Genomic DNA, 121,896 nt, shown 5'->3' on the forward strand with positions numbered 1-121,896 from the left:
GAAACTTTATTGCAGGTTTGTTGATTTGGAGAATCCCTACGATGCAGTGAATAGGCTTGAATTATGGTTATGTTTTACATAAATATGGCAATGGACCAGTGGTGTGTTTCAATTTTTTTACTACCGGTTCTGTGGGTGTGGCTTGGTGGGCGTGGCTTGGTCGGCATGGCAGAAGAATACTGTAAAATCTCCATTCCCACCCCACACTCCAAGGGAAGGATACTGTAAAATCTCCATTCCCTCCCCAATCCAGGGGAAGGTTACTGCAAAGTCCCCATTTCCTCCCGATCAGCTGGGACTTGGGACGCAGAGAATAGATGGGGGCGGGGCCAGTCAGAATTTTTACTACCGGTTCTCCAAACTACTCAAAATTTCCACTACCGGTTCTCCAGAACTGGTCAGATTTGGTCTCTGACCGCAATAAAAAGCTTACTTACAGAACCTGTTGAAACCCACCTCTGCAGTGGACATCGATTGCCGAATTCAGTAAGAAAGCTGCATTGGGGAAGGAAAGAAGGCTCGAGAATGGGTCGACACTGAGCTAGGAGTAAGACAGGAACAATGTCCTCGGGTGGTTGAAGAATGATTTTGAGGACATTAGAGGTGTGCCAGTTGGGATCTTGGATATATATGTGTTTTGTATGCAGATTATGCTGTGTTCTTGTCTAAGAACCCAAATTATTTGCAGGCCATTAGTTTCAGTGCTACCAGGTTCACCAGACTTTTATTGTAACAACTACAGAAACAGAAGCACTTGCGAGACTGAAAGTGCTTGGGAAGAATGGTGAAGTTTAAAGTTCAAAGTTTTATGGATATGATGGAAGCGAATATAGCAATAGCAATAGCACTTAAGATTTATATACCTCTTCATAGTGCTTTACAACCCTTTTTAAGAGGTTTACAGAATCGGCATATTGCCCCCAACAATCTGGGTCCTCATATGGTTATCACACACACACACACACACACACACACACACACACACAGGTGAAACTCGAAAAATTAGAATATTGTGCAAAAGTTCATTTATTTCAGTAATGCAACTTAAAAGGTGAAACTAATATATGAGATAGACTCATTACATGGAAAGCGAGATAATTCAAGCCTTGATTTGTCATACTTTTGATGATTATGGCTTACAGCTCATGAAAACCCCAAATTCACAATCTCAGAAAATTAGAATATTGTGAAAAGGTTCAATATTCTAGGCTCAAAGTGTCCCACTCTAATCAGCTAATTAAGCCATAACACCTGCAAAGGGTTCCTGAGCCTTTAAATGGTCTCTCAGTCTGGTTCAGTAGGAATCACAATGATGGGAAAGACTGCTGAACTGACAGTTGTGCAGAAAACCATCATTGACACCCTCCATAAGGAGGGAAAGCCTCAAAAGGTAATTGCAAAAGAAGTTGGATGTTCCCAAAGTGCTGTATCAAAGCACATTAATAGAAAGTTATGTGGAAGGGAAAAGTGTGGAAGAAAAAGGTGCACAAGCAGCAGGGATGACCGCAGCCTGGAGAGGATTGTCAGGAAAAAGCCATTCAAAAGTGTTGGGGACTTTCACAAGGAGTGGACAGAGGCTGGATTCAGTGCATCAAGAGCCACCACACACAGACGGATCCTGGACATGGGCTTCAAATGTTGTATTCTTCGTCAAGCCACTCCTGAACAACAAACAATGTCAGAAGCGTCTTACCTGGGCTAAAGAAAAAAAGTACTGGTCTGTTGCTCAATGATCCAAAGTCCTCTTTTCTGATGAGAGCAACTTTTGCATCTCATTTGGAAACCATGGACCCAGAGTCTGGAGGAAGAATGGAGAGGCACACACTGCAAGATGCTTGAAGTCCAGCGTGAAGTTTCCACAGTCTGTGTTGATTTGGGGAGCCATGTCATCTGCTGGTGTTGGTCCACTGTGCTTCATTAAGTCCAGGGTCAACACAACCGTCTACCAGGAGATTTTGGAGCACTTCATGCTTCCTTCCGCAGATGAGCTTTATGGGGATGCTGACTTCATTTTCCAGCAGGACTTGGCACCTGCCCACATTGCCAAAAGTACCAAAACCTGGTTCAATGACCATGGGATTACTGTGCTTGATTGGCCAGTAAACTCGCCTGACCTGAACCCTATAGAGAATCTATGGGGCATTGTCAAGAGAAAGATGAGAGACATGAGACCAAACAATGCAGAAGAGCTGAAGGCTGCTATTGAAGCATCCTGGTCTTCCATAACACCTCAGCAGTGCCACAGGCTGATAGCATCCATGCCACGCCGTATTGAGGCAGTAATTGATGCAAAAGGGGCCCAAACCAAGTACTGAGTACATATGCATGCTTATACTTTTCAAAGGTCTGATATTGTTCTATGTACAATCCTTGTTTTATTGATTTCATGTAATATTCTAATTTTCTGAGATTGTAAATTTGGGGTTTTCATGAGCTGTAAGCCATAAACATCAAAATTATGACAAATCAAGGCTTGAACTATCTCGCTTTGCATGTAATGAGTCTATCTCATATATTCGTTTCGCCTTTTAAATTGCGTTACTGAAATAAATTAACTTTTGCACGATATTCTAATTTTTCGAGTTTCACCTGTATATACACAGAGAGAGAGAGATAGTCCTTGACTTACAACCCCAATTAAGCCCAAAATTTATGTTGTTAAGTGAGAATTTGTTGAGTTTTGCCCCATTTTACGACATTTCTTGCCACAGTTGTTAAGTGAATCATTGCAATTGATAAATTAGTAATCTGGTTGTTAAATGAATCTGACTTCCCCGTTGACTTTGTTTGTCAGAAGGTTGCAAAAAATGATTACATGACCCCGGGACGCTGCAATGGTCATAAGTATGAACCAGTTGCCAAGCATCTGAATTTCGATCACGTGACCATGGGGATGCTGCAAAGGTTGTAACTGTGAAAAAAGGGTCATAAGTCATTTTTTTCCAGTGCCGTTGTAACTTTGAACTGTCACTAAATGAACTGTTGTAAATCGAGGACTACCTGTACTGGTAGGCCACTGAAAAAATACATTTCTGTATGGCCTAAATGTAATAATATGTAAAATAATTGAGATAGTTCTATAATACTGTGACCTAGATCCCTTAAATATCTTTATTTTTAGTTCATTATAGTCATATCATGTGTATTTGTTATCATGTTTTCATTGTATTATTGTTTGTATTATATTTTGGTTTTTATATTTTCCCAGCTTAAAAAAAAAAAAGATTTTAAAGAGAAAACAGTGAAAAATGCTTCTTTTTAAAAACATTAACCCTTTTGGGATATTTTTTTTTCTTTTTGTATGGGATCTGTGTGCTTTCCGATTCAGTAAAGTGACTTAATTTTATCTCTCTGTTCACAACAACAGTGCTATTGGGAGACAAAGTACTGATTGGCTACAGAAAAATATCTCTTGAAAAATAATTAGATTTCAAAGTAATTCTGCTATCACTGCTTTTTTTCAATCACCGGGTTGAATGGATCATATGAATCACTCAGCAACATTCAGAAGGATTATAAACCGTTTCATCTCCCCTTGATTGTATAGTATCTATATCACCTTGATAGTAATGGTATCACCTTTTGGGGATATTGAGAAGTCACAAGTTCAGGATTCATAACATTCATGTTTCTGGATGGCTTTATAAATCCATCCTCTGAGATAAAAAGAAACAGAACATAGCTTCACAATGGACTCAATTACATATTTGTTTAAGCATGATGCAATTATAAATATGTTAAAAATCAAGTACTATTTTAAATCAGAGAAGCCATGTCTTGGAGTAAAGGCGCACAGTTTTGCAGAATAAAAACTGAGGATAACACGAGGGAAGGTAATCCAGAGATAAAAGAAGATAAAGTCACAGAGACCAAAAAAAAAGCTCTTTTATGAACTGTTTGCAGTCCTAACCATGTCAATCTAATCAAGATCTTTGCCAGAGATTGTAGATTTCTAAAAGTATTAAATTATCCATGTGCTGCAAGAGATCTCTGAAACAATGGCTTCACTGCCCCTTTAGATTTTCCTCCCCCCTCCCCTTTCTGGCTTTGTTTTTATAGGATGCTTTTGATGTTCTTGGTGCCAAACATGCCACCCCCTATTTTGTATCTCCACTTGAGCACTCTGAAGGAAAGGGTGGGATAGAAAAATAACAAAGACAACTTGTTCTTCTGTTAAACTTCTGTCCCACTAGAATAATATGGCACTTCCTTCTCTTCAGTAGACACCATAATGATTTTTTTGTGGTCGCTAAAATGTCTAACTCTTTCAAATAAGAGGAAGTAACCGAAAAGCTGCATTTGCTCCTCTGAGGTCAAGGCCCCGATTCACTCAGCTTTCTTGAGAAGAGAACTGCAGCCTGTCCCTTCCATCCAGCTTGCTCCAAACCTAACTCACGGAGGTGGGTTAGAAACAGTTACTCGTGGAGTTGCATGCACGTCAACCACAGTCCTAATGAATGTTCACTTGGGGACAAGTGAGAAAGAAAAGCAGTCCTAAGTGGGGCTGGCAAATTGACAGAAAACACTGGAGACAATAAAGGACAGAACAGATAAGCTGGGTGAGGCAGAGCTATAAAGGAAGGTGAAGGTTTGATAATAAATCATTCAGTGTCTTTTTCTTCAGCTACTTGGCCAAAGAAAATGCTATGCTGACTGCAATGAATGTGCAATACAAGTTTTTTCTGTTCCTGAAATACAAACTTAACCATTGTTCTCACTAGGCGGAAGAGTCTTTGGTCCTATAGATACAAATCTATAGTGCTTAATATCATTTACTAAAAATGAATTGTGTACTGTGTTCCATATGTAGTCTCACTTATCCTCCAGGTTTCCAGGTCCTCCTCTAAGAAGTCTTGAACCTGGCAGAAGCTTCTCTTAATAGCAATAGCACTTAGACTTATATACCGCTTCACAGTGCTTTTACAGCCCTCTCTAAGCAGTTTACCAGGAGATTCTGCCTCCCAGACCCAGATTGTTGCCTCCAACAATCTGGGTCTTCATATTACCGACCTCGGAAGGATGGAAGGCTGAGTCAACCTTGAGCCTGGTGACATTTGAACTGCCAAATTGCAGGCAAATTATTGCAGACGTAGCCTGCAGTACTGCACTCTAACCACTGCGCCACTGTGGTTCAATAATATTAGGTTTAAGACAAAAACTAGATTGAGCTCCAAAAAGTCCTTTTTTTTTTTCTATTAGTAACATATTATGTTTGGCTAGATTATCTAATGATGCACTCAAATGTTTGCTTTTATAGGAGATCTACTGGCTTATTTCCAAGATTAAACCACAGTGAATGAGAAGTGTAGCAGTATCATAGATCCATACCATTAGTAGGGACCCCACAGTTCGTCTCCAACTTCATCGTCCAGAGTCACTGGTTTGAGATAAACAGCTATACAAAATAAACAACAGAAGGAGATCCAATAATAGAGTATCATCTACAGTGCAATTAATAGGAAAGATATATAGGGCATAATATGGATAGTCCTTGACTGTAGTAAACGAGGCTGGAATTACAGACTTAAGTCACTGCGACTGTAGCTCGAGGCATCATGTGAATGGATCTAATTTATTTTTTTTTTACATTTTTGCCATGATTGTTAAGCAAACACCACTTCTGGCTAATGAATGTTGCAGTTGTTATACAAGTTCATTTTTTCCCAGTCAACATTTGGGGGAGGAGGAGGGGGGCAGAAACTGCAAGTAAACCCCAGAAACCAGCAAAAAAAGTTGCACGATTGCAGGACATTGCAAATGGCCATAAAGATGAGCTGATTGCCAAGTGCCCAAAATCCCCACGGGGGTTTGCTGCCATCATAACTTCAAAAATGAGTCAGACGTAGCTCTGGGGAGGTCCATCCAGTGGTGGATTGCTACCGGTTCCCCCTGGAAATTTTGAGTAGTTCGGAGAACCGGTAAATACCACCTCTGCCTGGTCCTGCCCCCAATCTATTCGCTGCATCCCGAGTCCCAGCTGATCGGCTAGAAGGAAAAAATCAGGGCTCGCTTGACAAAGAAGAGAGAGAGAAAAAAACAAGACACCTTAGCTTTAAATTGAGAAGCCAAGAAGCCTCCCAACTGATCGGCTAGAACCGATCCGCTCCTTGTAAACCGCTCAGTGGTGGTAGATTGGCAATTGAGGCCAAGCTGCCTGAAAGTGGTTTCCAATGCTCTTGGTGGTGGCAGAGCGACAAAAAATTGTTTAAACTCTTGCTGCGGTGCTTCAAAGGCCACCCTACAGCTGATCAGCAGTAAAAGGCAGTGTGGTGGTAGACCAGTGCACTCCAAAAACAAATGGGTAGACCAGTACGGCTCTGCAAGCAGTTAAAAGCTTGGTAGACCAATACCTCTGCTAAATCCTAAAGTATTGCTTGTCACATGACCATGAAACCATGCCCACAAAATAAGCCACACCCACAGAACCGGTAGTAAAAAAAATTAGAAGCCACCCCTGGGTCCATCATAACCTTGTTGCTATGGGCACATATTTGTGAGAATGGAAGAATAGCCTAGAATGGAAATACACTCAAAATGGTACAAAGGCAAAGCAATATAAGAAATTCTGATCCAACAACAGGTAGTCCTCAATAAATAACTGGTTACTTAGTGACCGTTCAAAGTTGCAACAGATCCTCCCCCCACAAAAAAATACTTATGACCTGGATTCAAAGTTCTGACAACAATCCCTCTCCCACGTTACATGATTGCATTCTGGATGCCCAACAACTGGCCTGCATAAAAAATAAATCCATTGCAGACAACAGATTCATTTAATGATCATGTTATTTGCTTTACGACTTCCATGTTCACTTTATGACCATCACAAAAAATGGAAAGTTGGGTGGGTCCCAGGGGTGCCTTGGCTTACAACCTTCATGACATATGATGGAAATGCCAGGCACCATTACAGTCATAAATTGAGGACTACCTGTAATTAATCCCTGAACATGAATGAGTTCTCTGCCTTCTTCCCCAACTAAGGAGACAATCAACCTCAACTGATTTTCAGAAGAAGCAGGTTAATGAAGCAGACATTTTCTCCTCCAGCTGAAGTGATTTGGATGGATGGATGGATGGATGGATGGATGGATGGATGGATGGATGGGTGGGTGCGTGGATGGGTGGATGGTGGGTAGATGGATGGGTGGATGGATGGGTGGGTGGATGGGTGGACGGATGGATGCATACTTCAGTGTAAATAGCAGAGGGAATGGCCTTGAAGAACAGGAGGAAGGGTTGCTACCTGACCCGAAATCAAGAAAGCAGTAAACATCTCAGACAAGTGCCTCCCTAGTTCACATGAAGATAAAACGACGGAGGAGGGGAAAGTATTAATACATTGCAAAATGTATTAATATAGCTTTACAATAATGTCACAACTTTCCTAATCTAGTATACCTTGAAGGGTGGACAATCAGGAGGAGTTCTGTACTTGCCTCTCAGGTCTACCCTATTTCTAATTCAAGTTCTTTGAATACAGACATCTATTTCCAAAGGAAATGTGTTTATTTACTTAATTATTATCTAGAGAGGAAATTCTGGGGATAGAACAGGGACTTGAAATTCTCTTGAAAATCAAACTGGTGATCTGCCTTTGGCAACCCACGGTGACAGCTGATGAACAAATTGTTCTATGTCGTTTAAAAAGGTTCACGTTAACGTTAGAATTCTCTTGAGTAACTGCAGTCTCAAGGAGCTGCAGCACAACAACACTTCTTGTTTCCAACACACTTCTGCACCCCTTGGGCAAACCTGTTTCCTTGTGAATGAAACACAACACATGCACCATGCAGGATCAGATTTGCTGAACTGTAAGTCTCTTTTCAAATGGTAGTTTAAACAACAATTTTTTTTTAAAAGGATGTATTAAAAAATTAAAGAGTTTATCAAATTGCCACTACCAGCTAATACTTTCCTTTTCTAGAGTTAAATAACTTACCCGTAAGAATCCAGATGCCCAGGTAGAACTGTGATTTTAGAAATATATTGATATTAGATATCCTTAATCTTATTTTAGGGATGCGGTGGCTCAGTGGCTAAGTCGCTGAGCTTGTCGATCAAAAGGTTGGCAGTTCAGCAATTCGAATCCCTAGTCCGTGTAATGGGGTGAGCTCCCGTTATTCGTCCCAGCTTCTGCCAACCTAGCAGTTCGAAAGCACGTAAAAGATGCAAGTAGAAAAATAGGGACCACCTTCGGTGGGAAGGTAACAGCGTTCTGTGCGCATTTGGCGTTTAATCATGCTGGCCACATGACCACGGAGACGTCTTCGAACATCACTGGCTTTTTGGCTTTGAAACGGAGATGAGCACCGCCCCCTAGAGTCAGGAACAACTAGCACATATGTGTGAGGGGAACCTTTACTTTTACCTAATCTTACTTTGGATAACCAGGAAGTTTTTTTACATTTGAGAACATTTGAGTTTTCATTTTAAAAGGAAGGTGTTAGTGAATAATAAAAAGAGAAAGGAGATTTGTTATCTTCTTCTGTAAATATTTTATTTGTTCCATTTATATTCCACTTTTCCTCCAGAAGTTCAAGAAAGCATCATAGCAATTCTGTCATCACAATAACACAACCACAAGGTAAGTTAATTTAAGAGACAGTGAATGGACCAAAGTGAGCCCATGGAGCTTCAGGGCTGGGTAGAGATTCAAACTATGAGAGCACTTGGTCTTCTTTGTGCTTATAAAACAGGAATAGTCCTGGTTACTACTTGGTTGGTTCACCCCACAGAATACCAAATTAATCATTTCCATACTGGTAGGGAAAAAAACCCACAGGTAGTCCTTGATTTACAACAGTTCATTTAGTGACCATTTAAAGCAAGGGTCCCCAAACTTGGCAGCTTTAAGACTTGTGGACTTCAACTCCCAGAATTCTGTGAGTTGAAGTCCACAAGTCTTAAAGCTGCCAAGTTTGAAGACCTCTGATTTAAAGTTACAACGGGAATGAAAAAAGTGACTTATAACCGTTTTTCACCATTCACGTGATTTACATTCAGATAATTGACAATCGATTCACATTTCTGGTTGCAGTGTTCCAAGGCCTTGTGATCATCTGTTGCAACCTTCTGACAAACAAAGCCAATGGGGAAACCAGATTCACTTAACAACCAGGTTACTAACTTATCAACTGTGGTGATTCACTTAGCAACTGTGGCAAGAAAGATCATAAAATGGGGCAAAACTCACTTAGCAACATAAATGTTGGGCTCAATTGTGGTCATAAGTTGAGGACTACCTAACTGTCCATGAAGTCACCAGAATTAGTGCTGAGTTTCAACTTTTCTTATCTCCTGGGTCCTCCTTTGACACTTTAACAAGTCCTCTCAATCCCTTGATTCAAAACAAAACAGTGCAGCACCTCAATTGGCTCAGGTCTATCACTAGCAAGTTCTCAATGAAAGCAAGTTCAGGAGCAATACAGAGTGTACCCCAAGTCAGATCTTATAACCCAATCACAATAAGTTTCATAAATTTTATTAATCGGTATTATTTTTCTCAGAGAAAAGGTTACGGAACTTATGAATGTTCAAAAGTCATGTGTCCAGCAAGTAAGGAAGCACTTAGAAAAAAATGGCCACCAAATTGAACATATAATTTATACAATAAATTGTCGGGGGTGGGGCTGAGTTTTGGTAAACCCTGTGTACATAGAATTACTCTAAAAATATTTCTTTTTCCTTTATTTTTTTGGGTTTTTAAAAAATGGATATTTTATTTTAAATTAGGAGGAGATTTAGATTTGAGGAAGAGTCCGGAGTTGAAACTAGGTTGAGAAGCTGGGGAGGGACTCTCTATAATCTGTATCAGAGGTGGTATTCAGCAGGTTCTGACCAGTTCTGGAGAACCGGAAGTGGAAATTTTGAGTAGTTCGGAGAACTGGTAAATACCACCTCTAACTGGCTCTGCCCCCATCTATTCTCTGCCTCCCGAGTCCCAGCTGATTGTGAGGAAATGGGGATTTTGCAGTAACCTTCGCTTGGAGTGGGGAGGGAATGGAGATTTTACAGTATCTTTCCCCTGCCACCAAGCCACGCCCACCAAGCCATGCAATGCCCACCAAGCCACGCCCACAGAACCGGTAGTAAACAGTTTTGAATCCCACCACTGATCTGTATGGCAGATATCTTTGGTTCTTCCATTGCAATTTTTTCCCTGTGGAATCCCTATAAAAAACTAAGGTTTCCTTCAGAAACTCAGAATTGGGAGAAAATGTCCAGGAGAGCCACTTAGCAATCTGAACATGAAGATCCCCCACATAAATACAATCCTGTTACATATTCTGAAAAAAAAAAAGCTAAGTGTATTATTTCAAGATGAAAGGGGCATTAGACCCCCTTCTCTAACACTATGGACTCCTGACTCCAAAACTGCTGAATTGCACTCTTGATGGCAAGGACAGAATGGGTTTGTAGCTCCAATTTGTATCCATAGGACTTGAGAGCAGAAAGATTTTCTAGACCTTTGTGTCTTTAAAATGCTTACAGGAAACAGGGGAGCAAGGCTGGGGCAGGAATTGTTACTGAAGAATAGGTTTCCTATATTATCTCAAGGAAAGCATATTTCAAATAAAGACTACGGAAGCGGGGGAACAATTATGGAGCGGAAAGGTCCCACACCATGAAGGCATCTGCTCCTTCCATACTGCCTCCCCCACTGCTCATCAATCATCCAGGCTCATTCTTTGATTAAAGCCAAGGCAAAATATCTCCAGGGAAATCTTGAAATGAAAAACACCTTTCTTTCTTTCTGTCTTTTGTGTGGTTCACTGAAAAAAATTTTCCTCTCATTTATTACAGCAGCACTTAACTTTCAGAACTTTAAAATGTGTGGACTTCAACTCCCAGAATTCCCCAGGCAGCATGCCGACCGGGGAATTCTGGGAGTTGAAGTCCACCAGGGATGGGTTCTACTTACCTTCACTACTGCAACAGAGCCGCGTGAATGCGCAGAAGCATTTTGATGATGTCAGGGTCAGTGGGCGGAGCCTCCCACCGGTTTTACTATTGGTTCTATAGAACCGGTGCAAACTGGGGGCAACCCACCACTGAAGTCCACCCATCTGAAAGTTGCCAAGATTGAGAAGCCCTGCATTATAGCAGTTGTTCTCCTCCTTTTGTAAGTCAGCAGGATTTTCTTTCAGCTACAATCTAGAAAAAGAAGTCCACTGGGTAGTCTCATTTTTATGTGACAATCAACTACCTGTCATGGATGGAGGGCAGATCTCCTGTTCATTTGAGCTGCTTAAATGAAAGAGACTCTTTGTCGCTGCCACTCCTGAGTAACCAGATGCAAATTCCTTTCATGGTTATTTTGATGCCAACTCCAATTGACTCTGGGTGGTTTGCCAAATAAAGAACATAAAAAACAGGAATGAATAACAATATAATAAAGATTATCCAAAAAAAGCATTAATTGCAAAATAATTACAGGACAGCAATCAGACTCAATCTCAAATATCATGGATGTAGATATGAGAGCATCCACAACTTTATAAAAATCTGTCATGTGTCATGGTGGGGTGGGAGATCTTCTGTTTTAGTCCAATGAAGTCCTCTGTATTATTTATTATAGGCACATGAGTGATACAATGAGAAAATTGCCTTTACAATGTAAGGTCTCCTTCTTGGGAATTATGTTTAAAAGATTAACAAATCATCAACCTGCTCCCCCAATGTATATCAAATCAAAGTATATCAAATCAAAGTACCATCTTGACAATCATCCCAAAAGTACTTTTTCAAGAGGCAACTTGGACTTTCTGGTTTTTCTTTGAAGACGTTTTGCTTCTCATCCAACAAGCTTCTTCAGCTCTTCTTCTCATCCAAGGAGCTGAAGAAGCTTGTTGGATGAGAAGCAAAACGTCTTCAAAGAAAAAACAGAAAGTCCAGTTGCCTCTTGAAAAAGCAATATTGGGACAACCATGACCTGGGTGACTGAGAATCTCCATAGACATCTTGGCAATCAATTTCCCATTAGCAAACACAGTCGGTGTATGCAGTTTCCAATATTGCCCTAAAAGCCATAGTTTGTTTTAGTCATGATTTACCAAGATGATGACCTCACTCATCCTGTGACATGAAAGTCTGAATGTGTAAACCTGGTTTGCTAAAGCTGGAGAAACTCTCCTAAACTTATTTCACGGTAAGATTAAAAGTTATTCATCCAGTCATGACTGGGAGTTATCCTATATAATTACTGTAAGTCTCCAAGAAGTGCAAAAGGTTCCTAGTATTTATTCCTTTGGCAATCATCATTTCAAACTTGGGCAGAAGCTCAGCAGAACCTTCCAAGAAGGAGACGTTTCTGCAGGTTCTAACCGTGTTGTGAGTAAAATTGCAAATAATAAAGGCATCAGTCATGTCTTGTAATATGAGATAATAAAATAATAGAATAAGATAGGGAGATGATTCTGTTTATGCTTATGCTTACTTGGGAGCAGTCTACTTAGGTCTCAGAAATTAATTTTTAAAAAAATATTTATTTAAATTAAATTTAAATTCAGGAGAATTTTAATAAATGTGTGACGTTATAAGAAAGTGAAAGTTCTGTTTGTGTTAAGGCATTTGTCCATATTAATTTTTGTTCCTTATTTTTACATTATAAATAGCTTGTCGGGTAATCTGTCCACGTTGCATACATAGATTGTGATCTGGTTCAGTGAACACACAGCTACATCTATAATGTGATTTTCTTGGGTTTTGGAAAGAATGTTTTATGAATCTAGCCAACTGCCAGTTATGTTATAGCATGTTGAGTGAGCCCAGTCAATCATGGTTTATTCAGTAAATTAATGTTAATTATTTAGCTTGTTGCATGAATGTTATTAGATAGTGGTGACATTGTATGGATAGAATTCAGCTGAAGATAAACACTTTGTATGTCTACCGTGCATCTTAGAACAATTTACTCAAAACCGAGATCCACTAAATTTAAATTGTGGGAGATTGCTCCAGGAAGCTGAACAGGTTTGACACTTTATGCTGACTCGATGCTTAAAACTAGTGAGTCATATAGCCAGCCTTGAAACAGCCTTGTGAGAAATAGCAAGGATAATAATCAGAATTACCTTGATCTCTTCTCTCATCATTCTCTTTTAAAAGCGATGTAAGAAAATTTGCATTTGTGTTATCTTTTGAAGTACAAAGGATCTCTGCTGAAATTCTCATGGATGGAGCATGATGCTCTTGCTTTTCTCCAAGGGGGAGGGATAAGAAATATGACACTCCTAATTTATTATCCTCCTGCTGTCTTTATGGAACTTCTTCAGCCATCAGCTTAACTTCCAATGCTATCATTAGATCTCAAAGAAGACATCATGTGGGCCTTTTTCAGATTGGGAAGTATGAATAGCCAGGGAGACATCAGAAGAGAGATACCACAGAAAGGTCCATGAAAAAGTTGATGTTCAGGAAAGTACAACCAAAGCTCTCTCTCTCTTTTTTTTACATGTGCCCATAGGTGACACACATCTCAAAAAGTCAAGTTCATTGTAGCCCCCACCTCCCTGCCATCTTGATTCCCTCTCCCTGAAGAAGTAGCAGAACCCTTGATAAAATGACACTTGGAATATTGCATCCAGTTTTGGTCACCACGATATAAAAAAGATATTGAGACTTTAGAAAGAGTACAGAGAAGAGCAACAAAGATGATTAGGGCTAAAATACAGAAAGAACAGTTGCTGGAATTGGGTATGTCTAATGAAAAGAAGGAGTAGGAGTGACACGATAGCACTGTTCTAATATCTAAGGGGCTACCAGAAAGAAGAGCTTGCCTTCGGAAGTTGTGGAGCTTCATCACTTGAGACTTTCAAGAAGAGATTGGATTGCCATTTGTCAAAAATGGTGTAGGGTCTCCTGCTTGGGCGGTGGTGGTGGGGCCTTCGACTAGATGACCTACAAGGTCCCTTCCAACTCTGTTAAGATATAAAGAGGGGGTCAACCTATTCTCCAAAGCGCCTGAAGGCAAGACAAGAAACGATGGATGGAAACTCATGAAGGAGAGAACCAACCTAGAACTAAGAAATTTCCTGACAGCGAGAACAATTAATCAGTGGAACCACTTGCCTCCAGAAGTTGTAGATGTTCCAACACTGGAAGTTTTTAAGAAGACATTTGTCAGAAATGGTATATAGGATTTCCTGCCTGAGCTGAGCAAGGGGGCTGGACTAGAAGACCTCCAAGGTCCCTTCCAACTCTTGTTATTCTGTAACATCCCCTCCCCCCAAACTCTACAAGGTACCCAAATCCAAATTCTCAAGCGCCCCTCCCCCTTAGGCGAGGAGACAAGAGAGAGAGAGAAAGATAGATAGATAGATAGATAGAGAGAGAGAGAGAGAGAGAGAGAGAGAGAGAGCCTCTCTTTTGGAGGTTGAAAAAGCTTTGGGGAATCTCCGCAGGGCCAACTGGATGTTGGAGAGAGGTGGAGCTTCCCCACTTGAGAGAGCTTTGACAGGTCCCCTTGCCCGCTGCGCTTTCAGCCTCATCCAAGACCAGGGATCAGCCAGAGGAGGAGGAGGAGGTTCGGGAGCGATGCCCGGACGGGGGACGAAGCCGTCTCGGGAAGCCACTTCGGAGCAGGTGAGGTACTTTTCCTGCGGGGTAAAATCTGCGGGGTAGCCCGAGTTGGAATCCAAAGGGCCAGGCGGGCTTTTTCTCCCGACGCCTTTTTTTCCACCGAGCAGCTTCTGTTGCCTGTCGGCTCGCGGCTCCTCCTCCCCGGGGCCGTAGTCAGGAGTCAATCCCTTTCCATAGGCTGCCGCCGCCGCTCTCCTTGACTGCGCCTTTGCTCGCCCAGCTGCCAGGCCTCTTCGCGGAGCTTCTCCACAGCAGCCGGGAGGGGGGGGCGGCGGACGGCGGTGGACAATTTCTCCGAGCCCGTCCGCGGCCACGGGGGAGTCCCACAGGCTCTAGCTGGCTTTGAGGAACAGGATTCCCGATCCCTTGCAAGGCTCCCACCCCCTCTTCCCTCCCTCCCTCTAACCCCCCCTTCTTCCCAGGCTTCCTGTTGGGGCTACGTAATCCCGCCACCCGCAGCAAAGCCGAGGCCCGGCCCGCCTGGCATTGCTTTGCGTTATGGACAAGCACGGCGGGAGGAGAAAGGAGAAGCGGCGTTATAAGGTGAGGGCTGGGGGGGGGGGATGAGGACGGGAGGGGGCTTTAAGGGTTTAAAGAAGGGTGAAGAGGGGCCAGGAGGGGTTTAAAGGGGGACGGAGATTTGGGGTGGGAAAAGCCTGGGGATCGCCTGTTTTGGTTGGTTTGTTGGTTGGTTGGCGCGTGGGGCAGCCCACTCCCCGTGCGATAGATTCCACCGGTTCGTCTCCGGGAGTGAAAACCGGAGTAAAATTAGCCTTGGAGCTGATTTTGGAGGAAGCGCTTCGCTCCCCAATCGACCCCGTTGGAAAGCATTCCTGCGATCCGGGCACCGCTTCCCAAAGGGGGGGGGGATTCCACGGATTGGGAATCGGATCCCATTCCCTGGGAAAGTTTTGGAAGGAAGGGGGCAATCTAGATGTCCTCCCCCCCCTCCCCTCCCCTCCCGGCTTCCTTCGTTGACGCGTCGGGATCCTCGGAGGTCAAAACTTTTTCTCCGGTTCCCAAGGAGATTTCTGTCGCCGACCCTTCCTAGCGCTCTCCTCCTCCTCCTCCCCCATCTGCGCCTCTTTTCTTAGAAGAGAAAAGGAACTCCCACGCCATCCCAAATATTGTCCCTCGCTGTCCCGGCCAGCTCAGGCGCGATTCCCTGATATTTTTTTTTTCCCCCTTAAATGTCACGCCGTCTGGGACATCTCTAAGGCTCGGGAAGGGCTTAAGGTTAGCGCAGATTTCCTTTATTAGTATTGTTAAATAAGCGTTTCCGCTGATTTCTGTGAATGTGGTGGATTCCGTAAACGCGCTCGGTCCCCCTGGGAATTGAGATCCGAGCGGAAAAGTGAAGAGTTTGGGGAAGAAGGGAGAGCGGGGGTGGGGGGGTGTTTGCGAATGAAATCGGCTGGTTTCGAAGCGGATTTTGCTTGCTTTCGAGGTAACCGCGGCGATGAATGCGGAGAGGGATTGTTTCTTTCTAGGCTGCGTTGTTCATGTAGGTTGAAGGATCTATCTATCTATCTATCTATCTATCTATCTATCTATCTATCTATCTATCTATCTATCTATCTATCTATCTATCTATCTATCTGTCTGTCTATCTATCTGTCTATTTATCTGTCTATCTATCATCTCTCTCTCCTTATATATATATATTTATATATATGTGTGTGTGTGTGTGTGTGTGTGTGTATTGGATTGTGATTTCACTGAACCAGGGCTGCATAGAAATCTTGGTTTACGTAGGAAGAACCTGGCTAAAGAGAAATACATACATACATACATACATACATACATACATACATACATATATACATACATACATACATACATACATATATAGTATTTATATATATGTATTTCTCTTTAGCCAGGTTCTTCCTAGGTAAACCAAGATTTTTATGCAGCCCTAGTTCAGTAAAATCACAATCCACTAGTTTCTAGGCTTTTTTCAGGCAGCCAGCAAGCACCCTGCTGCCCATTGGGAGACCAAGGAGACTAAGCAGCAGGGTGCTTGCTGGCTGCCTGAAAAAAGCCTAGAAACTAGTGGATTGTGATTTTACTGAACTAGGGCTGCATAAAAATCTTGGTTTACCTAGGAAGAAATTGGCTAAAGAGAAATACACATAAAGGCCTACCAAAAGAAAAGGAAAAAACCACACACACACACACACACACACACACATGTCTATATATCTTTATCTATAGCTATATCATCTCCCTCTCTCATCTCTCTCTATATCTCTATCTCTATCTATATATCATCTTTTTGGGGGTCATGGGGTGAGCGTGGGACTGCGTGACACTACAGAAAGTGGGAGGAAGGGAAGAGTGACTCAGATGATTTGTCCTTTCACTTGGGCTCTCCCCTCCCCCCCCATTTTGAGGACTGACGTGATATTGGCAGGACTTGTAGTGAAAGTTATTTGTCTGTGTTCACTGACTGTAGCAAAAGCTGGGGCACTGGATTCCCACATAGTTTTAAAGTCAGTCTCCCTCTCTCCCTCTTCCTCTCCCTCAGAAACATATATTTAGTTATTTTTAAAAGGGATGGTGAAAATTCTGGCAGATCTCAGCATCAAAACAAATCCTTACTTTGCACGTACCTTGCTTTATAAATAAAGATTTATAGGACAAGGCTGTAACAATCAGAATGACTAGAGTCGTGCTTTGAGCTAAGCCTTTCCCCATGATTTATTGAATAAATTGCAACTAGCTAAATTCATGCATTTGGGATTGTAAACTGTGGTTTACAGAAAAAAAACCCGCTAGGTTCATATAAGAGGCTAAGCCCCAGGCACAATAGGCTACCATTATTATTACATAGTAGAGGGCAGAATTTAAATGGATTGCACTCACAGTACACTCCTTGTTTCTGCATTTTTTTTTTAAAAAAATCCAGGCTTAATGAAAATAGCCACTGTTTGAAATTGGCTTCAAGATAAACTAATGGTTAACTTTTAGATTGGCCCTCTGATCAATAATTCATTAAGCTGCAATAAGTGTAGAAGGTTCTCTTTGACATACATAATAAACTACCCTGGGTGTCTTCTCATTTTCTTGATTTGCAGCCTAATTTTGGATTATAAAATATATAACCAGAGCTGCAAAGGAACTCCATCTTGGCCTTGGACAATCAACAAATTTAAGTAGCCCAACAGCAACTCTAATTAGAATGATAATGTGAAACAGCTGGCAGTAATTTTTAAAGGCTTGCACTGAAGTTACACCATTCAGCCTCCTCTTGGAAGCAGGTGAAGGGGGGGGGGAAAGGAGCTGGTTACAACTGCCCAGAGAAGGAAGCTGTTTCAAAGTCTTCCTTGTTCCTAAAAGAACAGAAGACCCCTCAGAGCCTGAATTGAAAGAGGAACTTGAAAAGATGAACCATATTTGCAGGAACATTTAAATTGAAAAGGTAATTCCCACAAAACTTTGATTTCAGACCTGGTAAAACCGGAGCAGTCAATCCTCTGTCCTGTAACACATATGGATACCTTCCTTGGTATTTGTTACTTGTAGGTTGTTTGCTCCACTTGATTCTTAGAGTGCTTTAATTTTTTTGTTTTTAATTAAAAATGAAAATCTGGGTAATTCAAACACTGATTCTAATTTCTAGCAATGCCCCCGGGCCCGGTTGGGATGCTTAGAAAATAGATTTGGTGGGGGCGAAACATACTAAAATAAGAACCAGTAGCATTTATTGGAAGCTTCTTAAAGTAGCTGCAGCTTTTTTGAGGGTGTGTATGTGTCATGTGTGGCTTTGTGGCACAATCCTGGGAAAACCTGGATTAAGGGAAAGGCATTCCTGACAACATAAATGCCTATACGCATTGTAAAATATTTTTTATTATTATTTTGAATCTATCTTTTTACTTGATCCTAATTGAGCTTTGCAACTTGGGGCATTAAGGAACATCCTAAAAGGCTTAAGACTGAATATTTTGTGGCTGGCCAGGTTTAGCCAACCATTTTGTGAGAATGCCTGCAACATTTGGAAATTTATTGTGGATTGAACATTTGGTTTTGCGTTAGGAAAATGTGGATTGGCACTGTGAACTTTTAAATCATACTGTATGCTGCATGAAATCTTGAATATATTTTTTCTAAATTTTCAATGAAAAACATTTCCTAATTTTTTAAAAAAGCAAACTTTGTTCTCAGAAAATAAACAGTTGCCTAGAATTGATTGATTGATACTGTATTCTACTCTCCCAAATTAATGTTTGAAATTAAATGCATCATAGCCACGCTATAGAGGTGGAAAGGATTTAAGTAGTCCTTCTATAATCATCTGAAGACATTTTAATTAAAATGTTGACGATTTTATTTGACTTTCTTGTTTGCTTGCCAGAGAGATTCGGGCTTCTGATTCTTTAAGGAGCTGTTTAAGTCAGATTTCCATATGCAGAGCAGTGGATTATGTCAGATAAGATTATTGGTAAATCTTATCTGAATCCTATTCAATATGATTCTTTTCAATATTTTGGAATATATTAAGATAATAGTTACATTTTTTTCTTTTTCTTGTCTTTTAATTAAAAACCAAAAGCTGGGTAATTCAAGCACTGACTCTAATTTCTATCAATGCTCCTGGGCCCTGTTGGGATGCTTAGAAAATAGATTTGATAGGGGGGGAAAACATACTAAAATAAGAACCAGTAGCATTTATTGGAAGCTCCTTAAAGTAGCTGCAGCTTTTGGGGGGAGGACATGTGTGGCAAACTAAAAATATGCCACCCTGAGAAGATTTTCTTTTCCAAAACACTATTGATTTCCCTCCTTTTTTTCTTGAGAATGATGCTTTCTATAACTTCAGCTGCATTGATATACTTTTAGTTGTCTATCTTCTCACTTCTGTCTCCGAATACAAGGTTGAAAATATCAACACCATTGTAATTTTCAGTGAAGACTAATGCAGTAGAGATGTTAATAGAATTTGTTGGAATGATCTTAAATGTAAGTTGTCTCAATGTTAAACTTGACTCTTAATATAATTTCTCCTTAGTATATGGAAATGATTAACACTTTCCTTTTTAAAGCACATTTGTACCAATCTTCTAACAATTGTAAAATATAGCAGAAAAGTGGAATGGATTCAGATCTAAAAGATTATGAGGCACTGGTGAGGGATGGACAAAGCAGAAAATTAAAGGGCATCTAGAAATGAAAAAGCTGGGAAAAAATCTATTCTGCATGCTGCATCCTTTTCTTTTAATTGTGTCTGGTGTCCTCATTACCCTAAAGTTCCAGTAATATTGGCTGATGTTCCTTATTGATTTTTCAAGAGAAAAATATCTGTTTGGACCCTTTGTTTAAACATTCTGGGACTTTTAAACAAACATTTCCTCAGCTTTGTTTTGATTTTTAATTGTACAGGAAATTATGTATTCTCTTGTACGTTTAATGGCTGCTTGCAGATTTGCTAAGATATCCATATGTCCCTTAGTAGTTCTGCCATACGTAGCAAACTATTTTGGGCCAAGCCAATCATCTATTTAGTTCAGTATTTTTCACATTAACTGGTAGAGTCTTAAGCAGATGATTAAACCTGAGAGCTTTTGCAAAGCATGTGCCACTGCTTAGTCATCGTCTAGGTATAAATCTTAAGAACACTTATTTGGTGAATTACACAGCATCGATCATATAACACTATTTTTATATGTCTGATAATTTATAAAAGCATACAGTGTAAACCAAAACGCCAATTGTTTTAAAGAATAGCTCTTGTTTTTGTTTTTAAATCATTTTCCCATTTAGGCTATTGATTTCTATAAGGTATATCACGCTGGCATTTTTAATATTCTCTTGCGCTCTGTAGAATTGGAATGTACTGGATAGATTGACATTGAAAATTAAACAGAGGATGCAGAATATTATCAAACATGGAATTTATTTTACCAATGGTTGGAAAAAAAGGGGTGGAGATTTAAGAATGTAATTTGTATCGTTAAGCAAATTAAATACCCAGACAGCACTATGTTTATTAAGCACTAAGAAATGTATTTAATAGAAAATCAATATAAAAAAAAAAGAATTGGAAGGTTAATAAGTCCGGCAGCTTCATTCCTTCTCATGGCCTCTATTGTTAGGCTGCTGCTAACCATTATTTTTGTAGAAAACTACTTTGTGTCCTTTTTGCAGAGAAATACACAACAAAATATTTTTTTTTTATGAATTCCACGTTCTCTTTCCTTCCAGCGACCTTTCCGTGAACCTTTTAACTCTCTTACTAATTTGTACAGTGCAAATCATACTTTTAGTGCTAAGGAGATAAAGTGGATTGAACTAACAACTTGTACTGGCTGCAGAATGGCCTGGTGGTTTTTCTTTTCTTTTCTTTTCTTTTTTTTTTGAGGGGGGGTATCATTTGTTTTTCCCTCTCATAAGGCCTAACCTTAGTGATTTGCTCCAACTGGATTTTAAATTGCAGGTTTCCTGTTGCATCTATCCTGGTGTTCTTTGGAATGTGTTGGATTTCATCTGGGAATAAAATGGCCAGCACATCTGGAGCGTGGTAGCGTTGTTTGGGAAATGCTGAATTTGGTTCTCTGCCCAATGAAACTTAATCCACGGTAAAACGGGCAGCCTTGACAACTCTGTGATTCAGACACCCTTTTCAGTTAATATTAACATTTGTTCTTTCCAGTGAAGACAAAACGATCTAATTTAAACAGAAATTGTAACAATGACTTGGTCAAAGGATTCAATTCAGCGATGGGCAACCACGGCATATGCTACCTTGGCGCTAATAATATGGGAACCCTTTTCAAAGAGTGTCAGAAGTTCTGTGAGAGTTGGGAGGAGGGAAAGAAGGGGTTCAAATGCGAAAAGGGAGATAAACGTTACACACAATTCCAACTGGACATAGTCTTTTCTTCCTTCCGTCCTGCCTATCATCCTGTGATGGTATGTGGGGGAATGACCTTAGGAGACAGGAAGGAGAGCCACCGACTGGACAATCAGCATGTAAAAATATCCTACTCCACAGAAGCAGAAGGGCAGCACATGGGAAGCGTTTAAGAAAAGGGCCTCCCCAGTTTCTGGAGAATAAAAGAAGAGGGGAGAAATAAATACAGGTAGTCCTCAGCTTACAACAGTTCATTTAGTGACCGTTCAAAGTTACAACGGCACTGAAAAAAGTGCGTTATGACCGCATTTCACACTTACAAACATTGCAGCATCCCCAAAGTCAGTGATCAAAATTCAGACCCTTGGCAACTGACTCCTATTTATGATTGTCGCAGTCATGTGACAATCACCCGGGTCATGTGATCACCTTTTGCAACCTTCTCATGAGCAAAGTCAATGGGGAAGCCCGATTCACTTAACAGCCGGGCAGTATTTCACTTAACAACAAAGGCAAGAAAGGTTGTAAAATGGGGGGAAATGCACTGAACAAATGTCTCGCTTAGCAACAGAAATGTTGGGCTCAGTTGTGGTCGTAAGTTGAGGACTCCCTGCACTTTGTCTTGCAAGATTCTGTTAATGTAATCTTATAACAGTCAGGATCTTGGAGATCTTCTGCAGGGCACCCTGTGCCATTGCTTTACTTCTATGTTATGTATCACAACTTGTTTCCAAGGTTCTTACTATTCCAGTGTGACTATGCAGCTTCACAAAGCACTGTTGTATAAAAGTTCTCTTTACAGGCTACCATCTGTTCCCACCCCCCTCCACCATATAAATATGGTTAGAGCTTCTTGTTTGAACTCTGCTGAAGGGCTAACACATCCCATGAAAAAATGGTCATCCATAAAAGTCACAAAATAATTGCCCATTTGCATTTTATATGGAATCCAAACATTGCAAAAAAAAGGAAGAAGAAGCTATAAATATATTTTTACAGAGAAACTTTTTACAGAGGTATTATTAAACCCTGCAGTTTCCTTGCCAAGATTTCAGAAGAGGTTTGCCACTGCATCCTTCCTAAAATTGAAAGGAAAAAAAAAGGGATTGGCCTAAGGTTTCTTTGCCAAGGTAGGATTAGAACTCATGGTCTTGCATTTAATAGCCTGGTTCCTTAACCACTGTACACCACAGTAACTCTCAAAGGTGAAATACCTGTCTTAAAAAAGTCTTCACTGTGTACCTAAACTACCAGAGCACTTGATTTTTGTAGTGGCTTAATGTGATTACTCTTACTCTAATGTGTTTGCATTACTCTAATGTGTTTCCCTCTTTATTTATTTTTTTTATACACACACAAACACATACCATAAATTAAACATGAGTTTAAGTTGCACAAGGAGCCAGAATAAGTATAAACGGCTAAGGTTTTGCTTCAGACTATTCTGTGAACCCACCCAGTGAGACCAAATTTTGAGTTGATAGATTTGGGGAATGACTTCAGGATCAAAGTCTTTAGAAGCATCGTTGATTTTGCTTGGAATTGTGGGACAGAATTTATCGTTTCAAGACAGAAGAATTGAAAAACAGACCATGTTGAGAATAAGCATGGACACATATGCTTAAGTTATGTTTAGAAACTGGTAGAGTAGAATTCCATACTGTAGCTCTTGGTAATAGCCAGTGGTGAATTTCCTGCTGGAGGTAGTGAACAAGACCAATATACTGGATTGAAAATGAATCTGGTTTAAATAACATGCTAATCCATCATTTTCTTAATCCGTCATTTGCAAATAAACTGCAAGGGATTGGGCTAAACTAGGCCAAACCAGCCATATATTAGTGCTCATGGGAACCAAACTGCTGGCGTTAGAAAACCATGATTTTGAACAAACAACCACAAAACAGTTGTTTGCTCTATCTTTCTCTCGGCTACTGTTTAGTGGTTTTCTGTATTTGTTTTTCAGACCAGATCTGGTAGCCTTACTTTTAGTGCAATCACATCCTACAAACTGGAGTGTAAAGCAACGTTTCTAAATCTTAGCTTTAAGATGTGGCTGCATGTTAGCTGGAGAATTTTGGGAATTGAAGTCTACCCTTCTTACAGCCGCTAAGGCAGGGGTGAAATCCAGCAGGTTCTGACAGGTTCTGGAGAACCGGTAGCGGAAATTTTGAGCAGTTCGGAGAACGGGGAGCAAATGCCACCTCTGGCTGGCTCCAGAATGGGGTGGGAATGGGGATTTTGCAATATCCTTCCCCTAGGAGTGGGGAGGGAATGGGGATTTTGCAGTATCCTTCCCCTGGAGTGGGGTGGGAATGGAGATTTTGCAGTATCCGTCCCCTGCCATGTTCACCAAGCCATGCCCACCAAGCAACACCATGCCCACCAAGCCACGTCCACAGAACCGGTAGTATCTGTAAAATTGGATTTCACCACTGCACTAAGGATGAGAAAATCTGGTGTAAAGTACATTCAGGAGAAATGTTTTCCAAAGTAAATGATATTAGAATTGCAGCCTGTTCAAAAGAAGTCACCTATCTAATTCTCTACTTTCTCAAAGTTCTTTAATTCTCAATGTTTGCCTCTTATTGGGGTTATTATTACCGGAAAGTGCAATCTATTTTACTAGAATCACTCTGCTAATTCTCTTTTTCATGGAGCTACAGCTCCATTGTATAACATATTTTTTTTTCCCTAGCAGACAGAAAGTTGGCTGCTGTTGATAGTTGGATTATAAATAACTTAGGGGAGGTGGGAGAGGAGAAAACACTGATATCCAAATTAAGATATAGTCGTGTGTTTTAAGAAAAAGAGAGCATTGACAACTATGGAACAAGCATGCATATGTTTTCTAACCACACGTGATTTATTTTAAACATTTTACCACAAAAGCCACTTATACTCTATCTTGCCTATTTTTTTGTTTATGTGAACAACCGTAGTGAAGGACAATTTTGCCAATCTCTGAGGATTGTGGGTAAAACTGTAGTTGTAGGATAGGGGGAACATGATAATGAGTACTTTTGTTTTGAGGAGCCTGGGAATTTTTCCTTTCAAAGCCAGTGCTGTGGTATTTTGGGAGTATTTTGTAGAGGAGTGGCATAATAATCCAGTGGTGTGAATACTGAATGCAGTGCTTTCCCCTGGAGGGGTGCTTTATCTTCCTCGGTTGCCAAGTTTGCAATAATGACAAAATCAGTGGGAAGCAGCACGTAGGTGATTATTCATCTCATTTAAAAATAGCTCAACTTATTAACAGAGGCCTCCATTTTAATAGAAGTAGCACTTCAGTATTAATAAATTCCTCCTATCACTTCCTTGTTAAACACCGAATAATAGATTTGCAATAAGGTAGGCATATAATTGTCTATTAATGTACTGAATGTATACAAAATGAAGATGACTACCTATAGATGGATCCAGATTTGGAGTCCTTTCATGTGCTTATTTGATAGCAAATTATTCTGAGCTGAATGGCACTTACAAGTAGGTAAGGATGGGGCACGTCTAAATTCCAAAATCTAATGTAGCATCTGCAGCCATAGATTTTAGCAGGATGGAAGTAGAGCTGTCTTGGCCCCAAGGCAAACATTCAGAAGAGGTCACCCAGTCCAACATTAGTCATCATTTAAAGAGCTAAGTGTGAGAGAGGAAGCCTGTTCTAATGTCTGGAGCTTGGACACCTGTGTTACTCTGAGGGATGAGTGGCACCTGCAGGGGGACTCAGGGTTGTTGAGTTTTTTTGGTGGTAGGGAGCAGTGTTGGCAGGTTGCTACCGGATCTTGGCTGCAGGGATCTGAACCACCATTAGATGTAGCAGAGTTAGAATTTTCTGCACGTCTTTGTTGGCATCAGAATGCACTGCTGATTAGAAAGGGTAGACTCTGGAAAGAAGGAAAGGAAATTTTGTTGTAATTTTAGAGAGGGTAAGATATCAATTGTAACTGCTGTTAAGATCAGAAACTGCTGTTTTATAACCCCTCTTTATCTGTCCCATCCTTCTGTATTTCTTTCTTTGCATTTTTCCTGCTCCTATTATTTTTCTTTACTTTGCTTTTGATTTTAAAATGTGAAGTGTTTTATTTTCCAAAAGTTTCCTTTAATAAATTTTTTAGGCAAAAATGCACTTCTGCTTATATGCTCATTCACAGCCCAGTTCTACTAGCTGCCTAGGCGAAGATTTAGATTCCTCTCCGAGTGCACACTGGCCGATTAACCAAGTTTGTTTTAATGACTGAAGGCCCAGCTGGGCCTCTCTTTGCCTGAAAACCCCAGGGTAGCCACCACTCCTTGGTTACATTTCTGACACTGGATTTGGAATGTATACATGCACCAGGGGTGGGTTCTAATTTTTTTTTACTACCGGTTCTGTGGGCGTGGCTTATTTTGTGGGTGTGGCTTGGAGGTCATGTGACTAGGTGGGCGTGGCTAGCTGGTTAGAGTCATTTCTGGAAGGTCCTCTCACTTACGACCAGTCCTCGCACTTACGACCCGACTCATTTGTTTGCTTTTAACACTGATCAGCTGTAGGACAGCCCTTTGAAGCCCCGCGGCAAGAGTTTAAACAGTTTTTTTCCCTCTAGTCATCAGCTGGGACTCAGGAGGCAGCAATAGATTGGGGGTGGGACCAAATAAAAGGTAAGAATAACATGGTTGGGGGGGTGGGAGGGCGGGGGGGGGGAGAACCGGTTCGGTGATGTCATATCGTCACCGTTACCGGCTCGGCCGAACCAGACCGAACCGGGAGGAACCCACCACTGACATGCACACATCCAAGACACACATACTTGCATTTTATTTTGTGTTTTTTATATTCATTGGTTGATTTTATGTTATGATTCTTTGGCTATCCTTTTCAATAAGACTAAATCTTAGATATTTTGAAGTTTGTTTCTCACTCCCTAAAATAAGAGACTATGTTTTCTAAAAGTTTAGATTAGACAATTGAATTTTGAAAAGTTTGTTCACTTACACCATCACAAGTAGCAATTTACACTTTTTATAGGGCTTACCTGCTTTTTTGGTCAGCTTTTGAAATAACACTAAACCTGGATATATGTGGAAGATTTGCCTGTGAACAACTCTACCTTACAAAAGATACACAGGAGAACTGTAGAGGAATGCAGAATAAAGGAAATAATCCTAAATAATTATTATTTTGCATTTTCAGTGCTACTTAACTTTCTGCCTTTCTGCTATTGTAAGAGTTAGTTAAATCCGTTTAAAAACAGTGTGATGAAATGGTTACAACACCTCTTCTCAAAAATGTTAGCCTAGTTAAAGAATAGCAAAATACAGTATAAGAACAGGAAGGAATCTATAGCAATTATGTATATCATCAAACAATGATGTGTGGATATAGCTGTTAAGTCACCTTAAGAGGAGGCAAGGTTGGAACTAGACCAACAATGGAGAAAAATTGTTCTCTTTAAAGAGCAATTCATTTGGCTATAGCAATTAATTTAGCTGTAGCAGAATGAGTCATATCTTATTGCTTCCACAGTTATGACTTGTGGATCTGCTGGGTACACAATGCCGGTCCTGAAAGTTAGCAGTTTGGAACATCCGTTTGGACATATTCGCACATTTGAGCATAGGATAACTCAAAGAAGTTGAGTGTGTGGAGAAACCTGGCCCATAGAATCGCCAAGAGTCAGATGTGACTGAATGGATAATAGCAATAACAATAGCATTTAGACTTATATACCGCTTTACAATGCTTTACAGGCCTCTCTAAGCAGTTTACAGAATCAACATATTGCCCCCAACAATCTGGCTCCTCATTTTGCTGACCTCAGAAGGATGGAAGCAGGGGTGGGTTCTATTTACCTTTACTACCAGCTCGCAACCGGACCGCTTTTGCGCATGCCCAGATCACCGATGATGACATCTGGGGTGGTGGGGGGTGCCTCCCACCAGTTTTACTACCGGTTCTTGCGAACCGGTCTGAACCAGGAGCAACCCACCACTGGATGGAAGGCTGAGTCAACCTTGAGCATGGTGAGATTCGATCTGCCAAATTGCAGGCAGCCGGCAGTCATCAGAAGTACCCTGCAGTACTGCATTCTAACCACTGCACTACCTTGGCTCTGATGATGATATGATGATAACATCATTATCATTATCATTTGTAAGTACAGTCATCCTGATGTGGCATGTTCCAAATGCTTGGCTGCATCTTCTATTATTTCTAATCAATACTCAGGAATTCACACTGGTGGCTGTTGTCCAGCACATCCAAAACAGGATGGAAGAGAATACCTGCACCTCAGGCTTTTACTATGATGTCCTTGGTGCTCCCTGAGCTTAGTTATTTGCTTGTGGATATTTCAATACCCAGCTAGGTAATATCAGTGCTAGAGAGTGGGGGGTTTGCTGGGTTTTTCTTTTTCCTGCCATAGCTTGCCCTAACAATGTTGATGGGGATGTGGTTTTCTTCATAGTAGTTTCTTGATTAGAGTATTGTTTTCTGTTTGATTTGTTTGTCTGGTGTTAATCCCTGCTTATTAGGTTGTTGGGTATTGGAAAAGATGTGTTCTGTTCTGTATGTTTCTTAGCTTTTTTATTGTCTCATTTCAATGGTGTGTACATGTATTTATTTCTATATGTCTGTTGATGGTTGATTTGTCTGAGTTTCAACCTTCCAGGAATTTCCTAGCGGATACACACAGAGACAAGCACACACACCCCCAGCTGAAGATCAAGGAGCACTCCCACGCTGTGAACCTGCTCTTTCAGAGCAATGCGGTGCTATTGTTCAAACAAACTACATTTACAGTCAAGACAGACAAAGCATTCCAAAATGTTGTACAGTATCTGAATAAAAACAGAAATTCCTGTTGCAGATCCTGTTGGATTAATTTGAAAATGCCCTTGATAGATTTGTTAGAGTAGAACACTATCTTTTACATAAATGGAAGCTGGAGAAAAACAACTAAGAACAATGATATCAGGCTTGTACTCTTGAAAGAAACTCTTCTGAATGGATTGATAAATTGTTTGAGAATAAGGTGAAGGTTGACTATGAAGTGTTAGTGATATGAAGAGTATGTACAGAACTTACCGTACCTCTTCTTTCAAGAAAATAAATCATTTATCCAGCTGAAATATCAGTAGTGAGGAAGGCCATTGCCTCACTGATTGATTTATTAAATTACAGATAGACATCTGGGATAACTTCTCTTTGTCCTCTCTTATCAGCACACCCCAGGCAAAGTTCTCTAAATTTTTATTGACTTTTTTTTTTTGCTAAAATAGTGTTCCTCATCCTTATGTCTTCTCCATTTGTTGATTGTCCCATGTTGGCTGAAGATAATGGAAAGTTTAGTTAAATAACTAACTTTTGGGGGGAGAATTCTAGGTCACCCAATTGAGAGGTATGTTTGAAAATATTTTTTTACTTGATGTTTCTGATTAAAGCAAAGGGGAGAAAAGGTACTTGTTTGTAATTGCTAGTATAGCTGTGAGCTTTTTCTTAAGTACGTTTCTGATTTTTTTTTTTTTTTTAGAAAGCGTGTATGCATTATGCAGCTGGACCGTAGAAAGAAACAAATATCTGAACTGATCAGAAATTTGGCAGTCTTCCTCCAGTTTCTCTCAAACTGGAATTCTTTGCATAGTTCACATGCTGAATAAAATTATACACAATCAGAGTCCCAAAACAAATTCCATAGCTCCTTTAAGCATTTTATTCAACAATTTATTTGAGTCATAATTATCGTTGACCTGTTGTTAACATATATACTTTTCAGCATCTCTACAGAAAATCTGGCTTTTTAGGTGTACATGTGATTATACCAAGGTGATACGGATAACAAAATCCTTAAAAACAACATTGAATTTCTGACTCTTAGAAGATTAGCACACTAAGGGGAAGCTGATGACAGCAGGTTTGAAATGTCTGTCTGCTCTTTGCAGGTGTTCCTGATAGGTGAGCTTCAAGCAAACATTTGTTGACTTGAGCCTGCATTCATAAGTAAACAATAAGTTTGATGTTCTATAAAGCATGTGGTTTGGCCTTTAAAACTATTCTCTTGGGGGTAAGATAAACATGTTTTTTTCCCCTAGCAATATTGAAATACATCCTTTGACCTCAGGGACAAATATATTTTTCCCAAATTGCTGATTATTGTCAAAAACATTGGAATAGGATCCCACTATTATCAAACAATGAGCATGAGAATTATAATGTAAGTCCTAAAATAAGACTAGCATTGTGCCATGGTCCTAGTGAAGTATGGATGAACTTTCATCTTTCCGCAAATACCACTTTTGTGGATTACTGATTTACAACAAAGAATAATAGTTGACTTCTGTGTTAAGCTGGCAAGCCAGTTCATTCACCCTATTATCTCAGTAGATGTTTCATTTATTTCTACTCTGCTTTTGTAGGTGTGCCATATCCACTCAGACAAACTCTTACTTTATGCTGCCCTTTAGTGTTCATTTGAATTTTTGTGACCCAGGTGTAGCAGCCGCCATTGAAAAGAAAGATCCTATATTGTACTAAGTTGTGATTTGTTTTAATTATAGTTTGAAGTACAGTATAGTCCTTTATTCTTGTAGAGTTAGATGACCTCTACATTGTTAATTCAGTTAAATTAAACCCGAGAAGCTTGATGTTCACAATAAAGTAAAAACAAATCTACAAATCTTGCATTGCAGGTTAAGATAAAATGTAAATGAATATAGTCCCTTTCTCACTTCTCCAGATTGTTTACTTTGTTCTGTCAGAAGTAACATAACTCTATATTATCTAGGATCAGTCACTAAATTATAGAGATAACATCTTTAGTGGTAATATGTGCAAATGGAGCATTTAACAAGAATAAAACAGTGTAGAATATTAGATCCATGGCTTAAATTGTCTCTTACTCTGGCGGTGAATCAGAATACTATTGATATTCCAGATTTTTAAAGACTTGCTTTTTTAAATAGACAGAACATACATACAATAATGTCTTGTGGATAGGAGATTGTGGTCATGAAACACCCAGTTAACTGAAAGCAGCTTTAAAGTTGAAACCATGAGAATCATTTACGGGAACTAAATTGATTTCCTAGTTTTTTTACAGATTCCTGAAAGCAAAAATCTATACATTCCCTTTAAATTATGCTTAAAATCAGTAACATCTCCTAAACTTTGACACTGATGTTTACTGACTCTCGTCTTGAAGGTCTGGATCAATTGCCCTAACAATAATTTCCATGTAACTTTATTGAATATGTCAGTAATGCAGTGATTTCAAAGTATAGGTAATGTGTTGCCCTTCCCAGGAATTGGAATGAATTTACAGAACAGGAGGGGAAGAAGAAATAAAGTTCCAGGAAGTGAGAGCTTCTTTTGTCTCAACCGGGAAATGATATAGCATTAACTTAATTGCTTGGCTGTCCATTGGCCTGTACAAAGGCAGAGAATGTTCTCGGACTTCTGACCACAGTATCCTTTTCTTCACCTGCCTCCTTTTATTTACTTTACCTTTGATCTTTGGCTCATGTTCCTTCCCTCTTTTGCCCTGTCACTTCTCTGTGCATCAACTTTGCACAGGCTAAAACACGATCAAGTTTGTTGCGATTTGCTTTAGCGTGTTGTGATTATTATACATGTATTGATTTAGAGAACACACATAAGCCTCCATCGATTAACATGTCTGAAGTAAAAACGACAGAGCTAATTATAGGTGGGAGGCGGGTGGATGGGCCTATCATGCGCGCAGTGGCCAAATTGATCAATGATGCATAAAGGCGAATATCTCTTCAATGGTAGTTTTTACACTCTGATGATGTTAGCAGAGGCTAACGAAAGCTAAGTGGATAATATATTTTAAGTTCCGGAGATTGTGATGTCTGTCTCTTCTTTTATAGCTACAACTATCTTTAGGATAGTTCGATATACTGTATATATATGTGTGTGTGTATGTGTGTGTAATTGACTTTCAGTTGATTGATTTCCAGTTGTATGTTAACGCTTAAGGATATATTTAATATAGGAATAGGACACACTGCCTGGGTTCAATGTAGGCTGTTCAGGATTGTAGATCAGTGGTGAAATCCCAATTTTTTTATTCCTTGTTCTGTGGGCATGGCTTGGTGGGCGTGGCTTGGTAGGTGTGGCAGGGGAAGGATACTGCAAAATCTCCATTCCCACCCCACTCCTGGGGGAAGGATATTGCAAAACCTACTACCTTCATAGGTATGGTTTTCCTGTACTTAGGTGCAGCAACAAATGAAAGCTATTCAGAAATTCCTACTAAATTCAGACTTATTCCAAGGAAACATAGTAGAACTGCATGCCATAGTTCTAAAACAAAGTTTCAAAAGATTCACTATTTCAAAAAGAGATTCACAGTTGGCATCTAAGTCAAGCCGTCCAGATTTTGATTAAAATGGCAAAAGAAAACAATATTGTGTTCTTAATGGCTAATGTGATTCTTAGGGCATGTTTTCTGTTGTGAATATTGTCCTGAGCAGCACTTAACAGTCAACACATTTTTTTTCTGCCCTGATTCCTGAATAATAAATGCATCTGTTATAATGACATGGCGTAGAAAAATAAATGCTAATATAGCTCAGAGACCAAAACGGAGCCACACTTCCGAAATGCATTTACCACCAGAAAAAAATATCAGATTGAAGTACCATTTGCAAGCAGTTTATGAGGAGTGCATTGAATACTCTGGCAAACTACCCATTTGCCAAGTGTGTTACTGAGAGTGCAATTGTGCCCATGCACTTGCTAAAAGTGAATCTCCTTGAATTCTATGAACATTGATTAAAATACGAGTATAAGAATCCAAAAGCCACTTCCACTGTAATTCATCTACAACAGGCATGAAATCCAGCAGGTTCTGGAGAACTGGTAGTGGAAATTTTGAGCAGTTCGGAGAACCGGCAAATACTGCCTCTGGTTGGTCCCAGAGTGGTGTGGGAATGGAGATTTACTAGTATAACTATTCTGAACTAACTATAAGCTTTCTTGTTTGGGCAAAATTTCATTCTTTTTGCTGATATCTTTTTGTCCCTGCATCTTAATTCTGGGTTTTTTTTAAAAAGGATTTTATTTTCTTTTGACCCATTAGTTACATTGCCTGCATATGAAGGATGGACAATGGACTAGAAATATGTCCATAAAAAAACAACTAGGAGCCCACCTCTTCATAATTCAGGATGGGGGGAACAGGCAAAAACAGATGAAAATTGTTAGAAACCTAACTTTCATGTATTCTGCAACATGCTCTTGAAAAGTCTTTTCCTCTTAGTTAGTGGTGTTTGGAATTGTAATCTAGCACACATCTGAAGAGAGTAATTTATTTTTATTTATTTGTCAAACACGTATAAGATAACAGATATAAGTATAAACATGATTATGAATATAGGATAAGGATACGAATAAATGGGGGTAGTAGGACAGGGATGGTAGGCACGTTGGTGCGCTTATGCACGCCCCTTACAGACTTCTTAGGAATGGGGTAAGGTCAACAGTAGACAATCCAAGGTTAAAGTTTTTGGGGTTTGGGGAAGAAACCACAGAGTCAGGTAGACCATTCCAGGCATTGACCACTGTTGCTGAAGTCGTATTTTCTGCAATTGAGTTTGGAGCGGTTTACCTTAAGTTTGTATCTATTATGTGCTCGTGTATTATTGCAGTTGAAGCTGAAGTAGTCATTGACAGGTAGGATGTTATAGCAGATGATTTTGTGTACTAAGCTTAAGTCAGACCGAAGGCGGCATAGTTATGTCAGGGAAGGTTAAATTTGAAATGATTCTGGTTGGGTTCATAGCTGCCATTTAATATGGTGATAGGAAAGAACCATTTCACTGTTTGCCAAGTGTAGTCTATAAAACTGAGATTTGCACTGATTTCTTTGAACTAATCTGTGTTAACTGTGGTATAGAATAACATAACATGAACCAAGCCATCATAACAATGTTATCAGATTAAATTTGAATTTCTTCTAAATTCCTGTAGCAAGATCGGCAAGTTTTATAAAAAGAAATGCAGAAATCTGTTCAGGTTTTAAATTTTCATTGGCATTTTTCATTTTCATTTCATTTCATTTTTTATTTGATTTGATTTATATACCGCCCTACTCCCGAAGGACTCAGGGCAGTGAACAGGCACAAGATATAACACATAGAATACAAAAATTTAAGAGCAGAAGTAAAATCGAAGTAAATCAATTTAGCCCAAGACAAATTTATTTTTCATGACGAAGGGGCCAGATTAGTTAGAGATGAAATGTTGGAAGGATAAGCGGTATTGATATGGTATCTTTCCTCTTTTGCATTTCTGAGAGGCTTTTGTGGGATTTTTAAAACTGGGCTATCCTGTTTTAGGATCTCCGCTACGTATTTTAAGTCTTTATTTTAAAATAACAGGAAACCACATTTCAACAGAGTGGTTCTGAAACTTGTAACAGCCCTAGCCTAGAACTTAAGACAAAGTGCAAACTCTGCCAGTTTGTGGGTTTATTCCAGAAGCCATAATTGGGCTTTATATATGATGCTTTTCAAAGGGATGAATAACAGATCAGTTACCCTAATCCTTTAAAATAGCCAGAGAGATATTTTTATTGCAATATTAACAAACCCACAACTGTCTCAAGTCTTCTCGGTTGTGAGATTTCCTTTTCTTGCTGTAAAATTTCACAAAAGAAATATTTGTTTAGCCAAATTTTAGTTTTCCTTTACTTAGAAATGACTAGTTTTCTGTGAGTGGGTATGCCCAGTGGTGGGATTCAGCTAGTCTGCACCACTTTGGGAGAACCGGTTGCTAACTTTCTGAGCAGTTTGGTGAACTGGTTGTTGGAAGAAATCATTAGGGCAGAGAACCGGTTGTTAAATTACTTGAATCCCACCACTGGGTACACCTATGCATATCTGGATGTTTAAAAATGAATTTAAATATTCTTAGATCCTTGTTTGATGTGACTGAGATTGCCCAAGAGGCTGAATCTAACAAACCATAACTTATCCTGAGATATGAACCTTGTCACATGTTTGTGACATGTTTATAAGTAATTGCCTCCTTATCTCAAGCTTTTTTTCTTGATGGAAAATACCACATGTTTCTTTTCCCCAGAAATAACAATGCAAGGACACATTCTAGTGAGAGTTTTGGACTAGGATTGTGAAAATTCAAGTTTGTATCTACTCAGAATATTCTTGACCAGAGTTCGTCTTTCTCAGTTCAAGAAGAATAAATTCTAAGGAAGGCTTCTTCAGCTCATGGAAGATAGTGGGATATAAATCTAATAAATAAATATAGCAATTTTTTTTCTAAAGTCTCTCTTCAAATAACTTAAAGTTTCCTTACATATCTTATCCAGACTTAACTCTTATACCTTCGCTAAATTTGTATCAGATTTTTTTCTTATGGAACAAAAAAAAACTGGCCTACATTGTGATCTCATTACCACCGCCATTTTGTCCTTCACATGAGTCTGTGAAATGGTCAAAACTAAGAATGCTAATTCTACTTCCATTGTACTCTTTTTTTTTTTTAAAAAAAAGCCCTCACTGCAGGAGACAAGCCATGGGATCTCAGAGTGGTTTGCAATATTGGAAATATATTGTTTGGGAAGGAAATCATTTTTTTGGCGGGGAAGGAAAATGCTAATGTAAATTGGACAGTGTCATCTTGGACATAAATTCTAATGGGATTGTCACTCTATGCGCCTGCAACTGATGGAACCTAAGGATTTTTGCTGCCTTTATCTGTACAGCATTTTGGCAATAAATCTTCCAATGTCCAGTAGTTTTGCATTTTTAGTGCATAAAATGTTCATACTCATGCCTCCCTGTTATTCATTATCCTCTGGGCTGCTTTCCAGCCATTGGCAATGTTCTAAAAACACAGACAAGTTTAAAAATCCTTATTACAAATCAGTAATGTAATACTGTATATTCTGATGACTTACAGGCTAAGTTTTATCTCAAGCTCATCAAGAATGTAAATTTTGGATTTTCCAAAAATTGTTATTCCATAAAAAAAAAAAAAGTAAAAAAAAAGTAAAACATATTTTATATAAACTGTAGAATAGTCTGCATATCTTATGTGCAGTTAAACTGTATTGGGATTCCATCTCCCAGACAATGTCATCTGGGAGTGTTAAGAAAAGAGGAGTAAATTAATTATAATTGTATTCCATCCCTTGAGGGTTTGCCTTCAGTAATATCTAAGGTTGTTACAGTATGAATAAATATAGCACAAATTACAATTTAGAGGGTAAATTTGAGCCGTGGTTTTGTGCGTCTTATTCTTCAAAGTGGGCCACCATTCTAATTTTTATTTTTAATATCTTACTTTCACTGCTGTTTTGCTTAATATCTGAACGTTTATTCTAAAGAAAATTAACTTTCACTCTTACTAATTACTTAGCTGTGCTGAAATTAAAAATTCTTCCTGGCAGTAGAAACTGCAAGCACTGGAAGTGTCCAGTCTTGCAAAATTTATAGAGTGGCTTTTCAAAATTAATTTCTTTGAAATATTTCTGTCTCATTCATCAGATTGTTAGGAATTTTTTTAGTCCTTCCTTAGAATTATTACAGTCTCCAGATACGATAGTTTAATTGGGGTACAGTGAAAAGACATGCTTAATTCTCTGAGTAATAAGTTGGATATGGCATTAATTATAATTCTGGTTTGTTGCTATTTCTAAAGGAAAGCATTTGTGACAAAAATTTATGTGCATATGAGTCAGTATTGACTCTTGATGATTGCCTGGACAAATCCTGCACTTTTCTTGGCAACGTTTTGGAAGTGGTTGCCATTGCTTCTCTCCTATGGCCCAGAGAGAATGAGTGGTCCAAAATCGCTCGGTTGGTTTTATGCCCAAGGCAGAACTAGAATTTACCATCTCCCATTTTTTGATTGGTACCTTAACCACTACATCAAACTGACTCTCTCAGAAAGTGATTACTAAAGCTAGTACTTCAACCAGTTACTGGAACATATCAGAACCTTTCAAAAGCAGGATTAAATCAGCTCCGAAAGAACTAGGGGACAGGAATGTGGTAGCTTTGAAAAAGGCAATGCCTGAATCAAGGATCTTGGAATTCATCTTGAAACTCATCTAATGTGCCCAGAAGGTTAAGAAAGTTTGGAAGAAGAAATAGCCCTCTAAAGAAACTCTGCATTTATATGCAGGAATTTAGTACAGTCTTACCCTTGATTCTTCTGCCCACCAAGTGTGTTTGGACCAGAAGTCATCAAGTATCTGTCAACTGAGATCTAATGCATCTGGAAGTTATGAGATAAGGGAAAGTTCACATACTCCTTTCTGGAATATATAACTTTCCTTGTACAGTACAGCAGCTAAAAAACACCAGACTGGGGAAGGTGAAGACATTCAATTGCTGAACCAAAATATTTTATTATTAATAATTGTAAAGTTAATTAAGTATCAGCTTGTTCAGAAAGGCTCACTAATATTTCCGAGCAGGCCATAGATTTTTTTTCTCCAGAATTCTTTCTTTTCTGGGCAGTCATTTAGTAAGTGTTTTGTTGACCCCAAGTTTTGGTTCAAGAAAAGATCTTCAGGGTGTTAGGAGTTGTGATGGGAATACAGTATAGGGTGACAGACATGTCTTAAACTATTGACAAAGTTATTCTTTGTCCTATTGCCAAATCCCTCAGTTTGTTTCATCTTTCTGACCCACTTGGATTATCAGATAGGAAAAAAAAGAGTTTAGAATTGCCCCACAATTATGAATGTGTTACTGAAATAAGTCAGGCACAAGGACTGTGGACAATCTGCTATCTCCTTTCTGTCTCTTCCCCAATCTTAGTAGCTGTTGTTTGCATATCCGTCCCTCTGCCCCAGGGATCGTAGATTGATTTCCTATCATTGCTATGATGAGTTCTTATCAATTCTTTATCGGATACAAATCCTATGATGCGGATTAGTTATCTCAGTACACAGGAAGCCAGATGGAAGATAAAGAAGATATTGGTCAAACAAGAAATTGCTGAGTAACTTGTTAAATCTGGGTTAGCTTTAAAATTAAAAGGTAAAATTACTACTATTATATTTTGTTTTCTTTGGAGGCAAATTTTGTTTGTTCAACATCTAGGGAACCCATTTATCTAAGTTTATTTCTTAAAGCTTTTCATTTATCAACAGGGTGAATTCTCTTTGATTTTAAAAAAAATAGAATCACAGAATGTGGTCAAACAAGAAATTGCTGAGTAAAATGTTAAATCTAGATTAGCTTTAAAATTAAGAGGTAAAATTAAAAGGTTATTATTTTGTTTCCTTTGGGAGCAAATTTTGTTTGTTCAACATCTAGGGAACCAGTTTAGCTAAGTATATTTCTTAAAGCTTTACATTTATCAACAGGGTGAATTCTCTTTGATTTAAAAAAAACAGAATCACAGAATGCATGTCTGAAAGAGTCTGTAGTTTCTCTAATCCAGAGGTGGGCCTGGCTCAGCAATTCTGGGAGTTGAAGTCCACAAGTCATAAAAGGACCATCCTAGCCCACCCCTGCCAGTCCACACCCCTTGTTCACTGCAGGCATCCATTAAACATTCTCAAATGACGGGTATCCTGCCCATTAAAAAAAAAAACCAAAGAGAGGAAAATGATTCCTTAATGTCTCATATTGTGGCAAATTTTTGCGTTGGCAGAGCAGTATGGTAAGTGTCAGCTTTTATATTTGACTTGCAAAATGGCAACTATGAAGTCAGCATTCCTCAACAGCTTTTTTGCATTAAAACAACTGTGATAGGGTTTGTCTGGGTTGCTTTAACACAATGTAGAAAGCAAGCCAGTTTGGTTTGTAAGTTGTGATTTATACGCTGGTATCAACGTGTGAAACCACACATTTATTTTTAGTGATTCTAACTTAAGAATGTTTAAGAGTGATTAACAGAAACGTTTTAGTGCGGGATTGCTTTTAGCATTTGATTTTGGTTTTTGTCTAGTTGACAACCGCTTAAATATGAGCCAGCAGCATGCTGCAGCTGCCAAAAAAGCCAATGCAGTCCAAGGCTGCATCAACAAAGGGATACCCAAAGGGATACCTCAATTGTCTCTTTAAAAAAAAGCACCTTTGGGACAAACATGACCTGGATGACTGACATAAACGTTCAACAAAGGGATAGTGTCAAGATCAGGGGTCTATAGTGCTCTCTGAGTTTGATTGTTTTCTTGCAGACGTTCATTACCCAAACGTGGTAACATCATCAGTGCTAAGTATCAAGATCACACGAAGTGTTAGTACTGCTTTTATAATGCTTTGGTAAGACCACATTTGAAATACTGTGTCCAGTTTTGTCACCACAATACAAAAAAAATATTGAGACTCTAGAAAAAGTACAGAGAAAAGTGCAACAGACATAATTAGGGACTGGAGGCTAAAATACCAAGAGCCTTGGTAGTACAGTGGTCTAAGGCATCCTGTTATTAAGCTGGTTATTAAGACCAGCTGCCTGCAATTACTGCAGGTTCGAATCTCGCCAAGGCTCAAGGTTGACTCAGCCTTCCATCCTTTCTAAGGTAGGTAAATTGAGGACCCAGTTGTGGGGGCAATAAGCTGACTTTGTATAAATATACAAAAGGATGAAGGCTATTGCTGAGCAATTGTAAGCCGCCCTGAGTCTCCGGAGAAGGGCGGCATATAAATCAAATTTAAAAAAAAAACATATGAAGAACAGTTGCTGGAATTGGGTATGTCTACGGTAGTCTAACAATAGAAGAAATAGGGGTGACATGCTAGCAGTGTTCCAATATTTGAGGGGCTGTCACAGAGAAGAGAGGGGGTCATTCTCCAAAGCACCTGAAGGCAGGACAAGAAGCACTGTATGGAAACTAATCAAGGAATGAACCAACCTAGAACTAAGGAGAAATTTTGTGACAGTGATACCAATTATTTTCCGGAATGGCTTGCTTTCAGTAGTTGTGGGTGCTCCCAAACTGGCCTAAAGTAAATTCCATTTGAATTCATTTCTCACAATTTTAAGACGTTGCAATGCAGTTTTAACTTTTTCTCCTTGCATTCCCCCCCCCTCAAAATGTAAGCTTAAATTGGTCAAACAAATAAAGGGGCAATTTTAGAATACAGTATACATTAAGTTTCTTGTAATAAAGAGTGAAAGCTGAAGGCTGTAAACACAGGGTTGGTAGGGTTTGCACATAAGAAAACAAGTCCATTTTCTATTTATGTATCTTTAACGTTACTGTCAGCCAAATTGGCAATTTGCTTTGCTTTCCCAGAAATATGTAGTACTTCTGGCGTGGACTTGTAATTAAGGGGAAAATTTGGAAGCTTTTTATGTTGGCAATAGCAACAGGATGTGTAATATGAGACAGGCATCTCTTGAGCACTGCTTTCCTTTTGCTTCTGAAAGAGAGTACCGTTTATGTATATAATTTACACTATAAGGATGATTAATGTTCCAAGGAATCATTCAAGAGATTGTTTAGCTAGCACCAACGTTCTTAATGTATATATGAAGCACTAAATTTCTCTTTCCTTAATAGGACTTCAGAGCCGATCCTAACATTGCTGTGAAAAATGATGATGTTTATTAACTTCAGGATCAGATCTTTTGTTTTTAATTCCAACATAAAATAAATTTGGTTTACTGAGTTTCTCATTTTGTTGAGATTTAATTGTGAAAAACTTTTTTTTTAAAAAAAGGTCACCTAATGCTTTCTTTTTTCTTTTTTAAATAATTTTTATTAAACAGTTTGTATTTAAAAACAACACAAAAAATCACACATATATAAAAACAAAACATGTCAAGACATAACGTATTGAACATTACATAACATTATTGGTAATTTTACAGCATTTCGTATCGACTTACGTATTTTGCTTTTGTAGTACTCTATTCTATCATTTCTATTTACTACTCAATAGTAGAATAATTGCATTATTCCAACATATATATAATATTCATTGTTATCTACACATTTATATTCGTTTATATTTACATCTCTTTATTTAATATTCAGTTACTTTAAGTTTCATCAATATTAAGTTAAACATTTCTTGTTCTGATTTATATTTTCGAGCCAATTGTACATTTTATTCCATATTTCATAATATTCCGAATCCTCACTCTCTTTCAATTCCATAGTCATTTTATCCATTTCTACGCATTCTAGAATTTTCCTAATTACTGTTTCGTCTGAGGGTACATTTTTTTGTTTCCAATTTTTTGCGAATGTGATTCTTGCTGCGGTAAGTATGTTTAATATAATGTATTGCACCTAATGCTTTCTAATAAGGTAGAAAAGGTATAATCTAATGGACCAGTTTTAGTTGTACCCATGCAGCATTCACTGTAACAAGAAGGACAATAGCAGCCATTTTAAGCACATTTTGGCCATGCCAGGAGATCATCCAAAATCCTGTCTGTCCTATGCAAGCTGGGATCTGTTCTGTGGGTGCTAGGGATCGGTTCTATGGAGGCACCAGGGGAGGTGTGATTCTGTGCACTGCCTGGGTCCTGCATGTCTGCGGATGGGGCTTTGCTTGCTTGTGCAATCCAGTTTCTGGCTGGCCATGAATTGCGACTGGTCTGCAGATCAGACTGGTCGCAATTGACCGGTCAATTGACCCTGATCTAGAGACTGCCTTGCAAACCGGCACAAATCTTGCATCTTAATACCTAAAACTTACACAATATTTACATGTACTTAGGAGGCAGTAAGTTTGTTTTAATGAAGAATAAAAGGCACTGTAGGACGAAGCAGCATACGGTATGTGGGTAGTAGTAGTGAAAATTGTTAGAAAGGTTAGAAAGATTTGGAGAGCTTTTTGGATGAAATTATCCACTGGATGCATTCTCATGAAGACCGATCCCTCTAATTCATAAATTTCTTTTATGTACACCGAGAACATATGCACCAAGACAAATTCCTTGTGTGTCCAAACACACTTGGCCAATTAAGAATAAAGAATTCTAATTCTGTTCAGGGATTGGCAATTAATTTTACTGGGGGGGGGCGTCACATGAGAAATTGGGACTGTTGTGGAGGGCCGAACCAATAATGCTGGGAAGGCCTGGGTCAGTGCTGGGAAGAGCCAGCACTGACCCAGTTAATTCATGGCCCTACTCACATGGGGGGAAACACGCTGGACCTGGTTTTTGTCTCTGGCCAGTGGTTGAGTGATCTTGAGATAGGGAATATAGCGATTGAGCCCTGGTCATGGTCAGATCACTCCCTCCTTCGCTTAGACCTTTGAACTGCCACACCCCGCTGCAGGGAGGCAGAACCAATGAGGTGGTTCCGCCCCAGGCACCTGATGGATCCAGATAGGTTCCAGATGGAGCTTGGGCCACTTCCTGAGGCTCTGGCACACGGCTCGGCTGAAGACCTAGTGGCCGCCTGGGATAGGGCGGCTGCTGGAGCTTTGGACCGGGTCATGCCTTTGCGGCCTCTGACCTGGCGCCGGTCTCACCTGGCTCCTTGGTTCACCGAGGAGCTGAGGGAGATGAAGCGCCGGAAAAGACTCCTAGAGAGCAGTTGGAATCCGACCAAACACTGGTAAAGTCTTATATTAAGACCTACCTGGTGGCGATAAAAGCGGAGAAGAATAATTATTTTTCCGCTCTTATTGTGTCATCAGATAATCGCCTAGCCGCCTTGTTTAGGGTGACCTGCTCCACCAGGGGGTGCGGGAGGACCCCTTGGAGGGTAGGGCTGAGGACTTTGTACAATATCTGTATGACAAAATCGCTCAGATTCAGGAACACCTAGACTCTGACTGGGTAGATCCAGGAGGGATGACGGAGGCAGGTCTTGGGAATATTATTTGGGAAGAGTTTGATCCTGTGACTCCCGAAGGTGTGGACAGGATACTGGGCAGACTGAGTGCGGCCACATGTTTATTGGACCCGTGTCCCTCCTGGTTGGAGGTTACACGAAGCTGGCTCCAGGGGATTATAAATGCTTCTTTGAATGAGGGTGTTTTCCCCACCACCTTGAAAGAGGCGGTGGTGAGGCCTCTCCTCAAGAAGCCTTCCCTGGACCCGGCAGTGTTGGCTAATTATCGTCCAGTCTCCAACCTTTGCTTTGTTGCGAAGGTTGTTGAGAGTGTGGTCGCGCGACAGCTGCCTCAGTACCTGGATGAATCAGCTTATCTAGATCCATTCCAGTTGGGCTTCAGGCCTGGGTACAGCACGGAAACGGCATTGGTCGCATTGGTTGATGATCTCTGGAGGGCTCAGGACAGGGGTTGCTCCTCTGTCCTGGTCCTGTTAGACCTCTCAGCGGCTTTTGATACCATCGACCATGGTATCATGCTGCACCAGTTAGAAGGGTTGGGGGTGGGAGGCACCGTGTTCTGGTGGTTCTCCTCCTTTCTCTCCGACCGGTCGCAGTCTGTGTTGACGGGGGCAGAGGTCGACCCCAAGGCCCCTTATATGTGGGGTGCCACAAGGATCGGTCCTCTCACCCCTTCTGTTCAACATTTATGTGAAGCCGCTGGGCAAGATCATCCGTAGTTTCAGGGTGAAGTATCACCAGTACGCTGATGACACTCAGCTGTACATCTCCACCCCAATGATCACCCCAATGATGCCCTTGAAGTGATGTCCCGTGAAGTGGAGGCCATGCGGATCTGGATGGGGAGAAACAGACTCAGACTCAACCCATCCAAGACCGAGTGGCTGTGGTCTCTGACGTCCCGATATAATCAGTTGGTGCCATCACTGACTATTGGGGGCGAGTTGTTGGCCCCCACGGATAGGGCTTGCAACTTGGGTGTCCTCCTGGACTCACGGCTGTCTTTAGAAGAGCATTTGACAGCTGTGGCCAGGAGGACTTTTTATCAGGTCCGCCTGATTCGCCAGTTGCATCCCTTTCTGGATCGGGACTCGTTACGTACGGTCACTCATGCCCTCGTCGCCTCACGCCTGGACTACTGTAATGGTTTCTACATGGGACTCCCCTTGAGGAGCACCCGGAGGCTCCAGCTGGTCCAGAATGCAGCCATGCGGGTGGTTATGGGAGCGACGTGGCGCTCCCATGTGTCTCCCCTCCTGCGCGAGCTGCACTGGCTCCTGGTGGTCTTCTGGGTGCGCTTCAAGGTTTTGGTCACCACCTTTAGAGCGCTCCATGGCTTAGGACCAGGATACTTACGAGACCGCCTTCTGCCACCAGTAGCCTCTCACCAACCAGTACGCTCCCATAGAGAGGGGCTCCTCAGGGTGCCGTCGGCCAAACAGTGTCAACTGGCAGCCCCCAGGGGGAGAGCCTTCTCTATGGGGGCACCTGCCATCTGGAGTGAGCTCCCCCCGGAGATACAGAGGATCCCAGATTTACGCATGTTCCGCCGCGCCCTCAAAACATTTTTATTCCAGCAGGCTGGTCTGGCTTGACTCTCCCTTTTAATTTGCTTTTAAGTTTTATACAAATTGGGTGTTTTTTGGACCAAAATTATTTAATATACTTTTAAATGGTTTTTAACTTTTGTATGATGTACTTTTATCTTGTGGCTGTTCACCGCCCTGAGTCCTTCGGGAGTAGGGCGGTATATAAATAAAATAAAATAATATAAATAAAAAGGTGCGAAGGCAAGCACGCATAAATTGAAAAAAAATAATCACCTTTAAAATAAAAGCAATTGATGCGGTACAGACCGGGACAGCCAAAGGATCAGAAGTGGTGTGGTGGTGGGGGGCATAAATGCCCATGTCTGATATAACTAATATATACACATAACACATTAAATTTTTGCCAATGGCAGGGCCAGCGCTAGATATTTTGGCACCCTAGGCAAAGTCATAGCTTTGCTTACCTTCTGATTTTGTTAGGAAATTTAAAAAGGTCCCCTTTTGTTTCTTTGAGATTTTGAGCTTTATGCTTAGGATTTTTAGCCTGGGACAATTTTTTTTCTTTCCTCTGACAATTTTCATCCCATTAAAATGCTAAATGGATATTTATTTATTGTGAAGACTTGACAGTTGCTGGGTTTTTGTTTTTTTTTTTTTGCTCTTACTGCGACTTTTCCAGCATACGTAATCATTTCCATGAGCTGAGTTTGTGAATCTATATCTTCAAAGCCTTTGAGTTCAAGGACGAGTGTGGGTGACTCCTGACATTCCAGAAACAGATGGTACTGTTAGTTAGTTAATACGCTGAGCTGGAGAATTCAAGGATCTCACTTGATTCTGGTGTTCCCATGGTTTTCTACTTAAAGAAAAAAAAAACTTTTGTCATATTCTATTAGTTCTCTTTTTAGCACTCAGATCTTGACCCACAACTTTTAGAGGACATTTATACAATGGGAATAACTAGGAGCCAGGTTATTTGAAGGGCCATCTTGTACCAATTACATTTATTTATTTATTTGTTTGTTTGTTTCCTGCCTTTATTACTTTTATCAATAACTCACATTGATTGATTGATTGGTTCGATTTATATGCCACCCTTCTCCGGAGACTCAGGGCGGCTTACAATGCGTTAAGCAATAGCCTTCATACTTTTGTATATATCTGCTTAGTAGGGCTTTCCCCCCCCCCCCCCCCACAAGCGGTGTTCTTTTTTATACAAAGTCAGCTTATTGCCCCCACAATCCGGGTCCTCATTTTACCTACCTCGAAAGGATGGAAGGCTGAGTCAACCTTGAGCCTGGTGAGATTTGATCTGCTGAACTAGCAGTCAGCTGAAGTAGCTGCAGTACTGCACTCTAACCACTGCGCCACCTCGGCTCTAATACTCCTTCCTCCTCCATTTTCACCACGACAATAACCCTGTAAGATGAGTTGGGCTGAGAGACAGTGACTGGCTTTCATGGCTATGGCAGGACTAGAACTCACAGTCTTAGGCTTTCTAGCCTAATACCTTAACCACTAGGCCAAACTGGCTGTTAGATTGAATTAGACCGGGAAGGTAAAGTATGTTATGGATCCCCTCTATTAAGGAAGTCCACTTAATGGGAGCATGAAGTACTCCTTGCCTGTGGTGACTCCTTGCCTTGTGCAACATCATCTCCACAGAGATAAGATTGTGCCCCCCCCCACACACACACACACTCCACCTTTCAAAAGTCCATGAAGACATGGTTTTGCCATTTGGTCTCAGGATCCCAGGGTGATACGGAGCCCGTCAAATGGCTTGTTTGATTGTTGCTGTCAGGGAGATAAGGGTATTTGGGCTTTTATTTCTGTAAGCTGTCTGGAGCAACTTTGAGTAAATTGGTGGCATATAAATTTTCTTAATAAATCAATCATTGCTTCACCTCTGTTTGGCTCATAAAGCTGCCCATTACATTCTTCACCATTGGCCACACAAACCTGAACTTGGAATTCAGTAACATCTAGAGCAGGGGTGTTAAACTCAAGGCTCGTGGGCCGAATCCAGCCTACCAAATGCTTAGATCTGGCCTGTGGGGCCAACCTGGAAACAGCAAATGACTGGCCCACAGTGCCTCTGCCACGAAAACGGAGCTCAGGAGGGCCACGTTTTCGCTGGCAGAGGGTTGCAGGAAGCCATCATAGCTGAAAATGGAGCTCTGGAGCATGTTTTCACTGGCAGAGTGCTTGGGCCACCACAGGTGCCCCCGACATGAGTGATGCTGCTCTGGCCATGCCCACTCTGCCCCCCTGAGGTCAAACACAATTGTGATTCAGCCCTCAAATAAATCAAGTTTGACACCCCTGATCTAGAGAGTCACAAGTTCCTAGAACTAGTGTAGTTCAGATTCCTGCCAGTTTCAATTGGAATGATTTGAAGTAGGCCAGCTTTAACTGAAATAGCTAGAGATGTAAAATACTATTTCTCATGTCAACTCGCAAAGCATCCCTGGCCTGCTCTCGAATTGCCATAGGCAAGGGGGATGGGAAAACGAACTCTGCAGCTGCGGTGAGGCAGCACGTCAGTCAAAACAAAAGCACATTCCAGCCATATCTTTGTCAAGGCCGTCTCCGCGGTTACCCACAGTGGCCGGAGGGGAGTGATCTCTACAACCCTCAAAATTGCTTTGTTGGAGAATGTGACTGATGACACACCTTGGGTGTAGGGGGGAAATATGGTCAGAGCGGGAACGTAAATTACGAGGGGTTAGAGTTGGCTTCACTTGGAACGTGCTGAGTGAAGCTCCTAATAAATAACTGGCTTTCTTTTGAAGCTTGACTTGAGGCTTATGATTTAATGAGGTCAGAACCCTGACACTGAACTAGCTAGAGATGTAAAATACTATTTCTCAGGATTCACATATGTGATGCTTCCAAAATTTTCTTATGACATTTGTTGCATATGGGAGCTGTCCTTTGTAAAAATGACAGCTGTTGGTTGTCTTTGATTGTGGCAACAACAAACATTCTTTGATTAAACAAGGAGGCAGAGTTGTTTATGCAGAGCTGGCTTTGAGTCTTGTAAGTTCATCCCATGTATTTTTCTAACTTACATGCCTACATGGTCTTACATAAATATGATTATGCACAACCCTCTAATTATCTGCATGGAGAATGCACTGTGTTTGTAATTTGAAAAATACGAGGATAGTTTTTTAAAAATGTATTTTTTTTCTAATTTGGCATCATTCACCCTTGGTTAATCAAAACTAAACAAAAGACCTTGTGAGCACAAAACTGGCTGAGAAAGTTTACAAATTTGGAAGCCTCCAGTGTTTTCCTTTAACAACACATGTAACCTTTGGAAAGTCCACAACTGTCAGCTTGGATTGAGAATTAGGCAAGCATTATTTGATTCCAATCAAATTCTCATCTCCAGTGCTGGGGAATTAGTGGCTCTTTAGATGTTGATAAGGTACAACTTGCAGTATCTCTAGCCCATCTAGTTTATGGCAATTCCCTGTTTCTCAGGGAATTCTGGGAGTTGAAGTCCATATATCTTCAAGCTTCCAAGGTTAAGAAATGCTGACCTACTTGAGGGATTCTTGGAGTTGTAGTTCAGAAGCATCTAAAGGTGATAGATATTCATGATTTACCACTAACTGGCCAGGCCACTTAAAGGACCAGGAGGATATCAATGAATTAATGAATGAACGAATGAATGAGTGAATCAATCAATCAATCAATCAATCAATCAATCAATCAATCAGAATAAGCTGGAAGGGGCCTTGGAGGCAGTGGTGGGCTTCTACCGGTTCTATCTGGTTTGGGAGAACTGGTAGCGGTGGCGGTGGGAGGCTCCACCCACTTGCCTGGACGTCATCATGGACGCTCTGCGCATGCAAAGTAGCAAAGGTAAGTGAATCCTACTACTTCTTGGAGGTCTTCTAGTCCAAGCAGATATGGAACAGTTATGGAGTCAGATAGGAGTTAGGTGGTAGAAGGAGCATTTTAAGTTTCTGAGAAGGATGAATTTTATTTTCACTCAGAAAATAAAGCGAGGTACATTCTGGTCTTGAAGGAAGTGACTCGGCAGCAAACTTATTTGGCTTATTTCTGAGCCGGAGCCAATATGAGCCATGGGAACGGATTGTCCACATCTTATGAAACACAACATCAGTCTCTTTATATCCTGTAGAACTTTGATTATTATTGGTTACTATTTTTCAGCCTCCCTCCCCCACCCACTACACACACTACTCTGCATGTTAATTTCCTTGGTAATATTCAGAATTAAAAGGGAAATTGCTATGAATTTCCCCTTAATATTTGCTGTCATGACTGAGTCAGCACTGGGATGAGGTGGGGTTGCAATGCTACATGCTTAAAATAAATTTTACGTAATTCATCATCTTAGCTGTTTTTCCTTTCAGGTTTAACTCACATTAAAGGCTACTGGCTGTGATTACAGTCTTGCCATATGCAAAAAGAATACAGATTCTGTTCAAATAAAATTGGAAAAGGCTCTTTTTCTTCCCCTACCACCCCAGAAATCTGGATAAAATTTTAACATGCTAGAAAGCATTACCCCCTCCACCCCGCCTTCCGGGACCTGATGAAATATTTTCTCTAAAAATGCAGTGAGGCAAGGTGCTTAAGTATTGTTATTCTTTATTATTTCAAAAAGTTCTCCAATAATTTGTATGCTGAGGATCAACATGGGAAAATTAAAAGAAGCTTCTCGCTGATTGGGCAAGCCATCAGTTTTCAGAACTGAAAATCTATTAAGAGGGTAAAAATGGAAGTCTCAACCTTATAAGACCGTGATGGTGAACCTATGGCATGGGTGCCACAAGTGGCACGCAGAGCCCTCTCTGCGGGCACACCAGCCGTTGCCCCAGCCCATCTCCATGGCGCATGCATGCGTGCATCCCGCCAGCCAGCTGGTCTTCAGGTCTCTGCCATGCATGTGAGGGATGCATGTGCGCATGAGGGAATGTACATGCACATGCAGGTGCACATGTGGGGTGCGCATGTGCAGGGTGCATGTGCAGGAAGCTGGGTGCATATGTGGGGCACATGTGCAGGAAGTGGGGTACATGCGTGGGGTGCTTGCATTGCATTTTGGGGGTTCACTCATGCACACACCCGCACCCTGTTTTGGGCCTGGAAAGCCTCCTGCACCAACCTGGAAACCAAAATGGTGTGTGAGGGTGCAGGGTACATGCGGGGGATGTGCGCGCATGCATGCGGATGCGGGTTCATGCGCGGGGGCGGGGCACATGTGTATGGGGTGTTCGCATTGCATTTTGGGGGTTCGGACACATGCGCACCAGGGGTGGATTCTAAAATTTTTTACTACTGGTCCTGTGGGCGTGGCTTATTTTGTGGGTGTGGTTTGCTGGTCATGTGACAATTCTTTAGGATTTAGCAGAGGTACTGGTCTGCCAGGCTTTTAACTGCTTGCAGAGCTGTACCGGTCTACCCATTTGTTCTTGGAGTCACTGGTCTACTAATTTGTTCTTGGAGTGTCTTGGTCTACCCATTTGTTTTTGGAGGCACTGATCTACCCATTTGTTTTTCAAGCGCACTGGTCTACCACCACACTGCCTTTTAACACTGATCAGCTGCAGGGCGGCCCTTTGAAGCCCTGCGGCAAGAGTTGAAGCAGTTTTTTTCCTTCCAGCTGATCAGCTGGGACTCGGAGGCAGTGAATAGATTGGGGGCAGGGCCAAATAAAAAGTAAGAATAATGCGCGGGGGGGAGGGCCCAGCTCCCGAACAAAGAGAACTGGTCCGGTGACGTCATATCGTCACCGCTACCAGCTCGGCAGAACCGGGCCGAACCGGGAGGAACCCACCACTGATGCACACGTGCTTTGGACACTTGGCACCAAAAAGGTTAACCATCACTGTTGTAAGAAATAGAAAACGCTGCTAGCCTGATTGCTCAGAAATTAAGACTGAGTAGACATTGTCAAATGGGAAAATTTTTAGGCAATGAACATGCTTGTTATTTCCTGTTTTCCTTGGCCCTTTTTCTAAAAAATGTGAACAGATGGAAGAATCTAAGGTCAGAAGACAGTGCTGTTTTATTATCATGTTGGTGGTTTCTTCCATCTTTAACTTTCTTCCCTGCAATTTTTTAAGCTTGAAAATACTGAGAAACTAGATTTCTAAAAGCTTTGCATCGTACAATTCCATTTTAACAAAAAAATTAAAAAAATGTTAAGTAAATTCAATTAGTAAACTAATTGAAATTTAAATTGTAATTAAAGTCAAACCCAACTAATACTAAGTTATTGTTTTGCATTCAGTAAATATATTACTTGATGTATTGAGGAGCAAATCAGGATATACGTAATGCATTTTCTTGAAATAGCAAAGTGAACTTAGAGTGATACAAAATGAATATTCCACACATTTCAATTTTCTCCAGTCTTTACTTCATCCTCCAGGGTTCAGTACTGCAGTGTAATTATGAAGATAGTTCGATTTTTCTTCTGCCATTTTCTCTTAACTTCTCATTTCCTCTCAATCTTTCTTGTTGCCCTTGCAGTAACTTTGAGATAGGTAGAGGGTTGAGGTGGGGCTCCATAGCATTTCATGTTCAAAGAGAAAAGATGCTTTGGGATGTGATTTAAGGACCTCCTTTGTTGACAGTCTGTGAACCCTGACCTGACCTGACCTGACCTGACTGAAGCCATCTTGGAGCTTCAGTGAATCCACACTGGAGCTGACAGATAGGGAGGGGGGATTAGAGATAACTGTGGTTTTGTAGTCAAAAACAAAATACTTTCTCTTGGGAACTATGGACATTCTCTCACCTGGTCAGAGGAAGGAGGAGTGATGTCACTAGGCAACCAGACAGCGTCTTGATTGGACCATATGACTGATTGTTTGGGGTGGAGGAAAAACTTTTACTTTTAATTAGGTGATGATATCCCCAAATAAAGCCATTCTTTGAGGAATCTACCTGCCTTGAAGTTTTGTTCGCTATGGGTGTGTTACTTGGAACCCTGACACAGTCACTTGTTGGTGCTGTTGAATTTATGGCAAAGTGTCATCAATTAAGTAATTGAAAGAATATAGCAAAATAACATTTTCAAATTGACGAAAGCCTATGAAGAAAAGCTGGCCTTGCTCTGCCCATTGACTTTATGTCCCCAACATGCCCTTCAGCTGATGAGCAAATCCATCAGATCTTATCTCTAATTGCAAACAAAACTGGTGCCTACCCTGGCTTCAGAAAACAGATGCCTCCTACTTGTTCCCATGGACCTTTGGTACCACTACTATTGTCCAGATTGTACTGCAAAATTGGCAAAAGCAGTGATTTGCTTAGCTCCAAGCAGAGTTTTCAGTCTCAGACTGACTTTTTCCCTTCAGCCCCCATTATTCAGTGGTCCTTTGAGTGTTCTGGATTTCATTCCAAAAAGACTCTTTGTACAGCTGCATGTTTTTCCTAGTATTGTACTCCCGCTATGCACCTGGCCATGACTTTTGGGATCAGGGCTATGAGTCGGTAGAGATTCTCCGTCATCCAGGTCATGGTTGTCCCAAAGGTGCTTTATTCAGGAGGCAACTGAACTTTCTTGTTTTTTCTTTGAAAATGTTTTGCTTCTCATCCAAGAACCTCTGACAGGATAGTGGGGAATGGAAGGATTTATATTCCTTGCAGGCAGCTGGTAATTTTGCATCCTTTTTGAGGGTCCCTGAAGCACTGGAGGTTTATCTGTGTCCTCAGGGTCACCTGAGTAGTGCTCCTGGTTCCTGTAATCTGCAAATTTTCCTATGGAAATCCAGTCCTACTCCCACACCATTCAAAAGGTGTTCATTCCAAATTGTATAGGTAAAAGTCTGTAGAGCCTTTGAGCTTCTTGGATGAGAAGTGAAATGTCTTCAAAAGAAAAAACAAAGAAGTCCAGTTGCCTCCTGAAAAAAGCACCTTTGGGACAATTGGGGCTATGTTTGATTTTTCCAAGTATATCAAAGTATCTCTTGGGGACTGACTCCTAAGTATTTTTCCACCTGCACTAGAAACATGCAAATATGGATAAGTGTTTAGCTGCTGCTACTGTTGATGTAATTAAAAGTTTCCAATTAAAAGTCTATAGCAGGAACAAATAACTCTTCTTCCTTCTCTTGTGAATATAAATGTCCTTCCAGAAAAGGAGCAAATATGTTTTCTTCTTTTCTCTGGAGTTTTTTATTGCATAGTAGGTCTTCTTTGGGTAGGAATTATAAATATCTATTACATATAAGTCTTCCTATTACCTAGGGTTTTAAAATAGTAATGTTATCTATTGAATATCTGGATAGAGAGATAGGCAGTATATAAATTTAATAAATAAACAGTGGGACTAAATCAATTTGGGGGAGTGTATTTTTCCCATTTTTCCCCCCCGATGATTTCATATTATTAGTCAAATTTCTAAATTTAATTTAACTGAATATTATAAGTACTTCTTTAAAAAAAAAAAAAGGAGTCACAAGGAATTTAATTTGGGCAGCCTGTTCCTAATGGAGCAGAGAGCGTGTTTCAACATGCTATGCTTTTTTAGATCAAACCTAAATATTAGAAATATCCCCAGTCTAGTTTCTCTTTCTGCTTTTCAAGTAAGCCACAAAATATGCGGCTTGAAGGATCATGTATTGTAAGCTAAATGCTCTTAGTCATGGAGAAGAGAGCTAATGGACTTGAACTTGTATGTTTTTTTTCCCCCTCTGGTAGCTAAAGTCATGACACAATTTATAAAACGCCCACATGATTTATGTTGCGTCTCTTGTCTTCTGATACCATGTATACATTTCAACCTTAAAAAGCCGAGCCTGCAGCCAAAAGCCTAGTCTGTAAAAAAAATGTTGGGAAACCCCATGTTCCTAAAAAAATTCACGATGCTTAGTGGTGAGTGGAGGTGAATATCAAAAAAAGAAAAGAAAAGAAAGAAAATCAAGCTTGATCATGTACAGGCCAAGTGTCTGAGAAAAGTACTTCTTGTAAAGCTTAAGAAACTCGTTGAGTTTAAAGCTCTACCAGAAGATCTTACTGTACAGGTAGTCCAGGGGTGGGTTCTACTCACCTTTACTACCAATTTGCAACGGGGCCGCGCATGCACTCTTCTGCGCAAGCGCAGAAGCATTTTGATGACGTCAGGGTCAGTGGGCAGAGCTTCCCTCTGGTTTTACTACCGGTTCTATAGAACCGGTGCGAACCGGGGGCAACCCACCACTGAGGTAGTCCTCGACTTACGACCACAATTGAGCCCCAAATTTCTGTTGCTAAGCGAGACAGTGGTTAAGTGAATTTTGCTCCATTTTATTACTTTCCTTGCCGCAGTTGTAGAAGTGAATCTCCGCAGTTGGTAAATTAGTCACACGGTTGTTAAGTGACTTCCCCATTGATTTTGCTTGTCGGAAGGGGACTTGCATGATCCTGGGACACTGCAACCATCATAAATATGAGTCAGTTGCCAAGCTTTTGAATTTTGATCACGTAACCCTGGGGATGCTGCAATGGTCGTAAGTGTGAAAAAAATGGTCTTAAGTCACTTTTTTCAGTGCCGTTGTAACTATGAACGGTCACTAAATGTACTGTTGTATGTGCAAGACTACCTGTACTATCTTTTTCCCCCACAAGGTTCTATTGTCTATTTTGCATCATCTCCCTCCTTTGTAATCCTTATTTTGCTAAAATTTGTCCTCCAAATTTTTCCAGGGAAGGAGGGATCTATTTTTCTATTTATGTTCAAATTGTTTTAGATTACTTCCCGTTATGGAGCCTTCCTGGGTTTCCCACTCCCTAAACTGAAAAAGCTGCAGGAGAGGAAGATGATTAAGATTTAATTTAGACTTGAGAAGTCAGGGAATCTGTGATGAATGGAAAGATGGGCATTTGCCCATTGTTCTTGGCTACCTTGTAACAAGGCAAGTGCCAAGATGTTGCATCCCAACCATGGAAACAATTTTTCTTCTTAAATAGACAAACACTTTTCCATTAATTGAAAGAGGAGTCCCTTTTGATTTAAGGCCAGAAGCACCTAATATATTTTGGGTCAGTGCCATAGTCCAATTTCCCAATCTGCTAGGGATATCATCTGGCTTAATTTTTGCATGTTTCTTAGGGTTAAAGTAGTTAAGGGTAAAGTTGGGAGCGTTTTGCTTTCAAATAGCTTTCTGTTTCCGTTCCATCCTTAAAAATTCTCAAACCCTCAACTTGAGCAAAATTTACTCCTTGTGAAAGTTGGTTAATTTGCTGCCAGGTTTTTGTGATGCTATCTTGGAATATTTTGGGTGTGGTAGAGGAGATGCCATGGGGACATCAAGCCACCACCGTATGTGAAGATTGAGAGTTAAGACTAAAATGCAATTCAGTTTTACAGACAAAATTGTGGGTTTGATGCTGCCAAAACGGTAGCTCAGTTTTCCAACAATTTACAGCAATTAGAGTTAGGATTCTGCTAATATCTAGCATTTATCCCACTTGGTGTCTGTAGCAGAAGAAATGGAAATGTGCAAAATGGATGTTCACTTGGAATTACTAAGTGATACAAGCCAAATATGCAAAGAGGTCTAATTAGATTTAATTAGACCTCTTTGCATATTTGGCTTGTAATATTTGGCTTGCAAGTCTCTTGCAATACAGATAAATAAGTGTCTGTTTTGTAGTCCTCTGTATAGGTACCCTGTTTTCCCCAAAATAAGACATCCCCTGATAATAAGCCCAATCGGGCTTTTGAGTACATGGCAATAAGGCCAAGCACTTATTTCAGGGTTCAAAAAAATATCAGACAGGGTCTTATTTTTGGGAAAACATGGTAGTGAGTCAAATTTTTCAACTTTCAAACATTTAGGGGTGCTCAAAAGTTGTGACATGCCTTGGGGATTGTAAAGATATTTTGATTATTTTAATATAATTTAGATGTGCTTGGTAAGTAACTACATACATATCATAACTTTTTAACATTTTGTTTGTTTCATGCATATATATGTGCATGTGTATATGTTGCGTTTGACTTACAAAAAGGTGGTTCACAGCATTTCAGTGAAAAAAAAATCCTTTATTATTATGAAAAGAGAAAGAGAGTAGGAATTACAAGGCACAACATCAAATGATAATGCCAACTTACAACCGCAGTTCTGGTAGTTCTTGCTGTTGGGTGAATTCTACATGTTTGCAGCCTCCCTCTGTCACATAAACACTGTTTGCAATCTCCTGTTAGCTTCCCATTGACTTTGAATGTGGAAAGTCAGCAGTGCAGATTGCAAATGGCGATCCGCATTGTCGTAATTAGAAGCTAGTCGCTGATCACTCCAATAGTGATCACGTGGCCATGGGGACACCATAAGAGCTGCAACTACATGGACCCATCACAACTACTACCCAGTCAAAATCATCCTGTATTACTATTATTCTTCTCATCTTTCTGATTACCTATCTCCCTTTCTACTTACGACTATAACTTTGTTGCTTGTATCTTTACGATTTATATTGTCTTATTGAGTTTCCTAATATGATTTTTGTTGATTGCTTATTTAGTATCACATGACTATCACTAAATGTTGTATCTTATGATTTATGATGAATGTATTTTTATGATGACTATGATCATGATTTATCACTTATAGCATTTATTACACTGAGAGCTTATGCACTGAAGACAAATTCCTTGTGTGTCCAATCACTCTTGGCCAATAAAAAATTCTATTCTATTCTATTCTATTCTATTCTATTCTATTCTATTCTATTCTATTCTATTCTATTCTATTCTATTCTATTCTATTCTACCCTACCCTACCCTACCCTACCCTACCCTACCCTACCCTACCCTACCCTACCCTACGAAGGGTCTTTGAACAAGTAGACATTAAACAAAGACTGTCTGTCATGCAGGGCTCTTTCTTTCCCTCCTTCCTTCCCACTTCGCCAAGTTCCTAGCTGTTGACATTTTTCGCCTGAATTAGGCATCCTCTCACACTGTATCATTTTAATACTAATTTTCCATGCATCTGCTCTACAAAATGAGCATTTGAAGTGATACATTTCTTTTGTGCTGACAGTAAGAACCAGGTTTTGCCAAAGTTGTTTCATTCTACAACTAAGGTTAATGAAATCGAGCAATGCAATATATAACATCTAACACTTTCTAGTCTCTATAATTCAAGTAAATGTATCTTATTGAGAAGATAAGCAATAATGATATTAAAATATTTCTTTTTATTATTAGAACTTGCCTGCATCAAAGACAAAGACCGCTTGAAGTGACCTGTTTTCCATAACGAATTGCAAAAGAATGTGGATTAACCAAATTCTTTGCTACCTACTGATGGTAGCACATTTGTTTATTCTGAACCGGTTTGTCTACAGCCAAGAAAAAGGTTGGTGTGATTTGATGTTTCTTTGCTCTTTACCTGCTATCTATTGTGACTTCCCAACAAGTTCTCTGTCTCAATTGGGGAATATATGGCCTCCAAATCTTTTATCAATGATGGGAATTGTAATCCAACCACATCTGGAAAACCACAAGTTCTGCTCTCTTGTATTGCAATATATTGCTTAATGTACATATTGGGTCACCTCGGCAACTTTCAAATGTATGGACTTGAACTCTAGACTTTTCAGCAATGGCCTTATTGGAATTCCAAGAACTTGAAAGAGGGTTCACCTGGACAGACAAAATAACAAGTTCAAATCTATTTATTTGAATATGCACATTTGCAAGTCTCCTAACTTTTTCATAGGACTTTCTTTGGATAGCTCTTTGAATGCATATTTTCCCATGAAGCATAATATTATACTGTCTGTGGAACAGAGCATTGATGTAAAGCATGAGAGGATGAAAGTGGTGGAAAGGACCAAGAATGCTAAGATCTTCAATGATTCTTGTTCTGTATTTTCCCCACACTGGTTGTTTTATAGGCTATGTAATATTTATAATAATTATATTTATTTTGAATATATATATATATTCATTCAGGATATATATATATATATCCTGTTTCCCCGAAAATAAGACCTCCCCTGATAATAAGCCCAATTGGGCTTTTGAGCGCATGCATGAAAATAAGCCCTCCCTGAAAATACTTAAGCACATGCGCAGCCGGTCCCCACTATTTCCTCGGGTTAGGGTTAGGGAGACAGAGGTCGAAATCAGGTAAAATGGCAAGAGGAGCCCCGTCTTGCTCCATGCGCCCCAAAGTAATAAGACCTCCACCGAAAAAAAAGGCCAAGTGCTTATTTCGGGGTTCAAAAAAAATATAAGACAGGGTCTTATTTTCAGGGAACCACGGTATATATATATATGTGTGTGTGTGTGTGTGTATGTGTGTGTATGTCTATATATAATTTTCTACTTATTTAGTTTTAAATATTCATTATATTATAATAGTATATACATCATAAAATAAATTGTAACCTAGTGTATTAATGTGAGCTGGGGAGGGGGACTGGTTATGACTCTTGACATGTGATTTAAGCATTTAGTGTTCCTATTCTTAAAAAAAAAATGATATGCCACTTACCACCTTTTAAAATCAGAATTTTAAAACTAAACACAAATTGAACTAAAGGCAGCAGTGTCTCAGACTCCTGCATCCAATGCTGTAGCATTTCTGCTACAAATTTCTCTTGTAATAGAAGCAACCATCGTTTTGCTTCTGAGGACAAAGCATCACAGAGCCTCATGGTTGACAGCCTTCATTTTGTAACTTCATTTTGTAATTTCAATTTTTTTATTATTATTTTTGTTTTAGTAAGGGAAAAGCTAGAAGGCTATAGCTTCTGGGTAGCATCCAGGCACCCAATTTGCTCCTTAAAATGGCTTTCCTGGCCTCCCCAAAATGGGAACCTTCCCCTCCCCACTTTTGAAATGTGTAACAACGTTGTGCAACATCTGTTGCACCCTTCAAACTGATGGAAATTGCACATTCCTGTTGAGAAGCAAAAAAAGACTGCAAAGGCAATGTTACAACTATTGTAAATATTTTCATTTGCTTTATTTTACTGGCAGTGTGCTTGGGCGTGAGAAGAGATGTTTGTTCTAGGGTAATCCTAGTCTATTTTAAGTTTTTATTGCAAGCTGTCTTGCGTGTCTTGAGCATGTGGAAAAGAAGAGGCACAAGATAGAGCCCATGTAGGTTGACAAGTTGCAAAAGCGGAAGTTTATGCCAATACGTTTAAAAGTAAACTCATAGAGGAATCACGGCAGGGGTCACTTTGCTTCCTGAAGCGATTTGATGTGACTTAATGCTGGTAGTCCTTAATTTACCACCACAATTAAGCCCAACATTTCTGTTGCTAAGCGAGACATTTGTTCAATGAATGTTGCCCATTTTACGACCTTTCTTGCCCTGTTTGTTAAGTGAACCATTGCAGTTGTTAAGTTAGCAACATGGCTGTTAAGTGAATCCGACTTCCCCCTTGACTTTGCTTGCCAGAAGATCGCAAAAGGTGATCATATGACCCCGGGACACTGCAACCGTGTTCTGTCCCCCTTCCCCACACAGGCAAACACACAACCAGGCACGCCTGCCAAGATTTTATTAAGCATTCAGACTAGAAACCCTTGCAGATAAGAGTTTTGGCAGTAAACTGCGAAATGCCTGCCAAGTCAGTTTTCACTCACAGTCAGCAAGAGAGAGTTTCTCCTCAGTCCGGTTCAGTAGCAAAAAGTAATCCTACAAAGCAAGAGTTAGCCAAGGTCCAATCCAAATATGCACAAGCCAGATTTCAGGTAACGCAATGTGACTCTCAGGTTTTTAACTTTGACCGTCACAAAGCCTGAAGAGCAATCACATCCACTTTTATTCCTTGTGGGGTGTGGCTCAGTGACTCAGCTCAATCTCTGGCCCTCCCACGCCTCTTTCGTTGCTGCGCACGCTTCTCCCTCCGACGCTACCTGGGATCAAGCCAGGATTCATCATCCTCGCTCCCTATCTGTTGTTGTTCCGATATGCTTTCCTCCTGGCATATCCCAGGCTGTTCCTCTTGGCCTTCAGATGGAACCTGAGGCATTGCCAGAGAGGAGGGTCCTGGAGAGGGAGGCCTTATCAATTCCTCCCCATCATCTTCTGAGTCCTCTTCCTCTGTTAGGACAGGCTCGGGAGTCGGGGTCACAACAAGCCATCATAAAAAGATGAGTCAGTTGCAAAGCTAACTCCACATTTTAATCGCATGACCCTGGGGATCCTGCAACAGTCTTAAGTGTGAAAAATGGTCATCAGCCACTTTTTTTTCAGTGCAGTTATAACTTTGAATGATCACTCAACGAACTGTTGTAAGTCAAGGACTGCCTGTACATGCATGCCTCTGTTTATGCAAACATATGTTTTATAAGATTGTTCTGAACACAAGTTTACAGCCGTTGCAACACCAGCATGTCTGGTCCATTCTACACAAGGGTATTTAAATCCCATGAGCCAATGCACACCCGGAACAGTCCGGCACAACATCATGACTAACTGACTAGATGGCTCAGTGGCTAAGACACTGAGCTTGTCGATCAGAAAGGTCGGCAGTTCAGCAGTTCGAATCCCTGGTACAGGTCTCCTGCGTGAGGAGGGGGTTGGACTAGATGACATCCAAGATCCCTTCCAATGCTGTTACTGTTACTATGAATTGATCAGGCCACTGCTGAAAATTTGTCCATGCTGTATGGTCTGTCTCAAAGTCATTGAGCCATACTTTTAATTGCCAGTGACTCATTGTGGTGGCCCCAATTAGATCTCTAGTGATGCGGTCAGGCAATAAATTAGAGGAAACATTTTAATAACTTCCTTTTGAACTTTTAAACTGAGATATAATTCACAGTTTGGGGGAAATCCATACTATGAAATGTTTGGCTAAAGCCAGCATCTGCTTGCACAGAGTGTTCTTTGAGAAGTTTGGCCATCGTTATCTTAGTAAATGAATTCAGTCTCCTGTTATACATTGGTTCTGATATAATATTGTTGGATAACTATTTGTCTGAAGTGGTGTAGGGCTTCCTGCCTGAGCAGGGGGTTGGACTAGAAGACCTCCAAGGTCCCTCCCAGCTCTGTTATTCTATTCTATTCTATTCTATTCTATTCTATTCTATTCTATTCTATTCTATTCTATTCTATTCTATTCTATTCTACTCTACTCTACTCTACTCTACTCTACTCTACTCTACTCTACTCTACTCTACTCTACTCTACTCTATTCTATTCATATCCATCATGCTTTACTGCAGGGAGGATTTGATTTAAATCACTAGTAAAAAGGCTTGATTTAAATTAACTCTATTTAAATCATAATGTTTAAAGAGCAGCTGTCATCTCTGTCCCACAGTGGCTCCTCTGTTGACTCACCGACAGTCCCATTCACTTTAATGGGATGGCTGGTGATGCAGCAGTCACACAATAACGTGAGGGACGTGGCGGGCACCAGTTGAGTGGATGCCCGCTAACAGGCACTGCCATGAACGATCTGAAATGACAGGTGCTCTTTAATATTATATTTATAAGCTGCTTAGAAGGTTTCACTTTCATTTTTATCGCTTGCCCTTATCGCTTGCCCTTCCTCCTCAGACTGGTAGTATAGATGCATTTCTCTTCAAACAATCATACAGTTTGCAGTGTACATAGATTTGCAAAACAGTGGAATAAAGGAATATTCCTGAACTTTGTTTTATGATTTATCTCATGGTTATTGTGAAATTGTGTGAATGCATCAATGCAGTGCATGTTAACTCAGCTTGCAGAGTCTGGATTCATTGTATGAGTTTACCAAAAATTCACAACGGAATGCTTTTCCTGAACTTTGCTTTTAATACCAATTGTTTCTCACCGTAATAAATTTTGTGGGATTGGCTGATTTCTCATTCTTTTTTTCCCCTGTCTTTTCTAAACCAAATAAATGTCATAGCTTCTCTGGCTCACTCCCTGCTTTGTTTGGCATTTGCATGTTGCCCTGCATTCCAGAGGGCAATGCCTATCCACAGAATGAATTAGTTCTTTGTGTTGGCTACACTCTTCAGGCAATAACATTAGGAGGTTCCCTCCATCCTTGTTTTGCATAGTCCAGAACTCGATTAGTGGATCCAGAGATAAACAAGGTAACTTTACTGTGCTTTGCAGTCTCATTTAGAACAGGAAAAGGGAACATCTCTGGCTGCTAAACATTCCTGACTTATGTCCACATTTGTTATGGGATTTGGAGACTAACAGCACCTGAACTGGAAGGCCCAGTAGAGCTTATACTACCTGCGACTTCTCAGGAAACAACAACTGAATTGAAAAACTGCTGGTGACCTTCTACCACTGCATCACAGAGAGTATTTTAACTTACTGCACCTATATATGATTTGCCAATTGCACAGTGGCAGGTAGGACAGCGCTCCAGAGGATCATTGGAAGAGCTTTATTGTCCCCGCTGCCTTAAGAAAGTTCAAAACATTCTTAAAGATCCATCTCATCCTGGGCACCTGTTCTGACCTAGGCTTCCTTAGAAATTAAACAGCACTTAGTCTCGGCAAAGTTCTTTAATTCATACGGCTGTAAATTACTTTCATTTACAGTCTGCAAGGCTTGATAAACAGTCTTTCAGAGGAAGGTTATCAACACCCACCTATCTCAGCCAAAGAGCTAATTTCCAGACGCAGGGCAAGATCAAACTTGGCACAGAGTCACAAACAGAATTTTCAAATCTTGAATCGGCCAAATGAACTAATTGCTTCTTGCAGAAGCTCACATCCCGTTCACTTCTCTTTTATGTCTTATGGGAGAGGCCAATCATCTCCAAGCCTTACTCCCAAGTCGACCCTGTTTCCTTAATTGTTCTGTCTCTTGGCAGCTCTGTGCATGCGCACGCTGGGAACAGGCTCATGCTGTTCTTCTGCCTCGCTGATGTCAGACTCCAGAGACTGACATCTCCAAAGAACTACCAGATGGCCTTGGCCCCCTCTCTGCCTCCGACTCGGCCCACGTTCTTCCCCAACCTCCTCACTGTCTGAATCTGCTGCCAGCTCTGCTGGCACTCTGAACTATTACCATCTGGCAGACAGTACAGGACAATAAAAACAAGGACAAATAGGCTGAAAAACAGCTGCTATCCCAGAGCAGTAACTATACTGAATTCTACTGTACATTGCAATATTAATGCAATATCAGAGGTTTTCAATTCAATTGTATAGAATGCGAGGGATGTGTGTTTGTGTTTTATTTTTATAGTTATAATGTACACTGAAGATGGCATTTAATTTCATTGTACAAAGTGCAATGACAAAGTAAACTAAAAAGTAAAACAAAAAAAAAAAAAAAACCTAAACAAGTGTTAACTCAACAGCTAGCAAGCCAGTTTTCCTCTTTATTGTTCCTTGAAATACACAAAACACGTACGGTTTTGTAATATTTTTCCAGCCTTCATATGTAATTTTCATAGAAGAAGTGGTCTGAAGTGGCTGATGATCTCTTGGTGCATTAAAGTCAGGAGTCTTAACTTTATTGAAAAGAAAATTTCACTCAGTGAAATGCCAAATTTTGGACATTAATTTTGCTCGGGTTTAACTCTAAGAATTGTGTAGGAAAAATAACGTTATTTTTGGCTTGTTTCTGGAACTGGAAGAGAAGTCCACACCCCTCTCCCAAGTGAATTTCCTGCTTGAATACATCTTTTCTTAGCTTAGTTGATTTTGTTTTTGCACCAGTTTCTTCTTCATGTTTTAAAAATAAAGTTAAAGAGGAGGGAGGAGCATAGAGTTTTGCAAAAAAAAAAAAAAGTAATCTACTGTTACATGGGGGCCAATGGATAGCACATTATGTCCTCCTATTCTATATTTTAAAACGAAAGTTTCCTTTGAGCCGAGCTTGAGTTCAGAAGATATTCTGTGAAATATCTATGTAGCTTTCTTGGCAACAATATGGAAATAGTTTGTTATTGCCTATTGCTTGAGTCATTTATGCTTTGGTTTTCTTGATCTTCCAACTGTAACATGAGTTTCAGGCTGTCGAATTGTGGCACATTATCTCCTGTTATTCCAACCATCATGTTAATGTTCACTACAGCGTGGCCTAGTGGTGAAGCTAATCGCCTCCCGTTCAGAAGGTTGAGAGTTCAATCCTAAATAGCGGCAGATGTTTCTCTCTCCCCAGGCGCAAAGAAAAAAATATCTGTTGCGAACTCTACGTGGCGTTAGGAAGGGCATCTGGCTAGTAAAGGCTCAGCTCCATTCAGTTGCCCCGACTCTACCCCCGAATTAGTTACGTGATGAGAGTCGTAAAAGGGGAGTTGATGGGGAGTTGATGTTCACTGATTGGTAGCAGAAACAAGCGCTGATGCTGGTGACTCAAAAGAGTAGGGAGACAATGAAAAACTCAACCACCTCTTGCCAGAGAACCATACGCTTTTAAAAGTAACGTTCTATGCTAGCTTGGAAATATGAGAAATGAAATTCATATAGTACAGATCGTCCTCGAGTTACAACAGTTCATTTAGTGACCATTTGAAGTTACAACGGCACTGAAAAAAGTGACTTATGACTGTGTTTCACAGTTACAACCTTTGCAGCACCCTTATGATCATGTGACCAAAATTTGGATGCTTGGCAACTGTTTCATACTTATGACCATTGCAGTGTCCTGGGATCATGTGATCACCTTTCACAAGCAAAGTCAATGGGAAGCCAGATTCCTTTCACAACCGTGTTAGTCCTTGACTAATTTAACAACCGCAGGGATTCACTTAACAACTGTGGCAAGAAAGGTTGTAAACTGAGGCAAATGTCACTTAACAAATGTCTCACTTAGCAACATAAATGTTGGGCTCAATTGTGATCGTAAGTTGAGGACTACCTGTGTACCTAAATTGGAGCTTAGGAATTTAAAATAGGTAGTCCTTAACTTAGGACTGGTCACTTAACAACTGTTCAAAGTTGTGATAGAACCACAAAAAGGTACTTATGACCCAAATTTGAAATTCTGGTGCCTCTCCTCATAGTCACATGATGGCACTTGGGTGCTCCTTTGGTACCCTCCTTTACAGCTGTTTGCAGTGTCCTGCAATCATGGGACCACAATTTATGATGTTTTTTGCCAAAAAACCAGTTTTTACTTCCAGTTTCTGGCAACATACGCCCATTGTGGACAATGGATTCACTTAGCGACTCACAGTGTTCATTTAATGACCATGGCATTTGCTTTATGACCACTGCAAAAAAAGTTGTAAAATCAGATCGGTCATGTGATGACGCTCTTAGTATATGTGCTGCCGAAGCGAGCACATGTGATGACGCTCTTAATGACTGGCCTAACTTATGACTTAGGTTGCGGCTTAATTATGGTTGTAAGTTGAGAACTACCTGTATGATTCTTTGGAACAGTGAAGGTGTCTCATGCACCATTTGGTTTTCTGCTGAGGGAATCTGGGTGGAGAGATGATTCCCAGATCTATTTTCCAGCCAAAGGTTCAGGGGTGGGTTGCTGGGGGTTCGGGAGAACCTCTAGCTAAGATTCTGTGCAGTTTGAAGAACCCCCAAATCCCACTCCTGGCTGACCCCGCCCACCCCACCCCTCCCAGGAGTCCCCACGTGGCCTGTTTTGGATGCAGGTAAGTGCAGGGTATGTGCGGAAGCTTGGGGAGGGTGAAAAACGGGCCTACAGGAATTTCGGAGCCTGGGGAGGCTGTTTTCACCCTTCCGGAGGCTCGAAAGCTTCCGGAACCCGCGGAAAGCAAAAATGCCCCCCCCCGCTGTGATGCAGGAAGCCGAGTAGGCCACGCCCACCATGGCCACGCCCACACAGCAACTTGATAGAGAACCCCTTGCTAAAATTTTTGAAGCCCACCCTTGCAAAGATTATATTCTCTTAGAAGGCTGGAAGCAGGGAATTGTCCAGTTCTAACAAGGGGCCATCTTTGTAAAGATAAAAGTAATGCTTAAGTACAAAATTAATTTGCAAGATTTATATGGCCAGCCAATTCAATAAACTGTGTAGCATACAGGAGTCAGCTACAAATACAAACCCCACGTAAACTAAAAGAAACACGATACTTTAAAAATCAGTGTTGCAACTAATAATTTAGACTCCACTCACGTGGAACTAAAGACCTGGGAAAGCAGCTCCGTCTTCACTGCCTTTCTACTTGCCTTTATTGAAATGAAATGTGCAGGACTTTCTGACATTCGGAGAGTTCACATAAAGTTGACTATAAAATACTTCCTGTGTTTTACTTTTATGTAACTTTGTGTGGTTTATGGTTCAGTGGTTTGTGGCTTGTGCCGCAGCAAGATCACCATTCAGAGTGTTTTGCTGTTTAGTGTGAAGGTTGTGTTTTGATTCTTCTATTTTTGTTTTTATGGGGTTTTTTGATATTGCTTAGACTATTGTATCTTTTTCATATTTAATTTCACAATAGGCTTTCCAACTTGTGAATTTACTCCCTCCTTTCCCCTAAGAGTGCATGGCTGCTTACCCGGGGATCTCTCTCCATTTTATCCCTATACCAACTCTGTGATGCGGGTTGAACTGAGTTGGCCTTAAATTTGCATGGCTGAAAATAGACTGGAATTTGAGTCTCCCTGTCCTAATCCAACCACTACACCACACTGGCTGTCAGTAGTGTGGAAATTGATTGCATTCCTGTTTTTAATAATGTATAAATAATAATGTGTTGTAGCTGTTAAACTGTTGAACTAGGCCTATGTTAAAGTATTGGACCAGGACCACTGCAGATTCTAAATCGATTCTGACGTTCTCTGGGTACTGTCCCAAGGGTGCTTTTTCATGAGGCAAGTGGACTTTTTTGGTTTTTTTTTTTGGAAGACGTTTCGCTTCTCATCAAAGAAGCTTCTTCAACTCTAACAGGATAGTGGGGAATGGAAGGATTTAGATTCCTTGCCGACAGCTGGTAATTTGCATCCATTTAGAAGGTCGTTGAAGCACTTGGAGATTAATCTGTGTTCTCAGGATCACCTGAGTACTGCTCCTGGTTCCTGTAGTCTGCAATTTTTCTCCTCTGGAAATCCATTCCTACTCCCACACCATTCATCAGGGGTGGAATTCAGCCGGTTCAGATTGGTTTGGGCAAACCAGATGCTAATTTTACATCTGGTTCGCTGAACCAGTAGTTGCAAGGACTGGCTGGCCCTGCCCACCCTGCCCCGCCCCTCCCAGGAGTCTCCATGTGGCCCATTTTGGATGCCAGGTAAGTGCAGGGCCCACATGGAGGCTTTGGGAGGGCGAAAAATGGGTCTACCAGAAGTACCGGAGGCTCAAGAAAAGCATCCGGAGCCCGGGGAGGGCAAAAATGTCCTCCCCACATGCCGTGGTACATAAGGCCGAGTAGGCCACTCCCACCATGGCTATGCCCACCCAGCAATCGGGCAGAGAACCAGTTGTTAAAATTTTTGAATCCCATCCCTGGTGTTCATCTCAAATTGTATGGTTAAAAGTCATCCAGGTCATGGTTGTCCCAAAGGTGCTTTTTCAGGCGGCAACTGGACTTTCTGTTTTTTCTTTCTCTGGCTACTATTGATCAAATTGGTAAAGGTACCTCAACCTACCTCATGTGTCCATTTCAAAAACTATATGATTCCACCTTGATCTGCTGGGGAAAAGATAGAATATACATGGAGTAAATAAAGAAAATGATTTCATCAGCAGAAGTCAGTAGGGTAATATGAAACTGTTAGCATGGTAACATCTACCTGTATTGCTGAATTTATGAAGGAATCCTGCATGGCTCACAATGCAACCACCCTAAGGGAAATGTGGATTGCATTTAATGAAAAACTCCTGATCATTTAGTTATATGCTTCACTTCAGTTCAGTAGGGTATTTTTTTTTTAGGAAACTTAAAACAAAATAAAAGTATCTTCTCGATATTGAGGGTTTATTTTCCTTCCTGGTATTTTTCCTGCAAGTTCAGGGACTACTTATTTTTTCAGGTACGCCAAATGTTCATGTATGGTTGCAATAGGAATTGACCATGATTTTTATCCTCCCTTTCCTATTTTTATAAATAACTCAAGGTGGCAAACATACATAATGCTCTTTCCTCCTCCTATTTTCCCCACAACAACAACTTTGTGAGGTGGATTGGGCTGAGAAGAGTGACCGGCCCAAGATCACCCAGTTGGCTTTCTTGCCTAAGGCAGAACTAGAATTCAGAATCTCCTGGTTTCTAGCTTGGTGTCTTAACCACTGGACCAAATCGGTACCTTTTGAGTTTTCATAGTTTTCAGAGCATAGATTTTTGTAGTAGGTGTTCATTAACATTTTTATTGTGGTTCCAGGTTCTTCATATTTGGCTCAGAACTTGACATGTATAACACACAATCTTGATAATGTTGTCTGCACCTGGACTACGGATGCTGGAGATGATTCAAAACTTACTTATGAATTCTGTTACAATACCAGGTAACAATACTGATAACATATGCAAAATCTTTCCCAGGATTTTTTACTCTGCTGTACTAAATTTATATCTGGAGTTGGTTTAAGAAAGGGCTCTTTAGAGACAGAGCACAATGGAGTCTATAGAACTAAAAGTTTGCTTTGGCCTTGTAAATAAACTTAACTCATTCATGTTTGGCCTCTGCCAATGGTTACTACAAGTATCTCTCAGGTATGATAGTGAAGTAGAAAGAACCACATTCGTCACATAGTATCACTATTGGTATTTTCATTCACAACAACATTTGCAAATTATCTTCCTCAACTGAATCAAAAAACAAACAAGGGATTTGTTTTAATTACATTTTAGTTGCATTTCAGATCTGAACTATCTTCAAGGACCATACTACAGTATAGTTCTAATACATGTAGTTAATCCAGAAGTTACTAATGCATGGTTTATTGAAGGAAGTCTCCAAGATTGAAGGAGAAGATATAAGTAAACTTCCCACATTCTAGCTTGCTCCAGATGTCTAGACCTCAGATTCTGTAATTCCCTAAAGTTATTTTGGAAGAGAGTTGGTCCAACACAACTGGAAATCTTCCATTTTGGGAAGATGGTGTAGAAAATGCAATAGGTTAACTTGAAAATAGCGTGACTTAGAAATTAGAACAAATGCCAACTTGAGGAAGTTCTTAACGAGATGGCTCTACGAACAAAAGAGTGCTTTTGGTACATTGCTTGCTTGCCATTTTAAGAATAAAATCAGTTTTATCTTTGTCTTTTTAAAACTGTATTGTATCAGCCTTCATTCAGGCAAAATAATTCACATTATAGTTCAGGACTTCCATGTTTTTAAATAAGAATTTTGATGGAAACAAAAGGAATGATACCAGCTGGCAAATCCTTGGGAGTTTCATGGAACATCGCAAGCATAGGGAGCTGACTAACTACCATATATATTGCCTGTTGTCAAGAAATACAAAGAAGACATTTGGTAATCATTTCTGAGATCTGAAGAAACCATCATTAAAAAAAATACGTCCATACTCTGGCTCCTTTAAAACCAAAGCAAGATCTTTGTGCCAACCACAAAGAATGAGGATTCAGAAGTAAATGGTGTTCTGCTTTTTCCAAGAATCCCGTGATAGACATCAGCAGCCTGAAGCATTTGATATTCTTCCAAGAGACCGTGATCGGTCTGAATACTTCTGTCAAAGGGCACTTGACATAACACATAAAACATTTTGTTCTGTGAAAGTTTTCTCAATATGTAACAGGAAGTTGCCATGCAGCAAGCATTGTTATATTCTTTAATTAAAACACTTGGTACCTGGAAAATTCCGTTGTACATCTCTGGACAGACAACAGTGGTGAAGAAATGTTATCACAGCCCCTCAATAATATATAAAAGCAAAGCTAATCTATGTTTGTCAAAATTTGCCCAAAGTTCTTTTTTTTCTGCCAATATCTCAAATATGTGATTGTCTATTACTTGATATTAAACCACTGTTAGTACTTAAAAGGTTTCCTTTGGTCTTGCTGCTAAGCAGTTTTCAGCAAGAGAAAACTTGCTTCTAATTTGGCAGATTTGAGGTTAAGACAGGGTGTTATCTTTCCCAAAGAACATGAATCATAAATCACTCTGTTTTTCTTTCAATTGTGGGCTTTTTTCTTATGAAAATTATTAGAATTTTAATCAAGATTGGGCTTGCCGCATTTTCTTCTAACTAGGAAGAAAAATATGAAGTCACTCATTCGCCCTATTTTGCAAAAAGATAATTTTTATAAAGCACTATGAAGCAGTGCTACTGCTATTGCTATTTTGTCCAGAATTTCTATTTTTGACACCATATTTAATGGTAGTTTGGTTTTATTTTTAGAGTTGTAAACCACTGTACGGCATGAACAACCAGACCTACACTGTAGAATTCAAATGAGTTATTTTATTGTTTTATGCCTATTTCATAGGAATTTTCCCAGACTGGCAAGAGTCTAGAAAGAATAGATCAAGTTCAAAGGCTGAGGGGAAGTTAAGACCTTGTCCTCTTGTGTTTATGTAATAAATCCACCAAATTGTCCATTTGATTCTTCCTCCTGACTGGATAGTTGCTTTTCAACAGCCATCTTGAAAGGAATGGAGGAAATCTTGTTTGGTTCTTGGTTTTCGAATAAATTCAATAATTTAATTAATTTAATTTTAATTTAATGAATCATATTTCTATGTCGCCCAACTCCCAAGGGACTGGGCGGCTTACAACAAAAATAATTCAAACAATGAACATAATTTAAAAAAAAAACATTATAAAAGCATTTTAAAAACATTAAAAACACATGCACACCATCCATGGCCGGATCTCGCAAGATTGAACAGCGAGATCAACGGCCCCAGGCCTGCCGGAAAAGCCAGGTCTTCACTGCTTTCCGGAAGGCCAATAGGGTGGGGGTAGTCCGGACCTCAGGAGGTAACTGGTTCCAGAGAGCTGGGGCAGCAACAGAGAAGGCCCTCCCCCGCGGGCCCGCCAGCCGGCATTGTTTAGCTGACGGGACCCGGAGGAGATCAATTCTGTGGGATCTTACTGCTCGCTGGGAGCTATGCGGTAGAAGTAGAATAAATCTGCACTTTCTCAATCTGATCATGTGCTGATATATAAATGCTCATTTTTCTAGAATTTAGAATAGAAAGGTGCTCAGAGAAATATATATTAGATGAAAGTGAAATAAAAATATGGATCTTCAGAAAATATCTAAAACGTATATTTAAAAAAAGAAATGCCCAAAGAAATTGTCTGTGGAGATTCTCAGTCATCCAGGTCATGGTTGTCCCAAATATGTTTTTTTCAAGAGGCAACTTGGACTTTTTAGTTTTTCTTTGAAGACATTTCACTTCTCATCCAAGAAGTTTCCTCAGCTCCGAAGAAACTTCTTACATGAGAAGCAAAACATCTTCAAAGCAAAACCAGAAAGTCCAGTTGCCTCTTGAAAAAAGCACCTTTGGGTTCCCAGAGAAATAGCAATAGCAATAGCACTTAGACTTACTGTATATACCATTTCACAGTGCTTTACAGCCCTCTCTAAGCAGTTTACATGGTCAGCATTGCCCCCAACAATCTGGGTCCTCATTTTACCAGTGAAGGATGGAAACCCAATTCAAACTTGAACCGGTGAGATTCCAACAGCTGCACTGCTGGCAATCGGCAGTCATCAGAATTAGCCTAAGATATACTGCATCCTAACCATGGCGCCACTAAGGAATAGTTTAATATTTTCTCTAAACTTTTTTTTTAGAAATTGTTGAGTATTATAGAAGTGCATCCAGATATTTATATATATATGGCTGAAGTTGTAGTTTGGCTCATGTTTTAATTCCCCCCCCCCCATTTCAGTCCATTTCTACTCCAGGTTGCTGTTACACTTTATTAAATACACTATGAACTTGGAGTAATTTAATAGCCAGTAAGTCTTTTGCATGCAAAATAGGGGTTCTTTTTTTGTAACCTTCTTGTTATATGTATTTGAGGAGCATCAAAACAGGAAAAAAATGTCCTGCTTTCTCTGGAGAGCCTCTTCAGTGCCTATGGTTTTTTTTAGTCTATGGTATATATTTACAGAGGGGACACGGTGGCTCAGTGGCTAAGATGCTGAGCTTGTCTATCAGAAAGTTCGGCAATTCGAATCCCTAATGCCACGTAACAGAGTGAGCTCCCGTTACTTGTCCCAGCTTCTGCCAACCTAGCAGTTCGAAAGCATGTAAAAAATGCAAGTAGAAAAATAGGGACCACCTTTGGTGGGAAGGTAACAGCATTCTATGCGCCTTCGGCGTTTAGTCATGCTGGCCACATGACCACAGAGACGTCTTCGGACAGCGCTGGCTCTTCGGCTTCGAAACGAAGATGAGCACCGCCCCCTAGAGTTGGGAACGACTAGCACATATGTGCGAGGGGAACCTTTACCTTTACCTTGTGTATTTACACTGGTAAATTCAATTTATTATTTAATTTGACCTTAGACAGAGATTTCAGTCTTCAGCTAAGGTATTGTGAATTCCTCTGACCTTTGTCATTTAAAATAGCTAAGCTGAACTTTGTCTTTCCCTTTCTGCAGTTCTTCCAAACCACAATGTTCATTAACCAAGGAAAAAAAGGGAACATTTGAATTAATTGTCTTTGACCATATGCAGATTGAGATAACCACTTTCAATTCAGCAGAGGAAGGGAAAAATCCCCTAGCTAAAAACAAATTTGTGCTTCCTGAAAAAGACATTTGTAAGTATACCTTTTTTTATATTCAGGAATAGAATGTTTGGAATTTAGTGGCTAACTTTGGAGTTAAGATGGCTAAGAATCAGTCCAGGTGAGCTTCAGGCTTACATTAAACTTCTTATGCAGTCTTAAAATAAAGCACTACCCTGAATTCTCCGTGTATTTTTCTAGATCGAAGTATGTTTTATGCAATCCAAAATGTGCAGCTTGTCCTGAAGTTTATAATAAATACAGAGTACTTGTTCAATTTGGGATTATTGTGTTTTAAATTTCTATTGCAGGGGTGTCAAACTTGATTTCATTGAGGGCCACATCAGAGTTGTGTTTGACCTTGGGGGGCTGCGGTGGGGGTGGCCAGCTTGGCATCACTTGTGTCGGGGGCACCTGTGGCGGCCCGAGTGCTCTGCCAGTGAAAACTCGCAGCTCTGTTTTCGACTGGGATGGCGTCCTGCAACCCTCTGCCAGTGAAAACGGAGCTCAGAAGGGCCTCCTGCATCCCTCCCGAGCGCCGTTTTCACTGGCAGAGGCATCACGGGCCTGTCCTTCATTGTTTCCAGGGTGGCCCCACGGGCCAGATCTAAGCACCCTGCAGGCCAGATTTGGCCCCCCGGGCCTTGAGTTTGACACCTCTGCTCTATTGCAACAATTCATCTAATTTTTTTTTTCTTTCCTCCTCCTACACATTAATAAAATGGAGGGGAGAAAAAGCATTTCTAGTCAATTGAATGCAATTGAAGTTAATTGTTTTTTTTAAAAACTTTGATGTGAAGTAATCTACAGATAACATAGTTGGAAAGAGAGAACAAGGACTTTCTAATCCAAGGGTCTGGATTCCATTTAAGATTTGCTATGCTTTCTCCACTGATGATCAGGGCAGCTGAATACTAGGTGTAACATGTTGTGACTCCTTTATGCTATCTGCAGAGGTTCAGGAAACTAAATGAGAATTATTTTGGCTAATAACAAAATATCTATTTCTGATTAGCTGGTTCTTTCTGTATGTTATATAGGACGACAGCTAAGGTGATGCATGAGAGAAATTATTTCATATAATTTCTACATATTAACATAACATGTTATATGATTTCTGTGTGCACATGTGTATTGATATTTCTCAGAATACATATATCCTGTTTTCAAGTTTTGGAAGCTTTGATTTTTGGTATAAATTCTGTTTGTTTTTCTTGTTTATAAAATGGAAAGGGCGTTTTATCCATTTTGAGAATACAGTGGCAGAGGGTAGATTAGAGATGATGTTCTATTTTGGAATTCAGCCAGACAGTAATTTCCCACAATATTTCATAATAATTTGACTGTTTATGGCTTAGGGAAACCTTCCAATTTTATGAGAATGTGAAATTCTCCTGCAGTTTAAAATAGTAAGATTTGATGTACAGTTTTTTTCATGAGAGCATGACTCCTGAATTCAAGTATTTGGTGTGAAGCCCTGACTACAGTTAGGATCTTTCAGGGCAATCTACTTAAAGTTTAAAACAAGAGTACATATAAAATTGTGGCAAAATAATATTATCTTGTTTTCTTTTTAGCCTGTGGTTAGAGAATACACTGGTAAATTCAATTTCCAGTAAAGCCATTTACACTTGTCAATAGCAATATCACTTAGACTTATACTGTATACTGTTTCGCAGTGCTTTATAGTCAGCATATTACCCCCAACAATCTGGGTCCTCATTTTACCCACCTCGGAAGGATGGAAGGCTGAGTCAACTTTGAGTCTGGTGAGAATCAAACTGCCGAACTACAGTCAGCCAGCAGTCAGCAGAAGTAGCCTGCAGTGCTGGATTCCAACCACTGTGCCACCACGGCTCATAACAATATTATCAGTTGTACTTTTCATGTTACAAATTCTCCTTTGATGAAATCTTCATCAAAGATTTAATTTCATTGAAAACTTCAACTGATAATTAGAACTGCAGAAAAAAATAATTGCTACCAACCTGCCTTCCATTGAGGATTTGTATACTGAACTAGTCAGAAAGAGGGCTGTGAAAATATCTACAGACCCCTCACACCCTGGACATAAATTGTTTCAACTTCTGCCCTCAAAACGACGCTATAGACTACTGCACACCAGAACAACTAGACACAAGGACAGTTTTTTCCCAAATGCCATCACTCTGCTTAACAACTAATTCCCACAACACTGTCAAATAATTTACTAAGTCTGCACTACTATTAATCTTCTCTTCCTTACTAGTAATCTATCTCTTCCCACTTATTACTGTAACCATGTTGCTTGTATCTTTCAATTTATATTGTTTTTATTTGTTTCCTAGTACGATTTGATAGCTTATTAGTAACCTTGACTATCACTAAGTGTTGTATCTTTTTATTCTTGATGAATGTATTGTATTCTCCTAATGTACACTGAGAGCATATACACCTAAGACAAATTCCTTGTGTGTCCAATCACACTTGGCCAATAAAGAATTCTATTCTATTCTATTCTATTCTATTCTATTCTATTCTATTCTATTCTATTCTATTCTATTCTATTCTATTCTATTCTATTCTATTCTATCAGTAGAAGTACTGTATCAGTACTGTAAAAGAAAGTTTGGTGGAATAGTTATTTTCACTAGATTTTAAAAAAAATCCTTGCTGTAGGAGACTATCTGTTCAAAACTCTTATTGACATTCAGTAATTCTGAGTCCAGTTAACCTTCTTTTTCACCCAGTACTTGTTCCTCTGATGCCTCGTATTCATGGACTGACTTCAGATTATATAGCTGACACAGCGATTCTGGAATGGTATGATGGCGGATCAGTCTTTCAATATCAAATTGATTCTAGTTGGCAAATTCAGATTCTGCGTAAAGATCCAATGGAGGAAATAGCACTAGTAAGTTGTCTCTCTTTACATCTCTCTATTTGTGCATGTGTGTGTACATGTGTTTGTGTAACTTGATGGTCTCTAGCAATAGAGAATGATTGATCCCATTCTCAACTGACAGTTGTAATCAAAGACACTGATCTTGAGCATCTTGAGCTGGACAATCATTACAGTCATCAATAAAAGCAAGCTTAATCATTAAAGAAGCCGATGATAAAAAGTGAAGAGGTTAAGGAGAAAATTGCAAGGCAATTATTGTGATAGCCGGCAAACCAGTGAAATGGAATTAGAAGAGCTTTGAAATATTAGAAAATTATAGTGAGACACATGGCACAATGATTGCAGCCAGAGGTGGGATTCACTTACCTTCCCTACCGGTTTGCAAATGTGAGTGCACGCGCCACCTCTGTGCATGTGCAGTAGTCCAGGCGGGTGGGCGGAGCCTCCTGCAGTTGCCGCTACCGGTTTGCGCAATCTGGACAGAACCGGCTGAATCCCACCACTGATTGCAGCAGCATTCTGAAGCCTTGTGCCTTCAGAGGTCCTGGTGATGACTTCTGTAATCATCCAGCAGAGGTCTATGGAGATTCTCAGTCATCCAGATCATGATTCTCCCAAAAGTGCTTTTTTCCAAAAAAAAAAGCAACTGGACTTGTTTTTTCCTTGAAGAAGTTTCACTTCTCATGCAAGAAGCTTCTTCAACCCTGCAGAAGAGGTTAAGGAGGAAATTGCAAAAGGCTGAAAAAGCTTCTTGGATGAGAAGCGAAATGCCTTCAAAGAAAAAAGTCCAGTTGCCTTTTTGGGAAAAAAAAACACATTAAGCAGAAGCTTTCATCATGCTGCTATGGGATATGGGAATTATAATCCAGCATGTTTACATGTCAGCAGGTTGGGCTAAAATGCTTGAATGGGAGATCCTGTTTAACGGACTGTCTGAGTTCACATATAACTGGTTTTAGATTTAAACCAATGGACAAAACAGTCAGTATTCTTTATTAACCAAGATGTACTGCTTAATATTATCTGTGAACCATGTTACTCTGGGTTCTTATACAACCCACAGTAAAACAAACCATGGCTTAGCATGATTTGTCAGAATAAAGAACCTCTTTAAAAGAATCTCCTTACCTCTTAATTTAACTTGCAGCACAGAAACCTGCAAGAATAAAAAGGATGAAGGAATATGTTTGTATATGGTAGCCATCTTAAAATCAACTCTGAAGCTGATCTGGCTGAAGCCATTTTTCTCCTGCCTCACAATTGCTGCAAACTTTGAAAGGGGGAAGGTGGGGGGAGCAGATAGACTGGCTACCCATCAAAACAAAAAGCTTTCCTTTGGGAACCAAGCCCAAAGTCATCCCAGCAGATAGCAGAGGAGTGACCAAGCAGCCTCCCAGCTACCTTCATTGAACAATGTGACTGGTGACACATGGGGAGGGAATATGGGCTATTTTAATTAGGGGAAAAACCACGGGAACCTTTAGAGTTGGTTTTCACTAACTGTGCCGATATGGTGTGTCCAATAAACACGTTATTTGAGGAATGTACCGGAGTTCTGCTTTGGATGGATGCACTACTTGGATCCCTGACAGAGAGGTTCAACAGTGAGGGGCAGGGTATTTAAAAAAAGAAAACTATTTAATTTTATTTACGAATTATTTAAAAAAAATGACAAGTAAGTACACTAACCTCCCCAGATAATTACCCCTCAATTAAACTTAAAACAACAACAACACATAAACACCCACAAAAAAAAATATATCTTATGTATTATACTTATCAATAGTCACTGGTTTACTAAAAATTATTATATTCTACTATAAAATGGTTAGTATAAAATATTACTGTAAAACATCACAAAATCTCTGCATAATAATACATATTTCTTCATCCTTTAAATACCAAAAAATGCTACCTTTTCCCAAACAGATGGATCACACATTTCCAAAAATTGTTCCTAAACATCTGGAATAATATCAATATTCTAATTCAATATGATTCTTTTAATCACCCCTCCTCCCAGGATCAATACAATTGGGGTGGGAAAAGATGAGGAAATCTGCATGAATACAATGAACATTAATATAGTCTTCTTTTTGCCTAAATTCTGGTCTTGCACAGTGATTAGTAGGTTTGGTAAATATAACTGTGGAACAAATCTTGCAATTTCAGGGGACCTTGAATACATCAGTTGGCAGCAAAGATACTCTTCTTCGTTGGGAATGGACATCAGATCTGCCTTTTAATTGCACCACTCACTACTTTAGGATTCGCTGTTTTCTTAATGAGAAAAATTTTGCTGGAAGGAAGATGTGGAGTGAATGGAGCCCACTTGTAAACATTTCGGGTAAGATGATGGGATTGAGCCCAACTTTTGGAATAAGAAGTCTCTCATCAAATGTGCCACTATTGATGGGCTATCAAAGTATTAGATGAATGATTAGCTGATTCGTTTTCTTCTTACCATTCAGTACCAAGAGTTTCTGTACATGGGTTGCTGTTTTCTAAATGGATGAAAGACTGAATTTTAACTACCCTATTATTAATGATTTATTAATAGTTTATTAGTAGCAATAAACTATTGTTATTACTAGAAATAGAAAAGTATGGGAGAACTATTGAAGTTTTGGTTTAAAATCTTGTACTAAAAGTAAAGATGCTTCCAGAACAATTTAGATTCTAGTTTAGATTATATTCTTATTTTTACTAAAAGGCACTGATAACATGGAATCAGTGGTGGGTTGCCCCGGTTCGTATCGGTTCTATAGAACCAGTAGTAAAACCGGCTGGAGGCTCTGCCCATTGACCCCGACATCATCAAAACGCTTCTGCGCATGCGCAGAAGGGTGCGTGCGCAAGTGGCCCCACTGCAAACCGGTAGTAAAGGTAAGTAGAACCTACCCCTACATGGACTATAACTAGGTGTACCTGGCATGTTATACTGAGAGTCCTCAACTTATGACTGTAATGGAGTCTTCTCATTACTGTAAGTCGGGATGATTTTAAAGTGGGTCATCACCTTAAGGGACCCAATTCTACAATTTAAAATACTAGAATAGAATAGAAATAGAACAGTAACTTTATTGTCACTTTGAATGTACACTAACCAGCATACATTAAAATGAAATTTTGTTGCATACAGCGCTCAAAGGGTCACCACCTCCAATATACACTAAATAAGCACATCTAAATAAATAAATATTGATTTTATTAGCTTGAAAAGAAGGGGACTAGAAGAAATTACATCAGGCACGATATAGATAACAAAGATAGTGTCACAGTGGAGAAGTTGAAATATTCCATTGAAACTGAATGGAAGAGATTTGTGCGTCAGTTTGAACACCTTGAACATTATCCATCCACTGCTGAGTCAACATAAAAATGGCTTCCACTACTGCTCACCAGTGGTTGGATGCAATGGTGGGATTCAAATAATTTAACAACCGGTTCTCTGTCCTAATGATTTCTTCCAACAACCAGTTCACCAAACTGCTCAGAAAGTTAACAACCAGTTCTCCCGAACTGGCTGAATCCCACCACTGGTTGGATGATTCTGGAAGAAGCTATAAGTCACGGGTAGAGATGGGACACCTTAGCACTGACAAAAGGAAACAGTTTTTGATACAACATTCAGTTATACTGTGAAATGCATTCCTAGCAGTTATGGTAAGGATGTCAGTCAAGATCACATAATACTTCATCATGCCTTGGTAAGACCACACTTGGAATATTGCATCCAGTATTGGTCACCGTGATATAGAAAAGGTGTCGAGAGAGAAAAGAGCAGCAAAAATGATTAGGGGACTGGAGACTAAAAACATATGAAGAACAGTTGTGGGAATTGGGTATGTCTAGTTTAATGAAAAGTAAGACACGGGTGACATGATAGCAGTATTCCAATATCTTAGGGACTGCCATGAAGAAGAGGGGTGTCAACCTATTCTTCAAAGCACCTGCAGGCAGGACAAGAAGCAGTGGATGAAAACTGACCAAGGAGAGAACCAACCTAGAAATAAAGAGATATTTCCTGATAGTTAGAACAATTAACCAGTGGAATGACTTGCCTTCAGAAGTTGTAGGTTCCAACACTGGAGGTTTTTAAGAAGAGATTGGCCAATGATTTATCTAAAATGGTATAGGGTTTCCTGCTTGAGCAGGGGCTTGGACTAGAAGACTTCCAAGGTCCCTTCCAACTTTGTTATTCTGTTATTGTATCGTTATGTCATGGCAAGTAATTTGGATGTTTGAGGGAAAGAACTGGGGCAGATATATGGTGGATTTAGCATTCAATAGTTACTAATATTGATGGCTGTTTATGACATCCTCAATCATAAACAACAGGTTACAGATACTGGTTTCAACAGTAGAAGGGAATCTTGGATTGGATTATATGTTTAGTTTTCTTCCTAAATGTCTATTTTAATAGCACAAAACAACAACACTGCAACTCCTAGAAACACTGTTGCTGAAGTAGAAAATATATGACTCCCAACATATTGCTAAGGTTTTCCAGTGACCCTAAGAAGGATGACTAATATAGGTATTCCTTGACATATGACTGGTCACTTAATGAGACCAGTTACTTAATGAGACCAGTTACAATGAAGCTCCTCAGAACTATTTCCCATCTGTTTTCAGAATTTTGATGGCCACACACATACATCCACAGTCGTATTTTGGGTGGTTGACAGCCAAGTTCATCTTAACAACCATTTGCAACATCCCCCCGTCATGTGAATTGTGTCATTTCTCTTTTGCCGGTTTCTGAAGTTTACTGCTGGTTTCTGGCAAAAAATACCCATAGGGGAAAATGGATTCACTTAGCAACTGCCACGTTTGTTTAATAATCACTGTGTTCACTTAATGAAGAGAACAGTGATCATAAAGTAATGATCATTGTAAAACTGATCATTGCTTTGAATCTGATCACATAATGCCTCAACCTACGTCCATAACGTATGACCATAATGCCAGGCTCAATTATGGTTGTAAATTGAGGGCTACCTATAGTGAGGCATGCTAAGGGTTGAAGTAAACTGGAGTTCCCTCAGTTGTCTTCTCTTGTAGTATAGCCATATGTCTGTGTGGTTCTGTTTAGGTTGAAAAATGAGCACTGTTTTTTTATAACGCCTGGAGCCTCCTTTGGGTGTTTATAAGATCTACTCATAGCAGGTGATACAATCAGCAGCTGTTTTTGTTGCCGTTGCTGAGTTGCCGAGCCTGGATCCCAGTATGGCACCTATGGGTTCCCTTGGTGCCTATCAAGTCAATGCTCCATCTGATTTTATTTTGGGTTGCTGTTGTTGTTGTTTTAGATTATTTTAATTTAGAGAGAGGGAGGGAGGGAGAGGGAAGTGGACAATGAATGGAGAGGGCCCAGACTCAAGCATCTCTTCTGTTTCCAATAGTTTTAATGGCCCCCACACTTATCTAGAGACATTTCAAGAAGATAAGAATGATAGAGAGTTGTCAACCAGTGATTTGCTTAGAAATATACCCATCTGCCAGAAACAATTCAACTGTAAGGTGAAGAAGTAGAGAGCATCTTGAGAGGTTAAAGGGAATGATGGATATGATTTCATGTGTTTATTTTCTGGCATTTTGTGAGACAGCTGTTCTTAAAATTTGGGTCTGTGGGACAAGAACGTTGGGAATCTTTAGAGTAAAAGAATATAACAGAATAACAAAGTGGGAAGGGACCCTGGAGGTCTTCTAGTCCAACCCTCTGCTCAAGCAGGAGATCCAGTGGTGGGTATCAAAATCTTTTACTACCGGTTCTGTGGGTGTGGCTTGGTGGGCATGGCTTGGTGGGCGTGACAGGGGAAGGATACTGTAAAATCTCCATTCCCTCCCCAATCCAGGGGAAGGTTACTGCAAAATCCCCATTTCCTCTCGATCAGCTGGGACTCGGGAGGCAGAATAGATGGGGGCGGGGCCAGTCAGAATTTTTACTACCGGTTCTCCGAACTACTCAACATTTCCGCTACCAGCTCTTCAGAACTGGTCAGAACCTGCTGAAACCCACCTCTGAGGAGATCCTATACCATTTCAGATAAATGGTTGTCCAATCTCTTCTTAAAAATCTCCAGTGTTGGAGCATCCACAACTTTTGGAGTCAAGTTGTTCCACTGATTAGTTGTTCTCACTGACAGGAAAATTTCCTCAGTTCCAGGGTTAAATTTTGTGAGTTTAGTTTGTTTTCACATCCGGAATTGGTATATCTATTTTTCTAAAGTCTGAGTTTTTTTCAGGACAAGTAATTTTAATTAATACTGTTAGTTTTAAGTGTACCTTCTCAAAGGCACCTGTGTTCTGTTGTGCTTCCCGTTCTTTGTGATGGAGATTATAGCTCGGTGGTTCTAATACCCCAGAGGCTGGGCCTGTAAATGGATTGTTGTGTGCAACTGTTCTGCTGAATAATCAATGTTGCCAATTCTTTCCTTTCTCAGTCTTGTCTTTCTTTTTTCTTTTTAAATAGTTTTTATTGAACATTTTCCAACTTTAAAAAACACAAGTACAAAAGAAAAAAAGGGGGGAAAAAAAGAAAACAAATACAAATACATACAAATAAAAAACACAAGCAACACAACAATGTAATATAATTGTACAGCTTTCCGTATCAGCATGTATATTCTGCTTTTGTAATTCACTATTCAGTATTTGCCTTCTCATAAATTTTAACAATTCTAGTAATACTATAATAATTGTATTATAATAATATAATACGTTCTGATTAGTCTTGTCTTTCTGTTGCAGGAAGGTCCACAAGCAAAACCCCAAAAATGTACCCTTTAGATAAAGTGATGGCGGTAGGTTCCAACGTGACTTTCTGCTGTGTATATCAACCTGGATACACTCTCGTCAGTATTGATTATGCTTCGTGCGAAACTCTGAAGTGTGAGGTTGCCCCTCTCACCAAATGGAGCCAGACAATCTTTGTGCAAAATATTATTCCTGGCCCTAATTCTAATATTAATGGCTGGTGTGAAGTAGAAAAGGAAGGAGGAGCAATCTCCGTTACTGGAACGGTTTTATTTGTGGGCTGTAAGTGTTAATTTCTTCCTTATATTTTATGGTTTATCTATTCTGTGTAGATCCATGTATGGGTAAACAATTTGGGTGAATGACAAAGATTAAAAAAAAGAAAAGTTGCTGAAAATAATAAAAGGAGAAATGAAATAAATAAAATGAAATAAAATAAAATATGTAAAAGCTACTTTCTATGTATGTGTTGTACTGTCAAGCGCAGAAACTAAGAGTCCAGGCAGTTCAAATTAATATATACAGTAGGTTTATTGTATGCTAAAGTTCTCTACAAGAATCTGAACTACTAACAGTCAAAGTGAGTTAGCGGTAGATACGAGTCAATGGAATTCAAGGTGGGCTGGACTTAGACCTCTTGTGGGCGCAAAAGGATTTGAGATTGATGATGTATTTGACCCCTCCATCGGGCTCAGCATGGTTATCTTCTACACTTACATTTCAAAATGCAACTCTCAAATAATTTGAAAAACTGAAATTTTTATTATTGACAACAGCAGTGCAGATCCCAAGCATGCTTCTTTCAAAATACTATCCTAGCATGGAACTCTAGAATGGAGAAGACTTTCTACATTTAGCAAAGGCTTTGATAGAGCACCAGTGAAGATGATCAAATTATTTCACGAGGTGTATATAGGAAAAAATATTAGAGTGGTGCGGTGGCCTAGAGGTGGAGTTGTTACCTCACAATCGGGAGGTTGTGAGCTCGATCCTAGGTAGAGGCAGATATCTCTCTCTGGGCACGATGAGAATGTATCTGCTGAATATAACTCCGCATTGGCGACAGGAAGGGCATCCGGTCAGTAAGCACTCTGCTCCACTCAGTTGCCCAGACTCTACCCTGCAAGGGATTATGGGGGTCATAAAAAGGAGATGATGATGATATAGGAAAAAAAATATTCCTTTAGATATTTTGGTCCTGAACTGGTCAGTATGTACAATTAGTTTAGTTTAGTTTATTATATTATATTTATATACCGCCCTTCTCCCAAAGGACTCAGGGCGGTGAACAGCCATGGTAAAAACAATATACAGCAAAAATTAAAAAACTTAATTAAAATAATTCACTCATTGGCCGAATTTAAAACACCCAACTAAAATCATTTTAAAACCCCTATCAAAACCCAATTTAAAATCCTTTATCCCGTCAGACCAGCTTCCTAGAATAATAGGGTCTTCAGAGCATGACGAAAGGCGCGGAGGTCGGGGATCCTTCGTATGTCCGGGGGCAGTTCATTCCATAGGGCCAGGGCCCCCACAGAGAAGACTCTCTCCCTGGGGGTCGCCTGCCTACATTGTTTGGCCGACGGCACCCTGAGGAGGCCCTCTCTGTGGGAGCATTTAAATCAGTCAGTGGAAACTTGTCTACTGATGGTCACAATTTTCAAAAATATTTGGCATGCCAGCTTTACCCATCCAAACTCATTCACCCTCTATCCCAAATGGGCAGCCAGTGGCTTATTTTGATTTGATCTCAATTTTCCACTGAAATTCAAGAAAAAATAACATTTTTGATACTTCTTGGTACCACTTTGTACTCACTCACTCCAAGAAAATATATTTTCAAGAATGGCACAATGGCTTGTGCAAATCGAGTTTCGCATGCTTGCCTGTGGCTTGTACGGCCTGGTTCCTAACGGTTCCCCTGTTGTAAAGCTTCAGTGTTGCAACTGAAAGTTGGTTTCACAATCACTCTTGTTACACAGGTAGCCCTTGATCTAAAACCATTAGTTTAACAATGTTTCTAAATTACAGCAGCATTGAAAATGTGACTTTATGACCTATCCTCAAAGTTATTACAATCGCATGACCCCCGCAATCTTGTGGACATTTGGCAATCAGCTTGCATTTATGATGGTTGCAGTATCCTGCAATCATTGCAATTTATGACTTTCCAGCTGGCTTCTAACAAGCAAAATCAATGGTGGAAGTTGGATTTGGTTAACACCTGTGGTAAAAATGATCGTAAAATCAGATCTAGTTACATGATTACTTGTTTAACAACTCCATTGCTTAGCAAATGAAATTCCAGTCCCAACTGTGATCATTAGTTGAGGACTATCTGTAAATCAATACTATTACCCACGATAGCAATAGCAATAGCACTTAGACTTATATACTGCTTCACAGTACTTTATAGCTCTCTCTAAGCGGTTTACAGAGTCAGAATATTGCCCCTAACAATCTGGGCCCTCATTTTACCCATCTCGGAAGGATGGAAGGCTGAGTCAACCTTGAGCCTGGTGAGATTCGAACTACCAAATTGCAGGTAGCTGGCAGTCAGCAGAAGTTGCCTGCAGTACTGCATTCTAACTACTGTGCCACCATGGCTCATATAAATGGTAGCATAGGTTCTTTGGTCTACAGACTGAACTGGAAATGGTGCAAATAATTTATTTGAAACTGCCACTTTCAAAGTTGAAACTTCCTTAGATATTTTGTTTGCCTGCTTATTCAGGCCTTGAATGTCTGCATAGAGACACTAATGTATGTTATTTGCTTCTTCCTAAGCTTTAAAGCCTATGCTTGACTGGAATAAATCCAGAACCCTACATATTTGTTGAGACTTAATTTCAGTTATCAAACTGGTTGGTAATTCTGTAATTGAAGCACATCTGAAAGGAAGCAAACTCTGAGTCTCTACCCCAATTCCAAAAATTGGCTCCACTGTAAAACGGACAATGCTGTGGAGCAGCCTATTTTGGTGGGGTCAGTTCTATTAGATAGTACGATAATCATTTTTCACGTGAGCTGAATTGTGTGTGGTAGCAATGGGTCACGAAAGAATGATCTTTTTATATTAATTTCGTTATTGAATTATTGTTGAAATGGTAGGTTCAACTGATATGTACATATACTGTAGGTAACACTTCTTCTTTCCTATTTGTTACTATAGATCCTCCGACTGTCCCCCAAAATTTAAGTTGTGAAACACAGAATTTTAAGGACATAGAATGCCACTGGGAGGAGGAAAGGTTCACCTTATTATGTGGCTCAAGAAGAACCTATTATGCCTTGTTTGAAGGGTATGTTTTCATGTACTTTTTTTTAAAGTAGAAGAATATATATGTGTGTGTATGTGTATCTATGTATGTATGTGTGTGTGTGTGTGTGTGTGTGTGTGTGTGTGTGTGTGTGTGTGTATAATGTATATATGTGTATATATCAGTGGTGAAATCCAAATTTTTTTTACTACCGGCTCTGTGGGTGTGGCTTGGTGATGCGTGATGTGGCTTGGTGGGCATGGCAGGAGAAGGATACTTTTTTTTTTTTAATTTGATTTATATGCCGCCCTTCTCCGGAGACTCAGGGCGGCTTACAATGCGTTAAGCAATAGCCTTCATTCTTTTGTATATTTTATACAAAGTCAGCTTATTGCCCCCACAAACTGGGTCCTCATTTCACCTACCTGCAAAATCTCCATTCCCACCCCACTCCAGGGGATGGATACTGCAAAATCTCCATTCCCACCCCACTCTCGGGCCAGCAAGAGGTGGTATTTGCCAGTTCTCCGAACTACTCAAAATTTCCGCTACCAGTTCTCCAAACTGCTCAAAATTTCCGCTACCGGTTCTCCAGAACCTGCTGGATTTCACCCCTGGTATATATATATATATATATATGTATGTGTGTGTGTGTGTGTGTGTGTGTGTGTGTGTGATATTTGGTACAAAAGTTATTCAGATAAACTTGTCATTTATTTATATGTGTGGTTAGGTTGTAGGTCACGGGTATCAAACTCGATTTCATTGAGGGCTGCATCAGGGTTGTGTTTGACCTTGGGGTGGGTGGTTGGTGTGGGCGTGGTCAGGGTGGGCATGGCCAGCTCAATGTCACTCGTGTAGGAGGCACCTGTGGTGGCCTGAGCACTCTGCCAGAGAAAATGGGCTCCCAAGCTCTGTTTTTGGCTATGATGGCCTCCTGCAACCCTCTGCCAGCAAAAATGGGCCCTCCTGAGCTCTGTTTTCACTGGCAGAGGCACCACGGGCCAGTCGTTCATTGTTTCCAGGGTGGCCCCACGGGCCAGATCTAAGCACCCTCGGCCCCCGGGCCTTGAGTTTGACACCCCTTTTGTAGATTGACCCGATGGGATAAGTCTGTGGAGAGCTACTACTTATAAATGGCCATATATCTTATGCATTCCTTTTGGTTTTCCAGGGCCATCACAATAACAACTATGATGACCTAATAGGAGTGTGCAACAATATATTGTAGTGGTTAAGAGGTTGATCTAGGGCAGGGGTCCTCAAACTTGGCAGCTTTAAGACTTGTGGACTTCAACTCCCAGAATTCTCCAGCCAGCATAGAGTTGAAGTCCACAAGTCTTAAAGCTGCCAAGTTTGAAGACCTCTGATCTAGGGTGAAGTCTACTCTCAGCCATGTCTTTTAGGCCAGCCATTCTGTCTCAAATGTGTATGGAGATTTTCAGTCGTCCAGATCACGGTTGTCCCAACTGTGCTTTTTCAAGAGGCAATTGGACTTGACATTTCACAATTGATAAAGAAAAATATTGGTAGCTGAGGATTGAAATGAGGGGTCCTTGGTGCTCTCTGAGCTTGGCTGTTTTCTTGCAAATGTTTCATTACATCTGTAGGAGAACAACCAAGTGCAGAGCAGAGGTGGGTTTCAGCAGGTTCTGACCAGTTCTGGAGAACTGGTAGCAGAAATTTTGAGTAGTTCGGAGAACCGGTAGTAAAAATTCTGACTGGCCTCGCCCCCATCTATTCTCTGCCTCCAAGGTCGCAGCTGATTGGGAGGAAATGAGGATTTTGCAGTAACCTTCCCCTGGAGTGGGGAGAGAATGGAGATTTTACAGTAGCCTTCCCCCGGAGTGGGGTGGGAATGGAGATTTTACAGTATCCTTTTCCTGTCACGCCCACCAAGCCACACCCACCAAGCCACACCATGCCCACCAAGCCACACCCACAGAACCAGTAGTAAAAATTTTTGAAACCTACCACTGGTGCAGAGGGCACTAAGGACCCCCCATTCACACAATCTGTTGGTGATAATAAGATAGTGGGTGAAAGTAACACAGTAAGTGATGTGGGATAGAGATGGAATTCCGTCGAGGATGGAAAGTAGACAGAGGAGAAAATCTTTTACCCAGGGTTTCTTCAGATTCGAAGATTAAAATTTGGTCCAGCTTTTGAAGATCGTAGCCATTCCTCTCCCCCCTCCCCCACCCCTGGAAGCCTCCCCTGGCAGAAAGCCAGTTTCCCCTTCCTCCTTATAGCAGGGCTGATCTGGAGTGGAAAAACAGAGGGCCAACACAAGATACGGCTTATTTAATGATATCTGTTTTTTTGAGTCAATTTATTTCTCCATTGAAATAACTGCGTGACTGTGATTTGTCTGACCTTTTCTATGAGATGTTTTCTCCATTTTTAATCGTCATTTCTCTTTAACTTTTCAGAAACTCTGGGAAAAATATGTCGTGTGCAATTGTTCCTCGAAATTGTAAATATTATCACTGTAATTTTACACTCCTGAAGGACCAAACAGAATACAACTTCACTCTACATGCTTCCAGTCATCTTGGCCAAGCAGAAGCTTCCCTCTTAATTGATATTAGGCATAGAGGTGAGATTTTTCCCCTGTGCTCTGGTGAAAAACCTTTTTTAAAAAAATTGAAGTTAATCAAAATTTGAAATTTTATTTATCTGCCATGGAAAAGAAGTGTTCCATTTAGAGCATGCTTCTTCTTCTTCTTCTTCTTCTTCTTCTTCTTCTTCTTCTTCTTCTTCTTCTTCTTCTTCTTCTTCTTCTTCTTCTTCTTCTTCTTCTTCTTCTTCTTCTTCTCCTTCTCCTTCTCCTTCTCCTTCTCCTTCTCCCTCTCCCTCTCCCTCTCCCTGTGTGTTTATGTATGTGTGTGTGTGTGGTTTAATGGACAAAGTGTTGAATGTAGAAACAGAAAGAGCCAACTTTGAGTCCATCCTCAGCTGTGGAAGCTCACTGGATGATTTTGAGACACTCATTGCTTCTCATCCCACCTACCTCAATGGTGGTGGTGATTGTTGTTGGGGAAAAGTAGAAGAAGACAGCACTGTGAATTCTGTCTTGAGCTCCTGAATAAAAGGCAGGATATAAATCTAACAAACTTCTGATATATTTTAGTATCTGTCCTTTTCCCAATCACATTCAGATTGCTCCTATTTTCTCCACTGCAACAGCCCAGGACTGTTAGCTAGTTAAGTCTGAGAAAGAATGTGATGGAATGTATGGATGACCTTGGAGAAAGAGGGGAAGAGAAGCTGATTGGAAACAAGCAAGAGGAGCCACCAGTGGCTTAATGATCAGCAGAAGAAACTTTAAAAGGACCTGCCCTAATGGATCAAGCAGTTAAAAGTGGTGGGAAGTTTTGTACTTTCAGATCAGGTTCTTGCAGGAATAACTGAGAAATAGTAGGGGTGTGTTTGTGTTTTTGTATGTATATGTGTAGAGAAGGATAAGTGCTAGCCAGACTTCATTCTAGACAGAATTTATAGGTCATCATGGATCAGTGAAAAATTCAAATTTATTCCCAGCAAGGATTTTGGTGGAATGTAAAAACAAAATCCTTACTGGTTGCATGCTAATCTCTTAGTTTACCGTTTTATGCTGCATTGGTTTCCCAGTGAATAAAAATGCAAGTTAGGATTTCTTTTAATGAAATATGTTTTTCTTTTCCAGTTTACCCACGTACACCTACAGACTTAAAAGTGAGCAGCATAACTTCAACCAGTTTCAGACTGTCATTTTTCTTGCCTGGCAATTTCAAAGAAACCAAACTGCAATGTCAGGTTCAAATTTCCAATGGCGCTTCCCAAGAAGAAAGGGTAGGCATCCTATGACATTTTTATAACGTATTATTGCCATGTCTATATGGCAAAATTATACTCATCCTTTGGGGCTTCTTCTTAGACATGCCTTGACTCAGTCTTTATACTTGGATTATACATGTGGTTTAGGTTGTGGTCTCTTCCTCTTGTAAAGAACTGTTATTTATTATTCATTTGCTTAATTTATATGCCATGTTTCTATCCAATGAAAATGCATGTCCCATACACAAGCTACTAAGCACTGCAGCATTGTTAAAACACCGCCTGTAGATCCAACTGGTTTGTAGTGGGACGGATAGTCCCTCAAAAGCCAGATCCCAAGCATTTAATAGGAGTGGGATCTTCTACATCAGGGGTGTCAAACTCGATTTCACTGAGGCCTGCATCAGGGTTGTGTTTGACCTTGGGGGGGGGGAGGGCGGGGTGTGTGTGGCCAGCTCAATCCCTGGAATTTCCTTTTACCACAGTTGTTGAAAATTGATGACAAATTTCTCATTGTTTACAGGTGTAAAAGCAGGTGTACCCAAAGCCCCATGATAGGCTTAAACATAGTTTAAGAAGTCAAACATTTCAACAGCCCCTCAAAACAAGAAGAAACCCACCCCATTTGGCCTTTCTCCTGCAACTTCAGGGTCCCTCTGAAATGCCATAAGCACACCAGACCAAACAAACGTCTCTCTCCTTGATCAAAAAGTGAAAGTCCCACTACTGTAAACTACTGTAAATTGTAGTTAAAGAAAAGTAATGCAACTCTTTCAAAACTGTCGGCTGCCTGCAATTTGGCAGATCGACTCGCACCAGGCTCCAGGTTGACTCAGCCTTCCATCCTTCCGAGGTGGGTAAAATGAGGACCCAGATTGTTGGTCTCAATAGGCTGACTCTGTAAACCGCTTAGAGAGGGCTATAAAGCACTGTGAAGCGGTCTGTAAGTCTGTGCTATTGCTTATCTGCTCTGGCAGAAGAAGTATATTGCAGACCCCATTGGTCAAGGTATTTTGCCTGGCAGAAGGTTCTAGAAGGCACCCGCCTTCTGGACTTTCAAAAGGGCTTGAAGACCTGGGTCTGCCAGCTGGCTGAAGGACCCAATAAGGGAGTGGCATCTTGAATTTAATGGATTAATTAGATGCCACCTGTTCCCTGGGCGCATTCTGCTCTTTTCCTTTCCATCGTGGTTAATTGAATTTTAACTGTATGGTTCTTGTTTATTGTTGTCATGTTTTATATGGTCTGTAAGTTATCTAGAGTCACCTAGTGAGGTGGGTGGCATAGAACTGTAATAATAAAATAATAAAATAAATAAAATCTGGACCATGCAACAATAATTCTAACCATCAGCTGTTTGATCTAAAGATATGTTCCTGTTTTCTTCTTTAAGAATGTGCTGCTGGATGATTCAGAAAATTCACGTTACACAATCTCAGTGGACAAATTGCACCCATTCACAAAATACGATTTCCAAGTTCGCTGTGCGACTCCAAAGCCTTTCTTTTGGAAATGGAGTGATTGGACCACGAAAAAAACCTATACAACTCAGCAAGCCCGTGAGTGTATTGAATTTTGGATGGCTATGAATGGAAATTAAAATTAAACATGAGTCCCATGATTTTCTATGATTATGAGATTCACCTGAAAGCACTATCAGACATCTCTAAGCACCAAGTGCATCCTAATAATTATGAATCTGACCATTTTTGGCTTTGCCATGGCACAAAAACAGGCAAGGTATGGATCCTGTCCATTTTGCATGATTTTCACATGGGATCAACATGAAAGCACTATAAAATTACAGAACATGATTATCTACACACAATCACAACAGGAATCATGAATCTGAGAAGTGAATCCTTAATAATCATATTGTGTCTTACAGGTCATAACCACCAGAATAAATTTTATAAAGCACCAGAAACTCTTCCAAATCAGAGATTTACTGTACTGTTGTGTCACACTGATCTATTGCTTGATAGAGTCAGGAAGATTCTATGTAAAAAAAAAAAAAGTTCCCAAAACAGAAGCAGAAATAATAGTTGATCATTTAAAAGGCTGTTCCTCAGTAAAACTTTATCTTACCTCTTTGTGGGGTACTTTACTACATAAATGAAAACTTCCAAACTCACAACTCAAAACTTCACAAATTTCAGATCATCTGAAATGTTAATCTGTACAACTAATATGTTAGACCTATTTTGCAAATAATTAATTGAAATGTTAGTAGTAAGTAACACTTGGTGTATCCAGAATATCTTTAAACTAAATGGTATAAGAAAACTCTACGTCTCTGTAACTATAAATATTTTTTTTCCCAAACAATGAAAAAGTTTCAGTGTAGTAGGTTGTACAATTCCTGATGAATAAAAATTGGACAATACATAAAGTCTAACATCTTAAAGAAAATGTACCTACTATATACTGTATATGCCTATTAACAATATTTTCATTAATGCAATTAACCATTTTTCTCCTAGAACCAGCAAGAGAGCTTGATATCTGGAGAGAAAAAGATGCTAATGAAGATACAGTTACCCTCTTTTGGAAGGTATATATTAAGATATTTGTGTCTAAGTTCCCATGAGCTGAGTTTTGAATATCAATTTTTAAAATTTATTTTATTAGACTTTTTTAAAATCCCGCCTTTATTACTTTATAAGTAAATCAAGGCCTCAAACATACCTAATACTTCTTCCTCTTCCTATTTTACCCACAAGAACAACCCTGAGAAGTGAGCTGGGCTGAGAGAGAATGATTGGACCAGTGTCATCTGGCTAGCTTTCATGGCTAAGCAGGGAATAGAACTCATGCTTTCCTGGTTTTTAGTCTGGTGCCTTAACCATTAAACCAAACTGGCTCAATATTTAACTGACTGAAGATTGAACTTTCCTTGAACTTTCACATAACCCTTTCAAACGCATATGAGAACCCTGGGAAGATTTCTCCTCTCAGCAGTCACAGGAGAAATGGTTTTGTAAAAACATCTTCAACATGGTCAGATGCAACAATGTCAGGAATATATGTGGATGGTCAGCCATGGTTGTGATTTTGGCATGTGTAGAATATCTCTTCAGGCGAGACATGCTTTAGGCTCCTTTAGCCATCTTGTGTATCCCATGCCAAGACTCCTTTGACCTGTGTCACAAAATGTTGTCTTCTGGCCTATTTTTATGTCTTTGTGCAATAAGGACAGATATATATATTTAGTCCGTATTTTTTAGACTATAAGACACACTGGAGTATAAGACGCACCTAGATTGAAGAGGAAAACAAGAAAAAAAAAGTTTTTGGTCTCAGTGCGTCTGGTTTTTGCCCTCCCCGGCCCCCAGGAGCACTCTGCAGGCCTCCCATACTCTCGTGCATCCTGTTTTTGCAAAAAACGGGCCTGTTTTTGGCCTTCTGAACCCTCCATGTGTCCTGTTTTTGCCCTCCCCAGCCCCCATCAGCACTCTGTAGGCCTCCCAAACCCTCTGCGTGTCCCATTTTTGCAAAAAATGGGCCTGTTTTTGGCCTCCCGAACCCTCATGTGTCCCATTTTTGCCCTCCCCAGCCCCCAGGAGCACTCTGCAGGCCTCCCAAACCCTCTGCATGTCCCGTTTTTGGTGAAAACAGGACCTGTGTATGGAGGTTTCAGGAGGCCAAAAACAGGGCTATATTCGGTCTATAAAATGCACCGACATTTCCACCCACTTTTTTTGGGGGGGGGAAGTGTGTTTTATAGTCTGAAAAATACAGTAAATGGTTTGCCAAGTGCTTTGTAAATAGAGGACAATGAAGAATATTTATTACAAACTTTTTAAAGGCATTTGTTTACTCTTTCACTTCCGTTCTCCTTTTCCTTGGAATAATTATCTGCTTCTGTTTACAATCTTTTTCTGGATAGCCACTCCCTATTCTTGAAAGCAATGGAATAATAGAGACTTATGAGGTATATTGGACCCTTCCGGATAAATCCACAAAGAATCAGTCAGTTCCTGCATCCCACAACTCCACCAGAATAAATCTTGGGAAGAATGATTACATATTTACAGTGAAGGCAAAGAATAAGGCAGGTGTTTCTCCTCCTTCTTCAATCAATAGTGCTGAGCTTCCAGCGGGTAAGTAAAAGGGGAAATTGACATTGTTTATAAGTTGTGGGAGGAATGAGCAGAAGAGGTCCAGTGAGACGTTGTGTTTAAAAACAACAATATTACATTTTCACTTTTTTTAAAGCATGCTGATAAAAAAAAAAATACTGTAGGTGATATTTGCAGTATTTCAGTTTCCGTTAAAAGTCCTATAAACAAATTGGCACAAAGTACAGTGGTGGTATTCAGCCGGTTCTATCCGGTTCGAGCAAACTGGTAGAGGCTGCGGGAGGCTCTGCCCACCTGCCCGGATGTCATCACGTCCTGTTTTTGACACTCTGCGTATGTGCAGAAGGTCCTGTGCATGCACAGAGATGGCACGTGCTCACATTTGCGAACCGGTAGTGAAGGTAAGTGAATATCACCCCTGGCGCAAGCTTTAGATGTTCTACCCACTCTGAGAGCGTTGGAAAATTTAGATGATCATGCATTGCTTTTATAAACTGAATTTGGAACAAGGTTTTTGCAGCATATGGTTCTCTTCTTGAGTAAGTAAACAAGATGTCTTCCATTAATTGCACTTCCACTGAGTTTCTAATGAGCCTGGATATGATGGATAAAAGCTTTCAAACAAGTCAGAATAACAAGCAATGTTTGTGAATCATGATCCTATTGCCTTGCTAATGGGGCCAGATTGAAGCTTGCTTACCCAAATATGGAGGTTTTAGTGTCAGCATCCACCTGAATTTCAGTGTGTGTCCACCTTTTTCAGGAATTGGTGGATAGTGGCTTATTAAGATGGATTAATAATTATTTTTTTGGTTATATTGATATTTATGATCATAATTTTGCTTGCTTGTTATACATATATATATATTTCCTTTTCTATTATATCTGTGCTTGGTTTTAATTGATTTCATGATTGCTAACTACCCAGAGGGAACTTATTTGAGATTGGCAGCTATAGAAATTTAAAAATAAATCAAAATGTACCTTGAGATAGCTAAGAAAGGTCAAATGTGGAAATTCCAGGACTGCAAATTAGAGTGATTTTTTAAAAAAATTCTGGAAGAAGCAAACATCAATAGCTTATGTGCTGTTGTTAAGAAAATAACAACGCAAACCTGGTTATGTAGTTATTAGCGAAAATCTTGGTGCAAGAATTTTTCTAAAAAAAAAAGAAAAAAAGAAAAAAAAGAATGATAGTTCTTATTATTTAAAGTGGTGGTTCTTATATTTTCCCCCATTCTGTTTTATAATTTTGAAGTTTAACATTCAAACATTTGCAAAATTAAGTGTGCTGATACTTAAAGCTTGTAAATCAACATATTTTAGGTATATATATGCTAATCTATCTGCATCATTTCCCTCCCTTCATCATAGATTGACACACACACTTGCCCAAATCTATTTATTATTCTATTTAGCTGTGTTTCCTATGCCAGGAGAATGAACCTAAAAAGAAAAGAGCTTTCTTCAGAAATCTTGGAGCCATGGAAAGAGCCAGGTTTTTCTAATTTTTGTAGTGAAGTATTGAAAGTAAGAATTATACTAGTGGACATATATATTCAGCATTCATTATGTCTTCAGAAATACAGCATGGCAGGAAATATTTATTAAAACTTCGAACTACTATTGAGGATTCACTAAAATGGGAAAGAGGAGGAGGAGGAGGATACCAACATAACTTGTATGCCTGAAATGGCTAGCATGCATCTGAGAATGTTTAAAAACATTCTTATTCTTACATTTTATGATCAAAACTTACCAGCAGAAGCAGTTGATTTATTAGCATTGATTTATATGTACCTGGCACTTCACAAAGAACCAGTCTGACAAGTCACTCCCTCAGTGGATTTACTTAACCAAGAAAGAAACAACAGACAAAGAGATGGTGAGAGGAATGGTAGATAAGGGGAAGAATTTTCTATTTTTATATTCTAGTACAGGGCTGTCAAACTCAATTTCATTGAGGGCCGCATCAGAGTTGTGTTTGACCTTGGTGGGTGGGTGTGGCCATGGTAGCTGTGGCCAGCTCAACGTCATTCATGTCAGGGGCACCTCTGGTGGCCCGAGTGCTCTGCCAGCAAAAATGGATTTTTGAGCTCCATTTTTGGCTGCGACGGCCTCCTGTGACCCTCTGCCAGCAAAGACGGAGTTTGGGAGGGCTCTGTTTTGACTGGCAGAGGCACTGCGGGCTGTTCCTTTGCTGTTTCTAGGGTGGCCCCACGGGCCAGACCTAAGCACCCCGTGGGCCGAATCTGTCCCATGTGTGCTAGTCATTCCCGACTCTAGGGGGCAGTGCTCATCTCCGTTTCAAAGCCAAAGAGCCAGCGCTGTCCTAAGACGTCTCCGTGGTTAGGTGGCCAGCATGACTAAACACTAAAGGTGCACGGAACGCTGTTATCTTCCCACAAAAGATGGCCCCTATTTTTCTACTTGCTTTTTTTACATACATTTTTTACATATACCTGAGTATAAACTAATATCCTTGAAGTAGGTTTTTGATTCATGTAAAGTAAGTAAATACAACACAAGCCATCATTGTGCAGAAGCCATCTTGTTACACCTGTAATAGTTTTGTACTAATCAAAACTCAGGATTTTTCTTCTTTTTAATGATAAACTTTAGTTGAAGAGATTGATGCCATTTCTAGAGTTATGGAATTTCCTTGTAAATTATACTGGGGATTTTCTTTTCCTGGGGAACCATTAGCTACTATTCCAGGTTCTGTAATCTGTAGCTCTGACTGATATGAAAAGCTTACAATCCTTATGCCTCATCTGATGTTCCTTACAAAGGAACATTTTTGGATGACTCAACGTGTCTCTGCATTATCCGTAATGTAACTGAGAGGCATATTGAGTCATAGATCCCCATCATTGAGCCTGACTCATCTAAAAAACGGCAATGAGGAATACGCTGGCTCTTGCTTCAGACTGGACTTTCTGCTTTTTTGCAAATATTACAGATGCTTATGGAAGACAATGCTTCATTTGTGTGTATTTGTATGTGTCTTGCTTGAGATATGCTTGTGTTTTTTTATGAGGGAATTTAGAAAGGAATGCCGTCAGCACAGTTGGCAGTACAAAGGCTGGAGGACTTAAAATATCTCTCTCGGCTATAAAAGTCCAAAATAAGGAGAAGCATATATATATACTGCTCAAAAAAATAAAGGGAACACAAGCAGAAGACATCTGAGATCTGAATGAATGAAATAGCCTTATTAAATACTTTGTTCTTTACATACAGTAGTTTATACACTGCTCAAACAACTAAAGGGAACACAAAACTACTGTATGTAACGAACAAAGTATTTAATAAGGCTATTTCATTCATTCAGATCTTGGATGTCTTCTGCTTGTGTTCCCTTTACTTTTTTTGAGCGGTGTATATGGAAGCACTGTTAATGTAACAAGATGGGGGAGGTTGGGTAACCCCTTGCCTAATTGGCTCATGGCCAAAAGCCCATCTGTTTAAGGTATGAAGATCATAACAGAAAAGGATGCTTCTGTTATGCTTTGACATTGCTTTGCTTTCAGAAAAGAGGAGATGGATTTATTCTTTTCTGTGAGTGCCCCTGCTATTACTTATTACTTTGCCATGCTTAAGGGATTCTTGTTAACTTGAGTCCACTGTCAACCGAAGTAATGGCCTAAACTCACTTAGGCAGTAAATGGAAGGGGTGTACAAGGAAGGAACTCCAAATATGCTAAACCTTCTGAGTAGGATACACAGAGAGAATGTTCTCAAGAAAATCATGGGCCACCCCTGCCAGCCCAAAACTCAAGCTTGCAGCTTTCAAGGGGTTATCTTGAAGAAATGCCATGATTCCCTGAAGAAGGGAAACAGAGCCTTGATGGTACAGTGGTCTAAGCACCCTGTTATTAACACAGCTGCCTGCAATTTACTGCTGGTTCGAATCTCTCCAAGGCTCAAGGTTGACTCAGCCTTCCATCTTTTCTAAGGTAGGTGAAATGAGGACCCAGTTTGTGGGGGCAATAAGCTGACTTTGTATAAATATACAAAAGTATGAAGGCTATTGCTTAACGCATTGTAAGCCGCCTTGAGTCTCCGGAGAAGGGCGGCATATAAATCAAATTTTTTTTTTTAAAAAAAAAGCAAAACTGGATTTTTTCTAAAGTAACTGAAATCAGATCTAGCAATCGCCACAGAGTGCTTCTTGTGATTGTGTTGCTTCCATGGCTTCTGTTTGCTTCTCTTTCTGCCTTCCACCTGCAATGTTGCTGTGGATAGCAAAAACACATGCTTTTGCATTAAGCTCCATTGCTGAGGAGGAATAGAATAACAGAGTTGGAAGGGACCTTGTGGGTCATCTAGCCCAACCCCCTAGCCAAAGCAGGAGACCCTACACCTACTTCTGACAGTCTCTTCTTGGAAGCTTCCAGTGATGAAGCTCCCACAACTTCTGAAGGCAGGCTGTTCCATTGGTTGATTGTTCTCAGTCAGAAAATTTCTTCTTATTTTTAGGTTGAATCTCCTTGTTCAGTTGCCATCCATTATTCCTTGTCTGGCTTTCAGGTGCTTTGGAAAATAGGTTGACCTCCCCCTCCTCTCTGTGGCAGCCCCTCAAATACTGGAAAACTGCTATTATACCTCCCCTGGTCCTTCTCTTCACTAGACTAGCCATGCCCAGTTCCTGTAACCGTTCTTCAGATGGTTTAGCCTCCAGTCCCCTAATTATCTTTGTTGCTCTTCTCTGCACTCTTTCTAGAGTCTCAACATATTTTTTATAGTGTGATAACTAAAACTGGATGCAATATTCTAGGTGCGGTCTTACTAAGACTTTATAGAGCGGTATTAGTACTTCACATGATCTTCATTGAATCCCTCTATTAATGAAATTTAGGATTGTTCTATTCTCTCTGTAGTATGCCAGTTCAAGTCCACTCATGCTAAGTGGCTTAGCAATCTAATAAAGTGTTTTTCAAACTTGGGAACTTTAAAGTGCATAGACTTCAACTTCCAGAACTCCCCAGCCAGCCTCTTACTACAGAATTCTGGGAACTGAAATCCATGCATTTAAAGTTGTGAAGATTGAGAACGTAAGTCTAAGATATTCCATTCCTTAGAGCCAAATTATATGAGGAAAAGAACAGTATTTTTATAAAGTTTAACACTGTATTCCCATTTTTTAACTTAGAATGACACTTATTTTTACTATGGTAATGTCTTATAGAATTTAACGCATTTGCATATAAAAGTCTATCAGTTGATCCAGTTTTCTGCTTTGAGTTGTCCTGAGCAGAAAAATTATACTGAAGCTAGGTTGGTAATGATAATAGAATTTAAACAGACAAGCATCTACCACATAATATTCCAGACTTAACAAGTGTTGATAAGAAAGGCAATAAAATCTGGATAATGGGCATGGCCTGAAGGCAGCAGAATAAAATAACTGAATAAAATCACAAAATATAAAGGCAATGACTCTAAGAAAGAAAAGAAAGAAAGAAAAGAAATACCAATAGTAATGAGATGCCTTGGTGCAATCCCAAAACAATTGGAGCATCACTTGAACACCATCAGCATTGACAGAATTGCCATGAGTCAATTGCAAAAGGCAGCTTTAATTGGGACAGCTTACATTCTGTGACTGAAACCTTTAACAACATCAAACAACAACATCTGCCTATACCAGGTCCTTAATAAAGATTCAATAGGTGGATAAAAATGTCAAAACCAGTCTAAACATCTGGCAAACTGTATGATGAAACATAATACCTGCATTCACAGCAAACTGTAATATTACCAACATGATTAAATATGCATAGTGATGTCATAATGCAAAAAACCCACAATTATATAATACCTGATGCAAATACTTAAGTCGCCACATTGATGTCATGACATTATCATGCACATTTTGTCCTATGCTCCCTCTACAGATACTCACAAGTGATGGTGTGCATGGGCCCTTTTAAATCCAAGTTGCCTATGGAACTTAAGAAATATATGGTCACCTAAAAAGATCTCGTGTTATTTGTGTTCATTGAGATCAAAATGGCATTTGAGAATGTAGACGGGGCAACCCACAGGATATTTTGTATGGGCCATATCTGCATTATAGTCATAATTCGCATACTAAATTTGTACATAGTTCCAAGGAATGATCTTTGATTTTACTTTTATAACAGGTGACATTTCCATAGAAAAGGGAATTGGAAAAGACGATAGTATTTTTCTTGCTTGGCACCCTGACTCCAATGTGACTTGTGGCTACGTAGTGAGGTGGTGTTATAGTCCTGAGCCATGTACAGATGTTCACTGGGAAAAGTTTTCCTCAAGTGTGACAAATGCTAATATCAAGTCAGGTAAGAGCGGCACTTCACCTTTCTTTCTGAAATTAAGGGTAAGTGGGCAAAGAAAAGCAGAAACCTTTTACAATTTAAGCAGTGGTGGGATTCAGCTGGTCCGGGCTGGTTCGGGTGAATTGGTAGTTAAATTATTGGCTGGCTCCACCCCGCCCCTTCCAGGAACCCCCATGCACCCCATTTTGGCTCCCAGGTATGTGCAGGAAGGCCTCCTAGGCCCAAAATGGTCTGGGGGGTGCGGTGCCTGCCCACACCCCGTTTTCTCTCCCAGGAGGCTTCAGGGAGGCCTCCTAGGCCCAAAACAGGGTGCAGGGGATGCAGTGCATCCCCCTTGCTGCCCGCTTTTGCTCCCAAGGGGGTGCAGGAGGCTGAGGGCTGCCTGTCACACCACCTATCCATGCCCACCATGGTCATGCCTACCCAGCCGGTCAGTAGGGCAGAGAACCAGTTGTTAAATTATTTGAATCCCACCACTGAATTTAAGTGTTATAAGAAGCCAACTGGCAACTTCCAAGGGGATGCTCTCCATGCTTAAGGAGCTAGTTTAAATCACACAACTCTCTATCCCTTAGCACATGCAACTTTGGACCGCTGGCTCTTGCTGCCTGCTGATAGGTCACAGTAGCACAGGGGTGTCAAACTCACATTGGCACGTCGGCATCACGTCGTGACTTATCGGGACTTTTCCCCCCTTCACTAAACCAGGCGTGGCCAGCGCGTGACACATCCGGCCCGCGGCCTGGGAGTTTGACAGCCCTGCAATAGCACATGTTAAGTAATGTCATGTAGACATGCAAGCCCTTCTCAGAACTAACCAGAAAAAAAGTCATGTAACAATAACAAATAATAAAATCAAAAGGAAAGATTCCAAGGAATCTGCTAGATTTATTTTGAGGAAGATTACTATTACATCTTATTTATACTCAACATCTTATTTTTTAAGATCCCAGTTGTTAGGCAAGTTGTCATTTTCTCAATGTCTATTGTAAAAAAATACATTCCTCTAATTCAAAAGGCTGTTTTCTACCTGCTTCATATGAAAATATACCTTTATTTTAAAGTTATAGCCCCATAATGAAAGTTTATGAATGATATTTTTGGGTTGCAGGTGTCTTCCAGCCTGGAGTTCGATACACATTTTCTGTTTTTGGCTGCAAAGAAAATGGATATCAGTTACTGGGATATATCAAGGGCTACATACAAGAATTGAGTAAGCATATGTTATTTTTTTGTTAAAAGTTGTTGGCAGAAAAGTGTTCATTAACAGAACTGGAGACTATTGAACAAAAGCCAGGATATGAAATAAGAGCCATCTGATATTAGCTTTGCGCTTGCATTTAAGTATGTTTATACAGCTTGTTGGCTCAGATCTTTTATTTTCAATGATAGGGTACAATTAGAGGAATTATAGCTTTCTCTTGAAAATAAAGGGGAAATGAGGATAGTGTATAAACAAGATTCAGCCATTTGACAAATGCTGAAGTGATCTAAATGAAATTATTAAATCCAATCCTTAATGTTAAATGTTACTTAAATGTCTATAGGTCAAGCTAGGTTTAAAAACAGTTCCAGAAAGGAAACGTGTCTCAAAGCACAACTCTTGGACTTTTTCCCCATGTTGAAATGATTCAAAGAATACTTGAGTGAAGAGCTGCTCTCGACTCCCACTTTTCTTGCAGAACAGAATTCTGCTAAACATAAATCATAATCCTTCCTTTTAAGATGGGTTGAGCTCATTAGAATTCAGGAGGTTGAGAGAATAGACAGTGAAATGCCATCAATAATTGTATTATTTCTTAGAAAATGATATATAAAGAGATGGGTATCCCAAAGATACCCATCTTCAAAGGCAACTGGACTTTGGTTGAAAATGTTTTGCTTCTCATCCAAAAAGCTTCTTCTGAAGAAGTTCAGAACTGGAAAAGCTTCTTGGATGAGAAGCAAAATGTTTTCAAGCAAAAACAACGAAAGTCCAGTTGCCTTTTGAAAAAGTATGTATGGGACAACCATGCCCTGCATGACTAAGAATCTCCACAGACAACAAAATGGGTGATTTTGTTTCAGGATTTAACCACTTCTGAATGTTCCTCACCTTGCATTCAAAAGCTAACTAGCTACCTAGAATTGCCTTCTGTTTGTAAAAGGCATTCCTTACTTCACTATAGTCCAATGATTCTCAATCTTGGTAACTTTAGGATGGGTGGACCAACTCCCAGAATTCTCCAGCCAGCATGATGAATGGAAGACCATCCATCTTAAAGTTGCTAAGATTGTGAAACACTGCATAGTTGTTCCAGTGAGGAGAGGAGGAGTTGTTCTAAGTGGGAAGGGATCTGTCCTCTCCACATTCAAGGAATATTTGGTTGTTTTTTACCCAGGTCCCAAAACAGCACCTGATTTTAACGTGGAACATACCACCTCTGATTCCATCGTAATAAAATGGAAGAATATATCTGTTGAAGACAGCCGAGGCTTTTTACAAGGTTATTTGCTTAAATGTGCCAAAGGAGAGAAAGATGGCCCAACGCCAAAAAATTTTAAACCAGGTAAAGAAAGATAAATTGGATTATTTTCATTTTTTTTAAATGCGACCTTTCATTTTAGGATTACAGCCACAATTGCAACCTAACCACATTTTTACTCTTCATGGCCCCACCAGGTCCTATGCAGAACATGAACAAAAATGCTTATTATATGATAGTTGTACTGATAACAATCTTATGATGACTGTAAATATGAAATGAAGAACACATACAAGAATTTTGGAGGATGCAAACAGTGGTTATAGATACTGCACTGCAAGAGAATGCAGTAATTCTCTGTATTCAGTAACAGTATAACAGTAATGTATAACAGTAATATTCTGTTATAAATACTGTATTGCACCAGAATACAGTAATTCTTTAAAATGGTATAGGACCGTGCTGGCGAACCTATGGCACGGGTGCCACAGGTGGCACACGGAGCCATATCTGTGGGCACGCAAGCGTTGCCCAACCTCAGTCTAGCTAGAGGTTCTCCCGAACCCCTGTGTACCCCCAGCAGCCCATCCCTGCCTCCAAGGTCTCTTCCAGCTCTATTCTGATTGAAAATATTTATACATAGCATTGGTTAAGGTACGTGGGCACAATACCTCTGTCATATTTAAACTGTTATAAATCATGGTTTAGTCAGCTTAGCGTTCATGCATCTGTATAAAAAAAAACTTTCAAAAGGATTGTGGAAAAAATGGTTGCATAGCTAAAGAAACCTAACTGCAATATTTTGAGATGTCTCCTGCCCTCTTGCTGTCTGAATGGGAATTGACACGTCCTGTTTCTTCATCCTTCTTGCACAGCTTGGTTACAGGCTTGCGACAGGTGTAAGAGGAACTACAGGTACCAGATAAATAAGCTTCATAGGTGCTCCTGGATCAGCTTTACCAACAAGGCCATCTTTTAAGAAGTATAACCTGTCCCAAAGCTATCGCTGAAAACGTATAAATGAATCATTCCATTGCCCCTGAATCTGTTATATACTTATAAGAATTGATTCTTTGCATTCCATAGCTCTGCACACTTTGTAAACCATTTGAAAAGAAAAGTTGTAGAGTGGGGGAGACAAAAGAGTGGCTTTCTGCCTTTCCTCTGCATAGAGCAGGGGTGTCAAACTCAAGACCAATGGGCCGAAACTGGCCCATGGGGTGCTTAAATCTGACCCGCAGGGCCGGCCTGGAAATAGCAAAGGACCAGGTGTCCAAGAAAATTATCCTCAAAGTATAGAGCCGTGATGGTGAACCTATGGCATGCATGCCACAGGTGGCACGCAGCTCCCTCTCTGTGGCATGGCAGCCGTTGCCCCAGTTCAGCTCTGCCGTGCATGCATGCATGCTTCCCACCAGCCAGCTGGTTGTTGGGTCTCTGCCGCACATGTGCAGGGTGCATGCGGGATGGCATGCGCGGGGTGCAGGGAACATGTGGGGGGCACGTGCACATTGCATTTTGGAGGTTTGGGCACACATGCACGCATTCACGTACGTTCTTGTATGCTTTGGGCACTCAGTCCAGAAAAGGTTAGCCATCACTGGCATAGAGTAACAAATCATTTAAGGAGCAACCTAAGAACTGAAATACGAACTCTAGTAAACAAAGCCTTATGCCTTTAAATGGCCCCATTTTATACTACAAAGTTTTCCAGATCAAGGTACTATATATATTTCACTAGTAAAAGCAATGCAGCCCCTCTATCGAAGGCTTGCAACTTCAAATGATCACTAAATGAACTGTTGTAAATTGAGGACTAGCTGTACCATTTGTACCAAACAGTCAAAACAGACCAATTTTAAGTCCATATCAGGAACATCCATGGAAGCTGAGAAAACAGTCTCAACCCAACCCAAATCCAACGTTATTGAGAACAGATATGAACAGATATGTTCTCAACGTTATTGAGAACAGTCTCCAACCCAAATCCAATGTTATTGAGAACAGATATGAAGAAATTCTTCATTTAGGAAATCTGCCCCATAAATCTATATAAAGCTATATATAAACCTACATCTGTTTCTCGTTTCCCCTTTTTGAGTTAACTAAGGATTGGCTGATCTTTTCTTGACCTTGAATTTCTCTGCCATCGATTCTTTGTTTACTAAACTGCTAACCCTAACCCTAATATTCCCAGCACTATAGGCCTGTTAAAACATTAATAGCAGGGGTGAAATTCTCCCGGTTCGGACGTAGCGATGGCAGCGGGTGGTTCGGAGAACCGGTAGCAAAAATCCCTGCGCCCCCCCCCTCCCCCATGCCCAGCTGAGCCACACGATCATCAGAGGCTTTTTTTTTTTTTTTTACTTTTAACAACATTTTTTCTACAACATCTTCAGATGAAAAAATGCTTTTAAAAGTTAAAAAAAAAAGCCTCTGATGATCGGTGCGGCTCAGCTGGGATCATCAGAGGCTTTTCAAAGCATTTTTTTTGCAACCTCTTGGCCGAAGAGGTGGTAAAAAAAATGCTTTGAAAAGTCTCTGATGATCCCAGCTGAGTTCCCTGATCCGGCAGAGAGGCATTTTTTTAAAGAGCCTCTCTGACATCCCAGTTGAGTTCCTGATGGGCAGAGAGGCTTTTCAAAGCATTAGAAAAAATGGTTTTGAAAAGTTTTTTTTAAAAAAAAGTTGGCCACGCCCACCCAGTCACATTACCCCCCACACCAAGCCACACCCACAGAACCGGTAGTAACAGATTTTACATTTCACCCCTGATTAATAGTGTCAATAAAGTAAAAGTTAAATGAAAGCCCACAATGAATTTACAAGCAGATGGATTAACCAGGAACATATGTCCATTCATAAAAGTAAAAAATTGATGTAAAGATGATTCAGTTTCTTTTCTTTTTTTTTTTGACTCCTCTATGCATCCCTCAGTCTTCCAATTGAGTAGGACAGCTGTAAGGTATAGTTATATAAAAATATACAAATATATACAAATCTATTGTTTAAAAAGCAATCCCCATTACTAATCTGTTTCCCTTTTTCTGCTGGTGTGTACAAATATTCCTTCTGAAATAGCCAAATTGAAGCCAAAATGTGAGCATTTGGAACTTCATTTCACTGCAGCCAAAAATAAAGTTGGCAGATTTAATTGGCATGTTAAGAAAATGAGACAAAGTATGGTGTAGGCAAAAATAATTTTGCAAAGTCTACTAAACATGCTAATACAATGAGACATCAATGAGGTACATTTCAGTGGGAGTTTCCCCCTCCTACATTTATTTAAGCATGCTAGCAGGTTATAGTGACACTTAGAATTATACTGAGAATCATTTTTTTCCAAGATTTATTGTGTGAATCTACAGAATGGGACAATGCTATAATGGACCCAGAGACAATTTTTCAGGACTTATTAAGCATTTATGTTGAGTACAATAACACAACTGTGTTCTCAGGTGTTATTTTGCAAAATCTGGCCAGATGTTTCTTCTGGATGAGATTGTATCACGTGTCAGCTTTGGAAGCCATATTAGGCCGGAAGCTTCAATGCTGCCACCTCCTCATGTGTGGGAAAGTAGGAGGGGGGGATTTAGGAGAGGGGGTTAGTAGACATAATAGCATTCTTCCTGTCGGTCAAGGTCAGGGCGATCCAGCATCTGGAGAAGGAGTGGTCAGGGGGCTGGGTTGAGATGGAACGGACGTTGATTGGAGCACGTGATCGATCGGGGAGAAAGGGGATAGTTTGGGGAGCTTTGACTTACTGAAGGAAAACGTGGGCTTTTCAGATTCGGGATTTCCCAGATGTGCCAGGTTACATATTCTAATAAAGAGAACTTTGGAAAATGCTTGCTTCCGTGTCTTTACTTGGAGTTGGGGTTTTCCTGGAACGCTGATATCATGTTGCACCCAGAGATAATTTTGCAAGATATATTAAATGAACTTGCTGATGACATATTGTGTAGCATCCAGAGATTATTTTGGAAGACAAACTATATGGTCTTCCTGGATGAGAGAAATTTGCATCCAGAAATAATTCTGCAAGATCCAGTGAACATGCTTATTGAAAAAGATAGAGGTTCACTCTACTGAAGGTAGAAATGTTTGCAAGATTTACTAGGCAACTGTATTAGTGGAATACAGATTCCTTCTATTCTGTGTTTGCAATTTTAGAAAGCTGAAAGGAATGAGACAGACTTTTGTGGGTAAAGAAACTTGTTGGAAATAGCATTTATTAAGAGTATAAATAAGAGTTGTGTAGAATGTGGCAGGATATATATAAAGAATATAATAAATACATTTAATTCATAGTATTTTATTAACGTAGATGCTTTATTGCAGTTTGACCACTCTTGACTATTTAAAATAATTTCCTATTATAATAAGAGCAGGAATTGCTTATCGGTTAAGACGAATAAAATAGATGCCCTATTACAATTTGAGTAACCTTTTTTTAAAAAGAAGTTAATTTCCTACTATAATAAGGGTAGGGGTGGCTTATTGACCAAATACTTATCTTTGGGATAAAATATTCCTCTTAGATATTCTTCATCAGAAATGTCAACAATATACTGTGAGCTATAAACATTGGTGATTAAAATAATCAAAGGCCCAGATTGTATCATTTGATCCAATCAATTATCACTAGTAGATCTAGCAATCAGTTCCTTTGTTACAAAGGCAACTGATCTTAGCTTGCAGATTAAACATTTCACAGCAGCAATGCATAAGGATCATTTATCAACATGTACAGGAAGCAGATTCCCGTCTGTGTCAGCTCCCTTTTAGAGAAGAATGTGTGGTTCAGATGAATTAGATTTCTCTATAGATCCTTCTTCTTGACACTCTTGAAGGGTAGTCTTGAATTCTTTTCTTGAAGGGGTCAAGCTATTTTCAAAGGCACCCGAAGGCCAGACAAGGAATGATGGATGGAAACTGATCAAGGAGAGATTCAACCTAGAAATAAAGAGAAATTTTCTGACAGTGAGAACAATGAACCAATGGAACAGCTTGCCTTCGGAAGTAGTGGCAGCTTCATCACTGGAGGCTTTCAAGAAGAGATTGGACTGCCATTTGTCAGAAATAGTGTAGAGTCTCCTGTATGGGTGGGGGGTTGGACTAGATGACCTACAAGGTCCCTTCCAACTCTGTTGTTCTGTTATAAAACATTCGAAGTGAGAAAGTACATGTGGATGGAGGAGAACAAACTAATACTAAGCAAAACTAATATATCTAAAAGCAGAATAAAAAATTTTAGATGATCAAAATATCGATAGATCTGTTTCTGATTTATAAAAAAATCCCCCCCCTCAATAATTTAAGAATAGCTTCATATTCTTTCTTCATGAAATTTATTTCTATTTTATTTGCCCAAGGAAAGTCTTCCTAATGTCTGATTTGAAAGAGTTTTCACTTCCCATATAATGCTGCCTGCCATATAGCAATGGTCAGCTGTATCTCTGTGGAGACAGCCAAATTCTTCTTAAGGACAAAACTGCCCCATGGTGCTTTCCTTGCAGTTGCAATGTGGGGTGAATTAAGGAAAGTGATGGATGGATTTCCCCAATTTTGTTTCCTTTACTTACTTTCAAGGGTCCCCAGCTGGTGGGAGAAACAGCTACCAATTGGTCTCCTTTCCATGTGATGTGATAGGGTTAGGCAAATATAGGTGGGTGCCCAGGACAGTATTCAGTCCTCTTGATACCATGAAACAGCAGTACAAAATGATTACTGGAACATGGTCATGCCATAGATAGGGAAATGGAGGGAGGAGCCTTATGATCTGCACTGTTTATGGTATCACATCCACAATGTGTTGCAAGATTGCTGGCTATTAGGGTTTTTGTGTTTCTTCCAATTAACACAGATTCTGCATTGTCACAATTCAATTAAGCAGAAAAGGCCCTTTAGCATTATTAATTAAGCTTGCGAAGCAAAAAATCTTCACGAATTAATAATGCTAAGGGACCTTTCCCCATCCTTTCATTATTTTCTAAATATGTTTGTCCTAATATTTAACCAGGAGAATTTTATGTTCTGGTGATCATGCATTTATTTATTTTTTATTGTGGACTGGTTGCTGGTCCACATTTGAGTGGAAGTACTGAGGAAACTGCAAAGTTGGCAGACGTGTTAGAAATCATTCTAGTCAAAAGTCTTACAGGATTTCAAAACAGCCTATTGAAAATTGAACATCGTGATTAGTTGTGGAATGCTAACCGATGAGGAAGAAAGGGTTAAACACCAAGGGTGATGATTTTGGAATATATGATTGGAGGGGTCCTTGGTGCTCTCTGAGTTTGGTGGGGGTTTTTGGAGACCTTTCATTATCCAGACTCCATAACATCTTCAGTTAGTTAGTAAGGAGTGGGGTTTGCTTTCAATTTATATTCTAGTGGCTTACCCCATCAGTATTGGTGGAAGAAATATTCTCCTTTATCAAATATATGATTGAAAAGGAGTTTTCCCTTGAGGCATTATATTGTACATCTGTCAACTGTCCAGTTGGAGAATCCAGAAAAAGAAATTATTGGGACATTATTTTACCAAGAGTATAAACTTTACTGAATAAATCACACTGGCACAGAAGAAGCAAAACCAGCTCTGGGCTTCCTATGCAAAAGCAAGCATACTTTATTCCCCCTTTCCTCACTGGCCACCCACAGTCCATTACATCCACCAATCACTTCTGTTCATTTTGTTATGGGAACCAGCTGACCACACTGGGACATCTACTCGGAGTGTCCTTGAGGTGGGAACAATGTCTCACGGGAACTGACGATGCTGGGATGCCATTCCCTCTGCCCTTGCATTCCCTTCCACCCTCACTGCCCCTATTCTTTGTCAAGTTGCGAGCGAAGCGAAATATAGGTGAAAGTGTGAGTCAGTCTTAACAACAGCTCTTATTTCTACTAATTCCCAAATCTGATCATTTAATTTGCTCAGCTTTCATTTCTTAGCCCTTTTTTTGCATTCCCTACTAATGTCTTCATGAAAAGGCAAGCAAACTTGGATGTGATTATGTGTGAGTCCTTAAAGATCATTTTTGTACTTTGTGGATGCAGTTTGATCTGCAGTTAAAATGGAAAGGAGGCCATTCAGTAATCCTCTCTCAAGAGTCCCTGGATTTGAAACAGTGTAGACAAAGCTTTCAGTTGAATTCAGATGAATTTATATTTTGTGTGACCCATAATTGGCCTCCAATTTTTACTATATTTTTACAGGAACAGGACTTATTTATAGTTCAGGACTGAATTGTGGGGTCCTTGGTATTCTCTGAGCTTGGTGGTTTTCTTGCAGACAGTTCATTGGCAGCTAGCTAATATCAGCGCACGATTATGGTGATTGATAGTTACGATGGAATGATGTTTATTTATTTATTTGAAATAATAAATAAATTTATTTAAAATAAATAAATAAATAAATTTATTATTTGCTGCCTACTTGTTCATGGCAACTCAAGGCAGCTTACAGGAAATAAAAATGCAATATAAAAGAAATAAAAAAATAAATAATGAAATAATAAAACCCCAGCCCAGCAACAACACACAATCATACTAGCCATTTAATGGGCTCCATTCCACTCTGGGTTGTTATCTAGCTGTGTAATGAAACTTCTTTCATTACAAGAAAACAGCCAAGCTCAGAGAGCACCAAGGACCCTACATTATATATTTATTTATAAAAATTTTATGGGCACCCATCTGATGAAATGAAAATTTGGGACCTTTTTTTATAAACATGCTTTTTGTTGTTTTGTGATATTTCCTTTCTAATTCTTTTTCTTCTCCCCCTTTTCTCTTGCAATAATGCCACACAGAAATCAATGTTACTGATCTAAACCAAGATGTGTTGACAGTATCAGGCCTTCAAGGGAAAACCAGTTACCACCTGACTTTTAGAGCCTATACAGCTGCAGGATCTGGACCTGTCAATACCTTGAATGTGGTTACAAAGGAAAATGGTAAGTAATGAGACAATTGGGTGTTTGTTCTGCACTTAGGCATTGTCAAGAGTTGTTAGAGCAAATGGTGTATAGTCCTTAGCAAGCATTAGACTGAGTTTCAACGTTTGTCAAAGGGAATCAAATCATTAATATCAGGGGTGTCAAACTCAAGGCCCGGGGGCTGAATCCGGTTCCCAAGGTGCTTGGATATGGCCCGCGGGGATACCCTGGAAACACGAAGGACTGGCCCGTGATGCCTCTGCCAGAGAAAATGGAGCTCGGGAGGGCTGCACATGGCCCTCCTGAGCTCCATTTTCTCTGGCAGAGGCTTGCAGGAGGCCGTGGCAGCCGAAAACAGAGCTCAGGAGCCCGTTTTTACTGGTAGAGCACTTGGGCCACCACAGGCGCCCCGACACGAGTGACATCGAGCTGGCCACGCCCACCCTGGCCATACCCACCCGGCCCCCTGAGGTCAAACACAACCCTGATGCGTCCCTCAATGAAATCAAGTTTGATATTCGTGATTAATATTGTTCACCACACTTGCTTATGATATTTGTTAAAATTCCAGGGATTTTGCAATGTATGACTAAGTTGTTACCAAAGCTTGTAAGGTTTGTTTAGGAAGCTAAAATAAAAGAAAGAGATGGTATTGTTCATTGGTCCAATTCAATGAATCAAAATGATGTCAGAATGTGAGGTGTGAATTAACAGAAAAATTAAGAATACTGTTTCCAAAATAATTGCAAAATGTTCATAAAGCTACCTTGTATATTTTTGAAATTGTATCAGAGCTTTGTCAGTAATCTTTTTGCTTAGTGTCTAGGATGCTACCATTTTCGGGGTGTTAGGAATATAGCACTAGCAATAGCACTTAGGCTTATATACCGCTTTACAGTTATTGACAGCCTTCTCTAAGCAGTTTACAGAGTCAGCATATCTCCCCTAACAATCTGGCTCCTCATTTTACCAACCTCAGAAGGATGGAAGGCTGAGTCAACCTTGAGCCTGGTGAGATTTGAACTGTCAAATTGCAGGCAGCTGGCAGGCAGCAGAAGTAGCCTGAAGTACTGCACTCTAACCATTGTGCCACTGCGGCTCATATAAAATATGAGTATAAAATTTAAATGATATAAAATTTAAATGATTATAAAATTTAAATGATAAATGTCTCAGGAAGGAATTTTTTCCAGGTGCTTGTGATACTCCTGTATATGTTTTGTTGTTGTTACTGTTGTCTTGACATATTTAATTAGGTAATTTAAATTATAGAACTATCCTTCAAAAACTAACAGAGTACCAATAATGAATAGAGTGCATAAACAGCAGGAGGGAAAATTGCCATTTCCAATCAATTACTTCCATTCCTATTAAACTGTTAAAAGCAACATTGGTTATTTTCCGGGAATTTGACTTAATGTCGAAAGACACTCTAGGAAATTGTCCCATAGGCTTGATGGAAGTTGTTGACTAACTGAAATATTGCTGTTTTACTAGCTTTTCTCTCTTATACTTTCCAGCTTTGGGATTGATCATTGCCATAATTATCCCGGTGTCTGTGGTTCTTGTGTTGGCTGTTGTAACTGGGATCCTCTGCTACCGGAAGAGGGAATGGTAACTTTGGCATCCAGCCATCTTAATTTCCTTTTTCTTCTACAAAGAGAAACAGATTCTGGCATATGTTCTTGCATTAAGCTATTAGATCTGCTCCAGATGGGATATAAACTTTATGTTCCGTATAGGTGAAGATTTATTGATAAAGCATAGCCGTTTTTGGGCACACGCTAAATCTCTTGTGCTCCAAGAATTGCATTTCACTGGGCAAGATTTTGGGAGATGCCACTGGAATTTGTGTGGCAACTTTGTTGGGGATGTTGATATAGCCAGACTCGGAATAAAAATAAAATAATATAAAATAATAACTTTATTGTCATTGTACGTGTATACACAGTATACCCATACAATGAACTTCACTTAACACCGAAAGACAAAGTCCAACACACATAACAATCCCCAAACATACCCCCACCCACCACATATTCCCCACCCCTAAACCACCCAAACCAATGGCCAGTTGGTTAATAGCAATAGTACTTAGACTTATATACTGCTTCACAGTGCTTTACAGCCTTCTCTAAGTGGTTTACAAAGTCAGCCTATTGCCCCCAACAATCTGGGTCCTCATTTTACCCACCTCGGAAGGATGGAAGGCTGAGTCAACCTTGAGCCTGGTGAGATTTGAATTTCCAAATTGCAGACAGCTGGCAGTCAGTAGAAGTAGCCTGCAGTACTGCACTCTAACCACTGGCTCATTAATGCTAAAATAAACCTCTCTAAGTATTCTTTTGGAAGGAGAGCAACCTCTGAAGTTCATTCAAAGCTTCTTTGAATTTAAGGTTTAAAAATATGAAGAAACAAAACTCTCAATAAAGAAGAATATTTGTAGCTCAGGGTTGAAATGAGAGGTCTCTGGCGCTTTCTGAGCTTAGTTGTTTTCTGGCAGGTGTTTGATTACACACCCTAGGTAACATCATCAGTGCTGCACTGATGAAATTACCTAGTTTGGGTAATGAAACATCTGCCAGAAAACAACCAAGTTTAGGGAGCGCCAAGTATCCTTCAAAAAATCTCTATAAAACGCCACTGCTCAAGACCCATCTTTGGGAACCCTGAGTTCCTCCCAGCCCCACATGAATTTTGAATGAGTGATTGCTTCTGGGAGAAAAAAACAGGAGTGGGGGGGAAACATGTCTCATTTTGATATTGAAAATAAATATTTCAGGAGGTACGTTGGCAATTCATAAATTAACATTGCTTCCCTTACTTTGAAAGGATTAAAGAAGTCTTCTATCCTGACATTCCAAACCCAGAACACTCCAAAGCTTTGGATTTCCTAAGAGATTCAGAGGTAATGTGTTCTATTTTACCATTCAAATAATATCATAAGTGAATGATGAATATATATAGTTGTATTAAGCTCTGCTAAAGTGAAACTAACCTTTAGATGACCCTTACTGTTAACTCCAGCTGTTTTGGAGGGAAACTTAGAACATTCATATTTGGGCGGGCTTTTCCAAGTACTATGATTGGTTAAGGCCCTGTGGGCCTAGAGCCGTGATGGCGAACCTATGGCACGTGTGCCACAAGTGGCACACGGATCCATATCTGTAGGCATGCGAGTATTGCCCTAGGTCAGCTCCAGCGTGCACGCATGCGCTAGCCAGCTGATTTTTGGGGCTTTTGGGCCCACCGGAAGTCGGGGAAAAGGCTGTTTCTGGCCTCCGGAGGGCTTCCAGGGGGGTGGGGAAGGCCGTTTTCGCCTTCCCCAGGCTCCAAGAAAGCCTCTGGAGCCTGGGGAGGGCAAAAAACAGGCCCATCGGTCCCACCAGTAACCTTTTTGCCGTCACATGCCAAAAGTGGGGGTAATGCAGAGGAGTTGCGCGCACATGTGCGGGGGGAGGGGGCGAGGGGGCATTGAATTATGGGTGTGGGCACATTCATGCACAACCCCCCTGTGCCCCCCCACACTTTTGGCAAGCGATGGCAAAAAGGTATAGCCTAGAGTATAAATTACAGGGATTTGCCTGCAGTTCCAGTTTTCAGTCAATAAATGTTGTTGTAGCTATGCTGGTCTGCTTCTTGCCTCCTGAAGCCCACTACACAACAATAAGAATGCTGATAGGTGGGATGGGGATGGGGAAGGGCAAGATAGGAAAAAGCTCTCACTTTCAGAGTGAAAGGATGTTGTGTTTCCTCACTTGAGATTGAGCATGAATGCAAGGACTGAAAAAAAAAAAAAAACATCTTCAGCTTTTGAAGAAATGAGTTGGTGGCAGAAGTAACTTCAGGATTTATGGGCATCCATAGGAGAGTAAAGGGCAATGATGGTACATGGGCCAAGACTTCATAACAGAAGAGACAGACATGATGTAGCTGATATATTTTCATAATGATTTCATGTACATCAGTGCTACTCAACTTCAGCAATTTTAAAATGTGTGGATTTCAACTACCAGGATTCCCCTAGCAGCTGACATCCATACATCTTAAAATTTGCTGAGGCTTAAAAATACTAATGTACTGTATGTCCTGTCATTGTGGCTTCTAACAGATAATTGTGGAATGACAATAAATGTTTAGCTAATTTTTAAAAGCTCTAATTATCAATTGCTTTTTTTCAGCCCATTAACTGCCTAGATGAAATGCACAGGTTTTGATCAAGTAGTATTACTAGTATGAATAAGCCCATCCACATTTAAACTAGCCCTCGGATTTTTAACTAAAATACCATAAAAATGTGCTACCGGTGGAGCCTTGAAATTTTTGTATTTTTTTCCCCAATATATTCTGAAGGACTTCATTTGTTTCATGTTTTGTATCAATAAATGTTCTTTTCCAGTTTACATTTTTATTAGTTAAGTTAGATCTTATTTGCAGTGAATGCCCAAGTTTGTGAAATGCTGAGCAGCAGTCTTAAGTAAATAGCATTTCATTGCTTTGGTGTTTATTGTATAAAGCAGCCTTCTTCTTTAAACCAGTTAGCTGGTTTGCAGCAAAATAAAATCTTAGGCTTGATGGAAGATTATGTGAAATTTGCAATATTTAGTCAGCATTGCACAAAAATCGGGAACATTTCTGGAATCTTATTTCCAGCCCTGAAGCTAAAATAAAATATTCATGTAAGAATAAAGATTTCAAATGTTTTTTTTTAAAAAAAAGAAAGACAAATCAGCAATAAAAAGTAAAGCAATGTAATTTTCCTTCCACTCCAAAATAATCCAATTTATTTACATTTGCAAGTGCTGAGTATACCAAGCTTATTTTATTTTTCTGATTGTAGGGAAACTCTAATTCTAAAACCTTGGAGATGAACCCATGTACCCCCAACAACATCGAAGTAGTTGAAACCCAGTCCCAGGGTCTGAAAATTGAAGACACGGCCATTACATCACCTGCTATGGAAGACCCTCCTGAAGATGGCTTGGAGTCTGAATCGGGGAGCCACGTTGTGGTTTCCTATTGTCCACCAATCATTGAGGAAGTCATATCTAATCCACCAGAGGATGAATCTGCGGTGTCTTCCCAGGTTGTTTATATTGATGTCCAGTCAATGTATTCAGCTCCAGTTAAACCAAACGAAGAATTAGAAGCTGACTGTGCGGTTTCAGCAGGTTATAAACCACAAATGCAACTCGCCGTTAATAATTTCAGACAGTTGGAGGAAACATCAGCAACAGAAGAGGACTCAGACAAGGGTGCAGGCTATAGACCACAAGTGAATGCATCTTCCTGGAATACGGGCGGTCCAGATTCTCCAGAATCCACAGAAAATGTCTCATTTGGGAGCCCTTGTTCGATTAATTCTCGGCAGTTTTTGATTCCTCCGAAAGATGATGATGACGATTCTCCCAAAGCTATTAACTCAGGATGGTCTTTTGCTAACTTATTTCACACCAAATCAAATGAGTAAGCCCTGGAAATAGCTGTTTGCTTGAAACTGGTTGTTTAACCGTTTTGGAAGTACTATCTCAGAGCGTTGATTATTTCGGTGAAGTTGAAAGTTACAGTGGACGTTTTATAACTGGTAGAGATGCTAATTCACAGCGTTTCAGGGAAGGTAGTTCTAAAACCAAAGAGCAGCAACTAGTCTGCAACTACCTTTCAACAGTCTTCCTTTTACCCTGCCCTGGCCCAATGCTGTCAGTCGGATTCAATGTTCCTTATCTGTGACTATATTTATGACTTCCTATTCTGAGTATGCCAGAGGAAACATAAGCAGATAGAAGCAAACTTTATTTCTCCAGGTATCAATACGTCTATTAAGCCTCAAAGGGATACATACATGCAGGTGTGTTCAGGATTGAGACCTTGTTGTCTAATCAAGAATATGTTTAAATTTTAAGAAAGTATATTTAGGTCAGTCTTTGTTACAGGATCTTATTGCTTAAAAATGCAGCAGATGGATGTTACAGGAGCCAAACCCTACAGTACCCATACACTACAAGTTCCATCCAGACATTGAAAGTCCCAATCACCAAAAAGTTACGAGTTCACAGGAAAATGCTACAGCACCAAACACTACAGTAGTGAATGGTGCGGTGGCCTAGAGGTGGAGCTCTCAGGAGGCTGTGAGTTCGATCCTAGGTAGAGGCAGATATCTCTCTCTCTGGGCACGATGAGAATGTATCTGCTGAATATAACTCCACATTGGCAACAGGAAGGGCATCCGACCTGTAAACACTCAGATCCATTCAGTTGCCCAGATTCTACCCCAAAAGGGATTATAGGGTCATTAAAAGATGATGATGATGATGATGATGATAAAACACTACAGTAGTGCTGCTGATGGTTTTATGGCATTAGATTTCCAGCTGCTTTGGAGAGCCGTTGTTTAAGGCAGTTTGTTCCCTTTTAATTCCAGTAGAGCCAATTTAGATTGCTTGCCAATCAAAGCTTGCAGTGTTATGTTTATGAGCCTGCTGTATGCATGTATATACAATAATTTTGACTCAGGATACCACACAAGTGTAACACTGATTTTAAAGCTTAGTCAGGTATAGATAAATGTTGGACTTCTAGCATATTTTTTTAATAAATTTTATTTTTCCATATTTTAAAAAATAAAATAAAATGCAATGTGTGCTATGTCCTCACCTTAAACCGGAGAGATTATAAACTGCCTTCCTGACGTCCCACTTCCTAGCACTGATGTGGATCTAGACATCCTACCGGATATTTGCTTTTTTGGAACACTGTGTCTCTTTCAGAAAGATGGATGAATGAGACTGCGCTGCAGAGATGTGCAAAATGTTTCATACACATATTATTCTATACGCGGGACAGCTCATGTTGTGAGATTTGTGTCCCAACTGAAATAGGCATGTTTTGGATGCATGGACTAAAGCAAATGGTTTTGGTTTTTTTTTAGCAAAAACAGTTGGGGGACACAGGGAAAAATTGACGACATCTGCATGACATGGGAGAAAGAAAAGGATAATGCTAGGTAGTGACTGAGAGAAGGGAGAAATGGCCATGGGAAAATAGGGATTAGCATGTGTCATATTGGGACTTTGGTGATTTCTGAGAGGGGCAGAAGGAAAGGGAAATTGCAGGGAAAGAGGGCAGCGAAGAAAGATATACCATGTCAGAAACGGTAGAGAGAGCAGAATGTTTTCCTCATGTCATCCACACTCTTACATTACCGTCTTCCAAAATCGTAGGCTGCATAAATACTATTTGGATTCAGCCTTCCAACAGCTTCTCTTCATTGTCTCTGGGGAAAACCCATTTGCTCTGGGGAATGGCCGACTATAATACTCAGTGGCCTCCAACTCTGAATTTCCCTGCAAACTTTTACAAGGAGAAACCGTAGGGAGCAAATTGTGCTTTGGTGATCTGAGATTGAAATCCCTCTATAAAATACTACCAAGCAATTTAAAATCAAGTCTTTTGTTATAGGGTCAGGTGGAGTAGTTTTAATACAAATCTTAGCATTTAGAGTGTATTTCTCGCATGTGTAAAACTGCAATTTCACACAACTCGTTAAATTGATACTTATGCACACTTCTTCTTTGAGGTGCTTAACCAATTTAGCTTTTGTAATTGGCAATTTAATACTTTCTATGCAGCATGTATTTCAAAAATCAAGCCAAGCATACCAGGGGTGAGTTCTACTTACTTTTACTACCGGTTTGCAACGGGGCCGCGCGTGCGTGCTCACTTCACTCGCTCGCGTGTGCTCTTCTGTGCATGCGCAGAAGCATTTTGATGACATCAGAGTCAGTGGGCGGAGCCTCCCGCTGGTTTTACTACCGGTTCCATAGAACCCACTGAAGCATACCATTGGTTTCTTCTCTGAGCTATTGAAATCAATATATTAGAAGATTGAAAAATGTAGAATGGTCCCATTTTTCCCAGGTTAATCTTCAGCTTAGCTATAGTCAAGTTTACCAAATTTGGATAGTCAGTTGAAGTCATTTTAAGATAAATGATTAAAAATGGATGGAAGTTTGATTTAATCTTGAGTTTTCAGAAAATAGTCCTATTTATAGTGTGCCTTTAATATACGGGGGCTTTTGTTTAATGCTTTGATTGCCCTACTCCTTTTCCACATTTATCATCTTTAAAAAGATGTTAATCGTATTTGCCCTCAACTCTTTTGTAAGCCTTTTTAAATCTCCATTTTCAGAGATAGCAGTTGAGGTATCTGCATTGATAATAACAACAAATATTTCCACGCCAAAGATGGGGTGTTGCTTTTACAATTAACGCAGTGGCCTTTGTTTTCTTAAACTACTTTTGCAGCTTTCCAGAGTTTGACAGAATTCGATTTTTTTTCTACCCAAAATAACTGATCCTGCTAAACACTGCATGTTTTCAATACTTTAATAAAGATGAAATGTGTGTGATGAAATGAATGTAAGTATCCTGTCAGTAAGACATTAATATGTGTATGTCCTTAGTGTAAAGCTGGTGTCTTGAAAATAAAGCATCTCTAAGGGTAATTGCTCCTTTTCAAGAGAGTAGTCCATCCCAACATATTTGAAATATGCAAAAGTTCCAAAATCTGTAAATGTTTTCCAAAATTCCTTTCCCCAACCAGGGCACCTTTCAAGATTCTGTATTTCAACACTCAGAATTTTTTTGTTAGCATGTTAGTTAGCATGTTAAGAATTCTGGGTGTTAAAATCTATTAGGCTGGGAAGGGTTGCTTTATATGGTATTTAAAACTTGATATCTTGGAAAAGAGGAAAAGGGAAAAGTAAAGGGAATCTCCATTTATTTATATCGCTCCAGGTTATTTTTATAATACCGCTTAATTTTTTAAGCATCTCTAGAACCTCAGGTGCCAGACTCTGCACGACACACATTGCCTTAATTTGCAAGATGTTTTCCTTTATTATTTAGACAGCCCAGTTCGTTCTCTTGTTTCTGAGAATTATGTTGGAAAATAAACAAAAATCTATATAAAGAACACTATCCATATCATACCTCACATAAAGGACATAATTGAAATTCTTACCTTTTCAAAGAGATTTTGAGAACCTTATACCTAAAATGTCAAAGTTTGGGAAGGGAGATATATTTTAACATCTTTTGGGTTAGTTTTTGTTTTTGTTTTAAATGGGGATGCTGCTCAGTTGGTTCTGGAGAACCTTTCAGCATTGAGCCATGTATTTCATGTGGGCGGGAGGGAAGTTATTTTGTTGTTTTTAAAAGAATTTATTTTTTGAAGGACATAATTACATTTAATTCATTATATATTTGTTGCGATGTACTGACCTATGAGGGAAAAGGACTGTGAATTTTATTTTAGTTGGACTTTTTTTTTTAATTTGGAATTGCATTTTTGAAGAATTAGGGTATCCGTTTTTAGTAATCCTTTGATATACCTCATAAAAGTCATTTATCAGAAAGAGTAAGCTACACTAATCTTTGCAAAACAGCATTTTCTTATTCATGTGAAGACACAGATTTACTGGCAGTGTTCTGCTGTACATTGGCTCTATGCTTTGGAAGTAGAATAGACTGGTAGAGTTAGCTTTTAAATAAATATATTGTAAATAAAACCATTGGACTGCCCTTACTAATTAAGAAGCAGGGACTACTACACCAATGTGCATTATATCTTGGATGTGAGTGCCCATTTAAGGACGTTCATTCCACTCCTGGTCCTGACAAATCAGTTAGATGGGCCAGGAAAATGAAGCAAATGACACAGCACAAGGTGTCAGTTTACACAGCAAACTTCTAGGTATTCTCTAACCGGGATGGAACATCTGGGGGAAAAGAATTGCCTTTCTTTCTGATGATTCGTATAAGTTAAGATGACCATCCAAGGGCTAAATTAAGGATATGGAAGCTTCCATACAACCATATCCAGGTATGCTTTTTGCTCGCAAGATTTTTCTTGCAAAAGATAAACAGAGAAAGAGGCACCTGACTTCTGTTAGAAAATGACTTTTTTGAAAGTTTTGAGCTTTCTCAAAAGTATTCTTCTATACAACGTCCATTCATCTCACCTAAGGCTTGAGAGATGTTGATGGATATTTTGCTTCGAGCCCTTCATGATCACGGCCATTTGAGGATTCTGGCTGTGTCCGTGGTGAAGTTCAGTAAACTATTCCCCATGGAATCCTTGTGTTTCTATGCTCGGTATCTGAAATGAGGCTACAAGTTAACTGAACTCAAATCATTGGCATGTTCAGATGTAGAGATTTTTAAAAAGGTTCCTGGAGCAGCTTTAGAATTATGATAGCTTGGTTAAATGAACAGCTGTTGCCCTTTTTCTGGAAATGTGCATGTCCAAAGTAGCATTGTGTGATAAGTTAGAGTAAGGGTCCCCAAATTTGGCAGCTTTAAGACTTGTGGACTTCAACTCCCAGAATTCTCCAGCCAGCTATGCTTGTGGACTTCAACTCCCTGGAGTTGGCTGGCTGGAGAATTCTGGGAGTTGAAGTCCACAAGTCTTAAAACTGCCAAGTTTGAAGACCTCTGAGTTAGAGTGAGCCATTAGGGGTGATGTCGAACAGTTCTGTGGTTTTTATGAATCAAGTGAGCCACTGCAAAATGGTACACACTTCTCTTCCAGATCAGAAAGATTTTGTTGGTCAGCAGCTCTGTCCTCCTCAAATGGTTGGTTGAATGTTTGCACCTGGTACCTTTGGTGTCACCTGGTACCAGTTTTGGTGTCTGGGTGAATGGATTGTTGACGCTATGGTAGCATGCATAGATTTTTGTTATTTCTTGCCATTTTTCCATGAAGTCATATGGTGATTGAGGGCCCTTCATTGCGAATGTGAAATCTCCTGCAGTGAGATGAAACAGAGACAGGAAGGACTTGTAGACGGGGAACTATATTGGGCAAGTGCTGAAGTGGGGATGGGGTGGGGTGGGGTTTGGGGAACATTCTTCAGAAGTTAATTGTAGATAAAGAAATCATGCTTGTATAATATATAATTGTTTTATAGCTCAATACATTCTGAAGGTTTTTATTCAAAATCTTGCAGCATATTAAACTTATAATACATAATAAATGTGAAGTTAATCTCCGTGCTTATTGAAATATTAAATAACCAGTGTAATATTGAATCAACTGGAAGACTCAATGTTGCTTAACTTTGTTATATTTTCCTCCTCGAGCAATTTTATTTCTTTTTTTGCTTCTAGTCTGTATAAAATGGGCTACTGATTCTGGCTCGCTGATGCCAGACGGCTCAGGTATGTTAAAATGTAGGTTAAATCATTCTACTCGTCTTATTCTACTGTACATATTTAACTGTACATATTTAACTGGCAAAACTGCATTTCTGAAATACTTTTTCCGTTTCACCTTGTTCGCTCACAGATTAACAGTTGATTGCTGTACTGAAATGACACGATCACTTTGCAGTTTAGGAAAATTTCTGTTAAGCCTTTAGGACAAACTTAAATTCATGAATATGAGTTTGCATCCAACTCTTTATTAAAGCAATGCTTTAATCTTAAAACCAAAAGGGTTCGATAGGACTTTCCCATTTTCTGTGTTTGCTCTGCTAAACCCCTCTGAGTAGATGTGCGTAACATATCTATGGACTGAGGCCAGTGTTGTGTAGACATCAATATGAGCAAAACAACAATGTAGCAGCTATATGAGTCCTAGTGAAGCTATCCAAGCAGATCCGTCAAGCGAGTAATAACTTTAGGGATAAACAAGGAGGAAAAGAGGAGGGAACATTAAACTATACAAGTAATGTAACACTAGTGCACTAAATTTGGAATGAATATGAAGCTAATCTGATACCCTATAGCCAGACAGTGCTTATCCCTATAATATGCATGTATTAAGAATATTTGCCAGAAATACTGTCATGAAGTTTAATAAATGTATTTTCTTACCCTTTAAAAGTGTGAATATTTTTTTTTCTTATCCGTTTGAGTTGGTTTTGTTTCTGCCTCTGTAATATTGCAGTTCTTACTCAATAAAAGCATATTGTGGGATACCAGGCTTTTAGTAACGTTGTTGTGGCATGAATTGCTTTCTAGTTGTAGCCTGTATTTCTTCTTCAAGTAAACCAGCTCTAATCCAAACCTTTCAATGATTTTCAAGTAAAGGTTTTGCTTGCCATGACTACAAAGCCATTACGATCATCATCGGTGATGGCCATCTTCAGTAATGCTTCCTGATCAGTGATGAGTTGCTCCTGGTTCGCACCGGTTCGCATTAACCGGTAATAAACATTTCTAGTAGTTCGGAGAACCAGTAATAACATTGGCTGGCCACACCCCTGAACCGGTCCCCAGCCTAGTTGCCGCTCGCTTACCCCGCCCACCTCATCAGAGGCTTTTTTTTAAAAAAAACTTTTTAAAGCATTTTTTTCTTCAACCTCTTCGGCCGAAAAAATGCTTTTGAAAGTTTTTTTAAAAAGGCTCTGATGATTGCGTGGCTCTGCTGGGATCGTCAGAGGCTTTTAAAAGCATTTTTTTCTGCAACCTCTTAAAGTAAAATGTTTTTTTTTTAAGTAAAAAAAAAGTTAGCCATGCCCACCCAGTCACATTACCCCCATCAAGCCACGCCCACAAAATAAGCCACGCCCACAGAACTGGTAGTAAAAAAAATTTAGAACCCACCCGTTCCTGATCTTATACGAAGCCAGAACCACTCTTACAAGAGCTGGTCAAAGCAAATGAGGTGACCCCAGGTGGCATCTACTTAACTTTTAGGATGGGGATGGCTGATTTGTAAGGCACTTGTAAGAGATGCATTGCTTAAGCCTTCGTGAAAGTGAAGCAATCCTGGTATCCAGGACTTCTCTTCAATAAAAAAATAAAAAATAGATGGGAGTGTGGGAAGCCAGATATACCAGAGCAATGAAATGTTGATTCAAGTCTTAGCCATCTCAGGCGTAAAATCTCTTACTTAACCTACCTACTGGTATTTACTTCTTCTTCTTAAATAAACTTCAAATACCAATTCATTTTAACTGAATAAAAATTGGTGGGAAAGTGTAGGCTAATTTTTCTGCATGGAGCTACTTTCAATGGAAGTGCATAGGAAGACTGCAATTGTATGCCTGGGTAAGATTTTAACACATTTAACAGA

General features: G+C 39.9%; 1 protein-coding gene across 2 annotated transcripts; it reads left to right on the plus strand.

The window, feature by feature from the left end:
* The first annotated feature begins 14,528 nt into the window (after window positions 1-14,528).
* LIFR (LIF receptor subunit alpha) lies at window positions 14,529-119,690 on the plus strand. 2 transcript variants are annotated; one of them, XM_070938897.1, is made up of 21 exons: window positions 14,529-14,586; window positions 15,006-15,126; window positions 55,918-56,068; window positions 66,940-67,063; window positions 71,145-71,305; window positions 74,002-74,165; window positions 76,329-76,503; window positions 80,913-81,200; window positions 84,094-84,223; window positions 86,614-86,780; window positions 87,870-88,015; window positions 89,394-89,559; window positions 90,484-90,554; window positions 91,890-92,103; window positions 98,232-98,408; window positions 99,517-99,618; window positions 100,787-100,954; window positions 108,690-108,833; window positions 110,336-110,429; window positions 111,648-111,723; window positions 113,656-119,690. In XM_070938897.1, exons 3-21 carry the CDS (start codon window positions 55,984-55,986, stop codon window positions 114,283-114,285), a joined length of 3,282 nt encoding a protein of 1,093 aa, XP_070794998.1. In that variant the 5' UTR covers window positions 14,529-14,586; window positions 15,006-15,126; window positions 55,918-55,983; the 3' UTR covers window positions 114,286-119,690. The 2 variants fall into 2 exon arrangements, with proteins under 2 accessions (XP_070794998.1, XP_070794999.1); XM_070938898.1 differs by lacking the exon at window positions 14,529-14,586 and having other exon boundaries at window positions 14,868-15,126.
* The last annotated feature ends 2,206 nt before the right edge of the window (window positions 119,691-121,896 follow it).

The sequence above is a fragment of the Pituophis catenifer genome, unplaced genomic scaffold (genome assembly GCF_029215685.1).
Source record: "Pituophis catenifer annectens isolate HBS135680 unplaced genomic scaffold, rPitCat1.0.hap2 SCAF_2, whole genome shotgun sequence".
Classification (NCBI taxonomy): Eukaryota; Metazoa; Chordata; class Lepidosauria; order Squamata; family Colubridae; genus Pituophis; species Pituophis catenifer.

Coding starts and splice junctions, on each gene's coding strand:
- LIFR (XM_070938897.1), top strand. CDS start 55,984: ATGTGGATTAACCAAATTCTTTGCTACCTACTGATGGTAGCACATTTG. Junction 81,201..84,093: donor AACGGTTTTATTTGTGGGCT/GTAAGTGTTAAT, acceptor TTGTTACTATAG/ATCCTCCGACTGTCCCCCAA. Junction 98,409..99,516: donor AAATGCTAATATCAAGTCAG/GTAAGAGCGGCA, acceptor TTTGGGTTGCAG/GTGTCTTCCAGCCTGGAGTT.